The sequence below is a fragment of the Neodiprion virginianus genome, chromosome 1, assembly GCF_021901495.1.
Source record: "Neodiprion virginianus isolate iyNeoVirg1 chromosome 1, iyNeoVirg1.1, whole genome shotgun sequence".
NCBI classification, from domain to species: Eukaryota; Metazoa; Arthropoda; class Insecta; order Hymenoptera; family Diprionidae; genus Neodiprion; species Neodiprion virginianus.
In genome coordinates this window covers 24428030-24549925 of record NC_060877.1, presented here as the reverse complement: position 1 = coordinate 24549925, position 121896 = coordinate 24428030, and the positions used below count along the sequence as shown (strand labels likewise).

Here is a 121896-nt window from a genome sequence, read left to right as displayed (position 1 = left end):
AAAGTGCTGGAATCAATTAATTGTAGCACTAATCGGACGTAGTTTTGCGAGAGAAATCGATTGAGCACAGTCCCTGTACGCTGCGATCAACGCATCAAAAGTTACAGCCAAAAAACCAGAACCTGAATTTTCGACATTTCTCAGCAGGTGCTCTGTCCTCCGCAACATCTCTACTGTTGATTCCACGCTCTTTTCGCTGCGTTTTCTGAGTTTCTGAGGGTCCAATCTTCGCCTCAAAAAACGCAGAAAAAGTAACGCTAACCTCTTTCCATGTTAGGCGAAAATTATCGCGATTTCAAAAACTGCCGGAATTCACTACTACCTCTGTTCAAATAATTGCATGGTTCCGAGTCGATGTATCCATAAAAAAATTTTTTCAAATGCCAAAGTAAATGCCGAGGCGCTTCCGATTGCTTGACTTATGTGATGATAGATTTTATGTTTGTATGTAGTTAAAATTCTAGTGATTTGTATTTATGTTTCTTGTTCTTCTAATCAGCTTAAATTCGATTCTGGTTAGGACTATTATAAGTCGTGAGAATTGGCTATATGCGAGCGAATTGGTGTAGAGGTCTCATATATAGACGAGACGTGGATAGGAATTCACGAGGTAAGTCATACTGGTTTATCATTTATTTCTTGAACCAGGATACTATGATACAGTATAACTATTAATATCGGTAAATAAAACTACTGTCTTTCTTTGTGAACTTGCCTCCTGATTAACAAGGAGATTATCAGACCTCAGAATCACAGATTTCGCTCAAACTCCTAGGGTTGTTTATTTGTACCAAAATGTGAAACTTCTGACGTGTAGTTGTATCCATTGGGTTTTCGTTCGCTAGATTTACAATATATCAGGCAGTCGAAAATGCGCAATTCATACTTCACTATGGCTTCAAAATAATAATATTTCTGTTTACACTTGAATCTATGAGAACGTGTCTGCGAAACTTCAAAAGGAGAATGAAGATTAATATTTCAGGCGACAATACACAACAGGCTATTTCATTTACGAAAATACAATCAATTTTAAGCCACGTGAAGAACGGCTCAATGCATGAAACTACATATCAGAAGCCCAATATTTCGAGGGAAAGAAACACCCCCAGAAGTTTCAGCAAAATTCGTGATCCGGAGGTCTGATACTCGCCTTGTAAGGCACAAGAAATTAACAACCTTATTTTCCCTTCAGTGACCGGGGCGATATTTGCACCATTTTTATTTAAGCAACAGTCATGACATCCTGTTGATCGATATCCTCCTCTTGTCAAGTTTCAGGAAAATGACTTATACGTGGCAAGGAATATTTGAAATATTAACCGAGGGCATGATTCTCTGTCGCGAAATTCGTAGTATGGAATAAGTAAAATATTTTCACTTATGTCAGAATAGATTTATCGACAGTGCTTCGTGCATACAAGGGGAAAATGGTGTTAATTTGTTGTTTTTACATTTTTGTTCTGCTGGCTCTCGAATTCTAATGGTACTTATGTATATACGTATTGTATAATAATTACTTGGTTGCTATTTTATTATAATAATTCTGGATATTATTCACCTTTTTCTTGTGAGTAGTATACACCTGTGGCGACTGAACAAATAGGAAGTACTGCCGTGGTATTATATTCGTGTAAACCAAATTAATTAAATTCAGGTGAAAACATGTTGAACAATTTCGAGATACAATAAACTATCTTCTAAATGGTTTTGGTAATTGATTTGAATTTTGAGGCGTCGCATTGTATTATACGATTATAACTTATTTCTTGTACTTCCAGTTTTTGCGCAATTTTCATTTGAGTAGGTAAACACAATTTCTGTTATGTGGGTCTTAAGAACCATTATAAATACATAGAGACGTACGGCAGTTTTGACTATGGCATTCTTTGTTATTCTTTTTACGCTAAGACTCATTGCAATAGAACAAACATACATAGACCATTTGAGTCGTGGTGTAGCTAATCTAATTATTACATACAAAATTACAGCCCAATTAAGTTTGAATTTTTTACTATTGTGTAAAATTAATCAGACACTGATCTTAGAAATATAAAAATGTTTTTGAAAATTAATTCTGGTTCGAATTCTGTTATTGAAATATACTTTTTTTTTTATGTGAAAAGAAGTATGAAGTATTGAAGTCCCATGAACGTTGGAAATTAGAGTAGAAAATTTGTTGCCAAAGACATTTTGCTCATTACAGCGGAATTGGAAATAAACTCATATATGCTTTATCACGTGCAATGCTTCTATAAATACAGTTACATTTTTGAATAAAATTAGACCTTGTTAATTGAAATTAAATATGCATCCAATCTTACGGTTGCTACAAGTATGTGCGAAATAAAAAACTGTCGATATTCGTAGTTTCACAAACCAACGATCAGTGTCTAATTATTATTGATATAATCTGAAGAAAGTTTTGTTGAGCGCAAGACCCATTTTTTCTCAAAGCTGTGGAAAGTATCGTTTTTTCTTTAGAAGTACATTTTAACTTGAGTCACAAAATTGAATTTCGAATAAACGCAATGATTAGTTAGGCTGTAGCGGCGCCCTCATGTCCGTCTGAATTCTGTGTATGATTTTAAGCGTAGGTTTCATTTATGATTCAATGCTGCAATGAACGAGGGTCGGTATATTGTGTTTTCTTCAGATTATCCAGTGTTATACTGACAAAAAATTGATATATTATGTAATCCATAAATGAAAAATATTGGGCCTCCTTTTGAAAATATCTGAAGAGGGGATAAACTTTTTGTATTAACACTGCTGCAGTGCTGTCAGGTTATAATTGTACGAGAGATTCAAGATGAGATAGTAATAATGTCAATAATAATTAAATCACCGTAAATTTCTTTCTTCAAATTCTTTTACTTCGTTTTTTGTTCTTTTCTATACATCAATATTCTCGACTTATTCGGACTTATTAATCAAGTGCAGTATTCACAGCCCATCCTCGCACTTAAATTTTAAGTATCGCTCAACCGACCAACAAACTATATCTCTAAGGCTAACTCATTTTCGGAATAATTTCCTGTTACAGAATATCTCGAGGTATCAGCGGCATTACAGCGAATTGGCCAACTGGGTGCAGGATGTGAAATTGAATTCGAAAATATGATCTATATATTGCATACTACGTCAAGTGATTGTTCGAAAAGACACACATAATCTTGAACAATCCGCTCTATTGCCGCTCGAAACTGATACGGGAATGAATACCCGTATACAGTAAAAGAATTGATAATTCCTCTGAAAGGAATAATCCGCGCGAATTTCAAAAAACGCTACAGCTTATTGAGCGTATGTTACATTTTTTTCTATAACAGTCTTAGCATTCTAGTAAGATCTATTTATAAGAATACATCGCGCACCGCAAAGTGTCCTTCAGCTGTTTTCAACAATGATTTAAATAGTAATTTTAATAATATTAATAATAATAATATACTGATAAAAATAAAATGTGACAAGGTTTATTAACATTTTTTTCCCTTCCTCTACAACCTGTGTCTTACGCTGAAATATACATCGTTGCATCTATATTCACGAGAAATAATCATCAATAAATAAATGTATCTTCTAAAATTACGATATTTCACTGAGCGTCTTTTTTTATATCAATATCTCAAATACCACATCTGTAGTTGTGTTTATTCGGAGATCTTTCGTTCTGTACATGGTACGTATAACAAAAAGTGGTATTAATGGTTTGGAAATTATAGTGGAAAAATATTTTACAGTAAACGAGGAGATAACAATTGCTAATCGATTTTACACCTCTCTCATGACACATAATATTTTCAGGTATATTTGGCACGTGTGTGTATTACATCGGAATCGTGAATGACGAAAATAATTTGGATATGATTTATGAGTATAAGTTTCGTCAGTTATTATCTAGCAAATGTTACGAATCCTATTTTAAAACTTGTTCGAGATTCTATCTGGATGACAAAAATTACGGAATGACTCAAAGGTTTGGTTTTTTGTTTTTGTTTTTTCTCGTAGACGTATGCTAGAAATCGTTCAATGACGTTAATATGAAATGGTGGAAAAGAGAACGAGCACAAGAAAAAAAAAATACATCAAAACAGTAATCGTGATAAAAGAAAAAAAAAAAAAATAACATACAAAATACATTAATAATAAATAATGCGGAAAGCGTGAAACCTATTCCTAATACGGCAGAATAAGGATAAATATACATAAAATTATTACGTGAATCGGTAAGTAACTTGTCAGAAATCGGCGAAAGTTATACATAGTCCAGACGATGGCATTACAAAAAGATCTAAAAACTTAAAACTACATTTAATAATTGTATCTTGGTAATTTACTTTTTGCCCTCTACGAATGAGTTTCAAGATCTTAAGCTAGCTTCAACTAAATATATATACCACGTTGATAAAAAAAAAAAAATAATGAAATTGGCCGCTCTCATTTCGGAACGATTTATCTTCAATGTACAAAGACGTTTACGGTGTCAAATTATGCAGGAAAAAAAGACTGCTCTCGCTTACGCGAATTGTGTACATATATGTGCCTGCATGCGTATACATATATATACACATACGCGCATACATATATTACTAAGTATATCTGCAATTGATCTTGCAAGAGGAAAAAATTCAGTGTAAATGCACTTCACTATTATCATTTTTAACGCATCCATACCATATGTGGTGAGTCACGTAACATACACACAGACACATGGGGAGGCACACACTCGCACCGCAAGACTCTTATCCCAGCGAATGAGTCCGGGTTCAACGATTAGCCGATCCAAGGCAGCCATCAGCTGGGCTGAGGGGGAGTAAGTTTCACCAAAAGCCATGTGTAAAGTTGTAACTTTTTCTTATCCGCCAATTCGTACTGAAGATTGGTAAGACCGTCGGTTGCAAATCTCTTCTTCCCGCTCTTCAGAAACTCGTACCTTGACAAATAAAAAGAAGGTAAATAAATCGCTCATTCAGTCAATGACAGACGGTGGTGGTGAACTGGAAGATCGTAAAACGTTTTATCGTTTGCTCAGCAAACGTGTACGGCTACCGGATACCGTGATAGATTTACAGTAAGGATGAAGACAAGTAAAAAAACCGTCTCGGCTTGTCGCAGTATGTAATGTACATATGTAATTTACACCCACCTCTTTGGATTTGCCTTCTCCTTTTTGTGAGAGAGCATCTGGTATCTCGCGATATTTGCAGGATAACGCGATATGTGGAGACCGTGTGCCTTGATACGATTCGCCATGTCGTCGTCCTCGCCACCCCAGCCCCAATATACGTTACTAAACCCGTTCACCAGGCGAAATTGTTCCCTGGACATCGCTGATACACCACCAAATATGTCGGCGTACGGTAGTCTGCGAAACAACGGTAAGCAATGAACATTCGCTAATCGTCACCGAGAAAGCAAATGTTTGACACGATGGGACGATTGCATGATACACTTATCGAAGTTCTTCAAATAACGAGGAGTAAAGAAAAAATATGTTCCAATCGTATCAGATCATTCTTATGGAAGTGTGAACATTGCCTTGTGGTTTGAAGTCCGTTGAGTCATGCTTCTGGAGCATTATTGACTGACAATGAACCGATTAATCGTAGATGAGCATAATCTGCAATCTGTATCAGACGTCGCGTCTCTGAATACAAGTGAAAAGAGCTTAGATAAGGTAAGGCTTACCTGTACTTGAATTTGTCGATCGCAACGGACATGTGCCTCGGCTGTTCTGGGCAAGTGTAGAGGTTTCGGTCATCTTCGGGCAGGAGATCCACGTCGTGAAATATGAAGCAATCGAAGGATCCCTCCTTCAGGGCTTCGACGTATCCGACGTTCATCAGCATGGCTCTGTTGAACTGCACGGTACCTGTAAAAGTCGAGTTCAACGACACATGTGGTGAATCTATGTATATCTAAAGTGACCCAAAAAAATATCTTTCAGAGCTTGAGGCGTTCTCTTCCTAAGTATAGCTTCAGAGTTTAGTCTGCCGAGTGTTTCCCAGGTATATAATCGTCCGCTTGGACATGGTGAGATACGCCAGACGCGAAGTGTCTCGAACCTTGCAACAACTTTTTTTCACCAGATATCTATATCTATCTTGTCTGGGTTTAACAGTGAAACCGTCGTTGCGTCGTAGTCTGGAACTCTAGGCAAATACACGAAATCCGAATATGTAGAAACACGTCATGAAAATTTATCAAGCAGCGTATGTATTGTATAAACAGGCTCGTCGGGATCTCCGAGAATTATTACCAGAGTGTTCTCATTCGGAAACACAATCTTCGCGCACAATGTATATGCACATACATTCGTCTCTATATTTGCTGTAGAGCAATATCAGAACCCGGTTCCTACCTAGCTACTGCCGCTGGAACTTCTGTCTCATTCGCTTCTAATGTATTCCTCCTTCGCGAGACCAAGTAGCGCGTGATATTGGATTTTCAACACAGCCTCTTTCGCTCTATCGGCCTGCACCGTAGAACAGTGCTATCTACGCATACACGGACTGATCAAGGGTTCTAATATCTATTTTCCGAGTGTCGGGCGTGAAAGTTTTAAGAGTGCTCGGCCGATACCTTTAGGAACAAAGTTATTCCGGTCTCGATCCATGATTAAAACAATACTGAATCATGAACCTTCGCCTGAACCGTGAAAATACTAAAAGACACCCTGTATATTCCAGAGTATGTCAATCTTGAAGTGGACTCGAAGATTAAGTTTGCAATTTCATTCTCTAATCAGTGTAAAAAACCTGAAACACTAATTATTCTTAGAGCTATGCCATTAGTCATTTCCATGAGCTGTATTCTCGTACTAAATGAAAATCAAATTCAACCTAGCACCGGGGAATAATTGCCGCTCTCATACGAACATCGTGATTGGTAATAAAAAGTGTTTTTGAAGAATTATTCATAGTTCCATCTGGTAAACTCAATCTCGTTGCTTGTAATAGACGGTACGTATATCTTTTGCCCAGCGCAACGGTACAACACCCACGGAGACAGAATAGAGAGGACACAGTGCCGGAGTACGAGAAAATGAGAAAATGCGAAAAAGCGGAAGAAGAATAAGAGAGGGAAGCAAGTCGGAGGCATGTTATTACACGTAATCTACTCGTCTAAGGTCCTCGGAGGAATTGCAGCAGAGGTCCTGGAGGTTGTTAATCACCTGGCGTTAGATAGCACAGTCCTTTGTACGATATACTCTAATCGCTATTACTAAACCTTCTGAATCTCCCACCAATGGCACAAAGCAACTCTACGCGAGTCGATGCTTTTTGTGACTCATCTAAGTATGCGCGTATATATGTAGTTTGCGCATGCCGTTACTCGGTCGAAACATCCTCTCACGATCAGACTCGGCGGCTCCTTAACCACAAGAAATATGAATTTTATACCTGAACTAGCAGCGTCGTCGCGGGTATAAACTGGCCACCTCACAAAGAGCGTCGGGTAAGATGTGCCGGATTCCGCATTCATTGATCGTAATATACCGGAAGTGCCGCTGCCGCCTTTGTTATTATACCGAACCAAAATGTTTGATAAAAATTAAATGCGTTCTTTTGTTTAGGCTCCATTGAATTCGTTGGTGTGGAAACCCTTGCGACGGTTGGAACAAATTTTTTTTTTCTTTCGGTTCGACCTTTCGGTTATGTATATAATAACTGCTATAAGATCATCGATGCACTTGTAAACCAAATACAATATTTCGCTAGTGTTGATAATATATTGTCTTTTTTACCATCGCCATGCGGTGAAGAGGAATGCGGTGGTTACGAGCTGAAGAAATTCAAAGCCACAGGCGAGGCGGTTTGATTGTGTAAACATTTATACCAATCCAAGTCTCCGAGATGTTCTATATATGAGATCAAACGCGATGTTTACCGATTAATATGGCAAACCGGTTTTCGGAGATGGCTAAAGTCAAGGTTACTCACATACACGCACACCAGGTTACAGTACAAATCATTACATCGCGTTATTTTGTTTACACCTGTACATAACGAGGAAGTGATCGCTTTCAAATATCGAGCGTAATCTGCGATTTTGCAATTTTCGCACATGTTCAGTGATGCGCAATCCATTATCCAACAAAAAAACAATGCTTCTTCTCAAGACGATTCAAATTCGTCCTTGTCAACGGAATTCAATCAACGAGATTTCGTGATGTCAAGAAATTCAAGAGATAAAACACTCTTCGATACACTCGCAATACATAAAAGAAAGAATATGGTGAAGCTTTTATTTGTGACGGCATTGGCATGCAGGGAACGAGATTTTTCAGGAGTACAAGTCGCGCGTTATCCACTCGGTAAAAGGAATCGATTACTTCAGAAGAGAAATTCCCTTTTTAGACTACAAATATTCATCTGTCCGGTTGAATCGAGTTGAAAAAACATAGTAATTCTTTTTAAAAGTTATTATAGCAAATGGGAAAAGATGTCGAGCTGCTTCTCTAGTTCAAGATGAGCTACAGTCTCGGAGCATCATAATTGAGTTTCGACGCCGTTTGTTATAAATTAAAGCTGAGTTAAAGAGCTGCGATGGAATTTCGGTTTCCTCCGTCATTCACACACTCACTCTCTCTTCTTTCTGCTTACTTTTGCTAAACTGCTACTCCGCTGTTATTTATCGCCATGAAGCATCATTACCGTTCTCTGTCACATGTGTTTGTTCAACATTGCCATGAGCAATAAATTATCTATCTATCTATCCATCTGCCTAGCTATTTGTGTATATATCTATATTTATCAACGCGTGCATAAATCGTTTGTCACTTCGGCACAAGGTCGTAACAAGAACTCGGTAGTAGCACGATAATTGGCAACGACGCGTGCATATGTATACATATATACTATACTAGATAGTTTAATAGAGAGCGCCGAACAGTTTAGCAGTATATCAATTGCGTAACGACGGATTATCTCTTTATTAGCACATTTTCACTTTCGTCACAATTTGTCCTCTTAGATCTAATTACCAGAACACAGATCATGTAATACTTGTTCCGAAGCTAGTAACTGAAGGCCTTCGACGCTAGTTTGATGTTGTTTCAATAATTTATGCACTCGCTAATTCATTGCTTATACATGCGTGTATATCTGTTGAATGACGTTATCATGTTCACAATAACGCTTCAAGCAAAAACTCGTAACATATGACACATCAGAAACAATTTTATGACGAGCTTTATAAACGTGTTAAAAGTCTGGTCATACATTTATTTATTAGTTATTTACCAGTTAACTAACGACAGAGATCCTTTGACCAGATAGCGTATTTCATTTCATTAACTCTCAAATATTTTTTCTTTTCCATTCTTCAAGTTTTTTGCTAATACAGTTTTTACTTTCCTTCGATACTTTTAGTTCCTTTAGTAATCGATGAAATGTATTTATAACTCTGATAAGCTATTAGTCTCAGAAATATAATCACGTATGCAATTATACGCAGAAGCAAAAACAGTAACTAACGTCGGCATAATATCCTATGGATTAATATTACAAGAAGAAAAAAAAGTAAGTCCTGAGATATGTAACCGAACTTGTCCGATATATGATGTAACCACTTGTGAAGGAATTGTCAAACGGTTTTGAGTATATATTTTTTGAGGCATAGCAAAAATGAGGCGATTCCTCGATATCGAATCGATTATCTAAGCCGTGTAGGTAAAAGCCGACATTCGAATTGGAAAATTTCGTATAAGAATCGCGAATAAACTAAAAAAAAAAAAAAAACTAGCGCATGAATTTTAATTCAATCGTTACCTAAACGGAGCCTAAATAGATGTAAACGTAGAGCGTACCTACAGGTACTGCAATGCGGCATTCACCCTTCCGTTTGTCCTTCTATTCCTCGCTGCCGAGGGTGTTACATAAAACAGATCTGCAGTCGCTTCCGGTTAATGGAAGGGTATTTCCGCGGTGCAACGCGTTCGCAATCTCAAGTGCAAGCTGCGACTAAAACTAAAAATAGTACCCCGGAATTAAAGCTGCAATGCCACTATCGGTTGGTAAAAAAAGCGCGGTCGATGCGAAAAATTAAAAAATAAATGTCCGAAGATGTAATTGAAGTTGCGAGCACGAATAAATTTCGATCGAAAAAACCTTCCTCGAATATTTAAAAAAACACCGTTGATAGCAAATTTATAAACTTTAAAGGAACCGCGGTATTTTATGATCTTTTCAGTTTTTTAAATTTTAGTGAATTTATACCTTACTTTCATCGCAGATCCTAGACCACCAAGCTTTTAATCAGCTGGTTGATTAATCAAAAATTATGTTATATTACCGTGAGATAGATTATTATAACTATCAACTATCATATATTTTAGTGAAACAATTTTTGCCGTAATTGGAAATCTGTTTCAGGCAAAGGAGTGATTAATTAACGTAATTAAAATGAGCTATTATTCATCAAATTCGAACAAACGATACGAGTATGGTGTTAAAAAAAAAAAAACTTCAATAATGTTATCTCTACAAGGTTACGAATCGTACTTCATAATTTAATATCAGTGCTTAAATTTTTTTAAGTCACCAGGGGTTGTTTTTTAAACGAAATTAGCGCAATCAACTATAGTTACATCTGCTGCCGCATTTCCTCCGTTCCTTTTAGACCAACGGATAGCGGTAACACGTCCTTAAAGTTGCCAAACCTGAATGCAATTTCAATCTAATTATGTAAATGTGCGAAGCACTGCAGGCTGATTTGCAATAACGACCAGGCGGGCGTTTTATAAGCCAAGTAATCTAATGCCAAGAGGGATCGTAATTCCAATTTCGAACAACCGTCGAACTAATTGGCTTTGCGAGATATTTACTTGAGACGTCGTCCGCAATTACCCTGAGAAAGGAAAAGCTCGTACCGAAGTTGTTATGCGCGGAAAGAGAGAGGCGAATGCGAACGCCGGCAAATCCGAGACTATTTGAGTAAAAACTTGTCGTTACCCTTTGAGGAACTGGTGATAATTGAATTTGGACTGAACCTTTGAGGAACTGGTGATAATTGAATTTGGATTGAACCTTAATTATGACTCACCCTCTTGTTCCACTATAAAGATCGTGTAGTCGATCTGCTGGCGAAGCAGAACCGGGTGAAGGTTGTAGAGTAGAATTAATAGATGCTGAGCCCTGGCTCGATATGGCACCACGATTGCTACGCGATAACGAGCCTCGCAGTCCTTTGGGAAACCCCTGCCACCCATCTGGAGCCTAGCCGAGAAGAGCTTCTCGACCTCCGCAATCTCTGGAGGCTGTTTTGATATCGCCACTGGTCCAACTGAATGCATAAATTTGCAAGGGGTTAATAAAATAGGAGGAAAATTGTTCAAAGTTTATTATTTCAACAATTTCAAGGCGTAAATGTACAACACTGAGAAAGATCAACTGTTCGTTCGCGAAAATATTTTGAATATTTAGTACATATAAAAATTCATTTCGAGCGTCAGAATATTCTCCGAATCATTTTATTTTTATATCTCTAGCCAAATATGTTTGATTATTTTCGGGTGCTGGCAGACCATTTTCTCTCACATTTCCCCTCCATGATATGAAAACTTCAATAAAGGTGAGAATAAAAGTTTAATCGAAGATCGAGGATGGAACGGGGCTTGAACCCCGACAAATTCCAGGCCTAACCGTATAAATTTTCAAGATATTTCGAGGATCCTCTGCAGCTAAGAAACTGTCAAATTATCTGTATAACAATGTCACGCGAGGATTGGAACCCCTGCAGATAAATGGCTGGCATCCTGTGAGATTTTGTACATCAGTATTATCACTGGGGGTTCGTTAATGGATCAAGACTGACTCAATTTACCGGAAGTTTGTCCATGTCGCAGCCAGTGAGGGTCGAAGAAAAAATACAATGAATAAAGACATGAATTCAAAAAATTCCGCAGTATCCTTGTATATAAGAGAAGGTCACGAGGTAATATAAATATGACTCTTCTCCCTCGGGCGAGCTCATTATAAAATAACAGGTTTTACCCGCAGGAAGCTGTCTTTGCGCACCGTCACTGAAATTATGGTAGGTATGCAAGGTTACGGAATTACACTTGACACCTCGATATAATTTATCGAGATTTTGTGAATATTTTTAAGTAATTTCGATGCTTCACCTTGTGCATAAGTTAAGGAAAAAACTGTATTTTGTTCTTTTGTTTTTTAAACACGCCTGTGCAAATGCCAATTCAATATATATATATATACACATGACTTACACGACTATCCGAGGAATTAACTTCCATAATTACTTGGTCGATGCAGTTCGTTTATGTTTTACGAAAATACATGAGGAAAGAAATAAATTTACCAAAGTGAACTCTTCACGGCATATTCGAGAAATAATAAGATTGAAAAATTATTGACGGGCTGCCGAAAAGGAAACTGAAACAGGATTTTGCCAATTAAATCGTAGTTTTATATCAAAGGGTTGAGTATCATGGAGAGTGTGCGTACGGAACCTTTAGCTATCGAATGTTTAAGCAGGGCTTTCATAGCTAGGCACAATGGCGATGGAAGTGTTCTTGATGCACGTATTGGCGCTGGCAGCAAGCCGAACAAAGAAAAGCATTCACGTTTGTTCGCGGAATAATGGAAAGTAATGTTTGATGTACAGAGAAGTTGTCAGGTGAGTCTATGCATACGGTAGGAAGTAAGGTTCTGTCGCGATCCTCTTGGCCGTGGAAAAGAAGGTACTCGAGAAAAGCCTGAGAAAAGTATAAAAATTTCTTTCGTCTTTACTTTCTACCTCTCGACTTTTCACGCTAAAGCCAATATATGAAAATGTGAAGCCTGAACAACGAACGTTGTAAGAGTAAAAAGTTACGGATACTTTTCTTAGTAACAAGCCTTTCGGAAAAATCAAAATTATTTGAGTGGTATACGTTTATGTTCGAATTGTACCGGATCGTACGACTTGTGATTTCATTGGCACTCTCAATGTCAGCATTCATTAGGGTTCGAAGGCACCCTCAAAAGTTAATTCGATTTTGAAAGCAGGGCCTGGTTACCAAACCTCCGCAAAAGTTTGCGCTGATCTTGGACCGAATTCGAATTTAAATTTGATTTATTTAAACGACTGTATTTACCAAAGCCAGAGTCATACGCTTCCTCGTAAAGCTTGTGATACAGCTAATTATAAGACTCTGAATTATGCCCGCCCTTTTACGAAAATCCACTCGATCTTTATGAGTAATGTTGGTTATTCATTTAATAACGATCAGGTCAAATAAAAAAACATTTGCACTGCGAGTATTAAGCCGTAGAATATATTGCATAATTTTATTTAACAATAATGGATGTTAAGTGAAGTTACACAGAACGTGGTTATAGTCAAGTATATATACATATATCACATAACTGGGCGCGAAGAAGACACAGAGGGTACTGTGATTGGAAATGAGTGACACACCAAGTTAGTTAAAACAAGTTATTGAAACTGGGCTTTCATTTGACTACCCATCTGATATATTACCATATAATTTAATAGGCGCGAACATTCAAATATTCTCAACACGTAAATCTCAACATACTGAGCCAATACTGATTCGGTCCGAACAAGCCTTGCATGAACTTCGCCGAACACCAGAAACAAATTGACCGAACTACTGTCTAACTATTGAATTTTCTGGACCACTGTGACGTGGATGAAATAAGCAAATGCCAGCTATGCCACCTTTACTTTACTGTAATATACGCTCTATTTTTTTTTTTTTTTTGAGCTTTGCTCAGAAAAAATATTAAGCCCTTGATGTAACCCTAGCCAAGAACTTGACCGTGTGTTTATGCTTATAGCGTGAATGCACGGTTACGTGGCAGCACCATTTTTTTGCCGTTAAATCGTTACTCTTGTACAATCTGAAACCACTCTGACATCGCGAAAATCTTTGAAACAGTCTGAAATGTTTCTAGAAATTTGTTCCATGCTTGGAATTGGAATTGCACGCGTCAAGACCTTACTCAGCTTACTGATTGCGTTATGAATAATTTTTCGACGCTGTCATTTTTAAACACTTGAACAAACAGACTGAAAGAGTAAATGAAATATTGTGCTCCAGTTTTGTCAGAGTCGTCATAATTTTTTCTCGAGCATCTAGATAAGCTCTTCCGTTTTTTTGTATAAACAATAAATTTCAACAGTCTGGACAATTATACAAAATAAACAATGTCGACACATGGGGTAAATCAGTTTAATGAGGCGATTATGCATTTAGCCTCTCGAAAATACAACCTCGATGATGTTCATTAACGGTGGAGAATTTATCTTCAGAAGCGATATTTCATCGAACTTTGGCCCGGAATACCTTGTCGAGGAAGATGTGATTCTCGTAGTCTTAAACTATTGCCTGCGAGCATTAGGATATTTGAGCACCGGTGACACGGTGGCTTCCGGAAATTGGGGCTTGAAGGACCAGGTCCTCGCCCTGAAATGGGTTCAGGCTAACGTTGAGTACTTTGGCAGCGATCCTGATCAGGTGACGCTGTTTGAACAAAGTTCAAGCGCGGTTTCAATTCACCTTGTGACTATGACGAATATCACGATTGGTAAGGGCAAATTCAGTTGACACTCAGATACAAAAAGTACTTATGGCGGGGTTTTGTTTCTTTGCAACGAGTCTTCAGCCAAATTATAACGACTCAAGGCCTGTATCCTTCGTGACAAAGTCTGGCGTACATATTTTCAAGTGCAATACATCGGTAGTGGTATACAATGGTAAACACTATGATAGAATTGGACGTCGTTTGCTATCGAGGGGTGAGTTGGTTTGGCTGTTAAACACGAGAGTCGATCTGTTGCTAGCAATCATTTCAAACCTCAACTCAAAAACATATCTCCAGGAGACCGACGACTTCGGCTTTTAGCTGCGACACGAAGTGGGAACCGTTTTCGATCACGACGGACAACGACCTTCGCATCGGAAATATGGCCGATCTCGCTCTCACCGTTAAATATTCTTATTTCAAAGAACGTCTGCAGTTTTGCGATGACTTGAAAGCTAAGGTGCCGTTATAATCAGCGCGCTGAGTTTACGCGATCCCTCACTTTGTCATAAAATATCTGGAACGCACGTCTGGTACATTGCTTCATGTTGGCAAGTTTTTTGCATTTTATTGCAATCCTCAAGGGATGTGAATCATTCTAGCATAGTTCATGCTGAGGGTACATATTATAATTTTTGTTAACGAAAAACATCAAGACGAAAATAATGAATGAACTCAAACTTGTATACCTTTTTGTTTAGCCCTCAAGCAGAAGAACAAGTTCATTTATCCCCGGTTACTTCTTAACTCAATAATTTTATCACTAATCATCATCAATTATCATCGATATATAGGTACGAAGAAAGAGCCGGTTTTTAACCATTTTTAAGCCTCTGTAACTTCGCAACCTCAAGGGTAAAAAAAAAAAACAAAAATGGCACAAATAGGCACAAGCGAGTACCATCTAAAATATTTATCGCAACGTAGGATCCAGATTCACGCAGGTGAACATCTGTTGCGAGTCCAGAAGCTAGTTAGTCTAATAGAAATCATGCCGGTGTTTTGAGAAAATTCTAAATAGCGTAAGAGTAGTTGTCCAGATTTTGTTCTTATAAGTTTATTCTGTATTATTCATTTCCCTGCCGCGCTTCGTTGTTTTCAACCAAGGTACAGGAATTCACAAAGAACGATAACCTAAATTGATTTATGGTTCAGACTTTCATTTATACTAACTTTAGAACCTTCGCTTGGGGTCGGATGCCTAGTGTAATTGGTTTTTGTGCTCGCGCGCTCGCTTACTAGTTGTCAGTGTTTTACCATATGACATAGTTGTAGGGGAGACTGGGACACGATGGACTCCCCAAAAAATTCTGGTACTTGCTTCACAGTATACAGAATGAACAATGTTTTGCGCATGTGACGCAAACCGAATCTGCCCGTAAGATTTTTCCTATATAATGTGACAAATCACATTTACACACGCATGTAAGTATAACGTATTGTGATTTTATAACAATAAGTTTCGTCAAAAAATACCACAGAACAATCAGTTAAGTGCTGACAGATTTGAAACACGACGTACAGCAATTTTATCTCTAATTGAACGACGTTATTGTCATAAATTCCTACGTATACAATGCCAACCACTCGCCAATTGCAATTTGTTGATCCTGGTCGTTCGATTTTTTTTCAGATTCAAAATGTAATCTGAAGCATGCAGATTGCTTTGATAGTAAAAACACGACTATTTCAATAATCAAACCTGTAAACTTGAAAATTAATCCGGAAGATCAAAAGTCACCAGGTCAAGGACCTGGACAGCCAGAACTACGGAGCGCTTATCCTGAAAGTCGAGTTTCACCAGGTAGCGGACCTGGAGTGCAGAAACTACGGAGCGCTTGTTCTGGAAGTCGAGTTTCACCAGGTAGCGGACCTGGAGCGCACGATTCAGGAAGTAGAGAACCCGGTACTCGAAATCTGCGCAGCGCGATTCTCATACGTCCGTTCTACTGCGCGGTTGTTTCCAGACTGAGGAATTCGGCTGATTTTCGTCGTCGTCGATTACTATAGATCGATGACGTCAAGAGAGAAAAAATTTTGGGTGACGTCACTTTCTGAACATCCGACCATCCAAAATTTGTTTTCGAACTTTAATACTATGTATGATGTATGATGTATGATGTACGATGTATAATGATTATATTATTAATTCAAAGTGATTCGTTCCACCTTTTCTGCATATTCTATAACGTATAATAGCAGTGCAGCTTTCAGACTTACACACTGTACATGGGGGGTGAAAAATATAACCACCAAGTCCTTTTATCAGGGTCTCATTTACGTATTCAAATTAATCTTTACATTGCCCTACGAAATACTCGCGGTACGTTATTATTTATAATATTATGCGCTGCTCGGTAACTGATTTTAACTATAGTTAAACTTCGAAATTTAGACATTTTGTATCCGGCAGATAAACGATGAATTTGATTATCAGGTACAAGCACCGATTTCCAAGATTGTAATGATGTAATATAACCGATCACTTCATCTTCTCACGATCTCTCAAACATGAATAGTTTATTATACATCTCGATATTTATTATAGTCATAGGTATTTTCCTACGTATCCAGTATTTTGTAAAGTGCTCGATCAACTCGCGAGCAACGTATACAGATGTTTCTCGACCGCATTTGGCACAATGTCTTTCCCTCTCCTGATCCAAGCTTCCCAAATATCTAGAAAGAGACTTCACCTGGAAAAGCTTGCAATTTCGACTTACCCAGGTTCGGAGGGAAGAGTGGACAGCGAGGCATTGTGGCCGGGTCAGTGGCGTTCGCATTTCCGACGACCAAAGTTTCCGAATGGTTCCGGTCACCACGGACGGTCGTCTCCTCGGTCTTGGGCGGATTTTCGGCCCGTTGTTGCACCAGGATTGCCGGAGCTGTTGTCCCACCCGCGGAGGCATTTCCAGAGCCGGCGGAAAGACTGGCTGCGGTAACTGGACCGTATATGATTAATCCCCGGGGATGATTTTTGTACGTGTGCCCGGCGTACCTGAAACAGGAACGGAGAAAAAAGATTTATAGACAGAAAATCATCGTCACCTGTTTCGAAGCAGAGGCGAGGTCATATACGAGGATAGATTTTTAACTAAGGTTTTTAGCGGTTGGTTTAGGCAGGCGAAAAACGTTGACAATTTTCTGTATTTACTCGGCAGAGTGGAGTAAAAGACGGAGGTGTACGAAACGGAAAGAGAGAGAGAGAGAGAGAAAGAAAGATAAAGTCTAATATTCGGGCATTCTGGCTGAGATAAGCAACAACCGATAATAGATTGAGTGATACTTTCTTTCGCACTTCTCGGGTAAGGATCTTTTGATCCAGGCATACTCACTCCTGTAAGCAATAAAAACATAGTATACATATAAAGCCAAGGTGTGAATGTAATCAATCATTTACAGGTTTTCAAGGATCTGTGCGCCGGTTAAAATTCTGCAGCCGTGAAGTTATAAACCATTGAGAAGCTGCCTGGTTTCGACACGTGAATAACGAGGCGAAAGACGAGAAATTTTATAAAACGGTTCGACACGACTCGTATATTACAACTGTAGCTATTGAGCAGTCCATCCTGCGGGATTTTTATAAACGAAGTCAATTTACCCAACGGAAATGAAGCGAATTGAGGTCGTTAGAACGTGTTTAAGAATGATATAAACATTATAGTGCGGACGAAAGGCTCTTGTGATCGAAATATTATGAAAAATACGATGAAAACATGACTAAAATAATATCTACTCAACTCTGAACAATTGTAGAGAAACCGTGAATTTCAACTGCAGTAGAAGATTCTGCAAACTTCAACTAGACGAACTCTTTATAGGGCTCAATTTATTCGCGAGTTCTCTGCAAATCAACAAAATCAAATTTATGATTACCGTTCGAAAAGTTAGAATCAATAATGCAATTTCTTCGAAGTTTTTCAATTTTCTTTGTAGATTACTGTGATGTTTATCCAACTAGACTTAACTCTATCAACTTCGATCGTACCGTTTAAACCACCGATTCGTTATACGTTTGTCTCGACAGCCTTTTGAACGGATTGTTATACATTTGATATACGGTTGGACGTGAAACTCTGTAGGAAATTGAGACGTATAAAGATATTGTCGGTATAGTAACAACTGTGGGGTTAAATTATGCAATTTGTACAACGTAGCAACTTTGGCATGAAAATTTCATTATCTGCAGAAAGAAATTGCTGCGTAATGTGTACAAAAGTTTTCGCAGCAGTGCCTGTTCGAGCGAAAAGAACTGTTTTGTAAATTTCTGGAACAGCGGAAACCGATTAGTGTCTTGTGTGCGATATTTATCCCGGAAAGTCTGCAGGACGAGAGAATGTTCGTTCGCTCGACCCTCCGTTTGTCCAAAAATGGGATACGGTGATCAAAGTTTCCCTACATACAGGTATATTCAGCAACAAATCCAAAGTCGAATTTCAGTCCGAAGTGGCAACTGAGCCCCGGTTACAATTGCCCGAGGCCAGCAAACATACAGCATTGAAGTGCCGAAAAGCTTTCGCCCTTTGCCCAATAAATCCATGGCCGAGTAACAATTAACACGGATTATCACTGGTGGAAGAGGGTTCGGAAAGTAATGACTACACTGAGAAAAATTTCATTTGTCACAGTAACTAGAAATATTCGGTAAAACAGGTATCGTTAAAAAAAACTGTTTGAATATTGTTGGAATTACGAAAAACGAGGTACGCGTAACCATTTTGCGCTATTGTCGATCCTTTTTTGGTTATTGCATCGCAAAATCAGATTCTGAGGTTTACATTACTTTTTTAGTTGAATAAGGCTTTAACGTCAATTTATTGTTGCACGAGCATTGAATCTTCGCAACAGTTACAATAAAATATAGCAACAGTGATGATAATGAGAAAGAATAGTAACGGATACTAGACTTTCCGGTAACAGGTAGAAAACTAATTTTCACTTTGTACCTACAACTAAATTTTTCAATTGCGGGAAAAAATGAAAATAGTTAAGTACTGAGCGGTAACCGGAACTAAAAATTTCTCTCAGTGTAAGAACAAGGATATAATACTTCAATCGTAATTCGGAAGAGGTGCAAACAATAAATTTTCCTCATTGAACAGAGTGCAGTATTTGTTCAATGACCTCCATGTAGATTGTTCCATCGATTTTCCAGTAAAACAACTTACAGACAGTTTTTACTGTTCTAGTCTCGTTCGCGTTGCTTCTTCGTATTGCAATCCTCCTGCGTGGCTTCGAAGGTTAATTTGAGTTACGTAGTGCGGAATTGGCGATTCGCGTGAAAAGACAACAGAAGCTGGACGGGTGGTCGTATAGTAGCAATAGTTACCAACTTCCAGCTACAGCTGTAACTCAGGGTTAGGCTTGGAAAGAGGGAACGGTTGAGGTCCCTAGCGGTGTTCACTCGCCGCCAATAAAGACGCTTTATTGCTATTGTTACTGGGATACCCCTGCAGGGTTTTAACTTTCGTTGTTTATTGTATACGGTATATATTCCGAAGTTGGTTCAAATCGTTACAAGTCCCCTTGTACATTCTGCACACCCCTGGAATTTTACGTGCCGACTAAGAAAAGAGAGATTACCGAAAATGCTGAGAAAATTTCATCAAATTTACGCACCATAATCGCATAATGTATTCTTCACGATTATCTGCGGAGCGAAAATTAATCATGGTGTATATTGTACGATGTTTTAACAGAGGCCTCAGAGCACCTTTATTTTTCTCAGTCGACGACAGCGATGGGCTGAATATACCGCACAGCTCAGACAAATGTGCTTTATTTCAGAAGCTTCTAGTCCTTCAGGGTTCACTTCAATTTCATATCTTGCAATACAACGTTGCCACCTAGATTCTTCGTCTTCGTGTAGTTCCGATGCTCATGCATGTTCGTCAGAGCTAAGAACGTTTAGTGCAGGTAATTGTAAACATGAAGGACCTGATGCAATTTCTGCGCAAATCATTTAACGAAATCGTCGATGACGGTAAGCACTGCACAGGACTTGAGAAACATTTGAATGCAGAGGACGTTGGTAGCCGAGAAGGCATTTATCACACGAAAATACCGCTCATTTGAAATTCTCTCGAGAGATAACGGCAATTTAGGGATAATCGGAATAGGAAGTAGGCAGCGGGTGCTTAACGAGCTAACGAAAATGCGCGGGGAGTTTGGGGTCTGAAGACGAGACTGCTCCTCCGCTACCCGCTGTTAGATCTACCTGATTTTCAACTACGTTGGGGGCTTACACAGGAGGCAGATAGCTGTGAGGAAAGTCGCAGGTGGTTAGCAGGGAAAAAGGTAAAGCTCAACTCTAAGCTCGAACGCGCAATTATCGGGTGTTTGCGCCACACGTGGGAGTTTTCCTTCAGGTAGCTACTGACACTCTCGATGGGAGTAGTGGATAACTCGGTGGTGAAGTAGATACGTTCATATCGCATACCGCAACCGTATTTGTGTTTTTTGTCAAGTTACCTAGGAATATGTATATTGCATATTGTACACACACATCACAGAAGAAATCCAAGAGAGCGTCGAGCCAGTCTCCAAGGGAATTGATCCTCCGATATTTCGTCACTTGCAAGTCGATTGTGCCGAAGACAATTTCCCAACACACGCGCAAGCTACGCTTATACATGCAACTCTTCTTCACCTTGCGAAAACAAGAAGACGGAAAATTTTTTCTAAATTTTTACAATTGTATTCCCTTACTCTTATCACGATGTGAGCAACATTTTGTAGCCCATGAAAGATCAGTGAGAATTTTGACCCAGTTGTCACATTACACAGCTGTGTAATGAATTTTTATCGTTTCTTTTCTGTTTACTCTCTAACTCTGTCGTGTCGAGTGTTAATAATGATTAAATACCCATGTCACGGCTGACCGGCATAAGTCTTCCCTTCCCGAAATTTTTTCGGTAGGATGACGCGTGGTTTGCTTTTTTATGGTCAACTTAGGTTTTCGTGGATATTAGAGTTTATGAAAACGTATCATCTTCTACTATTTTTCGTTTGGTTTTAGATTGTGCACGGTAAAATTTTTTATCTGATATTCTTAACTATATCATTGGCATAACGGAAGATTGCAAACGTGGGTAAATCTATTGCAAATTTGCCCTCTCTTCTTTCGCACCATCTGTTCTACTCTCATTCGCAGGAACAAAGAATTTTATAATCAAGTTTTGAAGAATTCTCAGTTTGCTTAATTCACTCCAGACATGATTCGTCGATGCAATTGTACGCCATATTATCATCACCAGTTCTATATATTTCATACCTATCCGTAAAAGATTCGCCCTCACAAAAGTTTTGAATAAATTAGAGGTGCCACCACAGTTTCCAACCAATTTTATTATTGTCAAACAAAATCTTCAAATTTCAGTTGCATATGAGTTTTTCTTCTCATTCTTGTTTTGAACGAACAGAATTTTCAAGATGTACGAACTAGTTTGGTTCATTTCATAAACGATGTATCATACTCAGAAATTTTTTTTCCGAGATTTTTTTTCACTCAAATGATTTTGAAAGACATATTTTCCGTCAATCAAGTTGTTCGGGAACAATTAGTACATCTAGATATAACGAATTCGTAATTTTGCAGTATCGCGATTAAAATCGAAACACCTGAGCCGTATTGAAATCCAGATTTTATTTTCCTCCGAACGATTTCGAAAAATTTGTTCGGTTAGTATAAAATCGATTTCTCAATGACACCTTTTTCATAGCGATAATGTAAACCTGACCAAAATCAGTTACACGATAGCTGATATATTAATCGTAGAACGGGTGATGTTCTGACAAAATATAAAAGCTATAGTGAAATGCACTTAACCCGCAGAATACAGTTGCCGGCCGGAAATCTTCCGGGGATTTAGAACTTCCGGAAGCCCGGTCAGCAACACATCAGAGTCACAGCTAGGGAGGAGGAGCAGCACGGGCTGACCATAAGTGCTATCGGGATAATCCCGGTGGTCCATTTCGTGAAGTGGGTCCATGGGGCAGTCGGAAATGACGAACATTCACTTGAATAAGGACAAATAACGGTGAATCGAATACGAGCATAGTTTCGCGGTGCGCTTTCTGTCCGCTTATCCTTGTCATTTAGGGCGGGAGGGGTACAAAGACGACCGAAAGACTTCATCATAATTTACTTCAATGAACATTTTATGTAAAGACATAGCACACAAAAGTGTAAATTACTACTATAGTCGATCCAATTCTGAGTGGTAGAAGTGAACTATCTCGTTGTTCACTTTTACTATCGCTCAGAGATCGTTGAAACGATGATAAGATGAATTTTTGGCTCGATCAAGGCGGCGACGACTTCGTTCAAACTGCGGCGTTTGAGATAGGATTTCTTTTCACGTTCAAAAGTTCATGACCAAATGTGCATGGCGGTAGGAAATGGAAGCGGGAACCAAGATCCGGAGGAAACGGGACCGAGAGCAAAGTTTGACACTCTCATCTCATCTCCAAGTTTATGAAACTTAGAACCCCCGGGGTTCCCATTTTCAACCGTACATTCTGGTCAAGTAGTTTTCGTTCACGAAGCGGTGGATTCGACGGATACGAAAGCCGCGTATATTCGGGTTGCGGGATTCTGCGGTTCAAGTAGCTTCGATGTGCCAACGCTTTTTAGAATCTCAAGCACAAATACATACTGCTTTCTCTTTGTTCGCACCAAGGTTTGTCGTCAAAGCGACGTCTTGAAGCTTTGCGAAAGTCCACGAAGCGTCGTCGTTAATGGCATCGAGTAGCAGTGAATGGAATAGAAGAATCCAGTAAGTGAATACTTTGTTGATGTATATTTATTACCTTGAAATTTCACGTTCCGAACGATCTCCGACAGGTTCTCGGTGCGATTGGTGAGTATTTTATATCATCGGTAAAGATGGCAAACATGCTCTCACATAAATATGCAAACAGCTCGACAGATTATTCGTTTGCAATATGTGGACAAATGGTAGGTTATGCAGAATATATATGTATCCGCATGTAGATATATGTACAGTGAAGTGGGTGGGCTTTGAAGCTGAATACCCTTGCGGTGGGTGGTATAATTTTTCACGCAGAAGCTTTGTGGAGGTGGATTGAATTTCATCCGTCGAGCGTACATATTCATTAAATAAATTCCCCGCTGCTAACATGACATCGTAATGGCCGCGCCGGCATCCAAAAGGGATGAATGAAAGCTCATGGAAAAAAAGATCGATTCATTTTCATATGAATTGCTAAATTTATGTAATATCCTTTACGGGGATTGAAGGAGTGTTTTCTTTTTTAACCAAAAAAGGAAACTGAAAATTAAATAAAAACGTTTGGCATTCTCAAGTTGGATAAAAAGCAAAGTTCAAACACAAATACGGAGTCACGAGTAGACTCGGATTCAATTTCGTTTCAAAGTTTAACTGATTCAAGGTTTTACGGCGGTCGGATATTTGTAAAAAAGCGAGTGTAACTTTTATCCGAAACGCGGTTTTGTTCTCACGCAAAAGCATGATGAAACTTTTATCGCGGTCCATACTTGGATATACATGTTGCACATATATTAAACCTTGTAAGATTTTTACGGAAGCGTTGGTTTGGCCGGCGGTTTTGCACATTCAAGATATATTTACTCGACGTGAAGTTAGGTTGGGTTCGGTCGAGTTGTGTTGTATCCAGTAGCCTTAAAAAATGTTCCTACGATCAAACTATATTCTTACTTTTAGCCAGCATATAAATATGCGTTTAACTCGGGATCGTATAGAAAATGAGTACCCATCGTCTTCTCGACTTTTCTAAAATAAAGCATTGAGCCCCCTCCCCCCGTTGGGCCGGAGGAGGAAAAGAAGTAAAACTTTTAAGATCTCAAGTAGTTTTCCAGGGAAAGCTTCCTGCTCGCCGCAGGGGTTCTTTGTACTTCTTGGCTAACAACTTTCCGCGCCTAATTCTCTTCTGCATATCCTAAGGTTTAGAAAATTTTAGCCCGTTAACCTCAGAGTGGCGCACATACTTTTCGAACACCTGAATTACAGCTGCATTTATTCGGATTAGGTTAGGTTAGATCTCATCATTCCACAACTTGGGCTTTATAGGTATAGTTGGAGAAAGATTACCTTTAAGCTCTGACAAATAATGTGTGTGAAGGATAAATATTACAGTTCATTTCAATTCCTGCTGTATAAAGTAGCCATGTTATATGGATGAAAAAAACGAAATTTCTACTTTTATACCGAAAAATATAGTTTCGTATACGAAATGAGAACAAATTTTGTTGCTGTAATTAAAAAATCTAGTATATGTTACTATTGTTTTAGTTTAAGATCACTCTTACTACATTTTCTTGTAACCGTTACGTTAATTTGATGTCGATGCAACTATAAATTCATGTTAAAGCCTTATTTAGCTCAAAAAATCTAGCCAGCTAAACAGACAGATTTAACGTTGCGATAGCAAAAAAATGTGCATCAAATCGTCAAATAATTCCAACAATATTTGAACGGTTTATACAACGATATCCATTTTACTAGAATTTTCTACCAACTATAACAAATGAAATTTCCCTCGATGTGTAAAATCTGAATCGTATAAAACTAACTCGATTGTGTTGGGATCACGTCCCCAACGAGAACGTCATTCGCGGTTATATAAATGCTTAACGGCACCTCGGCACGTACGCACAACACCGTGCACAACTGCATACACTAACCGCAAAATGGACGTTGAAAACAGTGCGAAATTGAGATAATCATTCAGGGTGCGAAACTCAGTGCGCGGTCTAGGCAGTAATTCCAATGCGGAACATGCCACTCGGTTTGCAAAGACAAATGGGAATGATTGTTGCATCTATTGGCGTAGGCTCGCAGTTGGTACAGTGTTCGCAAACGACGCTATACAAGAGCCATTGTGATTGGAGAAATAGATTGATAAATATAGATAGAGAGCTAGATAGTTGGATGGTTCGATAAATAAACAGTTGGATGGTTGGATTGTTCGATGGTTGGATGGATGGATGGACAGATAGTTGGATAATTGGATAGTCGGATGGGTGGATAGATAGATCGTTGGATAGTTGAACAGTTAGACAGTTAGATAGATAGATAATTGGATAATTAGATAGTTAGGTGGATAGATAGACAGATATATATATAGAAAAAGAGTGGCAGATAGATTTATAGATAGATAGTTGGATAGTTGAATGGATAGATGGATGGATATAGATAGAGAGATAGATAATATTCATTACGAGTACCTTGTGTAGAATAATGAGAGAAGAAAGGGAGAGAAAGACAGAGGCAGAGACAGGCGCCTCCGTAGATCAATTCGAAGCTACAACGTCGGGTGTCACGAAAGGGGTTGGAGAAGAACAAGCGATTCGCCGCCAGGGTTAGACGTACCAAGAGGTGGCGCCATATCCGGCAAACCCGCGAATTTCACAGCCCGGGGTTGTTTGACGCGGTCTGCAAGTTTGAAGCCGTCTACACAGGATATATTGGGGCACATGTACGCACGGTGTGTACGACATGTCACTCCGAACACGGTGCGTGTATACAACCGACTCCCACCTTTATACTAACAATGAAATCGCAATTGCAACTACCTATAGGTATACTGCAGAATGGGATATATGTACGTATCTTGTGTAATCATAGGGTGTATAGTTTCCTATTCCCGAATGAGATTTTGACGCCCTAGCGACACGATGGTGCGCACAATATATAACGTCGTCAGTTATAGTTTTATTTAGTTTCTAATTGGCGCACAACTGCGAGAAGAAGACAGCTGTTCACGCGTTGAATGTTTGTATATGGTATGATAACAAGAAAAAGAAGTTTCACTTATGTTACAAAAATTTCATTTTCGTAGTCGGTAAGATTTTAGAAAAATATGTTAGAGCGCGATTACGATAACTTTTAATACTCTACGTCTTCCGATGATCGAAATATTATTTACCATATTACTTCACATAACAATTTCTTGTTTCAATCCCTTTTAACGTGTTACCATAACTTAATTTATTGTTACACCGTCGCCAAGAGCTACATGTAAGTGTAGTACGAGTGACCGTATAATCGAAATAAAAAATAAAAATTCAGCTGAAAGACGTACGACATTTTCTGTCGATACTTACAAAAATCATTTTCATTTTTTCCTCACGTACATTATTTTCTATAATAATTAAAAATAGTCAGGCACTGTGTAAACGGTGAAAAATAATTGTATAATTGAACAAAGCAACCGAGTAAACAAACCATATACAATAATGAAACCTGTAATAATTATACCTATTTCATATTTTATTCGTTATGGTTGCATTTTTCCCTGTAAATAACGTGAAAAAGATATCCGAAGTTAATTTACTCGTTAACTTCTCGTCCGAATGCTAGCGGCAACTAAAAATTTTTTCAGATGAAGGCAGTTTGTCATGTGTATAATTATAACTGCTGATAAATGTCCTCCGGCATCAGAAACCATGAATACCGCGAAAGATGGTGTGAAAAACGTTAGACGTACGTTTAGAGTTCACGATGGGTCATGCAATGTACATATATGTATACATATACACTAGAGTGTTTCAAAAAAACCGACTTTTTTTTTTTTCGAAGAACATTGAAAAGTCTTCTGAGTGTCCCTCAAAAATGACCTCGATAAAATATGAGCTCTTAATATTGATATTTAGAGGTGGCGATTCTCAATTTTCTATTTCCCATTTAAATAACATGGGAAAAATTTTTTTAAAAATTTAGAATTTTATTGCTCGAAAACGAATCAGTGTGAAGATATAAACAAAACATATCCTTGTAGGAAATTTGACACTCTACAAAAAAGATCTGAATAAAGATTTGCAAAAGGTAAGTCGTTTCGGAGTTATCAGGCCTCAAACATCGAACCGTTTGAAATAATGATGTTATTAATTTATAAATGCTACAAAACTGACTCATATCACTTAAATACACAATATTATTGATTTTAAAATTAAAACTATAGACTTCCAATGAAATGTTAATTAGCAAATTTCATTAATCAACGATATGAGTCAGTTTTGTAGCATTTATAAATTAATAACATCATTATTTCAAACGGTTCGATGTTTGAGGCCTGATAACTCCGAAACGACTTACCTTACGCAAATCTTTATTCAGATCTTTTTTGTAGAGCGTACTATTTCCTACAAGAATATGTTTTGTTTATATCTTCACACTGATTCGTTTTCGAGCAATAAAATTCTAAATTTAAAAAAAAATTTTTCCCATGTTATTTAAACGGGAAATAGAAAATTGAGAATCGCCACCTCTAAATATCAATATTAAGAGCTCATATTTTACCTAGGTCATTTTTGCGGGACACTCGGAAGATTTTTCAATATTCTCCAAAAAAAAAAAAAAATAGTCGGTTTTTTTGATACACTCTAATATACACATATAAAGTTATATACCCATGTATATTTTAACCAACCAATAAAATTCCACCGTTTCTCACAAACTGGCGCGTATCTTACGATAAAGCAAAACTGTATGAAATAAAAGAACAGCTGCGCGTAACGGGTGTTTTTCGTTCGTTTCCAAGCACGCTTGTTGTTGCGTATTTCGTACAAGGAATAGCCAACTTACCGGTTTAGTAGTCGGTGTTGCGAAGACTGGTAAATGACGTGTGAAAAATTGAAGAACATCAGTTTAAATAACTAAAGAGAACGTTTAATTTTTACCGACATCAAACGATATTCGGATTATTTAAAAAAACCAAAGATACTGTTATATTTGCTTAGTCAATTCATTCCAATTTTTATCAGCTTATACGTGCACGCGCAGAACTTTCACACTGTAAATAGTTATCGTTAGCTTTTCTTTACTTCGCATTTGAAGAGCGTTTGTAGTATAAATCTTATGAAGAGGATATAGGTTTCGTTAGAATTCTGAGTCTCCGTTAACTACTGTATGTAGAAAGTTACGCTCAAGGCTTGTCTTTCGGAGGGCAATAGAATCCTAATCAAGATTCAATGACAGAATTCTGGTAAAACCACTTACTTGTTTTTAACGTGTATCTTCTTTTGGGTCATTGTCGATTTACGTACGTACAGTTTTGACCCGATGTATGTAACGCGGTAAAGAAACAAACTATGGTAGTTATCAAAACACCGTATGAAACAATGGTGTTTTATAGCCAGGCGATCATGAGGGTAGCGTGACTAAATTACGCGTATTATCATACTCGTTTCAAACATTGCTGCAGCGTGAAGTATACTATACATAATTCAAAACTTGGCTTTGATAGTGTTTATAAATAGAAGATAGTATAATTGCTAGCATAGCACAAAGGTCGTGAAATGCGGAAGATAATCTGTGTCAGTTGGCAAATTGATGATCAACCGGATATGACAGGTGGTAGATAACGTTACGTTTCAACTAAAAACACATTCTTAAGTAAACGGATCTGTTATTCCAACGCTAAATAGTACTTAAGGAATAATTTAATTGGGGGCAAGATAAATGAGACTGTAGAAAAATAAAAATAAAAACTCTTGAATAACACTGTATCGATACACGGTGGAAAAACTGTGAGAGAACTTCGTATGCGCCACCGGTACAGAAGCGGTGTGATGAGTATAAAAAAAAAAAAAAATTTGATAACATTTACAGTAAGTTAAAAATACAGTCAGACGGTTCGGGAAACGTGATAAGAGTTTTATAGCTCGTTATAATACCTACATGAATACGAATGTGACGGAATATGTACCGAATGCGACAATGATTCGGCTTTACTACGATCAATGAATTCCTACGATACTGCAGACAGTGTTGCGTTGAATTAATTTTTTCTTTACCGAAGCATTCCAGCGACGGAACGAAAGGAATAATTTTTTCATTACACGCCGGTCAAATCTCCCAGAAATGACTTCGAGTGTTGAACTTTATGCAATTTTATATAATCTACTCAGGTACTTGAGACTCACTCGACAATATCTCGAGTGGCTGTGAATCTCGGTGCAAACCGTTTAAACGACGAGCTCTGACAGATTGATCTAATCGCTGTAATTTCGTTCGATATCAATCTTCGTATCACACTGTCCTTGTCGCACATCGAAACAGAGGATCTGCCGTGTGCGTGACGTAATATAATAACGACGACCAATATCGTTATTCACCGTCATCGAGTACCTACCTGATTATAAGTATGGAGGTGTATATGTATAGTTTTGATTGGATTATTATCAATCTCTACTCACCGCAACCTGTCAATTTCGATCCCTTTAAACTCATCGTCGCTCCGTGGCGTCACTCAACCCATCCAAATATTCGGTTACAGGGTAACGACAAAACCTTGTTATCTTCAACACAGGCCGAAAATCACGTGGTAAATTCACTGAAATTTATGTCCCATCAAAATATCCTGGGGCTTTATCGATTAGGATTAGATGTTACGATAATTTTAACAACAATGACGATGAAAGAAAAAGAACTCCGTGAAATATCCTATCAGAATATTTACAAGCGACGAGATATTTATATTTTCAACACAGAGAATTCGGATGGTTTTATTTTCAAGCAGGTATGATTTACTTTCACTGAATTAATCTTAATCTTATTACTGTAATTCAAGTTTCTATTCGAATAAATCACATTTCCCCGTCGTAAGCAAGTTTAATTCTGATTTTCTTCCCGGGATAAAAATTCAGCTTGAACCTCGGTCCTGAAGGTGCGGAATTATTATTATAGATGGTAAAAGGAAGAGAGAAAATTTATCGCGAGAAAATTTATATTTGCCACGAACGAGTTCGCGTGGTTTTCAACCATTTATTTAAAAATAAAACGCCGGCAGTCACGATTGTCAGAAGTCTTCGACAATGCGAGGGTACTTTTCGGCGTTCTTTAAACTTCTTCCGCATCGGCGCCGCACGTCTATTATATTACACGCGTATTATAAATTTGGTGAAAAATTTGAAATACCGTTTGTCACGTGAAGCCTCCTGAAAGTTGCAAATTACTGTGTAAACGTTGCGAGTTCTTGAGGTAGCTTCATGAAATATTAATCGAACCATCGCAATATTTTCACGAACGAATTGACTAGAAGGATTTAACGCGGCGTATAAAGACGTTTCCATTAATTAAACACCGCATGCAAATGCCCACGACGCTGTTAACGCGCAAGAGGACAAACTGGTCAGTTTTTACATACACATTCACACACACATGCATGCACAAGAATACTTAAATAGAAGCTAGACAGCAAGAAAAAAAAAAGGAATAAAAAATCGATACATCTGACTCGTGAAAAAGGAATATATTACCGACAGAGTCAAGTCGAGTGGATGACAATTTTTATAATTACCGTGATAAGAGGATTAGATTTTTGAAAAATTATTTTCCTTCTCGATTATTCCGCACAGCACGGGGTCATTGGCTTCAAATTTTAATAAACGTCTCGAGGAGGAAACGACTTTAATCGAAAGATATTACGAGTCTCTTAGTCTGCCGGGGATCGTGTATACATATATTATACACCTTGAAGTTGAGTATTTTATATGAAAACTGGAGAGTGGCCTTTCAGGGGTGGGAATTTTTTAATGAAAAATTGATATTCAACGATTTTGGACTCGCGTCATGGAAAAGTTGAGATTCCGGGAACACCTTACGCCAGTAAGAGAATAAAGACGTTGACAAATTAGTCGCCTCTCATCGAGATTCCAAGGCGACTATTTTCGTACAGGACAAATCCCGGAGCGTTTCACCCGGTGAGAGGTACGGCTTTAATCGTTTCTTCGGATACGTTTCAGGTTTTAACGATTATTATCGTCGAGCCTTTAGAAATAGATTGACAGCGATAAAAGAGAATAATTATATGGTCTAATTTGATATTCCATTGTCCGATTATCCGTTCCTCTTTCATTATTCCTGAATAAATAAAAAAGTTAATATATCTTTGTCGAGTCGGAAAGCAGGAGCGACGACGAAGGGATACCAAAGCCAATATTGGAGGTTGGCGAATAAGAGCTCGGGGATGAAATAATACCGCCGTGCAGCGGTAGCGTAATAAAAACGACCGTTAATTATTCTCGAGGATAGCTGGTGCTAATTTCGATATGAGAAAATGCACGTCTCAACTTATTGGCTTTGCCGATCGGTCACGTGATTCGGATGATCGAAGTAGCCCGTGAGTGTATTTTTTAAACTTTTTACGCTCGCCACTATTTTAAACTCAGACCTGGATATAACCTCAGCCTGCATATATCGTAGATTTACCTAGATTCTAACAGCATGTGAATATACTAGACTGGTCCAAAAAAATAGACAGTTTTTTTTTCAAAGTCATATGTTTAACACTTTTAGAAAGAGGAAATAAGACGCCCGTTGCAATTTCAGCCCTTAATATTGATATTTAGTGATTCCTGAACACAATTTTCATTTTTCATTTGATTAACGTTGGAAAATAATTTTAGTTATTTCGGAATTTCGTATCTCAGTAACGAGGCAATGTACGTAAATGTCCGATTCAAATTTTCGTTGGGAATCGACTGCTCTACAAAAAAGGTCTCTTATGATTTTTTGATAACTCAACTCTTTTAAAATCTATTCAAGTTAAAGTTGAAATTAAGTAAAAATTCAACGTTTTCTAGATTAACAGCGAAAATACTGAACTCACCGCAAAATATGGTGGTCCTTTTTTTGTAGAGCATTTCAACCACTACGAAATCATGTCATTCAATTAAATTTCGACCTAAGCAAATTTATTTTGTAATTATTACAAATAACACTATTTATTATATGTAATTTCACTTTGAAAGTCTTTTTTTTTTTAGCAAAATACAGATTTTTTTAACTTGAAAATTGATCGAATAACATGATTTCATAGCCGTTGAAATACTTTACAAAAAAACTTGCAAGATTTGCGATAAGTTCAGTATTTTCGCTGTTAATTTCGAAAAACGTGAATTTTCAATTGATTTCAACTTTAACCTCGAGTAAGTTTTGAAAGAGTTTAGTTATTAAAAAATTTTGAGAGACTTTTTTCGTAGAGCGGTCGATTCCCAACAAAAATACGTATCGGAAATTTATGTATATTGCTTCGTTACTGAGCTACGAAATTCCGAAATAACTGAAATTATTTTCGAATGTTAATCAAATGGAAAATGGAAATTGCGTTTAGGTACCACTAAATATTAATATTAAGGGCTCAAATTGAAACGGGCATTTCATTTCAACTTCCTACAACTATTAAGCATGTGACTTTGAAAAAAAAAAGTGAATTTTTTTCGACTAGGTAGTGAATACGTGATAACAATGACGCCAATCAATGTAAGGTTCTTGAGTTTCTCTTCGCGAACTCACCGACTTTCGAAGTTCTTACGGCAATCGAACGACAATGCAAGTTTAATCACCTAAATGGGCTCGTAAACAGCCAATTTTAGTCAATGTCGGTATAGTTTCTCGGTAGCCGTTTCTCGTTGGTCAATTCGTAAAGTCCAAGCTCTGTAATTTCATGAATAATTTCTTTGCTTTATCTAGATATTTTTACCTCACCGTTAGTCGTACCGAATGACAAATTACAGATTTTTAACAGTACGTGAATCTACAAGCGGAAAGCGGATCACGGGTATTTGAAAATGAAATATTTTCTGCTGCTTTGGGAAATTGAATTATAGTGCCGGAAAGTCGTAAGAAAAAATTATTCAAAATCCAGTTACAGGAAAAAAGTTGACCGATCAAAGTTTGAAGAGTATTTTCTACCTGTTAATTAGTTATTTTAGTTTACGTATAATCATGTGGCAACTATGTTACAAGTATATTAGATAAATGAGTGAAGAAGATACAATTATCAGTAATTGCTTTTTAACTTCTGATGCCTGGAATTCAGTTGCGTAACGCGGTATTCTAAACATGTTAATAAACTAAAAATCCTATGCTTTGCTATTTTTCAATAGAAGAATCCACGATTCTTCTTCTTTTGTAATCGTCGACTTTGAACTCGATACTCTGTGACAACTAATTCCGCAGACCTTTTATACATGAGTAAATTTTTTCGTAGCTCACGCAGAACCTTGATACTGCTATCACTTCGTAACCGATAATGTGCAACTCGTTGTGTTCATTTAGTTTTAAAATGTAACAAAGGCGAGAGCTAGAGGTTAAAAATTCAAGACCTCGATGAATCGTCAGCAGTTCTGGTGCAGCTTTGTTTTAATCAAAACAAACTCCCGTTTTCATATCCTTTGCAGATTTTGTATGGTTCCGCCAAAAGTGTAGTTTTCCAAAAGGTTACGTCTACAGGCATAAGTCTATGGTAATGTTTTTTTTTTTTTTTTGCTATTTCATCTATGAAAATATGATCGCTTCACCGCAATTTAGTGTTGTATATATTGAGATTATTGAGTGTTCAATTATTTTCCTTCGATACGAAGCGTGCTGTAATTTCTAACTATGAAACATTTTTTGCTTACGCATTTACTAATTTTCTTGAATAATATTTCGCGTTCGTTTGGTTCTTAAAGCAGCTGAGGATATATTGAAAATAATAGGGGTCAGATTGTCCTGATTTTTCTTCAAATTAAACTACCGAAGAGGACAGTTTATGAGTTCGGCAATTCCGGAAATTTGATCTTGGAAAGGTTTTGACCTTGTCAAATGTTCATGGTGCTCTTAAACGTCTCTTCATCGAGTGACATTTCAATAAATGCATAAAATGTACGAAATAATTATACTTATAGAAGTACTCATACCTAGTGCCGTTTATGGTGAATATGGTCTCGATAGAATGCCGGTCCAGAACACCGCTGAGAAGATACTGTAGAGTAATAAGAGCCAGGACAATGCATGCTAGAATTTTGTAGAGATGGGCTCGGTGCCACGGTCCTACGGCTGAGGCCACAGTCATTGCATACGGGCGACAACATACCTCCTCTCAGGTGTCGCGGGGTTGGCCGTCCCTTCGGTCAGCTTTATTACCGTTTATTAAACCGGGGACGAGGGAATCTCGACCAACAATCAGTTTCTCCCCGCATCCACAATCCCCCTCGCGGTATTTCTCCCCTATTGAAGATAACAGTTTCGCTGTTTTCCTGGAACATCCAAAACAAGACAATGCTCTATGATTACATATTCGAACTGATGAAGGTGTAAAATAGGAGATTGAACAAGGTGACAGGATTTTTTTTTTAATTATAAAACGAGAGATGATTACAATAATTACAATTCCTAGACGCATGATATGGCGCAATACGCAGAAATTCACCATTTAGATTTTTTTTTTTTTTGATAAATCGAGGTTCTTTATTATTTGGATATTGTACGGTAATTTTTGGAAGATGTGCATAATTGATGATGTTGTTTCGTATCAACGATGACGGGAGTCTACTGGAGTATAATCGCCGATGAACAATTTTTCTACAAGAAAAGCTTTTGTTTAGACTTCAGAATCGTCGGCATTTTATTATTCTTTATTCATGTAATAAGTAACGAGCCAAGTAGTTCGCTCAAGAGTGAAAAATACAAAGGAAAAACAACGGGCAAGAAAGTAACGGGCGTGATGATAAAACGAACGATACCAGTTTGAGCTTTTGTTAAAGTTGATAATTTATTGTTATTTCTCTTGCTTATATCATGTATTATAGAGGCGATAAATTCTCTGTTGTGTGCCTCGTGCCTCCGTACAAGTATATGCAATATACACACACAGCGCAAGAGAGATATAACTTTTAATTGCAGAAGTTTATATTTGATACTTTTCTCTTCTCCTTTTTATTGCACATTGAATTTCATCCCCTCGGACTTCATCGTTGTTTCATTTCGCACCTTTCACTTCCACGGTCGTGAGCTCTGAAGTCCATAACGCACGACACTCACAATTATTATAGTCAATTTGAAGAAGCGCTAATGGTTTATGCAAATCCTCCGGGACACTCTGCAAGCTCGTCTCTCGAGTCCCACGAGAGTGAAACTTTTTTTGAATTTATTTAACCGTGAATGCGTTCATCTCTTTCGCATGCATGCTATCCTTGCGATGAGAAACTTCCTATATATATTCTCTGAGCTGTATGATCTTGTGATATCTGAATAGATTTATCGCTTGCATAGATTGTAATGAAAAAAAATACACACATTCCATATCGATTTTCTCAACATGAGCAATTTTCAGTCTCATCAATCGAATCGTGCCTAAAAGCTGACTCGTTGTTATTCGTGCAATGAATCTCAACATTGAAGAAGCAGCTTAAACAGTGATAAAACTAACAATGAAGTATTTACAGTTATTGGATATGAAATTAGAATTGCTCATAAGTAGCATAATGCTAACAAGCATAATGGTGGGTAATTAAATAGATAGCAGTTGGAAGCCATTAAATATTCCGTTTGATGAAGAGCGATTAATCGAGTACATCGGCGTTTAAAAAATTCGGTTTCATTACTTGCTGATCAACGACATGCCGAATTCAATTCCACTACCGACGATGCGGTGATTATAGAGAAATTAGAAAATTACAACGGATCTTTTTGTATTTTTTGGACAATTGAACGAGCGAATAGCGCTCTACGTGATATTTCACGATCGCACGAAGCTGAATATTACCGGACTTGAGTAGTTACGTTGTCGGTAACCTGCCGCCCACTTACATGCCATTAGTCGTCATTTGCGCCAGTATTATTTGGCATGACATTTGTACAAACGGAGCTGGCTCGCATTGCTCTCACGTTTTCAGTTTAAATTTAAAGAGAAAAACAGAGTTAATCGAACCGTATAAAATACGTACCTATTAAGGGTGAAATCAATTATAGCTGTGAATAACCGACGAGAAGGATGTCGGAACGAATTTATGAATGCACTACCTTTTTCAGTTGAAAATTGAATGAATCTGCTTTCGTTTATTCAAAAATAAATCATCGTTTCGAAATCGAACCACTTTAAAAAAATTAAGGTGCTTTTTCGACTTCTGCTTGTGTCAGCCATCGATAATACTTTAACTGTCATCTCCCTCGGTAAAATATACGTTAAAAATACGTTTTAGCCAGTAATTTATTCCAGCTGCTATCGGCATCGCTGCAATATTCATTACATAAGGCACATTACTCTACGCACATATAATCGTGATATAGCTTCCCGACAAGTTGTTAATTGTAGACATTCAGAGTCGGTATATATAATAATACATGGGTCATTATTGATTTTCCCATAAAGCTGACCTCGGATGAATTATGAACGTATCGATGGTCCTTAGTAAAATTCACTCAATCTTAGAGAGGCTGATTTTAAAATATTTAACTTCGGCGTGACTATTATAATCCAAGTAACTCTACGGGACCTGATGATAAAACGATTATCTTTTATGCTGATACACAGGAGTCAACTGTTTTATCATCAGGGTTCGTAGATTTATTCGGATTATAATCGTTCCACCAGAGTTAGGTCTTTTATAATCAGCCTCTTTAAGATAAGTGAATTTTGTTAGAAGCCAACGGTACAATATGCGAATGTTTTGATCAGCGTCAATGATGCAGTAATTGTAATTCCAGGATCTTCCGACTAGAACGACGGTTTTTACTTACTTAAGAACTTCGATTCAAGTGGAACGATATACGGACATCAGCTGAAACAGGGCTTGAAATTGTGAGAGAGAAATTTTAACTACTATAAGACTTTCTGTGAAACTCGTGATTTTTTACAACTTGTATGTTGTTCGATTTTCAAAAAATTGTACAAATATTGTTGTTACTTTGACGATACCGCATTGTTCGTGACAAATGCCCACCCCGGGTGTTTCACCTTATTGTTAGTCACAGTTGACTTTTTTTTTTCATTGGGCGATGCTATAAACAGATAGATAAAACAATATTTTCTGCACTACTTCACTCGGAATACTTTGTCGAAACTTGTTGCACTACCATTTCAATAGCGCCAGCTATACTCCGAGGGTCTAGTTATGAGCGTCGGTATTGATTCGACGGTAAAATAACTGACCTTTCGTAATATCGTAACAATACCGTTCGTATCTGCAAAGGTTTCGACCAACGTACTCGACTCGTATCAATATTTCTATAACCGACGTCATCGAGTTGGTACGTGATGAGTTTCGCACCACCCTCAACGTTGGAGAACCAGATCCAAACATCGTTCTCTCCTCTTTTCGATTTACATACAAACGTACCAGGCGAGTGGGCTTCAGGACCTTCGGTTGCCAGAGTTACTATTGATTCTAGATTCGGTACAAAAACTCGTCGATTTTCGACGGTTATTTATCCAATACGACTGGATGTTGTACGAATTGGCGGAGGTATTTGCTTAGAAATTTCGTCGTTGGTGTTTTTTCGCCGGTTGTTGTTACCTACACACAAAATCTAGGCAGACGCGGAGTTCACGTGCTCTTTCGAAACGTGAACTTCCTCCCTTCATCCGTACGAGCAGCCACTTCTTTGCCTCGTCCATTATGGATCGCAAAGCCGAACGATCCCTTCGCCATCCATTCCGCATCACCGAACCAGCCAATCGGCTCCCCAAAGACGACCATGAAAGCACCCTCAATAAGACTCACAACGCTTTCCTCCCAACCTGTGTACGGAATATTGCGGGATATTGAATGCTCGGATTTAGATATTTCGCGGTTCATTGCGCCCCGAGCCACTCCGCAAGCTTATGCATAAAACGTGGAAGAAAATCTTCGACCCGAGAGGAGGCATTGAGGAACCTCTTTGGATGTACGTGACATGCGGAAATGAGGTTCTCAGATTTAAACCACATGTTTACTAGATAACCGGCTGGAACATCGACAGTGTGTATTCAACATTTTTTACTACCTGAAAAGTGTTTTTCTTAGGTGAAGTGATGGTATTCGATATTCACCATCTTTCTTGCGACCTTCCAATACATTTTATGACAGACCTATACAAGGAAGTCTTGTCAATCAACTAAGTCATTAGATGCAAAAATATACTATTCGAAATCTCAATTGCGTCTGTAAAACATTTGGAAAATTGTAAATGCAATTGCTTGGTTCTCGGATTTTTTTTTGTCGGAAATGTTGAATAAAAATAGGGGTGCACTGCTGAACACGTGATTATAGACCAAGCGTCGTGAAATTGGGTTCATCTGGTTCCCTGCAAAAATTGTTCCTCTTTTGAGTGTGACTATAAACCGCAACAGTCACTTTAGGTAACTCTATGTCACGATTTTACTTAAGAAGATTAGTAAACTGCTTTATTAAACTTGCGACACCAGAAGGTTGTCTAGGTAGACACGTTTATAGAATTGTGAAAAATAGTATGGCGTAGTACCGTAAAAGTCGAAGAAACGCAGTGAAAATATCGATTCAATACCAGGCGCATTTAATAATTAGACAAGAATAGCTTCAATTTTACATTAGCAATAATGGGTATTTTATAAGAAGTAGTTGCGCTTCCTTCGTCAAAGCAAAGTCATATAATTCAATCGATATGTATATACATACAGGGCATTCCATGACATCTCGATCAAGATTCTACGTCGATGTCTCGGATTGGTTCTTTGTTTATTTATTTATTTTTTTTATAAAAGTACATGACGAAAAATGTAATCGCAATTTTTTTTCAGATTTTCTCGAACCATCGTATCTGAAGTATGATTCAAAAACTTGAACCCCCCCCCACTTTCTAAATCTCTTAATCAAGATGTCATGGAACGCTCCATACGTATATTTACCACACGAGCTCGAAAGATGGAGATTTTCCGTTTCTTCCTCAGAGTCCAGGTGTCTCAGAGACACTTCGGCACCCTAAGAATCCCTCTCAACGCCAACGCAGCGACCCCAACCAAAACGAATTTCCGATTAGCCATCACGAGGTCGCAGATGCGGAGATGCGAAGTCAGCTAGAGAAATGTGCCGAGCGTTTCTAAGCCCCTCTTGGGTACGGGAGTCTCATTTTTCAAGGCGAAGGTCGAACGGCGCCAAAGGTCAGTGGTGGAAGTCACGTCGTGGTCGATTGCTTCACCATGCGCAAGGCTTTGACGTTGCCAAAAGCAACGAAAAGCTGAGCTTTATCTTCACTGGGATTTTTCTCTGCTCGTGATATATCGTTGCGGAAAATAACTAAACATTCGCACACTGGTAATAGTACAAGGATCAATCTAATACCGTATAAAACAATGTACAACAGTTACGTAGTAAGAATTGTGTTAGAGAATTGGAATAATCGTCGTACATCGACGATGGCAAATCTATCTGTCACCGTATCCACATAATGGTAATTTTTAGTAGGTACCGCACTTGTACCGGAAATATCCTCGTGCAGTTGCAGATTTTGTCCGCGGCCGTTATAGTACGAACGTTAAAAGGACGCCGTCAGCATTTCCAACAACGTACCTACCGACATGTCTGCATATCCTTCCTCGGACGAGCCCATTATTCGCGATTAGTGCAGGGCCATTTCTTCGTTCCGTTAATGCTACTGCATGTGGGTGTATACGTGTGTTACACGATGTTCATGGCCGTGGGTTATCGGACAAAACCGCGATTGGAGATTAGGCAGAGCTTGCAGGAAACGGGATATTCCATACTTGTAGATTGTGTGCGCAAAACGCGGCACAACGTGTCGTTGTTCAAATTAAATTTATCAACGGCGGTACGTAGAGAAGGCTGAGATGATTTCGTTAACGGTATAACTGAGGTAATCAACGATGGAAGAAGCCCATTTTCGCTTTGTGAGAGAAAATTGAGTTACACCGCACAACGCGGAGTTACAAGCGTCACTCGTTTTTTTTTTACAATTTTCTCGTTTGTCGTGTTCGAAACATCGGCAGAGATTGGTAAAAATAAAAGAACCTTGTATTATTTGCAATACTTCAGCTAGATTTTTATTCTCGTAACTATTCGAGCTGTTCAGAGACGGAATGTTAATTTTTTTTTTACTCCCGTGATATTGTGAAATTTCAGAAAACTTCATTGCCCTGTGTCACAGGTATTTTTTTTCTTTCTTTCTGTGGACTATGAACCAGTATGCAGCCTCGCGAAGGCTCGACTTCTTCGTTGACCCAAATCGGCGAACCGATTGTTCGTGTTTAATCAGAACATCGCTGCTGGTCTCTCGTTGAAAACTCGGCGAAAATACGGAAAGTAACAACTGCTTCGTGACAAGCACAATCGTTATGCATGTTAGGAAAATTCGTTAGCTTCAATGAATTCTACGGTTATGTGGCGCCGAGCAATCGTTCGCTTGGAAATCGTGTGATATACATTATCATATGATTATTAATAACGTTCAACGTTACCCCTAATTTTCGATGATCTCCAAACGTTTCTAAGCGATTCTCAATGGTTTCTGAATTATACAACAGAATCTCAAAAAATCAATGAAAACCATTTAACAAACTGAAAATCACCGGAATCGCGTGAGAGGATAGAAGAAACTGAATTGAATGTTAACAAGTTAAGACGTAAAGATATTTTCACGATTTACCAACGCTATCATGCAACTTCAATCAAGTGGCAATGATTTCCATCGATTTCAATCGTAACTCGATCGATTACTCGTGATTTCAAAGAATATTTCAGGCACTTAGGTTCCTTTCATTCCCAATTTCATTTCAAACTGTTGCGGTTACGACTTCCTTGACAGAATGGCACCGAATGGTCAATCCGCACCAATTGGAAAGCATGGCGAAAATGATTGCGAGGCGTCCTTGCATTGTCGACACAATTCCTGATGCTCTGTGGTATTCCGTGTATCCGGATGACCGGCTTGCCTCCTGCTTGTTATTTCATCCTTGATGCAACGGGCGACGAAGACCATTACAATCGACGCCAATCTCGAGCCAGGAAGCCAGGCATTTGCTGGTGCAATTCCATCGAAGTTGGAAACGGCGAAGCGACGTGTCGCATTGCAGCAAATATCGCGGTCTCGACGTGTTCCTTCAATTCACCTGCAAATCCCACATAGAATATCCCCGGCTCTCGGCGCACATCACGTATAATCACATATTATATTTCATGGGTTTGCGGATCTGCTGCTGATAATCCTGCATTCGTAAGCTCACGTGAAATGTAATACGAACGATATTTGCATAGACTATAATAGCGCGGGTGGTTTTTTACCGACTTTACCGGCAAACACGACGATTTCGTCCTGGACGTTTTCTCTCTCGCTTGTCGGAGGACTTGTCAATAATTTCCAAAAAATTCAGGTAACCAGTTGTAGCTGCCTGTTTGATGTTCCGATAGTTTGCATTACGAAATTTTCGATCAGTTAATTGGTAGAAATTGTTAAAGAATGAAAAATTTCCGAGACATCGATAAGTGAGAAAATCACGGTCGAAAACTCTGACAATCAAGTCGTGAATAGTAGGTGAACTTTTCTTTGTTACAAGTTGCGAGCTTGAGGCTAAGTAATCGAGTGATTCACATTATTTTATTATCAAAAGTCAGAATAAGCGATAATCTGGATTTTCGATCAAGCTTGATTGATTGAAACTTCTAATACTCACGCCCTTTGGAAAAGTCCAACCAAGGTCAGTACCTACAAACCTTAGCGTAAAGCTCATTGTCAGCAGAAGTAGGTTCGATAGATGACGTATTCTTACTTTTGTTCTCTGGACAATTTGGTAAATTGATATTATTAATGAAAATTTGCACGCAATGTTTCGGACTCCAAGAGCGATAGCTGGTTTATTCATAGCGAAGCTCGACGCGTTGAACAAGCATTATTACTATCTTGGTTTCATCAAGCGATAGTCATATTAGTCCCTCACCGCGTTTAGGAATTGTTTTGACGTTACTACAGAGTTTAACAATTTGTTAGTTAAATTTATACAACGAGTATCGCATGGCTTCAGTGTAAAAAGTTCGCAGATATGCAATTATAAAAAAGTTCAACGATTGTATTGCTTGAAATGAAAATTTCTGAACGTATAACGTTATCTTCCATACTTTCAGCAAGCATAATCACAATTTGAATCGGTCGCTCAGAAATCTATCCGAAAACTTGCGAATATTCATGAAAATACAAGATTAATCGTAACCGATTGCAAAATCGCATCTACGTACACAGCTGCTGTCCCATGGGGTCTGATTGTATAACGGACAATAGACACACCCTGGTTTTGTCGTTATGTTGGGTAATCGGGTGTATATATAGCTACGTATACATATGTCATCGCAATCGATAGCTAGATGGCCTTTAATCACGAAGATTAAAACGCACGTCAACACCGTTCTGACGTTGTTTGAATATTACGTTTCGAAAAAAAAAAGAAGGGGGATAGAAAATCTTGGGCGTGGAGTGTGAGGCATTGAATTTTCGTAAAAACGAGGTCTGCGTTTTCGGGAATAGTGATATAAATCAGCGCGTCGGAGTTGGGAGTGACGAAAAGAAAATAAAATAAAAAAAAAAAAAAAAAAACAATACTGATAAAAGATTCATGCATGAAATAATTAGCGTTGAGTGGCTGAAACTAAAATTGGGATTAAGACGAGCGACACAGAAAAACTAGAGTGTTATTTATCGCTTACATTATTTAAGCATAAATCGTTCAGGCGATTTTCTAGTCGTAAATAACTAAACTCGAATGACCGCGGAGTGCCAAATTACGCCATGTATTGATTTTCGATTATGATAAATAATCTAGACGGAAAAGCGTGGCTACGGACGATACAGTTGCACACAATGCCTCAAAGTTCAAACGTATAACGTATATAACACGGCTTTCACATTTGTTCCCTGCAAACTTGACGAACAAACACAAAGCAAGCTGACCGAGTGAGTTCGTATTTTCAGAAATTGAACTCGTTAATGCCTTTAACGAAACCGAAACGAGGCTCTGCAAGGTAATGGTATCGTATATGCCGTGAGTACACGTGTAATGTACCTACCATGTAATTTTCATCGTGACGAATTTGTGAGTTTATTCGAGAGGGTGGGCATTGGAACCATTTGGGAAAAGTACCTGGGTACGAGTCATATTTTATAATACATCTATAAATTATTCGGAAATGTTGACAGACTGGTGAAAAGCTCACCGGTTACACCTTGTAGATGTTCATGTGTTTGTTCACTCCGTCGTGTTGCATGTTTCGACGAATTTTATAACTTGTTTGATCACAATTACGGTAGTTATAACAAAGAATGGATAATTTGATGGATATTAAATTCGTAATAAAATGCTAATAGGGAAATATCGATACGTGGTAAAATGCAAAAAAGGCTTAACAGCTTCGCTCTATACACAATTTGAACAAAAACATTTCAACACATTTTTATATTTAAGGCAGAAATAAAGAAATGAAAAGGATTCTACGAAATCGTAACAGTAAATTTGTAAAATTCATGCCGTTTCTTTATTTCTGCGTAAAATCAAAATGTCTTCAAGTGTTTTTGTTCAGAGTTATGAATAGAATGGGGCGGTTTACCCCTTCTTTTGCCTTTCATATACGTGAACTTTGATATTGGAGATATATATATATAGACACACGTCATCGTCGAAATCGACCGTGGCACTACCTTAATTGCAATATATATTCATTTGAGAAACAAAAACAATTTATTAACTCATTTCAGAACAATGTTTAAACACAGAAACAGGTAATAAATTACACAAAAAAATAAAAACAATTCCTAAGTCAAATAATTTCATTAAACGAATTCCCAAACCCATTTCAGTTAAATTTGATTGAATGTAATGGATTGATTAGCATCAGCGCACTTGTGGTTTCGTTTAATTAGAATGATAAACAGAATTATTGCCATGGTGGCTATTCAAATAGCTTGAATTTGTTGAATACAATGAATTTTCATCCAGTCAATTCAATAGTATATAACTGACTAACGATAAACTGATACTTACTGGTAAAAAAAAAAAACAAAAAAAGACATTAAATACATGGTAACATAATTCGAATTGATCAAATAATCATCTAATAGCCATTTATACAGTTATAACCGAAAACACTGTTTTACTAAATCGAGTTACAAAATTATTAATTCAAACACCAAAGTTGGGACGAATTAAACCTAACATTGTTAAACCAAGTAACTAAATGACTGCATATTATGTCAGTATATAAAACCGAAGCAGCTACTATTCGATTTGCATTTAAGACCATGGCGTAATATCGTTTAATTGTAAGAGCAAGATTTCCAATTTCCATTCACCATGCAAAGCGTATGAATATTTCATACTAATCGTATCTAAAAACTCAAAGTCAACAAACTTATAGACGTTTTGAATTATTCACGTTGGCATTTATTTGTAAGATGTATTACACAGGCACGACTCACGTGCAGACAACACGATGAGGTATCGAACCTTCGAATCGGAGACCGCTATAAAATGTACATTGATTGTAACATAAAATCGGAGTGTATAAAGCTAGCAAAAAGCTCGTTTCCTCGTGAGTTTAGCCCAGGCTATTTGATAATACATGTAGAGTACGGTGCGGGATACGAAGTCGACCATTTCGGCCACTCGAATTGTTAACTGGATTACCGCATGAGCAAGCCATGATTAAATGAAAACGGGAGAGAAGGTTGAGTGGGTCGGGGCTATTCAACGTCGGAACAAACACACTTTCGTGATATCGGGGAGAGAGGATCCAATTTCGAAAAGCAGACAATCGCTTTCGCCAGACACACGCGGGTCAATTCGCATCACTGAAGAACCCGAGATCTCGTATTTACGTATCTGGGTCGTCCTGACAATGAATGATAAGCCTGCAGAGAGAAAATCACCGCGGACACGTACCTGCAAATCGCACAGTTGGTTTATATTTCACGAAGACGCGATGGGGAAACCGATCGGCTGATCGATTATTATTCACAATCAAAGCTGACCGAAGTAGGCGACAATTGTTTCAACGATTGTTGGTAGAAAGAAAAAGAAGAAAAAAAAAAATAAAAAAAATGCAAATCGTACACTTCGCTACGACTTGATTCATCAGCGCGGATGATATTATATATTTAGAAGTTGAAATAGATTAACGTTGTACGAAGATATTCGAGAATTCAGTAAGCGGGGAAGGAAGTTTTTTCTTTTCCGTATCTTTTTTTTTTTTTTGCTTCTTAATTTTTATGTTGGGACAGAGATTGTATAACGTCGTTGTGCAAAAATACCGCGAAATATACAAGACAGAGGTTGAATAAATACCTGTATGTATTATCCAGCCGCGTCGGAGTATAAACACAATTATTATAATTTCATTTGATACCAGCGATACGGGGGAAAGATCAACCTGCTGGAAGGCGCGGTGAAACAGAAGAAGAAAATTGGAAGCGCGCCAAGGTAGAAAAATACTTAAATCAATGGCTATGTAGGGTACTCATCGTCATGGAGACCGTCGTCAGAATTTCGCACGATTTTCGGAATTCTCCATCCGTACAAGAAGTTCGCGATATTTGTAGGGTAGAAAAAGGTAATAAGAAAGAATAAAAGCCGGTCGTCGATAAGTTTCGAACGATAAATTAGTTTGCGATGATCTAGTTGAAGAAGAAAAAGAAGAAGTTGTGGAGGCTTATCGAAGGTGGACGCCAAGGAAAAACGTCGGTGCCAAAAACGATTAGGCAAAGTTGGATAATACTTGACGAGGGTGTTTCAACCTGGTGAAAATTTTTGCCTCAATTCTGAGTATATAGAAATTCACCACCACCAACATCTCTCTACAATTTACCGAACAGTTAAAACATTTCGAAAGGTTCCAAAAGCTGCGAACAGTAGGGTACGAAGTTCAATTAAGGTTCTTGGTGCGGACGCGGAGACAGTGACGGGGCCAATTTATTGGGGCTATTTCGTGGGTCTCGACCCCCTCCTCCCCCCCCGCCTCCCAAGCCCTTCGAAACTACCGAACCCTAAATGAAACATGCGACCAGCTGACCTGTAGTTCAGATAGCAATAAAATATAAAGGTATAAATAACGCGTTGCGAAAGTATTGTTTAAGGACGGTAGTAAAAGTAAAAACGACAAAGAACGAATCGTACGCGCGCGATGTCATAAAAAAATATATCAGTACAGCGGCAAGAAAGATCCGGATTTATGTGATGTTTTGAATTGAGAAAAATTTGATTCGCAAGAAAATGCAAGTTGTCGATATAGGACGTTTTAATTTTTACGGTTATTGAAACATTAAATCTGTGTGTTTAGTTGACATTTTTTTTCCCCCACTAAACAAGGTCTTCGCGTCGATTTCTTTTTGCATCAAGATCAAATCATCGCATACCGGTTACAAGAAAACAGAGCATCGGTGACTGTGATCTGGAAGGATGGTATGAACTTTCTGATTAAATACGGACGCAAACCTCGAATCGTTTTCGTTTTTCACACAGCACAATATTTTTCGATCTCGGTGAAAAGCGATGACACTTGACGACTGCCACGGTAAGCATCGAACTGAAAGAAATTTCTCTCGGTGTGCGGTGCGAATCGCTTACCGTCGATGAAGCCGAATGAGATATATAACCGTGGTTTGTCCGTCCGTTTCGATCAGCGGAAGTCGAGGAAACGCCTCTCTCACTTCCCTCCACCAACAGCGGTCGTCGCTATCTGATTTCCAGTCATTCAGTCACCATTTTGTGCCGTTGAATCCGTATCAGAGATCGTTGAGCTGCACGAATAGCGAGGAGGGTGCACGGTTTCATTTTCCGGGTTTTCTTCGCCCTCTTTATTCCACAGTAGAATCGAACGAAAATGTAGTGTCACCAAGGATCGAGTCCTGCGGGGTGTGGGTATGAAGAATAACGGACGAATCGATTTTCCGTCACGACGAAGAGGAAGACGGAAGGAAAACGGTGCGGGCTTTTATCGGACTTTTTACCTGACTGCAAGAGCCGACAAGCCGCGACACACGTGCGTTGATGATTGATAAGCGGGAATCAGAAACCGCCATGTGTCCGATACAGAGTTTATCGCCAATGACACTGCCAGGAATGGGACGTGAACTATTACAGGGAACCAACTTCAAACTGTCCGGATAGAACGGGAACCGGACGGAGCTGAAGGATGTCACGGATAACGAACCGGATGCTGAACGTTATCACTTCTCCGAAATATAGGCTACGACGATTCGTTGCGTTAGCATGAATGTGAATGGAATTTTGAAAGGCGAGCTGATGCTCGAAGCGAAAGAGATCGGCTAGGTAATGTGAAACAATGATTTCAATTATAGGGGCAATTAGGTTGACGGACTATAGAATTAGAAATGATTGTATAAAATTTGTTGAACACGCGTCATTGGTCTAAGTAATATTGTTGGCCATTTTTTTAACGGCCTATTTCCTTCTTTTCGAAATTTTGATTTCGACGGTGTAACCGATTTATTATTCTCAACGTAGGCGCGAAAATCTGCCCAACGTCTAAACACCGAAAATCTCTTTTTTCATCAAATTTGTTTGAAACAACAAGCTCGTTGATTTTAATATAGGACATAAATTATTGAATGGCCAGAGGCGTTTCATAATTATGCTACCGTTTGAGGGGGGGCAACATTTTAAATATATGTATATAACAGAGAGTGACGATGAATTTGAAAATGAAACGCGAAGTTAAGGTTAGTAATGTTATTGGAACAAATAACGGTGCACTTTTATAGAAAATCTCATTATTTCGCAATTTTAGGATTGTTTGTAAAATAGTAAAGCGTAATTAGGGAAAACATGGTCGTATTTTCATATAATGAAACGTTCACAATGTTCCGTTCCCTGTTTGTAAAATTAAACGGTTAGTCGACAACACACCGTAAATTTGTAATACGATTTTCATTAGCTTACCGGTAGTCTGGAATTGAGTCCGATTCAAAAACCAGACTTGCAATCGTTTTTCTGAGTGAGTAAAAAAAAACAACAAGTCATTAAGAAGTAATCATCATTTTGTAAATGGAAAATTACCAATTAGATGCATATCGATGATTTTTCATCTTTTTTAGAAACTAAAATAACTCTCAACGTAGGTGCAAGCGCATCAATTTTGAGGGAAGTTTTAAATTGTCAATAATTTTCACCGTTTCTAGGGTGGAGCGAATTCTGAGAGTCGGTCAAAAAATTTCAGATCTTCGTAATGCGATTTGCCAATGAGTGCAGAGAGTCGAAAACATGATAAATTTCAATAACATGTAATTTTAAAGTGAAAGCGTTTTCAACTCGTCATAATTTCATATTTACACACGTTCCTGTATCAAGAAAAATTTTTCGCTTAAAATTTCTCGAATTGCAAACATTGCAAACATGGCAAAAAACTAAAAACTGGACGAAATAAAAGGAGATCGAGCGCGTATATAATACGAATTATAAGTTTGTAAAGAGTATATTAAACCTGAATAGCCGTTAGCTGTATAAACAACCAGTCCGCTTAATTACAATTACGTTATGAATATGAATTCTAATATTTAGACAACACGTTTATAAAAAATCTAGCATACAAGTAATCTTAAGAATTATAAGACGGTAGGTCAAAAAGGAAGATATTTCAAGACGTGAGTTGAATATAGATTGAATGGCCACATTTTTCGATAAAATGTCCCAAAATGGGTGCTAACACTCAATTTTAAATTCGCACATAACTGCAGACTGCGGTCCTAAAATTTAAAATTCACTCATCTATTTACCTGTCCGAATCGCAAGTTTCTCGCAATTCATAATCACTATTATTTATTCTGATTCTCTATGAATATTAGAATACATCAGAAGATGAAAAATTTATCGTCACATAGATGATAACTAGTTGCAGGAGAAGAGATTTCATGTATATTTTTAGGTAAAGGATAAATTGATTCCGATACTTGGAATCTCCCGTAAATTCCACGGATAAAGGAAAAGAAGAAAAATGAGGACAGATTAAAACCGAGCCGACGACGATTAATATATCTTGTTTAACTTGAGAAACTCGTAACGCGTGTCCCTGAAGCGTCGTTTTAAATTACGTCGTTATTTAACGCCAAACTATAATATATTACGAAAAAGTCAATTGCCTGACGAGAATAATGGTACCTGGTACCCTTGGAGCAAATAATTGCCAACGAACCGTAGTGCAAATGCAGATTGAGAAATCATGTCAAACTGTTTTTATGCCCCATTTCCATTAACCCGAGTGATTCTATTGAACCTGATTTGATTATCCGTAAAAATCGATAGATCATTGAATCCCTCGTATATCAAACAGGGCTGAGATCTGCTGTTCAGTTAAACAAACGAAACCCAAAGAAGAGAATCAGTCGCGAACTCATTTTATTCCTCGGATAATCTGTCATTATTTCAGGAATTATTAATTTTATCCAAAAGGTATATAAAATTGAAAAATATTTAATGCGGGACCGGATTACACCGGACAAGAATTTAAACAATGTATCGATCCGAATCGCGGTCTTGTATATTATTGTAAACGCCTCTTTTTTGCAAACTCATCATTTTCCATACGCGTCACGTCCAACGCCTACAGCACCATAAAATTCTGACAGGCAGGTATATATATATAGCTATGCCTATTGGACAAACGGTTACGGATGTTATTTTCACCAAAGCAGCTCAACGCTCGTGAAAAATAAAGGGCGGAAAACGAGAGAGCAGATTTGAGACATAAATATCAAGCCAATTTATCAACTTTACGGTACCTCGTCTAAAAGTCCCGCAGCGATACACTGTACCTACTGTAATGAAAGTATCTAAAGATGAAAAAATATCTACGAAGTTGAAATTGTCTTGTGCAAAGAACGCCAAGCTTACGACCAGTTGACTGGAAACTGGTATATAAATATATAACCAATAATTAACGTAAATTTGTGCAAAAATAGGTAAATCCTCAAAGTATAAAATACAAAATATACAAGGTCAACTTTACACCTATTTCTCGATTACAAATACATCGCCAGGCTGATACTTCCACATTAAATATCCTCTCCGCGACGTGTCAACTTGTTTCTGTTGCTATCGTACTTATGTTAATGGGACAGATTAATTTTTTACGCAACAGTAGCGACATTAAAATTTATCGTAAGATTTTTAATGGATATAATATGGGTAATACGTAATATATAATACGATTATTTGTCAAGTGTAATTAATTTCTACAAATCTCAAGCAGCATTCAATCCGGTTTACGATTTGCCATATTCCCGGAATTACCAAGGACACGCAGGCATTTCAGTTTCCATCACTACGTAATAAAATATACAGTCAAAAGTAAAAGTTGAATATTTATGATTAAATGCCTATAAAAACAAAAGCTTGTTTCTTTTTCCCCCGAGCTTGACGTACGAATTTTTGTTAGCTCAATTTTGCGCAACGGATATAATTTGCATGCGGAAAGTATTTTATTGCCGTTGACAAACTCGGCGGGAATGTGAAGCGTTATAAATGACATATATGGCAGGTAAAACAGAGAGCGAAAATACCCTGAATAATCAGTCCATTGTGTAGCAGAGATTTGCTAGCGAAAGTAAATACCTATTCGTTGCAATTCAAAATTCTCAGGCAACGTCAAAGACTCTGAATTAGAATAATTTTACTCAATTGTCTACCGATTTAATCTTTACCCGGATACGGTTAAACGATTTGAAATCACACGCGTTCGTCTTAAACCCAACGATAATGTGCTTAAAAAGACACACGCGTTAATTTTTATTTTATCAGACAATTTCGAAGGGTCGTATTATTAATTCGTACGATAAGCGTCGGCCGAGATTTGAATAGGAGTAATTTTCAGCCCAAAGTGGCTAATCGCAAGTTGTTCGTGTGAGAGTGAGTCACGCTCGTTGCGTCGCTGCGACGTTATCGACTCCATTAATTGAATGAGATGTATAATAACGTCGGCCTTGTTTACACGTGACGTTATGCTACCGAATTTCGTTCCTCAACGGCAGGCCACAAAATTAAAACCCATGCGAAAACAGTAAAGTGACTACAAGCAGGACACAAATTGTTTATCGTCTCACACCGACGATTTATAGTTCGCTTAGCTATATTTCAACGTTTCGGAAATTGATAGACTAAAAATTTTACAATAATAGTTCGCGTCGCGTAATAACGAGAAGTTGTACGTATCCTCTTGGAATTTTGCGACCCAGTTGTTTTTGTCTGCAGCATATATGTGCTCGAATATTGGCGAGTGAAATATGACGAGAGATTGTGCAAAATATATTCGAACGTATCCTTAGTTCTAAAATATGTATATGCATAAGTTGGCACGTTTTTTTTTTTTTTTTTTTGCATTTAACAACAATCGTTACCGTGCTTAAAAAGAAACTTTCCACCCATTTTCTACTATACCGTCGTTCAACGTCACTCGGATTCTCTGATATACAGAGATTCGTGAATGAGTCCTTTGAGGTTTTGAAGATTAAAGTATCCGCGTGAATGGCACGGAATGAATGAGAATAAGTAAAGAAAGAAAAAGGAAGAGGATTTTGGTAGTTCAATCTGCACTTTTGTCTCAATCCCCAGACCTGATCCTCGCTTTCATCCCTCCGGAGCTTTCACCATTTCGAGACATTTTAACGGGAACTTAACGGAAGAGCTTCGAGAAATTACTACGCAGCTACTTTCAAAGGAAGACTAATTAACTCGGGACACAAAAAAGAGGCACAATTAGTAAAATCTTGTAGGAAACTGAATGATAATCACTCGCACGGACAAGTTTTTTTAATGGCTGAAGCTCCTTAACGTAGAAACGAAGGATTGCCTTTCGCTAATTTAGTACATAATGTACTAATAAATAATGTAAAATACCTGCACGGTATAGGCGGGAAACGTGAAAACGAGTCTTGAAAAATACAGTTTCATTTGCATCAAAACTTTCCAGACCACAGATTTGCTCGGGTAACAAAAGTCTGCTTAACGTGAATTACAGTTACCATTACCATGCCATACACATTGACGGCAAACAAGAAGGCCGGCACACGCTTTTAGATTCTAATATATTATATTTTGTACAGAGTTTACAGTGCTTAAGTCAGGTAATTTTAGGGAAAACAGGGAAAAGCTTTGTGAAAATAAGGGGTTATTAGGACTCCAATATTTTTTCACAGTACCGACGAGACAGAGCAAAATTATATACACACTAGGATGTTCGTTATTTCGGTCGTTTTGAAATTTTTTCATTTACACCCCAAAAATATGTCTTTATTGCAGAAAAAACATCCTCTGTAAGCGTAATAATTTCCGGAAAATATTAAACACGTGTCGGAGGTCGAACGAAATTCTGAGTATAACGTACATTGAAATTTTAGAGGTTTTTTGATTATTGAAAATTTTTTTTTTACAGAGTATTAACTAAAATGAGCTGAAAGAAACAATTTTTAGAAAAAAAGTAATTGACTGGTAAAAATAAGTAGTTTTTAGGGGGAAATTGAGTGCTTTTTAGGATACATTTGCGGGGAAAGGCTCAGTTTTAGAGTGCTTATAATAGGGAAAGAAAAAAAATAGGATACTTTAAGGAAAATAGAGGAGTCACTGTCTAGACGAAGGAAATACGTAAATAGTGACAAAGACGATTACACAATTGATTTTGAAAATAAAGGAAGCGAAGAAAATACGTTTTTCGAATCAAGCATTGACGCGGGAACAATTATTGATCTGCAATGCTCAACGACTCACTTTGTTGCCCGCGACTCAACGCCGTTAATAGATTAGATACTGCAATTAAATTAAATTTAATTGCCGTTACGTCTGCTCAGCTTCGCAGTCCCTGGAGGGTTACGCCTCCTCTGAGTAATCGAGAGGAAAACCCGTTTGAGTTTAGATTCGTCCCTATTAATGCATGCGCCGAAGCCAACGTCACTTGCACGCTCATAATTGCTATCGACGAATCGCGGAATTGCAATTGATGAACAACAGTTCCACAGGTTCACACATTCGATTCACCCCGCACTAAAAGCGCACGATAAGCCGAAGGTACTTATGGATGCCAAACGATACGCCACGTGTACATCACCCGGAAGTTTCCTCAGAACGAAAAAAATGCTCGTCTTCTTTGAGACAATTTTAAAAATCCACTGGTCGACGGTCTAATTACAGCCAGATATAATTAAGAGGTGAAAGTTCAAACCATCGGAACTTCGTTATCTAGAAAAACACGCAACGCGTCCGCAAGATAGGAGAGCCAACGTTCCGTCGTCTGGTCTAGGACCGGTATCGGACTGCGGTCAGTTCGAACAGCGAAACGATGACGACGTGACCTCACATCGCAACCTATTAATAGGCGCCGGGCCAAACGCGATCTCTTCATAGTCTGGAAAATAGTCGAGAGCCAGCCAGCTAATCGTGTAAAAAACGTCGGAGCGTAAAATAGTCGTGAAGAACTGATGCGGAATATTCTACCGACCCATGCACGACATTGGCGAAAAATAAAGCGCTTTTGCAATGAAACGGAGAGTTGTACTTTGAGGAAATTTCAGGGATGAGTTAATTTGTGCAAATTTTCAGAATACAATAATGCTGAGGCTATAACAATTGTTTCAACTTCGCGTGTTATTACCAAATTTGAATAATTTAATCACTCAATTTCGCTCGGCTCAAACGGCACGAAGCGTACGATTCAAGTTTAGCGTTAAGTTGGTTCTGAACTTGTTATATTCTTGGATATTGAAATACCGCCTTGCGGACGGAATAACTCAATTTTCATGAAATTATTTCCCTCGACGGTTAAAATTCTGACGTCTCAAATGCTGTATAAATATCAATTCACACCGTGTTGACTTCAATGGTTTCAGGGTACAGGAACGAATTTCCTTTCAGATTCGTGTCGTTGACGGATGGAGTACGTTTTCCATGTCAAAAGAAAAGTATTTCAATATTGGCAATACCTTTGTCGAAATTCTCCTGAATTACGAAAAAACACGTTCGCGTCTAGTGAAGAGCTGTCAAATAACCTGATCAATTCTTTGAACGTGTGGTACAAGTTCCTAAAAAAATTCGGATAGTCATCCCATACCAATGTATCACTGTATCCGCTGACCATGCGCAACAATCTGCAAAGTGCGAGATAAATTATTCACAAGAGCATTCGAGTGGCAGGTTGTGTTCAACTTAATTTCTGATCCGTTTGGCAAAGTGTCTGATTTCGGAGATTATGAAAAAAAAAAAAAAAAAAAACAGCGGGTTTTGAGCAGTTTATAATAATATGGATTGGATACTAAAAATTTTCACGTATCGTTCGTGCGACTGCTAATTTTCTCCGTGAAGTTGAAGTTAGTAAGGTTAGCGTAACGAATCATTTGGGAGAAGATCAAAAGTCATTATTGCTCAATTTTAGAATGACTTTCAAAGAGTCAGCTTTTCAAAATAAGAGTATGTTTCGTTTATCACAATTTTCGGAAATTGCTAAAGGCGCGAAGTAACGATTTTTCCTAAACATGCATCGTTAAAGTGACGCTACTAAATTAATCATCATTTTTATCTTTCTTCTGTATGATTGTTAACTTTTCAGAGACCATCGTTGCACTGAAACGGTTTCGAACTCGAATCATCTGAGTTACTGGCGTTTCTCTTCGCATGCGCCAATATACCTGTAACAATACTAATTGATCTAGGAATATCAATTAATCTAGTTGGTATTCTCCTTTGCAAGGCAGGGAACTCGGTGTGGAAGATATGCTGTAATTATGTGCATAATGGTTTACATCGTTCAATTGTATAAATGAAAACGGGATACCGGGTGTTCGATGAAATTATGCTCTCTTCAGGCATCTGGGAGAATAATAAAGGGCGGTCTGTCACTATTACATAAAGGCAGGAAGTGCCGGGAACTATATACGAGTGTAATCTACGAGCTGATTTCGCTGCCTCTCGCTTGCTCGTTGGTTCGTCAAAGCGAACGTTAAAGTTTGAAAGAAAAATCCGTCGTCTCTTTGTATGGTGCTAAATTGGAATAGTTGGAGACCTAAGTCTCGGTAAAAATCACGGTTTCTACTTTTGCAATTTGCAAAACGTCGATTTTATTATAACTCTCAATTTCTACGTCTAAGAATAACGCGAAATGTGAAACTTGAATCGCTGGCCCCTCCTGACTAATAGCGGCAGTCAGTTATCTCCTCGACCACATGTAGGTGACTGCGTATTTTCACAATCAGTAATTGAAACCGCTTCGTACGCGTGTTCTTAATGTTTTAGCTACAAATTGCCATTCGCAAAGACTAACTACATCCTTCTTAGAAAATTGATCGTGCCGCCGAGTCTTCGTTCCAGCAAATAAGACGCATGTGCCTAGATACGTACCCTGGAACCAAGGAGGTATAAATTTTACGGAAAAGCCCCAACGTATAGGTACATACGTTACGGAATGAAACGGGGCGTCTAATATGCATAAATGTATGAAACGGGCAACGGTACACCCTGTAATTCATGCTCGATTGTACGTCGTCAGCATTCTCGAGTCTGCACTGCGACGAAGCTGATTGTGAGGGCAGAGATCGCCCCTGGCTTTAACGAAATCATATATCCTGCGGGTGGATTCGACTGGGTGTGTATAACAACGTCTGCGGTCACGGGAAATCCAAACCTCCGACTAGCTTCGGAGTGCTGACCGCGTGTTTGAAGACTCCTGAGTACACGCAAAATTTTAACCAATCCAGATTCACCCATTGGACGGACATGCGTGTGAGGACCGGATGAGTGATCAATACGAGATCAAGCTTCGCATTAGTTACACCGCGATTTCAAGGTGCCGAAACGCGTTTTCCAAATCGTTCATGGAGTGAAATTTTGCACACGCCCCGGGTATCACCTTATCGATTGGTGTTGAGTGGCGAAAAGCTTCCGAGTTTTAAAGCTGGGGTAAAAATCGCGAGGATTTAAGCGGTAGCTCAACGCAACGGAGACTATTTCCGTTTTTATTTTCATGCAACGGCTCGACTGGGGAATAAACAATGGTAAATGCACCGGTAGCACCTTGTGCAAGGAGAACACGGGTCACGGTTGAAATTTCACGAGCGCTAATAAACTAGGTTTATTCTTTCCTCGAGAGGGGTAAAGTGACGGGTTTACTGCAGAAGGCAAGAGTGCCAACGCTGCCGTCAGCCGCCTCGAAAATTGCTGGTCATTTGAACATACGTAGAAACAGGTGCTGCAGCGAATGATGAATCGAATACTATATTCTATTGCACAGTGACCCACTGAGGGGGTAAAACAGGAAGGTGACGTGATTTGATCTTAATTCTGTATTCGGCACATGCGGAAACTAAAATTGTAGACTTCGATAAGCATCATTATTCGTGGTTTATATTTTTTCACCGATCTGAAATCGATAAAGATATTGGCTTGAAAGAGTTGAAGAATATCGCAGCTAAATACTTACTGAGTACCTACACTATATGCTATATTTCTTGGGTTTCATTTGGTCCTCTGTAGCAGCACGTTTTTGCTATGGAACAGATTATACTGGGACAAACTCTTGAAACTTGAAAATCAACTGCGCATGCGCCAAATACTCAATCTCATTGGTCGGCAAGATTTTTGTCTGCGACGCAGAGGGCCAACTTACACAAAATGTGTACCTTTGAATTTTCAAAGAGCATACGAGCGTTGAATTCCGACCGTTGTTTGAAGAATCAACTATCCGACTCAATAACAAATGCTTTCCAAACCTTTCCGAGCCGCTACGTCAATTATGTGAGATTCTAACCTCGAAAATTCGTATCAAATAGACCGCCGCCAGAAACAGTTTGACAACTGAAAACTCGGGATGGCCAGCCTGCGCGAACAGCCGATAAAACTCGCGCATGCGCGGTTGATTTTCAAGTTTCAAGAGATTGTCCCGGTATAGCGAAAACAAACAGCAGTAATAGGAATGGATTGTAACCTAGCATTATAGAAATTTGCTCCCCAACTCACGATACGTTCAACCAAGGCGCAGACAAACGTTTTACCGTATCTTCAAATTTATCGTCACGATGACGGTCAAGGATTTCGCTACTGTACAAGAACGGCCAATCCTGTACACATATAACACCTCATTGGTAGTGATAATTGAGATTCAGTGAGCTTGCCGTTTTTCGGATTCCCCCCCACGTATTTTTCTCGCGTAATCCCAACTCCTTTCTCGTTACCCCGTTGTAATCACTTAGGCGATTTTATCTCGGGTAGTCGGAGAACTAGCGGCCTTGAAATAGGCTATTTCATGGCTCGTTTCCCGCTTTTGTGGTCCATTCGACGAGCGGAGAAGCCTCGTCTCCTCATCGGTTGGATGCTGCTTCAATCCAATCTGATGCTCGCTAGATGTACAGGGTGCAGGGTTGAGAAACAGCCGCGTCGTCAACGGGTGCAATCTCTGTTTCACGTGTAGGGTACCGGCGCAAGTAGTGTATATATGCCGGTTCTAACTCAAAGATGGCGGCGCTCCCCCCTAGTTCCCCCCTAGCTCCCCCCTAGCTCCCCCCTAGCCCCCCCCCCCCCCCCGGTCATTTTCGGCGGCCATTTCCATAGGATCACACACACACACACACACACACACACACACACACACACACACACACACACACACACACACACACACACACACACACACACACACACACACACACACACACACAAAATAATTCCTGTCGAGACTTGTTTGGCGCCGGAAAGCCGCACATAAATCAGATAGGGTAAAAACTTGCCAGATCTATTGAAAAAATTCCAGGAAATTGCTCTTTGAGATAGTGCCGACAATGCACTTAAACCAATCTGGGATAGTGAGCGTCCCCATAAAAATTCCTCGCACAATATGCGTGTCGAGACTTGTCCAATGGAAAAATTGTAGTGGGGGTGGGTGGTATATAAAGCGTACGTCTATCGTGATCGTCACTCTGTTCTCATCGTATTCTCATTGTGAACTGTTCTCGCTCGTGAAATAACCTCGAAACGCGATGGATCTAGCAAAAGTTAACCACGTCAGCCGCCTGGAGAATCTGCCAACCAAGAAGATGTCGGAACTCGAAATTGGGGGAGTGTATGACGTCATCGGGTTACGACTGGTCAAAACAAAATTCGGGGTACGTGTTCTGGCGACAATCGATGGAGAATACAACGTCTTCTTACCGCCGAGAATCGCAAGAGTTCTACAAGAAGATTCCAGTCAGCTGACTGAAATGTGTAGCATGGCCGGAGAAAATCGTCTGCAAATGAAATACCTTGGTGGAGAATTCAACAAGTTCGAATTTTCATGCAGTTATGCGCCTTAAATGAACTATGCGACCCCCCTCTACTTCCACAAAATTCATCCACGAGGGGGTAAAAGCGGGTGTGCTGGAGATGGAATAGTCAGTCTTCCACATACAATCCGTCAGTATATAATCGAGCGCAACATTCCCACTCCTCAACATGGCGATGATCCTAGACGTGCAATGTTTTATCGGTCATAACATGAAGTTTGTACCCAAGGAAGTCGCAGTCGTGAATGTAAACGGGTCGGGTCTGGATTACATCATTTTCAAGTCGCCCTATGATTTGGCAAGCCTACCACTTGAATGTAGAGCTACCAATGTATGGTTGACGCGCAATCACCACGGAATATCATGGAATGCGGGCAACAAATCTCACGAGGATGTGACGAAGATTGTGAGAAAAATGGTCGAAAATGCGTGTTACGTATACGTCAAAGGGGCGGAGAAGAAAGCATGGCTGACGGAGATCGTCGATGGTACAACGAGGGTTATTAATATGGAAGATTTGCATATCATACCCCCTGCACTAGAAAAATTGAGGTATATGGAAGCGGCATCGTGGCACGACGCGAACCATGGATACTCTCCAGCGAATAACCTCCAGCAAGCAGCAGCACCAGGCTCAATTTGGTATGATGACAACTCTGAATACATCCCGGCATACAACTGCGCCTTTGAAAATGTGCAGCGACTAAGAAGTTGGTATTCGAAGGAGTGTACCAGCTCCCTCGAGAAATCCTTCCGCCTGTACAAAGAATTGGACGGTTTAAGGGGAATGATGTCCGAGGATATAGCTTTTTTACCAAAAGAATTTATCTGCACGTTCGCATCAAACTCTATCAATGATGCGTGGGATAAACTACCGGAGAATATGAAAATGGACCACGCCGTCGCAAGGTTCCGCAGATGTAGCATACATTACACACCAGGACCCGATGGCGATATCGTGGATGGACCGAATCCTCTAATTAAAGACTGTTTAGCTTGCAATCGCGTGTATAGATAATATGGACAATATTTACCAAAATAACAATAGAATTTATTACGATATATACAATTATATTAGCGTTTATATGTAGAATATTCGATAGAATTAATGTCAATTATATCATAGCTTATACATAGAATTAAAAAAATTTACTATTCGATAAAATTATAATCTAGAAACAGGATACATTACAAATATATATCTTTATAACTTTTACCCATTCTCCTCATACAAAATGTAAATGTTATGAATTTTTACTTGTGAAAAATATATAATCAATAATTATGAATTTTGCGTGGTTTATTCCTCAAAATCATCCATAAAATCATTATCGCTATCCTGCTCGTTAACATTATCATCATCATCGCTATTTTCATCATCTATAATTATTACAATAGTTTCATTCGCCCATTTTTCTACAATTATTTGCATACATATATCACCGTAATTTATATAATATTGGCTGTTTGGTCTCACTCGAGCAGCTCGCGCATCCTCAACGAGTTCCCGAAGCTCCTCCAACGAGAACTCGCGTGTTGCTTCGGAAAAGCCTATAATTATCTCTTCCTCAGCCTCCTCATCCTCGCCCCAATCAATGCTCGACCACTCGTCGTTATCATCACTCGAATGAGATGACATTCTTCCCAAAATTGATTCGCGATGAAAAATCTGTAAAAAGAGCAAGCCGAAATAGAAAAGTTGATGCTGCTGCACTCATCATTTATATGCATGATAAATCTCCAATTCAAAAAAAGTTTCCACCTATTCAAAATGAGTGATACGGAGAAGGTGTGGAAGATACTAGAATTTTATTTTAATGTGGTGCTACTCACCAATCCTCGTCCGAAAAATATCCATCATCGTCAGCCCTATCTATGTCTCCCAGGATTTCGCGGATTTCATCAATCTGATCCAGAAGTAAAGCGAATTGAAAGTGTGCGTCATTATCATCACCGCCATTCCAAACATCCTCCACCTCTGCTTCCTCCTCCCCCTCCTCCTCCCCCTCCTCCTCCCCCTCCTCCTCCTCCTCCTCCTCCTCCTCCTCATCCTCCACATCACTCGATGATGATGATGATTCGAGATGATGCTCGGGGTCGATAATTAGCCTATCAGCATCACTATCTGTCAATTCATCATCATCATCCTCCTCATAATAACCCGCCCCTCTGCATACCCGCTTATATGTGGGCGATCGTGGTGGTGAATGAGGTGGGGAGTCTGATGGCCCCCTTTTCTGTCCGTTCATATTTTTTCGATATGATTCTAAAATTTTTCCAGAATTTTTATGGATACGATGATAGGGAATACAGAAAAGTTAAAACAAAATCGAAAAAAACTTTTTGTTAACATACTAATCAAATGCGATAATCATTACGGAATTCAAATCAACATTCACAGTATCGTAAGAGGATTGGCGTAGCACCATATACATATATATGTGTATTCTATAAAGTACTCACAAAAATATAAACTCGTTGAAGTCTTGAGATTTTTCCAATGAACACCGATTTTTTTCTTTGTCACAGCTCACTATATCAAAAACGTCTGTTTTGACACGAAGGATTTTTCAAAATTACTAGAGAAGTTTTCAAACCACTGTTCGAATAAATACTAAAGGACTCGCACCCGCCCCCCACCGAGCAAAACCCAGCCGGCCAATCATTCGTAGAGCACGCATCACGTGACATAGGGACGAAAGAGTGACGCGGGGGAGGCGATATAAGCTAGGAGAAAATTTTCTCAAGAGCTCGCCAGCTTTCCATTGCATACCCCACGCTAATATGGTTGGGGATGTGCAGGCTCGAACTTGCTCGCTATCAAGAGTCGTAAAACCCCAAAACTGCATGTGCACATACCATCCGGTGAAGATCGGGCAAGATAAGATTTTTCTGACACCAAACACTGTTCGCCACTCGCTTTTCGTTGACCGATTTTTCCCACCACATGGCTCACGCTGCTTAACGACTCATAAAACCCAAAAATTTAGGGATGGTGGGAGGGGGACTGAGGACCCCGTCGCCTCTGACGCCATTTTTTACATGAATTTCATCTTCTCTGCAGAGTCGGGAGGGTGATGAAAAGCGGGCAAGATAAGATTTTTCTAACACCAAACACTGTTCGCCACTCGCTTTTCGTTGACCGATTTTTCGACGAAAGAGTAACGCGGGGGAGGCGGTATAAGCTAGGAGAAAATTTTCTCAAGAGCTCGCCAGCTTTCCATTGCATACCCCACGCTAATATGGTTGGGGATGTGCAGGCTCGGACTTGCTCGCTATCAAGAGTCGTAAAACCCCAAAACTGCATGTGCACATACCATCCGGTGAAGAGCGGGCAAGATAAGATTTTTCTGACACCAAACACTGTTCGCCACTCGCTTTTCGTTGACCGATTTTTCCCACCACATGGCTCACGCTGCTTAACGACTCATAAAACCCAAAAATTTAGGGATGGCGGGAGGGGGACTGCGGACCCCGTCGCCTCTGACCTCATTTTTTACATGAATTTCATCTTCTCTGCAGAGCCGGGAGAGCAATAAAACTCAAAAATTTAGGGATGGCCGGTCGGATAAAGGGTGGGCCCAGTCGGCTCTGACGTCATTTTTCCCTCCGAGATGCGCAGAACGCAGTGCGCACCACATCTCTGACGTCATTTTACTCTCCGATATGCGCAGAACGCAGTGCGCACCGCATCTCTGACGTCATTTTACTCTCCGATATGCGCAGAACGCAGTGCGCACCGCATCTCTGACGCCATTTTACTCTCCGATATGCGCAGAACGCAGTGCGCACCGCATCTCTGACGTCATTTTACCCTCTGATATGCGCAGAACGCAGTGCGCACAGTTCCCAAATTCTTGCGATCTATCGGTCTATATACATATAAGCTCAAACATCCGATGCAGACTCGTCAGTCTTACACGATACGTGCAAGTCAAAAAAGTTATACAAAGTTCAGCTTATATCAACGTCAAAGTCATGGCAGTCGAAGCGTATATGGGACTTGCGGAGCAGATGGAGAGGACGTACAATTTGCTGAGAGAGCAACCACCCGGAGAAGAGAATGACGCCATCATCAATCATTGGACTGATATTGGAATTGCGAATATCCAAGTTCTGCGCGATATTTCCATACAACGAGGAACAACCGTTGGTGCGAAAATACGGATCCAACATACGATCGCACTCCTGCAATCTTGGGTGACGAAGATCAAGCAGTTGCAGCAGCGCACAGTGGTGACGGGTGGAAATATCGGTACTCCTGCGGGTGTACAATGGGACGACGTGGATAGCGCTTTTGCCAGCCGAATCAGAACGGGGGTTGTCACAAATCTCCGTCATAAAAATTTGGACGCCTTTCTGGACGATGTGCAGCGCGTCGTCACCGAGAAGTTGGAGCTGATACTGCGCGAGGAGGGAAATGTGAAGGTTAACATCATATTATCGTGCAAATTCGAAAATGCCAAGCACGAAGAGATCTCCACTGAAGTTAAGAGTTTCAACACCTCCAACGTGGCGATTCTCCTCCCATCAAGCGATATAAATGGTTGGTTTATACGTGCACGGGATGATCTGCAGTCAAAGGTGGAAGATTTCGAGCAACGCGATTCCGGCTGGAGTATGATTGAGATCCTTAACCTCACTGTAAATATCAATCGCTATCAACCTCTCGCCGCGGGGGCTTCAACATTCGTCGACCTGCCCCAAGACATTCAACGGAAGAGAGCGGTGGTGAACGTGAGAAACGAGGATGAAAGATGTCTTCTCTGGTCCGTCATAGCAGCCCTCCACCCGGTCAAGATCAACGCCGATAGGACTAGTCGTTATCATCGATATATTTCCGAGTTGGACTGTACAGGTATCAAATTCCCTGCTACTCTACATGATGTGAAAAAGCTTGAGAGATTAAATAATTTGCGCATCAATGTATATGGAATAGAATCTCAAACTTTTTCGCATCATGCAAAATCAAATAAAAGCGTCATCGTGCCAATTTATTTGAGTAAAAATTTGCATAGCGTAAACACTGACACGATCCATCTTCTAATGGTTGAGAGTAATCCGGAAGACGATATGACTGGTGAGTTTGCACCGAGATTCCACTTTGCTTGGATTAAAGATCTTTCCCGATTGGTGAGCAAACAATTGTCCGTTCATGAACACAAAATGTTTTTATGTGACAATTGTTTGTGCCACTTTAGCGTGAAACATGCCTACGACAATCATCGACAAGATTGTATTACGCTAAATAAAGTACGCATGGAGTTTCCCAAGTGTAAAGATTTAGTATTTTCCAATTTTCAAAACAAAGGCACCGTTCCATTTGTCGTATACGCCGATCTCGAATGTATATTAATCCCTGAACCTGTGGATGAATTTGAAACTCGTAAGACTTGTGAAATTCAAAAGCATATCCCGCACAGTGTAGCGTACTATGTACATTGCGCGTACGATGAGACTTTATCGGAGTTTCACGGTAAACGCGGTGTCGATTGCATAGATTGGTTTATGAAACAGCTTAAAGATTTATCAATTCAAGTAGAGTCACGCATCAAAAACATAATTCCGATGGAGTCTCTTACCCAAGTGCAACGCGATCATCACATGCGCGCAAAGAATTGTTATATTTGTGAAAAACCGTTTACCCCTGAGGAGAAAAAGTGTTACGATCACTGTCACTTCACGGGTAAATATCGTGGTCCTGCTCATAATCGGTGTAATTTGAATTTCAGAGAGTCGCACACAATTCCAATAGTTTTCCACAATTTGTCCGGTTACGATTCTCATTTTTTAATAAAATCTCTCGCGTCAACTTTTCCCGGTAAAATTACACTGCTACCCATAAATAAGGAAAAATATATATCCTTCACGAAACGCGTCGATGGAACAATGATGCACTTGAGATTCATCGATTCGTTTCGATTTATGGCTAGCAGTATCGATAAACTTTCCAAATATTTGACCGATACCGATAAACGCATAACACGTAAATTTTATAATAACCCGACTCAGTTCAGTTTGATGACCCGCAAAGGCGTTTTTCCCTATGAATACGTCGATTGTTGGGGGAAACTCGATGAACCGCGATTACCTGCAAAGAAGCATTTCTACTCGCACCTCTGCGATGCAAATATTTCAGACACCGATTACGAGCACGCGAAAACTGTTTGGAGGGAATTCCATTTAGAGTCATTGGGTGGCTATTCAGATTTATATTTAAAGACCGATGTTCTTTTGCTTGCCGATATTTTCGAAAATTTCCGCGCTAGTTGCTTCAAAACATACGATTTAGATCCGTTGCATTACTACACTGCACCGGGGCTTGCTTTTGACGCGATGCTCAAGCATACTAATGTAAATTTGCAACTTTTAGACAACCCTGAAATGGTATTATTTATTGAAAGAGCCATTCGAGGCGGCGTAGCGCAATGTTCTAATCGACACGCTCGGGCCAATAATAGATTCATGGGAATAGATTTTGATCCAAACAAAGCGGAATCGTATCTCATGTATTTTGACGTGAATAACCTGTACGGCGCAGCTATGAGCGTGCATTTACCAATCGGTTCGTTCGAGTGGGAATATCAGCACATCGATATAACGAACCATCCGGACGATTCACCGATCGGCTACTTTCTGGAGGTAGATTTGGACTACCCTGTAGAACTCCACGAGGATCACAAAGACCTACCTCTTTGTCCCGAACATTTTACTCCTCCAGGTAGTAAAAATGCCAAACTCGCGACCACCCTTCACCCCAAAACAAAGTATATATTGCACTATAGAAATTTGAAGCAGTGTTTGAGTTTAGGATTGAAATTAACGAAAGTGCATAGAATTTTGAAGTTTGCGCAATCTCCATGGCTCGAGCCTTACATCACGCTCAATACAGACATGCGTAAGCAATCTAGGAATGAATTTGAGAAAAACTTTTACAAACTCATGAATAACGCTGTGTTCGGCAAGACTATGGAGAATGTGCGAAATCATAAAGATGTTAAATTGGTTACAAAATGGGAGGGAAAAGGTGGTGCGAGAACGCTTATTGCCCGAGCAAACTTTCACAGCTGCACCGTATTTGACAGTGATATGGTTATCATTGAAATGAATCGTGTCAAAGTTCACTTCACCAAACCTATTTACGTCGGTGCATCAATTCTAGATCTGTCAAAAATCTTTCTCTACGATTTCCACTATAATTATATTAAAACCAACTTTTCGAATAAACAGGCTAAATTGATGTATACCGACACAGACAGCCTTATTTATCAATTCAATGTGCCTAATATCTACGATATCATCAAACGTGATGTAGATACAATGTTTGACACCTCTGACTATCCGCCCGACAATGTGTATGGTATTCCCCTTAAAAACAAAAAACAACTAGGGCTAATGAAGGATGAAAATAATGGTAAAATTATGACAGAGTTTGTGGGACTGCGAGCAAAGCTGTACACATTTACTACGATGGGTGAGGATGGGGAAAAATATGACAGTGGCGTAAAAGTGAGTAAGCGTGCCAAGGGTGTAAGAAATTCATCGATAAATAGCATCACGTTTGATGATTATAAGCGCTGTCTGACGGCTTACCGAGAGTTGACTCTTCCACAGTGTTTGATACGCAGCAAAAAACACGAAGTAAGCACGATCGTACAAAAAAAATTGGCTCTGAGTTGGCAGGATGACAAGCGGCAATTGATACCTGGACAGACCGACACCGTACCTTGGGGGTTTGTCCCAGCCTCCCAATAGCTATAGGATAAACTGTAGACATAGAACATATTTATTCGTTTACCACGAGAAAAGTTTTCAGAAAATGAAAAAAATTTTTCAGGAAACGAAAAAAACTTTTCAGAAAATCAAAAAAACTTTTCAGAAAACGAAAAAAAGTTTTCAGAAAATGAAAAAAAGTTTTCAGAAAACTTTTTTCCCATTTGATTAACACGTAAAAAAAGTTTTCAGAAAATGAAAAAAAGTTTTCAGAAAATGAAAAAAAGTTTTCAGGAAACGAAAAAAACTTTTCAGTAAATGAAAAAAACTTTTCAGAAAACGAAAAAAAGTTTTCAGAAAATGAAAAAAAGTTTTCCAAAAAATAAAATGTGTAATAATCGTATGGCAAAAATTGCTTATTATCATTATTATTATCACTATTATTTTTATTATTATTATTATTATTATTTTCGTAGTACAGAGTATGGCACATGTACGCACAAGGGAGATAAAATGTGGAAATATTTGTATATTCAAAATCTTTTATTGTAATTCGGAAAATACATACAAATTATGTTACATGTCTGTTTTATTTATCCAACTATTGTGCGAACTATCAAAACCCAACCACTTCACATAGAACAGATTCCCCCGCTTGCGTAATACTTTCTCCACAAGGTAGCCGTCGGGATATTTCACTTTGGCGAGCTCTTCCTCGTAGAAGCCCCCCTCGATGGGATGATCTTGATAATCGGTAAGTTTGTAGGTGGGTGGATTGGTATTTTTCACCTCACTCACGGTGAATATTTCAGTCGTCCAATTGGGTGTATAGCCTTTTTCAAATACATTCTTGTACTTGCTGATTCGAACTCGATCGCCTACACTGAATTTCCGCGCTCGATCGCTTCGTTTGATTTGCCGAGGCTTGTACACGCTACGATACAGCTGTTTTTCATTCTCCGTGCTGACATCCACCGGTTTCATCCGAATCGTGCGATGTTTGGTGTTGTTGTAGGACTTCATTAAATCATCCAAAATATTAATCCACTCGTACGATCCTTGGAGAGTAAACCGCTTCCACATTTTATTCTTCAATGTTCGATTGAAACGTTCGCATATCGACGCCTTTAAGTTGCTAAATGTCGAATACATGTTGATATTGTGATGCTTCACGAGGGCTTTGAATTCGCTGTTGTAAAACTCTTTGCCACGATCAACGTGCAGATGTGTAGGTATACGACTCTGGATCAGTACAGATTTCATAGCAGCGGCAACATCTTTCCCACTCTTGGACTTTATCGGCACCGCCCACGCGTACTTGGAAAATATATCGATGATTGTTAGTAGGTATTTGTATCCCTTGTTGCACGAGCTGTATGCGGTCATATCGACGAGATCAGCTTGCCAGGTCTCATCCAGTCCGCGTACATCTACGAATCGGCGCGGATAGTTGCGTCGAGCCTGTCTGTGAAGTTCGGCAGCTATTGCAGTCTTCATTGTTCCCAACTCTTCACCTATCAATTTTTCGAATTGCTGTCCAACCACTCTGGTTCCTCAATCGATACTAATTCCCTGCTGGTCTGTCCCAACGTTGGTGTTGCCTGCTCCCCAATATGTTTGATGCGATTCAACGTATTTTCAATGATTTTGTTATTTATGCGTAGCTGTTTCAACTCCTCGTTGTGATTATGTGCGAAACTCTCAAAATTTGATTGAAAAGTATCCACAATATCCACAGCCATAGACTGTAAAGCGGTATTGAGAACTTTTAAGGAAACGGCGTCGGTGGAGTGCTGCGGATCAGCTATGTTACACAATCGTTTACCGTCCAAATCATACTGATTGTCGCTGGTGATTTTGAATCCAACACCCGGAGGCCCTCGAATAAATTTTTTGCCCCCACCACGCTCCGAGTGTCGCCCGAATATGTCTATGCTCATCACTGGACGGTCGCTGAACAAATGATGATTTTGTGTTTACACGCCGCTAATAAACGATTCCAGCCTCACGCAACTCCTCAATAATGGAGACTATTTCGTTGGAATGGCTGGTATTGCCTGCAGCCTGTGACGCCACAAGCAGCCGGAGACGATCTACAATTTCATTTGGATCATCCCAGTAGACGTAATCGACATCTTGCCCCTCCTTTCGCGCAATCTTATAGTCGGGTAAGCCTTTACCTGATTTTTTCGGCGAGCCAACGTGTTGTGCGATGAAATTTCTATACTTTGCACTTTTTAAATCATCTCGAAGACTTCCATCGGCTTGGTAACGTTTTCGATGCGCATTTGTCATCGTTACAATTTTTATATAATTATTCTTGTCCGCGTCATTTACAAGCGATGCATCGGGTGATTTTTTAAACAGTAATTCGAGTAATCCAGGTGTTCTCTCATAACTTTTATTCCCCACATTGACCAGATTATCAGTGAAATTGATCGGTGTATCGCCAATCATCATACCGCTTGTCAACTTTCGAACGCCGTATGTAGTATCCAAATCCCTCTTTTTACTTGAGCTGAACATTTTCAAATATTGTGCTGTGGAATCCGTTGTTTTCTTCACCGGTGTACTTGTAGTAGAAATTTCACCAAACTTCAGTGTTTTATCATTTGCATCCATGAAATTCCCCACATCCATATCCTCATCCTCCTTATCATCATCATCATCCCCGGCACTCTCGTCATCTTTTTCCTCTTCTTTTTTCATTGTCACATCCGGTAGTTCCGTTTTAATTTCACGTTTAATATGCTGCTGCTGCAGCTTTGAAGTATCCACCAATTTTTGCAACGGTGTTACTAAAGGCTTGAATACCTCCCCCATAACCTGTTCGGTCGTGTCCTTGTCCAACTTGAGCATCTTATGCTTCAGCCGTATGACATCGGATGCTTTTGATATTTCACTCAATGTATCGCTATGCTTACGAATCTTGGCACTCTCCATGTTGCAGGCTCGATTGTTGCAACGAAACTGTGCAAGTTTATGTTAGTTTATGCTTATAAAGCAGTCAAACCCCTTCCTATATCGCCCCCCATTGATTTCGCTATCCTTGTCAATTACGGTAAAACTGTAATTGCCATCATTCCAGCATGCCGAGCACAAGTCTTTAAATTGCTGATACGTCATGTCCGTGTTCACATGATCGTTGTAGATATGTTTCAGATTCATATCATCCTGCCGAAATAGCACCAATAAGTTTGCATTGTCACGCACTAGATGTTTTGGAATGCGCGCGTACGTTTGACTTAGATAAAAGCTATCGATATCGCAATGCCTGCCCATGCTGAAGTATGCTCTGATATTATCCTGCTTTTCACAAGCCACATCGTCGAAAATCATAACAGAGTTGGGGCGAGCATCTTCCGGTTTTACAACCTCATCGTTCTCGTGAAACGGGAAATAACCCACTCCCTGCACAGGTTCTAGTAACTTTTGCAAAAATTGATACTTTGGTTGGATGAGAGATTTCGAATAGACATAGACATTTTCGAATCGCAATCCATTGCTGTGGGTGATGAGTGCGAGAAGAGCGTTAGTTTTACCGCAATTGGATGGTCCGCAAAAAATTGCTCTCACGGTATTTGGCAGCAATTTTCCATGTCGTTTTTCTATCTTCCTCTTACCACGTCGAACCATTTTATCGAAATTTGCGATAGGTAGTTTAACGGGCTGATCTTGAAATCTCATGATGCTTCGTTAGCATGACAACGAAAACTGAGATGACGGTATATAAATTCCGCCTTTTATAGAAGTCACGTTAGTTGTCGCCCGACTATGAGGATGTGCACACGGAAAAAACGTGGTGGTGGTTTGTTAAATAAAATCATCAATCATCTCCCAGTTGAATTGCATGTGCCAGGGTATCAGTACTGCGGACCTGGAACGAAATTGACCAAGAGGTTGGCTCGTGGAGATTTGGGGATCAATCCGCTGGATGCCGCGTGTAAAGACCACGACATTGCATACGCAAAGAATCGCGATACCGCAGCGAGAAATCTTGCCGACAAAGCGCTCGCTGAGAGGGCGTGGAATCGCGTCTTGGCCAAGGACGCTAGTGTGGGTGAAAAGGCGGTAGCCTGGGGAGTCACCAACACCATGAAAGCTAAATCTAAACTCGGAATGGGCTTAGCTGCAAAGCGGCCGAAACTTGGAGTGGCTGCGAAGAAGAAATCTGGAACTGACGGGAAGAGTAAACAGCGGAAGAGAACTGTGAATCTTAAATCCATCATCACAGCGGCAAAGGTCGCCATGCGACCGGGTTATAAAGCCGTCGAGTCGGCGTTGGCGGGTGCTCGTGCGGCCGCGCGTGGGACTGGGAAGAATATTCGTATGCCTCGCGTTATACCTGTGCCTGATAAAATTGGCGGCATCCTACCGTTTCTCATTCCAATTCTGGCCGGTCTAAGCGCTACTGGGGCTCTTGCGGGTGGTGCTGCGGGTATAGCTAAAGCTGTCAACGAAGCTAGTGCCAACAAACATCAGTTGAAAGAGGCCAAACGGCACAATGCAACAATGGAGGCGATTGCTTTGGGTAAGGGATTATACCTGCGACCCTACCGCAGCGGAATGGGCCTGTACTTACGTCCGGCAAAAAACTAGTAAAGCTGCCACACCGAGCTCTCACCAACATTGATTTACGCAACTATGCTAAAAATATGAAAATTTCGCATTTTCGAGGTGTTTTCATGCGGAATGATCTGCCGAAATCAGGACCAAAAATGCGAGAATCCGCAATTATTAATCTTGATGATAAAAACGGACCGGGGACACATTGGGTTGCGTACAAGAAAAATGGTGACCATGTTGTATATTTCGATAGTTTCGGTGATTTGAAACCACCTAAGGACTTGATGAGGTATCTCGGTGTTGGCAGCGTTGAATACAATCATAAGAGGTATCAAGAATATGATACTGTGATTTGCGGCCACTTGTGTCTCAAATTTCTCAGCGAACAACTATAAAAAGACAGGTGTTACATGAGCAAGCATTAGTCATGCCGGAATCGTTGACGTTAACACTGTCAGGTACATCCTCCGTGCTGGAGGCTCAATATTTCCCCCCAATCGAGTTATCACCAGAGAAGAACTATGTTCTCGGACTCGTCGAGTTCCTGACATTCAATTCAATACCCAATATTCATGAGAGGTGTAATAAATTTTACCTGAAACGAGCGGACAACAGCAGAGAGAGCATCGTGATACCCACGGGATGCTATGAAATTGAGGATATTGAAAATTTTCTACATAAGGAGCTACCCTCCGATATCACCCTCAGTCTGACAGCTAACAACAACGAGCTGAACAGTGAAGTCACATGCAATCATGTGGTAGACTTTAAGCCCAAAGATTCGATCGGCCGATTATTGGGATTTAAGGCGGTAGAGCTATCGCGAAACGTTACTCATAAATCTGAATTACCCGTAGCCATACTGAAGGTTAATACTTTACGCGTTGAGTGTAACATAACCACAGGGGCGTACATAAACGGGCGTCGAGCTCACACGATTCACGAATTTTTCCCAACCGTTCCATCCGGATATAAGATTGTCGAAGTGCCTACCAACGTCATTTACCTGCCAATCGCCGTACAGTCGATACATCATTTACAGCTGAGAATAGTCGATCAAGACGACGAGCTGATTAATTTTCGCGGCGAAACGATTACTGTACGTTTACACGTGAAATCACTCAAATAATGGGAATCGTGTTTGAGACGAGAAAGTTGGGCAAAAGTTATAAAACTCAAACGGCATGGCCAAAAATCGTCAGTCGCCCGACACCTCTGACAACGTTTACACCGCCTACGAGACTGACACCTCTGAACGCTCGGTTTCTCCAGAGCCTAGGTCTTCGATTACGTGGAAATTTTGGAAAATAAAAATTCGTGTTCGCTGCATCCTGTGCGTGTTACCATGGAAGAAATAATAAGAATACAGAAACCTGTGGTATTCGATGAATCGATCGCGCACTCTGAGATTCATGCTCATCAACCGTTTGCATCATCCACCTTCCAGAACAACGATGAAATCCATATTGTTGTTCAACATCAAGACTTGTGTCTACTGCCCAGTAAAAGCTCTCTACACATTCACGGAAAAATCACAAAGGATGATGGTGTGGCTGCGGTGACGGTTACGAAATTGATCAATATGGCCGTTTGTCATTTGTTTGAGGAAATTCGCTACGAGTTGAACGGTGTAGAGATTGATCGGAATAAAAATGTCGGCATCACCAGCACCATGAAGGGTTACGTATCCTTGACTCCAGGCCAGCAATATAGTCTGGAGAATACCGGGTGGTTGAGTGGGGATAAGGAACTAACCGATGCCGCTGGAAATTTCGATGTTGTCTTGCCGTTAAATTATGTGCTAGGCTTCGCCGAAGATTATCGTCGAGTCATCGTCAACGCTAAACACGAGTTAATTCTCACACGTTCCAACACTGATTTGAATGCCGTGATTCAGAGCTCGGCGACGGAAAACTTTAAAATCACCCTGAATAAAATCGAGTGGTTGTTGCCCTACATCAAACTGGCAGATAAACCGAAAATCCAGCTACTCAACTACATCGCCAAGGATCCGGCCATATCCATGAGTTTTCGTTCTTGGGAAACGTACGTGTATCCGATGCTCCCATCAACAACGCGGCATATATGGTCAGTCAAGACATCGACGCAGCTTGAGAAGCCGAGATATGTCGTTCTAGGATTTCAAACTGCAAGGAGAAACGAGCCGCTGAAAAATGCTGGCGTATTTGATCATTGTCGGATCAGAGATGTAAAACTCTTCCTCAACTCACAGTGCTATCCCTACGGAAATATGAATATTGATATATACAATAATCAATACGCCATTCTCTATGATATGTATGTTCGGTTTCAAATGAGCTACTATAACAAAGAAGCTGAGCCTTTGCTATCGAGGCGTGAATTTATAAACCAAGCTCCCCTTATCGTCATCGATTGCTCCAAGCAGAACGAAACATTGAAAACTGGACCTGTGGACATTCGATTGGAATTTGACTCTAGCACCACGTTCCCACCACACACTTCTGCCTACTGCATGATCTTGCATGATCGCATTGTTGAATATAATCCGATCAGTGGTACTGTTAAAAAATTGGTTTAAGTCAATTCTGGAATAACAATATGTTTAATTAATATGGATATTGAAAATAATATGTATAATTTTACTCATTAAAATTTAGAATAAGATAATTGAGAATACAATAAGAAAACTAAATGTAATTAATGTTAAATAAAAAATTGTTAAAAGCATTCAAAACGCCATTTTAAACCTTCCTTCAGGGTCATTTCCTGGAATTTTTTCAATAGATCTAGCGGGTTCTTACCTTATCTGATTTATGTGCGGCTTTCCGGCGCCAAACAAGTCTCGACAGGAATTATTTAGTGTGTGTGTGTGTGTGTGTGTGTGTGTGTGTGCGCGTGTGTGTGTGTGCGCGTGTGTGTGTGTCAAATCCTATGGAAATAGTCGCCGAAAATGACCGGGGGGGGGGGGGGGGGGGGGGGTGCGCCGCGAGTCGCGAGGGGGGGGGGGGGGGTGAGAGCGGGTGCGCCGTGAGTCGGGGGGGGGGGGGGGGGCTAGGGGGGAGATAGGGGGGAGCTAGGGGGGAACTAGGGGGGAGCGCCGCCATCTTTGAGTTAGAACCGGCATATATACACTACTGGCGCATCCACTTATAATCAATTTAAATTTTCCCCGTTAAAACGGGGAGAAAAGGGGTTGAGGGTAATTTGACTAAACGATGGTATCCCGCGTTGGCTTCCTTTTGTTTTAATCATACGTTATACGTTTGAATTGCATTTGCTTTCTCTCTCTTTATCGCACGATTGACTATTTCGAAAATATACAGGGTTAGAAGGAGGTGAGATTTGATACGAGGTTGAAGCTAGTAACGTTACTGTAACGAGGGATGTTTAGGAAGCATCGTTACTTCGCGCCTTTAGGATTGTCTGAAAAGTAAATCGTAACAAACAAAAAACATACTCGTAACTTGAAACGCCAACTTCTTGAAAGTTATCTTAAACATGCGCGATAATGAAGTTTTCTCTAATGTTTCGTTAGGTTAACGTTACTGACTTAAGCCTTGTGAATTGACGTCTGTATGGAATTACCGAAGATTGAGCCTCCCACATGTATCGTACATTTGTTTATTTCTCGCTCAGGGTAATTTTGCATGGCGGGTTAGCTTTTGTGAATATGCATGAACGGGGAATTAATTAGTGACAGGATATTCGCGGAGAAACAGCGCGTGGTTAAATCTGCAGGGACAAATTTTGTGCGTGCAAAACTTTGAAGCTCGTTTTCTGGAAAGTTAAATAACGTTCCAACGTACGATTTGCAGACTCATATGCGAACCATGGCTTTTTCGAAGGGTTGGAAACAACGGGGTATTCAAAAAAGGATTACATCCTTTTGGGAAAACAGACGGTAAATGTTAGGAAATTCTCTGATGGGTTTCACGAAGATTAAAAAAAAAATTTCACGTTAACAAAACATTCAAAACAATATTCGTTTTTCACAGCAAGATTCAAAGATTATTTTTGCAACATAACATTCAAGTTGATATAATAAAGTGAGATATTATGGATTCTTTGGTATTTAAATCACTCTTTGGACCATCATGCAGGCTGCCAAGTATATAAATATATACATACTTGACTGCTACTTCTATTCTTTCAACCATAAAGCGTCAAAATTATAAAGAACATTCCTAAGACCAGTGCATTTATTGGTCAGCTATTTTTGTTGCAAATTTGCAAAAAAAAAAAAAAAAAAAAAAAAACAAAACAAATAACACAAACAAACAAGGTGAGTCCTAAGATAATGAACAACTATAACCAATATCATCAATTTACAAGGTTAAATACGATTTCACGTACATTTAACATAAAAGACTGATCAAGGCTGCAAACTCCGGACGTTGGATGACTAATTAAGCGTAAAGGCGTAGATAATATGAAGACTTTATCCGGTCCATGTAGGAATAAATCGAATCCATTAGCGGACCATGATAACGGGACAAAAACTGGGACAACGGGCGTAGTTTTACACTCGGTTGGTTGAGCAGTGAAGCCTGCTGAGGTTAGGACTAGTTCGACCGAGTCGCGTTTTGTTGTCGGATTGTTGGATCGTTCGTGTCTCACTCGAAGCTTGGGAGACTATCACTACTTGTAATTCTCCGAAGAGAGACGGGCCGAGGAATAGAAAGAGGAGGATGGGGAAAGAGAGAGCGGAGAGAATGTGAATGCGAACAAGAAACCAGGCGCAGCCTAATCGCCGCTATATTTTCAGTACCAATTTTACTCTAGGAAAGCCAACCACTCCCGAACTTTGGCTACCTTCCAAGGATTGATGATCTGTTTACTTACTTTTATTTTATCTTACCGGTCAACTTAAAGGTGACCTTGCATCAGGCGTGTGGCAAAATGTTTGACTGATGTACTTATTTATGCATCGTGCTGTGCTGACGGTGCCAAGCTTCTTGTCTATCGAAACGTACAGTCCAGCTTCAATGGATATGGCAAGAATTATTTAACTTTTAACAATGCAATCGGATGTGTACCTCATTCCGCCATATTGGATAAGGCATTTTTAATTTTAAGCTTTTAAACATTTTTTTAAAAACAAATCAGAGTGAAGGTAAACATGTGTGTGCTGTTCTTTTGCTCGCGTAACTTCACACGCCTGAAAGGGTTGAAAGCCTGAATCCCGAGTAACTTTTAGTTGGAGCGTTAAGTAAAACGGGTATCCTGAACGTTACTAAGGACTGTCTGCACAGCGGATTTACAGGGGCCAGGACTACCTTTGTCAGGATATGTGATTTTTCGGATAATCTTTATTTATAGACGGAGTTAAACGAAACGGTATTAACTTGGTTGATTCAGGAACTAGACTTTGAGATTTTTTAAGATCTGAAACAGTGCACCGGACCCAACGCTTCAAATTCGGATATCGGGACTACGATTATAGCATATTTCGAGTACTCGAGTACCCGGGGTATCCTAACTATCCGAACTATCCAAGCTATTCGAATAGTTGGAGCACTTGATTTGTTTGGATACCCAAACTATCCAAACAATACGAATAGTTCAGTTTCCCGCGCGGGGTTCGTGTTAAGATAATTGTACTACAAGTATTACAGCTACGTTTTAGTTATAACTACTATTACACGTGTAATCTTGAAAATATTTTCGAATTCACTACAGATTTTCTGCGCAGAAGTGGAGCAAGAGGAATTGCCGTACATTCCGTGTGGAGTCGACGGTTAAATCACAACCTCATAAAACTTTGTTGCCAAAACACATAACTGTTTTTCAAATTTCTTAAACCATACTAATTATCCGGATTTGAAGTTTCATTAATTACTGATCCGAGTAATTCGTGTAATCTTGGGCTGTGGCCAAAAATGGTACAAAGGTGCTTTGATCCAAAGACTAATTTTAGAACAATAAAGTGTACCAGGTATCAAAAACTTCTGTCCTAAACTTGTTCAACGTTTGATTTTGCTCATGAATAGTGCGATTAAAGAGATTGAAAGTCAAATTCATAGATGAAGCATTTTTTAAAGATTACCATAAATTGGGCATTTATCCTATCCAGCTGTCGCGTACACGTTAACGAGTTTTACTTCCTGAACCTGAGCGTCGTTTGGCAATAAATTTCGGTAGCAAACTTGCGTCGAAATTTCAGTAAAAGTTATACAAGCGAAGGAAGAGAAGGAAGAGTTGATGGCGGTAATTATTAGAAGGAGGGAGAGTCCCTGACCCCATGAACATCAATTTTTTAGTATAAACTAAGCCGAGGGAATGGCCGAAGGCGAGCAGCGTTATACCAGCGAGAAGTAGCTTACGTATATAGGTGTTGGTACCAGAAAACTACAATTTCCATAACCCGTTCCTTCGGTTGTGTAATTCGCTTCGAAGTGACAAGCCGATGTCACGCAAGCCGTATTGCGATGATGAAACGCGTGTGGCGCGATCGGCGTTATGGCGATTAGTCGACTCGATAAGAACCCCAGACTATTATCCTAATAATCGTTGCAAGGAAAATCATTTTCATCGCATGGACGTCTGTCCAAAGTACGGTGCGGTGGTCGACAGTGATTATATCCCTGCTCGTATAAGTACTAATAAAGAAAAAAAAAAATTATTGATAATACACGTCAACGTCGAACGGTTCAAAGTTCATTCACAGAGGTGTTGAACATCTGGTTTTCCTATATTATTACTATGTACGTATCCCGCAATATCGCAGCGATACCCAGCTATTAAGGATACCGTTTACTTATCTGATCGTGCATTTGAAACTTGTTTAAAAATCGATCGGAAAATTACGCGTAAGATTCTGTTAAATGCCTATTCAGCATCGCTGATTCCAATTAATCGACAGTACGTCAATTAGGTGCTGTTGTTTCAAGTTTTTCTTCGTGGAACTTTGATCTTTGAAACGCAATTGCTCGTTCGAGTAAAATTAGTCAAATGAAACCGACGGAACGGGGAATAGTATAACTGTATAGACGGTCTGTCGGGAAGTTAAAGAATCGGAAAACTCCCCTAGCTTTATATACCGAAGCTAATTCCTTCCGTCTCCGAGACGCTGCTGCAGAGATAGCGTACGGTGTTATCGTGTCTAAGTAACCTATTCAAGGTGTTCGTCTTAAATTACACTTGCAATACGTTAGATAAGAAAGTTCCTTCGGCCTTAAATATTTATCCGTGCTAATTGTATTCCCGGGGTAGGAATACTCCGACGAACGTACAATGTACAGTGTCAGTTTGATTTTATTGGCCTATTATTCATGCAGCTCAAGAAATACGTAAGCATACAAAAAAAGTATTTCTAACGATCAAGAATTACGATAAGAATCGAAACAATATCACGATACTATTTCGACATAGTAATTAACGCTGCGGGTACAATATCAAGGTTGATAATAAAATACCCATAAACGAGTTTAAAAATTTCAAAATGTCCAAAGTTTCGAAAATCACTAAACAACAAGTCCATGATGAACATATTTGCGAAAGACTAAATCGTTAATCCTCGACGATTAGTTTTCACCGCATCTAACATGCAGTACAACCTCTCAATAGTTCCCAGAGTATTTACATTCGTTATTTTTTCTACTCGAGTCGTATCAGCGGAGCGGAAATGGTTACTAAATTTTTTGGTTCAACGCTAATAAAGAAACAGTAGGCATAAATAAACGCCAACACGCATAGCCCACCAGAAGAAGGAAAAACCGTACTGGAATAATAAACGAGACGTCGAACGCCAACGACAAATCGATATACGGACACCTATACCTGCGCCTTTAACGCGTACGGCTCATATGAAACTGATTAGTAGTATCCACCACACGGGGCGGTTGGAATAATAATTAGTTTCCTGTTAATAACCAGTTTCAACGGACTCGAATATATGTACATGGTTTTACGAGATCCTGATCCGCGTTTCAGAAGCTTAGACAATTGCAGGTCTTCTTACATGGGAAGCCAACTTTTCGATGCTGATGTAACGAATATTATACATCGATCATATTATTTATTGAACAATGGAGATCAACAGATCTATTGAACGGGAGAAAATCTTAATTTGGTTTATCCTCAACAAAATAAACAGCAGGTCGATGAAAATGGGCGTATAATGGTAGGACCCAAAAGCTTGATAAGAGATATTATCGCCTTTTAGTCGATAATCGGTATTTGTTACCCGTGATTAACGTCGTTATTCAAATTTTTTGTTGAATATTTCATTGGTCTATTGACCATTCCCAAATTGAAATTCTTCGAGTAATTTGTAGGTAAATCCGCAATTATCATATTAAAACAGTTAATCGGCTCGATTGAGCAGATGAAAAACTTTGAGCTGTGTAATATCTTTAAGATAGCTTGTGAGTCTCAACTCCTGCTTCACTGTTCAATCGAGAAACAAAAATAATAAACACCGCTAGTAAATGTGTGCAACAAACTTGAAATTTTCGTACGCAGAATATGCAGTGATTAAAACGAAGGTTAAAAAAAAAAAACGATCTAGAAATTATAAAAAATTTAACTCACCTCAATCTGCGAAGTTGAATTAGATTTTGGTAACTGAGAAGTTGAGCACCTGTAACGTAAAATATAAGTCTCGGTTAGTTGATTGCTGCGTGGGCTCTGATTGAATGTCACATTGAAAACGAGGACAAATACGTCAATTGACGATGTTGGTTAGCCCGAATAATTGAGAAATAGCTAGTTTTTTTTATTTTTCATGTCACGCGTCGTTATTCGCGTTGAAGTAACGTACGAATTCGATAAATTACATACATGCTCGTGTAATTCGTTCGACACGGAGCATATTTTTTCTTTCTATTCTTTACCGAGGACAAAATCGGTGAAGAATATCTCGCAGCGTTGTTCTAAAACAAATTCAGATTTCCAAGCAGCGGAGCTAGATACAGAACTGAAATAAATTCCAGATAGCATCGTAGAAGAATACAAAAGCACACTATGCCTAGATACTGTCAAATACCTGAATAACTTGCTGATCACGACTGAAATCTTTTTCAGACCTGCCACATTGTTTCACACTTCTACACGCGATGCCGCGTTAAAAAAGACTGAAATGGAAGTTAGCAGTAACGAGTTCTTCGACTGCACATTGGTACAGTGTCGAATGAGGAAAAATACTGACAACGAGGAAAAAAAATATGATATTGGACCCACGATATGTCTTCGGGTCAATGAATACCGATATCCGATGATACCGATTACGCAACTTCGATCATCAAGCAGCTCTAAAAGGCGTGACAGAAATTTCGTTTTCCTTGTATGAAATGATCACTGCCATTTAGCAATTTTACTACGAAAGAAAAACGGATCGACGATGAGTTTCAATTCATATTGGATTTAATCAGAGCAAATTCTTTGGGAACCGTTGCGTGCCATTCGATAGTAATTAATCTATCTGTCCTTCAAGGTCAACGACTTCAATTAGGAAAATTGAGTGATATTAGTTTATTTTATTGTTCTTGATTACATGCCATTTTAACATAACATCGATGAATACAACATCGGTGTTTGACAATTTTAATAATAGTGCGATTGAATCTTGGGATTTGATTTTCTGAAGTTATCTTTTTTTGGTTACATCACGCAGCAACAAACTGATTTAATTCGATATTGTACAAACGTCTTTCAGCAAACTCGATTGTACAGATGTTTACTCAACACAGTTTCAAGCGGAACGATGAATACCAAATCCACGTTATCAACTTTATTCCAATTTAAGATGAAAATCGGCAACTCCAGCATCGATTTCTGCCGTATCAAATGGCTCGAAATCGAGTCAACTACAAGTTTCAAGTTAAAAACTATCAGTGTCGCGTTTTCATTATGTGACAGTTTTTTTTCTTTCCTCACTTTCACGACTGTCACGTGACATAGTTGAGAAACAATCGATACGCTTGTGTTGCAACATCTAAACCAATAAATCACAATTTGTAAAACGTGAAATACAACAACAAATTTTCGACCAACTTGGTGCAATTTTTCCGCAGCAAACTGTTGTAAGAATAAAGAGATATAAATATGTGTCGGGTATATATATGTATATAATATGTATGGGCCGTAATTAAACCACAGTGAACAATGCCGATGATCATCATTCTCGAGTCGTGACTCTCGCGCATAACGTTCACCTGGCAAGGTCAACAGCGCGACTTCTTCATTCGAACGAAATCACGTTAATTGGTTAAACTTTTCCGCGTCGATAGCAAACGGCTTTTGTTCTTATGTTCCCTCGGACGATGTAGCCTAACAATTGCATATATAAAACTCCCAGAGTACCGCACCGAACAATGATGTTACGTAAATTTCACGCAGATGCGTATTAGTTGAATGAATTATCCATGTAAGAGGATTTCTGAAAAGTCAAAAGTGGCCGTGAGGTTTTCAGGAAATCTGATCGAAGACTGAAAGAGTCAAGATAACGGAGGAATAAGTGATTACCTATTACGGACAAGATTACCGGTTCATAGACACCGGGTTCCAATCATGGTCTTTGGTGTCAAAGACTAATAACACGAACCCAACATCATCGAAAATTTGACTATTCGATGAAACTTGATCGAATGAAATTTCCGATACACGTAAAAAAAAAAAAAAAAAAAACAAAAACCGCAATGCAACGTTCATACGAGTATATTCACTTGAATCGGTGATTTGAAAATTGGTCCACTTGTCTGTACCGTTGATCGAAACAAAATATTTCTCTCCGAAGAGCGTTTGATATCGCGAAACGTTGCGTAAGCGCTTGATCGTGTTCCACATGTGAGCGTTGGTGACGATTGTCGAGATCGTTACACAAGCGTGTAGGACATTAGTGACATGACAAGCGGTAGTACATTGGCTTCCGCCGCATGCCTCGCGTCATGCGGACTTCAAAGTTCAAGGCTCCGCAACCATCGCCTCGACTCGATCAAGCCGAGTGTCGATGGAGTTTGGAGATTACAGGTTAAGGTTCCCGGTTACTTAGGTAATTGAGGTCGATCGACCACCGCGCTTTTCTCTTCGCTTGTTACAGAATTGGCACAAGTTTCGGGACAGTTTTCAACCGAGATCCTCAATCAACGTCAAGTGTACCAGACACCATATCACCTATGATACTTGGACCAAGTTTTGGTTAGTTTGACTTGTTTCCTGATTGTCTTGCGACAAGATGAGCTTCGTAAGCTCAGCGGAGCAACTTTTGCAGGCATCCAGGGTTGATTGATAATCGAATCAGCTTTCCGGGATCCGGCGCGCAGTTTCAGAGCAAATTTTTATCCGTATGCTGCAGGAGGGCATTGATCGTCAGGCAGAGATTGTCGTTGACTGTACTGTACCAATTATTCCTGACCAGACAAAGTGCCGTAATTCAAGCTAACCGGCGCGCTTTAATTACGGCGTATTAAACTCTATCAGTTTTCTCACTCGTCGGTTGGAACGACACACGTACAAGGCACGTAACTGCACATCGTAAACGCTGGTGTCTGGACTTGTTGACGGGCAAATCCCTGTCGGCGTGATACTTTTTTTCAAAACAGATCGGTGCAAGTTTACGGCTAAATGGATAATAAGTCGCGTTTCTAGTCAATCTTACGAATTGTCTGGTCCACATCGATGCCGAGCACTCTGACCTCAAGCATTTCAAAATCCATGTAAGCCTGACTGACTGACTAAGGGTACCTGAGTTGGAAAATTGAAGTTTCTGCAAAAACTCTTCATCATGGGGTTCACAAATGTTTTGGAAAAAAATTCCACATTTACAATTTATTCCCTCACATTTTTCAAGTTCTAGCAGTCATTAAAACCTATATCGTTCAGCTTATAAACTTTGTATTCGCTTCGTCTTGAATTCGAATTAATGAAAAATATAATGTACGAAATAGTGAGTTTCAGCCAATTTGTTTTCTCGACGAAGAAAAGTTGAATCTTCACACGAGAAAATCATTTCTAATTCACATGATAAAAAACTCATGTTTTTAATTTTTTCCATTACCAAATTAAAAATCCTCTGAAAGTTCCAGATTTTCCAGGCGTGTGGCAACCCTAATTACTTTTGCTTCTAGGTGATTCGTTTTACAAACAGCGAGGCACACGATGCTAGTAATAAGCGTATAGTCCGCTTTTTATAATTGAACAAAACACAACGATAATATAACCGGGATCGTAACTAGAAATTTGAATCTCGTGCTGCTGACGGTTAATCGATTGGAAGTGGTTCCTTGAAATAAATTCAGAGGAGATTAACCGGTGATTAAAGCGGTTGAGCAGCAACGACGATGGATGAAGACAGACATATATAGACAACCGACGAAGTGGCCACAAGGGGCTAAGTCAATTTTCTGAGCACACCTTTTCAATTTCCGTTTAAAACGACGTAATTTTTCAACCGTTTTGTTATTCAGCCTGATTCTTCAAATTACGCTACGAATTTCCCAGCCCATTTGTAACAAATCACCGGTTGTTCGCCTCGTCGAGGCCTCTGCAAGTATAATATCCGTACAATTAGGATACGAAATTCCGGAATATTCATCCGTAGTCTCCATCTTCAGCTACCGCATAAACTCAACGACGGGATCAACTTGGGCAAGTATTTCTAGTATGGAAGCTACTAATAAGGCAGCAAATTTCCCAGGAAGCTTCTGCCAACTGCCATGGAAACTTTACCTACGAACTTATTCTCTACCGTTTACGTATATCCGTGTTGTGTGACTCGTTGTGCGGATAGGTGCGCGCTTATGTGTGAAACCATATCTCTCTCTCTCTCTCTCTCGAAAACGTGTAGCCAGACAGTGTGTATGGCATAGATAACTAAACAGCGAAGCAACGGCTGAAGGGGCTCAGGATATACTTGCAGTAAAATCTCGTTACGAAGCTTTTCAGGGGAATTGCATTATAACCAAATTTATTTATGTAACACTGGTATAGTTACGCGTCTTTTTTAGCCTGCGTTCCGCACGTGAAGTAGTCGTTTCTGCGACAGTGCAAGAAAAAAAGAAACGTCGGAGTAAAAAAAAAAAAAGTACTTTTTTTTGTATTCCGTTATGAAAAAAATTTTTTATACGACAATTTTTTTAATAAACTACATATCGCGAGCACGGTCAAGACAGACTTTTTTCCCACGCGTATTTGAAATATTTGTCTTCGTATCGCGAACTTACACTCCGAGTAAAAAGGCTTAATTTTGATGCACGATCTATACTATAATTTAAATACTAGTCGAATGTAGGATATGTGCTGGTTGTGAGCGCGGCAAATTTGTTAATTTTGAAAAAGTTTAACGAAACTTGCGACTTGTATTTCTACGTCGAAATTAATGAAGAAAGGTCAACGATAAAACTTGTTGCGCAGTATTGCAGTGCTTTTTTATTCGTTCTGTGTATTTTTTCTTTTTTTTTTTTTTATTAATCACAGTTTGCACGAATAAAGGATGAGTCAGGAGCCCCATCGCTGCGTCACGATGCATTTCAAAATCGAATCAGATTATACCCGACCTCAACCTGACAATGAGTACTATTCACCAAATTTAACATCAATTTCTTTGATAATTTGGGCGGTAATTTTTGGTAGCGTTTTTTCAAGAATTTGATTCAATTTCCAAATCGTAAATTCGTGCCTGCCTCTACAATATAGAGTAATAAATATTGACAATCTGTTTATAATCACGAATAATTGGTTATAAACGAAATGGAATTAACGAGTGAGTAGATATTCTAAAAAAAATTAATTACGCTGTTATATTTCTTTACGAATTTATGTTGGATAAGTATGAATTGAATTTTATGACGAAACTGCGATGTGAACGAAAGGTTATTACCCGTGTAATGGACTGTAACGAACGTTCACTGAATCCGTGCTAACGAGTTGTACCTGAAAACTGACTGCTAAGGTGTTTCGCATGATCCAAGAAGACTCAGACTCTGAATCATTTGAGGACGCTTTTATGGACAGGTTGTGCAAAAATTATGTTTCAATGCATATATATTATACGTACGCAGTATATTGCCTCTGAATTAAAATGGCTTGTTCCTTAGTTGAACCAGACACGAAATGACGCTATTTTTAAGAGTTTTTCCTTGATTGAAAAGGAGACGTAGAGAAATTTCACTGTTACAAAACACGTTTGAAATTAATTTACGGAATGAAGGTGGATTCATGAATTTTTTCAAATTAAATTCATGATACACGTACCTATTCATTTGATACTCCGGTATAAAATACTTAAATTTTTCCCTTAAACGCGCAATCGGAATAACTTTACGAGACGAAGTGAAAATTTTTGTGCGAGTTCGGAAACTTATTTTTTAGACTAAAAAACGTAATTGCCATACACCGCGGAAAGACTTGTTATTTCAGACGTGTGTATAAATAATTAATACAAGTATATCGACACTCGGTTTGTTTTCTTTTACTATTTTCAAATTTTTATTAATTTTTTTTTTTTTTCATGTTTTATACAGCATCGCAAGTTACACCACGTCTCAAAAACTTTTCAAGTGACGGGCCTCGACAAAAAGTTAAGTGTGATGCCTACAGCTTCGTATACATAAATGAGTGAAAGTCCCCCTTGGAAAGTTTTCGACATTAGTTACAGGAAAAAATTACGCCGGTGTACGTGTCAAGGTTGAAATACGAATCGAATACGAAAATAGAGACGATAAAAAACGACAATAAGCGAAGGATGAGGTAATTGGGCAGAGAACTGACGTTTCTTTCCGTGAAAAAAATTATTTAATCGAGCTGCAGGTGCTCGCGACGTAGGTAATTACGTGTTTATAATTCAGGTGTAATTATGGTGAATATATAGTACATTCAGCGTAATATGTATGGCACAACAACGGTAAATACCTGACAAAAATATTTATAATACATTTTCAACTTTGAATTAATTTGTACATTATTTTCCGTTGGGAATTCCATGTTTCATGGAATTTGCACAAACACGTATCTTTCTTTTTTTTACCACTCTGGCCCCAGGCCAAGGATTCTTTTGTTTTGTAAAAAGCTTTGGTGTTTTTCCATTATACGTCAATATAAAAAGGTGAAGAGAATTCTGAAACGGATTTCTGAATAAAGGCGAATTGTTTTTTTGTTTTTTTGAATACTCAAATACCATCTTGGAAAATATTACGTGCAAAGATTGCATGGGCTCCATTATCTGTTTACCGACTTAAATCTGGATTAGCAAATATAAATGGAGGGTTCGATTTTCGCCCGTGTCCTGAAAATTTGCGAAATAAAAATACCAGACTATCGGTAACCTCGGGCGGTTTAAATATTATATAGATAAGTTATATAAACCGAATTCCGCACGTCGATGGAATAAGGACGGTATTGTTGAGTCGTACGCTTACTCAAGAGGCTCGTATAACTTCTTTGGAATTCTTCGCGGGTATAAAGGGAGTTGGCAAAGTTATCCGAATCAAATTTCGTTTTAAAAAGAAAACCGGTGTATTCGGCATCTCGTCTTGGCCCACTTTAAGACGAAACGAAACTGATCGAAGATGAAAGCATTATCGGTAAAAAGTTCAGGTTACCGAAAGGACGAAAAGTTTTAAAAAAAAGTCACCAAATTTCACCCTTTAGAAGTCTCGAAGTTTAAGAAGCTTATAAAATTTCGTGTAACCAATTTTTAGTGGAAAGAAAAAAATTACGAATAAACAGGAATAAAATAATGAGAAAAAAGTCAAATTAAATGGAACGTCGGCAGCATAATTCAGCGATTCATTCCTCTAATTAATTAAACAAATATACCGATGCTAAAAGATTGGTACAATTATAAATAATTTACGACAGCGAATGATAATGCATTTATTGATATACAGTATCGGAACATCGCAGAAGAATGAAGACCCATCAAGTACGGCGTGCATTTCAAATGATTAAAAGGACGACGTATGAGAATCGAGTCTGATCAACGTTCAATTACCAGTCTTTGACTATATACAGTTGTTCGTAAAAGTGACCAGCGTATATAGTTTTCGCATCGACTATCCCCCAGAAAACTAAGACTCGATATCCACTGCCGATATTACTGACTTTGTGTATCAAACCGCAATTTCAAAGTCTTATAAGCTCTGCAGAAATTCAATCCCTCGATTAAACGTTCCTATGCACGTAATCTCTTGAAACTTGAAAATCAACTGCGCATGCGCCAAATACTCAATCTCATTGGTCGGCAAAATTTTTGTCTGCGACGCAGAGGGCCAACTTACACAAAATGTGTACCGTTGAATTTTCAAAGAGCATACGAGCGTTGAATTCCGACCGTTGTTTGAAGAATCAACTAACCGACCCAATAACAAATGCTTTCCAAACCTTTCCGAGCCGCTACCTCAATTATCTGAGATTCTAACCTCGAAAATTCGTATCAACTACATCGCCGCCAGAAACAGTTTGACAACTGAAAACTCGGGATGGCCAGCCTGCGCGAACCGCCGATAAAACTCGCGCATGCGCGGTTGATTTTCAAGTTTCAAGAGATTTTCCCGGTATATATTTATATACATGTTGCGGTCAAACGTTTGTACAGGATGTTGATAAGCCTCCGGCGACTATGAAGAAAGTATCCGTTTCTTGTATCTGGATTTTATTTCTTGATCTAAATTACTGTCGACGAAAATTGGGGCAATTGGTAGGCAATCGAGTAAGATTTGTAAGACGACAGCGTTTGTATTCCCTTCTAACCGCAAATCGTTTAGATATAACTCTTCACTTTATAGTAATTTACGCGCAATTGATCGTAAAAAAAATCCTTCAACGTAAGATTGAACCGGTAATAAATTTATCAACATCCTTTGCAAAGGTGCATTTTTCGATAATTATTTCAAGTAGTTGTAAAAAAATCAAGGATATACTCGTTGACTAAAGCCGACAAATGAACAATTTGCAGTTAATCATCTCCATTATCATGAAGTGTGTACAACAAATATGTATAATTATCATGTTTAGCATCGCTGGTTATTTCGATTATGTAAACTACTGCAGTTCAATATTCATTGCAACGCTGCGGTTTATGAATAATTATTCACGTCACTTGTCGAAGAATAACAACTATTTTCTCGGTGATAAATTGAAGTAATTGAAAAAATAACAAGGCCTTTTTTTGTTTAATATACATATACGTATATAATATATATAAATATACGCAATAAAAGACCTTGTTATTTTTATATCGTCATATACATTTTATTATATATATATAAGGGTGCAGCGAAACTAAACTGTTGAATCCAACACTAAATAAGGTATTTAAGACCATTTTACTCTGGAATTCGAGCGATTTAATGTAACATTTTCGCTTCAGTTTACGAGGCAATCAAAATTACATTTCATTGTATAATGAGCAGATAATTATGATCTGGATTCTTTCCGTGTAGCTTCGTTCATTACATAAATTTAAAATCTACTAGTTCGTAGTTATTATTGTATGCAGAGAAGGGAGGTACTTTTAATTTAAAAGAGCTTTTTTTTTAGAGGAGGACGTGTACGTGAAACGTTAAGCGAAATGAATTTCGTGCTTAAATTGGTTTTCCCCGCTCTTAAAGAATCAAAATTATAAAATTGCTTTGAACCCGCCTCGAGAAAAGTGAGAATTTAGTAACATGGATCAAGTTAAGGTTATCCGCGTCTATTTCCAGTTTGCGGAATTTTCATCCTTGAAAACATAGCGCATCTTCAATACTAAAAATTACAATAACAATATCTTCGAGATTAGCACTAATGAATCAGCAGATAATCCGCTTATGCACGGACGACGTCAGTCAGTTATACTTTTTACATTTCGCGTACCGTGACTGACGGATTCTTGAATGCACCGTGTGATAAAATTAGAAAATCGGGCTCACATATTCAAAAAAATTCCGTAGAACTATATACACGTGAAATTAATTTCAATCGAGAAGAATTAACCAAATCCAAGTTTCTTAAATCGAAAAACCAGTCCAACTTACTTGCCTTGTTCGAAAAACGAACAGAGGAATTTCTTCATTTATCGCGGCCCTATTAAAACTGAAGGTATTTACTGGATTCCTATGGACAGGGTCTAACAGACTTTATCTCTCGAATAGCTCGAGGCAATCGCAGTGAAAGCGCGACTGCTGCTGCAGGTTATATAGAGACTGCGTATAGCTTTCAATTCTCATTGAAGACCTTGCCTTACGATTTGATACGAATATTTTTATAAGAAATTCTATAAGAAATATTCGTTCATTTTCTTTCATTTGCGAACAGATCTAATATGTCTGGATAGTTATCGCTTTGTATTAGTTCATATCTAGTATGATAATAAATTTCAACTTAAATTTTATACAGTAGAACAAGTTCTAACAGAAAAATCGACTTGCAACAGCTTGTATTGTTCCAAGATAAGTAAACACATCATAAAAAATACATCATATTTACTTCAATCTAAAACCTCGCTCATATCTCCAAGTAGAATAAAATACCAAGATCATTTTATCCGATAATTTATGAAATCAAGAAATTTTATTATTACACACTTCCTCGCGAAAAAATTTCTTCACCTTCGACATGCGCATGTGCCAAATTATTTTTATTTCCTCTGTAAAAAATAATTGACCTAAACGTCCTGTGAGTCAAGAAGGAAAAAAAGCAAGAACTTCCTTTTTCCTGTAATACATAAAACAATTTTTCAACAAGTACAATAAAATTCACAAATACCTTGACCTTCCGGCTAATTTCTTTTCAATCCGAAACAAAACGCGACTTCGATTCTCTGCGAATTACGCAACAATGCATCATTCCATTTCCTCACGCGAGCCTTAATAGTTCTTACAAAATCGGCCTCGTACTTTGTTTCGGACCAAAAACAAGTTAGTCGAAAGATTGAGGTATTCCCGCATTTTACTGTACACACCCGCAAGTTACGCTCCGGCAACTTAATTGTTCTTGACAAGTGCAGATAACGTGCCTAAAATGTCGCGTCGCGTACAACGAGAGATAAACCACGGAGCTTAATGCCCTGCAGCATCATCAAGTGAAAGAGAACGAAATGATGTCGCCAAGGGTCGTGGCGCATCGCGGGGTGAAGTAGGGGATGGATTGCTGCAGCCACTCGACAAGGGAGGACCTAATCCCAGATCCTGGACTCGTTGCACCGTGTGGCTCTTCGATAGACAGACGCGAGACGTGTTCGCCAAAGAGAGAGCCGAAGCGAGACAGAAAGAAAGAGAGAGAGAGAGAGAGAGAGAGAGAGAGAGAGCGCGCGAGAGAGAGAGAGAGGGGGGCCCTAGTCAGCAGCACCGACGAATCAATACCAGGTTGCACATACATACAAGCCCCCCGTGGGCTAATGGTGCATCATAAATATTTATTAGCTCAAAGATGTCAAGTACATATGTGTGTCTGTGTATATATATAAATATATATGTATGCCGTTCATGACCTACGTCCATATCATAGATACGATGCAGCAGATAAGATTCTCTGCAGAGACGTTTTGCAACTGGCGAAAAATTAAATCGTTCGCGACATGCAATCGGTTAGATTTTTGCACTCGTTGTCAGATGGTGAATTGGGTTATCGGATGAAGAGAAATTTTTTGGACGTATTAGGCGGAGAAGGGAACAATAATTAGGTCAGATTTTTGGTTTTAATTGATTAAACAAACGTTGAGGATAATACAGCAGGTTTAAAATTGCAACGATATGACGTCGCCCATGCTGATAAGGTGTATACCTGTATTAGGGTGATCGTTATTTAAGGTCAAAATTAATTTTACCCTTGCCACCCCCCAAATCGGTTCGAAATACGTAAAAAGTAACGCTGTAATTTTTTAAGATTTTTAAAAGAACGCTTAACCCTTGACCACAGGGGTTGAAGTTTTCCATTTAAAAGACACGGGGTTTTCCTGCGTTTCGAGTCACTATTTTACTGTGGGCCTTAAATTGAGACATTTTTTTTTTTTAATTATTATTATTATGGTAATGTTATACAACATTTTCAGGGTAAGGGTTTCCGAAATTTTTGCCATGTAGCAACATGCTTGTAAACTAATTTCTGAAAATTTCAGGATTTTACAAACATATTAACGCCCACAGTAAAATAGTGACTCCAAACGCAGGAAAACCCCATGTGTTTTGAATGGAAAACTTAAAACCCTGTGGTCAAGGGTTAAGAGTTCTTTAAGAATCTTAAAATATTACAGCGTTACTTTTTACGTATTTCGAACCGATTTGGGAGGCGGAAGGGGTAAAATTAATGTTGACCCCAAATAACCACCAACCTAATCTGTATATTACGAAATCATCTTATTTGAAGAAAAAGGACGAATAAAACCTATTTATTTTCTGTTTCTCGACGTTAGACACGTTCAAAGGAACTAATTAATGAGGGGATAGGATTTTTGGTATTTTGTTAAGTGTAAAATCAAATTTGTTTCACGTAAATTTTTATCAAAAAGTATTTAAATAATAAAAAAACCTCCCCTCCATTCTGGCATTGACATCTCGGTGAAGGGTTATCTGAAGATAAAGAACAAAAATTTATAAACGTCTACACAAATTTAGCTATCGTTATATGTGACCGTTTTTTTTTTTTCATTATTATAACACGGCGACGGATTAAATTTTTTTTTTTTTTGTTCAAGCCGTCGCCATTTTGTGAATAATTGTGAAAAAAAAACGATCACGTACAACGATAGCTGAATTTGTATATATATATTCATAAAATTTTGTTTTTTATCTTCAGACAACCTTTCACTGAGATATTAATGCCACGATAGAGGGAAAATTTTTTTATTATTCGTTAAGTCAAGGTCCGTACCTTCGTTAATTTTAAACATATATTAATAAAAAATTATACAAAACTAGTGCAATATACACTTAATAAAATACCAATAATTCGAACCATTTGTTGATTAGGTGTCCGTGTGAAAAAATTCTTAAAATTCGATTATTTTTTCACTCGTCGCAGTGGTCTTTCTCATTAAAGTCTATATTGGCTACATGTGATTGGGCGAGGTCAGTATCTCGAAATCAGACGGCAGGTGTCTTCGTCATAGATAGCGAAACGGTTTTACAGATTTGATTCCTTTTTTTTTTTTGCCATTATCCAAACCGAATGCAACTTTTATCTAAAGATTGGAAAACGACGATTGTTACAAAGAATTCTCATAGAATTCGCAAAACCTGAACATCAGAACTATTTAAAACGCCTGTTAACCATTAGAAATTTTTTATTTATTCAGCTACGTCTTTCACGTTGTACAAAAAAACTCGACAAAGATTAATAAAACTCAAATTTATATTACCTCAAGGGTTTCAGAGACGAAAGTCCGCTTTTGGAAATTTTCAGTTCTGACCGCGTTGAAATCCGGAGATAACAATACTACTTATCCATAATCAAGTTCCAGCAACAAAGTCGATATAATTACATTGATAATTCTTTCACTTGGCTTTTTTCAGAATTTTTCTTGAAATAAAATCAATGTAAAGTCTTTCCAATATCCTCGTTAAATTTCGAAAAAATTAAATCAACTTTCCAAGGAAGAATTCCTGCACAAGTACACAACGCGTCGTATTCTCGACATGTATTTCTTTTTCTTTCTCGTCGCATTCAATTCATAGGTCGGTCGGGTCACGAAAATTAAGTCAAGTGCGTTACGGACTCCCGCATCGAAAATGTTAGCTGTTTGCATACCGCACTGATATAAAAAAAAGGCAAGTGATAAGAGAGAAATGAGATAACCTTGGAATCCAGTTTCATGAAAACAACATTCACAGCAGACCGTTAATTACTCGGGAAATATGACAGCGTAACAATATGCAACGGCACTTCTGACAAAAACATTTGAATTTCGAACGGCGTCTCGCCTTTCACAAGTTAGACATTATCGTCGGTCAACAGGCACTGTATAACATGCATAGTGTGTGTGTGTGTGTCTAATTTATACGCTGTAGTGCTCGGTAATCCTACTCGGTAGCTTTCACAGTCCCAACTCAACAACTTTCTTCAGAATGATATTGAGATATCGCTTATGTACCCTTATCAACGTGGCGTAACACGAGTTATTTGTGAGCTTTGGTGGCACAAAGTATGACCTTTTGTACAGTCGATAGGAATAATACGAACGTTGATGCAAGATTGCTGCTGCAGCCAAGAATCTTGCTCTGAATTGAGAGGAAGGATTTAAATAAAAAAAAAACACTCATTTTTTCAGTATAACGTGGATTTAAAGAAAAGTAAAAATAATTGATACAGATTATGGTTGCTTTAAACAGAGAAGCTGGTCGGTTTTTATGGATGATACCGTGTCAGTTTAGAATTGATTAGAATCACTGGATTCATTTTTTAACAGGAACGGAGATTACCATCGCAATTAAAAAGTGTTGTCCAGGAACGATCGGTTTTATTACACCTACCTATTCATGCAAATGAATTTCGAAGCCCGTTCATGTAATATGTACAGGTATAACGATGTGAAAAATTCCGACAAAATCTGACTATCATTTAATTTTGTTTTCTTTTAGTTTTGTATTTCACAAGCTTGAATCGTTAGTTAACCTTCGGAATAACCCGTGACAAAGTTTAATTGAGAATCATAAATACCGTGCGGTCAAGTAATTTTCCTCATCTCTGTCACTGTCGTTTCACTTTTAATAAAAAAAAGTTGTGCCCGCTTCTACCGCTTTCGTTCGTGAAATAAAACTGACCCGAATCGAGGAAAGCGACTGAATTCTTGTCGGTAACGTTTTTCAAACTATAAAACTCCAAAGTGTCCCAAGTGCATGATAAAATAAACTTGAAGCCGAAAAATGGCTCGAGTTATTAAGAAAAAAAAAAAAAAAAAAACGTTGAACAAAAAAGTGTGTAGTATGCATTCGCTCCGAGATTTGTCCACATGACGTAACTACAATAATCCGCGATAGTAAATCTGAGGCAAGATATCAAAGCCGTGACACTGACCTTTCGAAAGAAGCGTCCGGATTAGTTTACGAAGCCAGAAGACGACTCGTTGAGTCTGTAAATCTTGGACCTTCGACTACCAACCGGAGTCTTTTTCCCCAATGTTTTTGTAACCCATCACGTTCGCAAACCTTAGACAAAATTCAACTAGCACAGACCGACAACTAGGTAATAGAAAGGATTCGCGCACGTGACGATTGGAGAACACGGACGTCCAACCATCGATACGGACCCAGAAGAACGCGAACCACGTCGCGCAGAGGCCAGCGACAGACTGACGAGACTCGAGCCTCTGGCATTCGACGTAATTCGCGTCTAGCAATGGCACGAGAATCTCCTTCCCCGGCGGTGCTTTCACTCCCGGTTTAGCATTGGTCAGCCGATTATTCGTTGTATGCATAGCTCGAAGTAGTAATGAATTATCACCGTTTTTCAACCATCAACAGCGGACTCATCTTACTCTGTCTTGACTAGCTTTACGTGTATTTTCCCCTCCTCCGTCCCTCCCCCACCTCTTCATCCTCTCTCTTTCTTCCCCTCTCTTCTGATGCTGCCTACTTCATTCGTTTCAACCTGTTTACACGGTGTCCCTGTAACCGTTTGTATTGACCATAGGATACTTGTGTCATATCACCTCGTAGTTTCGTCATCGATTTTTTCCTCGTGTCTCTAAGGACCTTGCACGAAGACGTCATTGGTCTCAATTTCGAAAAGTCACGCAGCGTACGTTTTGGGTTGCAAATTATTTTTCATCCACTATTCGTTGAGGGCATCTGATTTCGAATCAGAATACATGATTAGGTGTATTGTACCTGCTGACAATTTCGTTCTCTTATTGTACGTGTCTCCGTATATTCGTATGAAATTTCAGAAGATAACAACTTCAGTTCCCGCGGTGACTTTGATTCTGTAGTTTTTAATTCAATGTCTGAAAATACGGCGTCAGTCGACAGACACGCGTATGTAACGTGACGTAAATGCGATACGAGGTAAAGAATAAAATGAAAAAAAAGAGCACTTGGAACAGAAAGGTGATTCAAAAGTTCCCTTCCTCGAGCCGAATACGTGACCCTCTTCACTCCAAGGTCCTGTACAAACATGTAATACCATCATCTTCGGGCTACTTGGATGGATCCAAATGGTTACACCACTACAGGCAGATCACCTCAGTTCTGAAGAATTCAAGCCAAATTTCAACAAGTATCGTACACGATACGATGACAAAAAATTTGTCACAGTGAAAGAACCAATATGTTACACATTGCATCTTGAGATCATGAGAAATTGTTTTTTTCAGCATTGTGGATTACTGTAAATTCAAGAGAAAAGTACGTCGAAGTACCGTCTCCGAAATTCACTTGAAGTCACGTTGAGTCGCGGTTCGAGGCTCTTTCCAACGGGTATTTGAAATTCATGAAATCGTATTCGGAATCTACAGACGGCACTTTTGAACGGAGTTGTTTTGAGTGTCCAGCAAGTTTTCCCCTCGATATCTTCTAACGCTGATTCAGATCGCCGATTGCCTCCTTTTTGACAAGTTCCGATTTCCATGGTAAGTCGAAAGTCTGCTTAACCCGCGGAGTGACCTGCATACCTAGATCGAAAGTGAAATATTTATCCGTGCTACGAGGCTTGCTGATAATTCGCGTCCGTTGCGTAACCGATTCGGAAGGTCCTGAACGTCACTTCGCCTCGTTCAAACGGTGTCGTAGAAATTTCTAAAGGGGTTTTCAGCACCGCGCGGAATTCGCTTTTGTTGCGAGTGACGGGTCAGCCTTATAACACGAATGCAAAATGAGCCCTCACCCAGCGGCTCCGTATAAACCCAACGGATTCTCGCAGCTTCGAGTCGCAGCAGCGCTTTTCACCCCGCATCCGAAGGGACGCGTACCAATGAAAGGGCTGGAACAGCGGATAAACCCCGAACAGTTATCGCGGGCAAGACCGTCAAGTCCAGACTTCCGTTGAATCGAGCAATCTGGTCGAAATTTACGACGACCTTTTTATCGTCGTTTTTTTCTCACGCTCGTCCGTTTTCATTCCTCCACCTGAAAATACGCGGTTGCGGGATATGATGCTTCGAAATCGGCGAGTTATAATAAATGTTTAACGACCGCACGTTGCACTCGGTCGCAGGGTTATACGATTTCCGGTATGAGGCACGTGAAATTTCCACCCTGCGCCACCACCACCACCACCACCATGCACCAACAGCATCGTCAAATTCAATTCCATAAAATACACGCTTGTCGAACAATTTCGCAGGTACATTGAAATCGAAAAACGAACGTATCACCCCCGAGGGAATAACAGCTGCCGACGAGCAATTGAAAGGTATAATTTTCTCAACAATACAAGAACGGTTCGCCGTTGTCGCGTGTTATTCGCACACGTCCGTGTACAATCGTAACAAGAACAACAACAACAATAATAATATAAATACGTATACGCTTCTTCACACAGAGACCGTATGATGGGATTGGTGCAGCTGCAGATTCGCTGCGCTGAGTCGTATTATTCGCTGAATTGCGAAAGGGTTGGAACGGATCTCCGGTTATACCTGCGTATAGCTGTGTGTCATACGGCACATCCAGCCGTGTATGTGCATGTAATCGACGATGCCGTAACACTTGGGTATGAGCCAAAATTGAAAATCGTCAGAAGTCGGGACAACACCCGGGAATTCCGCCGGAGCGAACGGCTCGCTGAGACCTTTCGGGTCTCTTCACGTTACACTTCAGGTGCAGAAACGATTTGGCTAACAAGTTCTGGGAATAGTCAGCAGTATACCCGAAGTTGTTCCGAAGCCTGCAGTAATATCGGAATCGGACCGACCGATGTTGCGGTAATGCGAATTATGTACTCAATGGTGTTGAACTTTGCTGGTTTTTAGCAAGTCGAGAGGATTGAAAAATCACAATCATCAAAGAAATCACCTCTTCATTTACATTTCAGGATACTAGGGTGTACGCGAAATGCAAAATGTATCAAGAGTAGTTGGTACACTGGTAGTTGACAAAACGGAGTGGATTTGAATTTGAAGAAACGCGCAAGAATTTTTTGCCGACTCTGGATTCTTGTTCGGATTTCACACTGTGAAAATGGTTGATAATAAAATTGATAAAAATTGTGGAACACTGTTGAACAACTTTACGGTGAACTTGAAAATTCAACACCAAATGGTATTAAATTTAGATCCAATGGTGTTGGGTTGACATCTGATATTGTCGGCTTGACACCAAATTATAGTCCATAGAAGTCGAAAGAAAATTTTTCTAACAGTGCACAATGTTTTCTGCTGCACTTATCTCGTCTAGCAGCACTTTGCCATTCTCGTTTATTAACACCGCCAGTCACGTTGCACGAGTATATAATATATACCTATGAATAATAACTGATTGTCGTAAGTGATACTGACATGACCTGATGGAGAGATGATCGTTATGATTAGCTCACGTGCAACACTCCGCAAGCCTAAAAAAATTAGACGTAATATTTAATTGCGTTTCAAAAACCGGATCTCTTTCTTTGTGGTATAAATTTTCCCGGTTTTTTTTTTTTTTTTAACGGTGAATATGAGGTGCGTTCACAACATTTGCGTAACGCTGATCCCCGCGATGTGTTAAGCACGTCTCATGCACACGTAAGTCTCACTCCTAAATCTCGAGGAGCATAAGAGAGTCTCGAGTGAGACGTAACATTATACCGCGTTTCTCAAAGAAGAAACCCGAACGGCGTTTCGCTTTGGATTATGCATCACAGCGAGGTGTTAGGTCTTAAAAGATATGCCAACGACGCCGGTGATTCTGGCATAGTACAAAATGGGATCCAGCAAAGTGCCAGATTCGATCTGTTATTTTGATACCACAAAAGATCCCGTCCATCCACAAGCGGAGCTAAGATCGCTGATCCTTGGTATTCACCTGCTTTGCATTTGGTCTGACAAAGGTGGTTCGAGTTAGCCACGATGTGTCCGGGAAGGCAGTACAAAGCGCAATTTCATAGAGCGCGACAAAGACGAATTCACGGACTATCCATTTAATATTTGTTTGTTCGGTTGACGCAAGCTTAAATTCCTGTTAACGACCTGATCGCAGGAATGATACCATCGTAACGCAAGTTCAGGGTGAACCAGACACTCACAGGATTCAGCGCCTTTTTCGCCGCTCTCACCGTGTTTCGAGTGGCAAATGTCACTTTTGTGCTTTTGATGGGAGCTAGTCGACAAGATCTGGCGAATGCCGTGGGTAGCAGCAATTAAGTCGGCCTCGTTTCGGACGTCATCGATGTGAAGATAAGCCTGTGGATTTTGCTTGGTTGTTGAAACACACGTTGTGGCGATTCGGTGTCAGACCCGACATTCATGGGGCAGAATTAAAGTCGGCGATGTGTTGATTCCACGAACGTACGAACTTGGCATTCTTGATCCGAAGCTATGGAAAAGGAACTGTTCATAACGAGCAACGGATGTAGTAAAATTGAGGGATAATCGGCGACGTGACGAGATTCTGTTCGAATGTACGGAGAACCGCGTTAAGGTTGGATACCGAACGAATACTGCTAAAGTAGTCTCTTGTGTGCAGATAAGCAGCAGCGTCGTCTGCAGCGATGCGGTGGTGAACTCTGGAATCGATTGTGATGAGCAAAAAGGCGAAAATAATAGAAAGGTGGAAGCTAGCCGTGTCCCGTCTGGCTCACTCGAATATCCACTCAAGTGTCATGCACATCGGCTGATATCGCGTGATTTTCTACGTCTGCCATTGAATGGGATTCGCAATAAAGGTAAATTGAAAACCAGAAGTACAGACGGAACAGTTCTCCAGACGAAACGATTTCTTCCGCATCAGAGACCAGAGTAAAATAGTCGCACTTTTCCCTGTTTGGGGTCAAGTTGCATCAAGATCTCAGTTTTTTTTTTTTTTTTGTTTTTATAGTCTGCTGTCGCTTATCCACTGCAAGTTGGCATAATTACTTGCTGTGAAGAATTTTACAATATATTCCAGAAGACGATAAACGGTTCTTTGGAAAACTACGATGTTGAAGTTAGTAACGATATCGTAACGAGACATTGGGGAACAAATCAGTATTTTCTTACCTAAGTTAAATTTAACAATGATTTTTAAGTAACTAAGATCTCTGAGTATAAGTGTTTTGTTTCATTACGGTTTCCTGAATTTCAGACAATTCCGATATCACGAAATAACGGTTTTCCTCAGCATGAATCGTTACGATAACGTTACCAAGTGATGGAAAACTTCACTCATTACAATTCTTTTACTTCTTTTTTTTTTTGTTTTTCTTGTAAACGCCATTAGCGAGTTTTGCAATAAAAAATGCTAGTTTTCCTCTACAGTTTGTTAAGCTGCAGCGTATGTTCTACCTGGCTAGATGTTAAGAAAAGTACCTAGCAGACTGAAGTAGCTAAAAGAGCAGCTGCAGCCACATGATGGATACTCAACAGCGTAATGAAGAAAACTCGCGTGATAACATTTCCGGCTAGAAACACCCAGGATCACGTTCAACTTCCGAAGTTTGCCAACTCGTAAATCTCGTCTAAACAACGCCGAGATCACCAAAATAACTCGAAGTAACATTCCGGTCTGAAACTCTAATTAGTTCCTTGGGTATTTGAGCGAATATCGATATTCCGATAATTGACGTGAAATAAATCTGCTGTAATTAGGTATACACGTAACGAATTTTTCTGCGATTTGGGTCAAGGTTCGAATCATTTTTATTTAGAAGTCAGCATGGACGCTAGATTTTTTTTGCACGGTATATCTTCATTAAAAATAGCGCGGTATCGAAAATCTTCACGTGTCCAAGAATAATAATTTCTATTGCAAAGGATGTTTCAACATCTGGCCAACGTTCTTCGTGATCAGACTGTTCAAAGGGAAGCGCACTGCTGATAATTTTAACCAATGACGCAATAATTGAGGTAAGACCATGGACGTGACCTCTTATCGGAAAACCGGAAACGGCGAAATCAAATGTGACACGCATCTGACTGTCACGTGATCGGTAACGTCAATACAACCCATAATTGTTTATTACAAATTGTGACTACCGCGGTAATATAACGAATGTGAAATTGAAATATTGATTATTTTCAAATCTAATTGCAAGAGATACTTGTTACTTGTTTCAATTACAATAATTCTGTATTAGGGACAAGATTTCGAACCGCGAAATAATTTAAATTTATTAAAAGAATTATTCACAAATGCAGCAGTACAAGCAATACTCTCAAATACTACCAGCAATCATATGTGATATATAAAGCATAGCTAAATCTACGAGAAACGTTCTTGTAATCTCAAACTTTTTAACCATTTGAGGATTATACCATCGCAGTTTCTCGTTCTGTTATTGTACGAAAAAAGAGAACAGAAAATAAAACATTTCACCGTCACGAGTCTGCGTGGTTTCGTTTTTCGAGGCGCCACTGGTTATAATTCGTTGGTAATTAGAAATCCTTGCTTAAAGTACCTACGGAGAACTTGTAAATCTGAAACGCAAGAATGATTACGCCGGCTGCTTAGTTAAAATGCGTGAGTAACGGTTCAGCCTTGGGTTTTCTTTTTCTTTCGTTTCGTTTCTTATTATTTTTTCCCTCTCCTTCTCCAGAAATATTCGCAACCATTTAATAAAAAATTTTCTGGATCTGAAGACGAGGAAGAAAAAGTTTTACAAGAAAATTAATTCAGCGGATAAGTAAATGTTATGCATTATATATCAGCTCTGTATTATAATCGTACCATTTGCAGCGGCTTTCCTCCGTTTAATGTTACAAATTCAAATGCAAAATCAGCAATTACCATTTATTTATTTGTTCATTCTCTTCGGGTGCTTCTGGAACTTCTTGAAGATTTTTCAACCGTCTCACGCCTAAAGTATAAAGGCAATAAGTATCTACGAAAATTCTTTACAATCGATCAATCATATATTCGTATATAACAGATCGAATACGCGACCCAAAAAATTGTTTTACGATCATCTTCACGCTGTTTACGAATTCGAAAGATTACGCAGCGTTATCGGTTTCGTATATCCACGCTTAATCCACGCATTTCAATTCAAGTTCCGTACTCGAAGTCTGCCGTTCGTATCCCAGTAACTACCATCGAGAATAATATTATCTTGATAGACGGACGTATTGCGTCTGCAATGTCGCGCCATTGGCTCGATTGTGTCATTCGCGTGGTATCGGAAGAAGAATAGAACATAGATGAATGGCTATCAAAGGATCCGATTAATTATAATTTTTGTCATTGAAAAAAGGCGGATCGGCGACGTTTCTGAAAAAGATTTGAAGCGGTAAAAGGGACTTTTCATAAGGGGGAAATTCTGGGCCGAATGAAGGTGTCGTAACACGGGCGTCGATCGGTGAAACGCGAGAAACATGTAAATTATGCATCCCCCGGATTTGAGGGTTTGCGATACGCGACACCCTCGCGGCAAACCCGAAAATCTCGACGGTCAAACACGAGGAAATTATATTTCCACGGTTAAATTCGCGCGGAAATATAACAGAGGGAGTTTGAGGGAAAGAAGCCTATATACGAATGGATTTTTCGCCGAGACGATCCCGGTTCGTCTCTGTCGGCTGGTGAAAAATTGATCGAAAGTTTATTCAAAAGTTCCTGCAACCGAAATGCCAGGTTTTGACGGCTTGGGGACGGCGAATCGATCCGAACCGAACCGAACTGAATCGTATTACAATCACGCTCCTTTTTCATGCGCAAGACTTTCCTTCCTTGGCAAAGCTCAACGCGAGCAAGTGAATTGTAGGTGCTTAAAGTTCCTACGGCTGCAAGCTCCGCGCATAAAGCCCGGACCATGGGTGCGAACTTTTGTCCCTTCCACTCGACAACTTTCTTATTTCAATTCTTCGTGATATTTCAGTCACGCCGGAATTGAATCGACGCTTTCAAATAAACGCGAAATCATTGCAACGTCTCAGCACGATGGTGAAACTTTTCTGAGATTACCGTGTCAGAAAAGTTCTTGACGAAAATTCACTATTTTTTTTTTTTTGTACAACAGCCTATCTGCCGCAAAATCGACCAACAGATATCGAGACGCTCAAATCATCGACTGAAAAGTTTGCGTACCGCAGGACAAGACAATTGCGACAGCAAAATGTGACATTAGTAATAATTGGACGTCATTTGTCGTCACTTTTAGAAAATTCCGTATTCATTAATTTGATTTTTAATGGATTCAACTTGTACTAAGATCCAACTTTGAGCAAGTTTCCGACCAGTCGAGTTTTCGATACTTCGTACAGCTGGTATATTGTTTAAAAATCAGTGTTCACGTAGACGAAAGAATCTTTTTCTCGTTCGTGGCCACGACCACAGACTACTCGTAATGAATATGGCCACAATTAATGGCCACAGCTGGTACGTACCGATATTCAATCCGTTGGCATAACATTGAAAAAAAAACCACCGCCGCGCAATCCTCTCAATAAGACACGTGTGAGAAAACACCGATGAAAAAATCGCATCAACTGGGATCGCGACGCGGGAAATCAATCATCCGAAGCCTGGTGCCTTTTACGCACCTCCGTTCCAAACGAAAATATTTGTCTGATTTTGGCTGAGCTGCACGTGCTGCAATGGCGCAATTTTTCTCATCCAATAAACCGGAGAACCGGATGAATTTTTCCGATCCCTCGGCACCGGGAGACATCGGCCACCTGGGACTCCCCGAAATGACGTAGATGCAAACGCATCGACCTTCTCGGCGTAGCCGCTCGTGTTTCGGCACAACTTCCCAACCTCGGGAGTCCCACGGGGGTTTTATTGGTCCCCGTGACCCAGCTTTTCGCAGGGTTACGCGGAGACCTCGAATGACCATTGACCATTGACCGGATGATCCGGCCATGGAGAACGGGGACGGTCGCGTATGAGCACCCGGTGTGTCGTTGGTGATGAAACTTTCCGATGCATGACCGGCAGCAGCTAGTGTTCAGTCGGATCGATGTAGGTACGGATTGAAAAAATATTCAGGGTTATAACGACGCGTGGAAAGACGTTTGGGTAACGATCCGTGGAAAGCTGAAGGGGGATCGGTCGTTGCTGAAGAAGTGAGAAGTTGGGAAATTTCGCAGTGGGCTTCGTTACGTGACACGAGAAAGAGTTGATGAAAAGTATAATGAATGGTATCGCGAACCCTTTTACATAATACATCCAGTTGAACGGTGAATCGTGTTTGCGGAATGACATTCTCTCTTCCGTTCCGACGATGTTAAGGACTGGAGTATTGAAGCATGGCAAGAGGGAAGTTGACCAAGCTAGGGAGTATCAGCAGCGGATTCATGAAGCCGCAATTAATTTTGAGGATAAATGAGGCTCGGTCATTTCCGCATCCGGTACGAAGGCTAATGACTAACTTCAAATTTTCCTGGTATAAACAAAGAGGGCGTTTCCTCCGTGTGTTTATACACACATGCTGTACGTTCGTACGCATTATTTCTTCACACACGTGCACGTGCCTTCGGCCTATCCTGCGGCAGTCGAGCAGCGCATATTACCCGCTCCTTTATCCTCGAACGAAAACCGGACGCCAGGTTCCGCAAATTCCTAACAGCGACGTGAACACAGGCGCAGGGGATTGTAGTTGAGGTAAATGGGACAAGCGTAGGTGCAGGTCCCGGCACCGTAGCGAAGTATAAGCACTTCCTTAATTGAAATTCGAGGTAACAGTCTTGAGACAAAGTTCCTAACTCCGATGGTTATAAAGGACCAGCGTCTCGAGATGTCCCGAGGGACCGAAGGATGCACGTTCAAGGTGGCAATTACCAACTTCTGGAGTACGTAATTGCACAATCTTATTAAAGACTGACATACCACCGTAACTCGTACCACTTTGTTGCACTGCAGCGGATGTTTACCCGTTGCAGATGGAAGTGGCAGAGGGTGAATCTGCGGTCAACCTGCTCCGTAAGTTCGTGATAAAATATCCGTCAACTTGATGGCTGTCCGTACGGTAAACTGCCTGCCGATCAATAACAAACCGGAAAAAATGTTACGTCAAGGGTATATCGACGAAACCCACGCAACGTTGGGGAGAAGAACTGGAATAGTAATTTGTTACACGAGGAGAAAAAGGAGACAAAGTGATATAGACATAATCCTATGAAATAAGGGTAGATAAATAATTCAGCAGAGTTTGAGAGTGCAGGTAAAACTTTCATCATGGGGTAAAAGCATTCGATTTTCCTCCCGCTACGGAAACTCGGCCAACGAGATACTCGATAACGAGGTATTAAACGACCCTAACTGCGACAATCAGTATAACAATCAGGATTCGCCGTGGGATGAAAGTCCGGAAACTGGAGACTCGCGGATTTCACCCTCGTAAGGTTTGGTCGGCGTAATAACTGTCTATGCCGCCTAGCTCGGTGTCGCAGAGATGTGCGGTGATACCATGATTCTGGATCGAACACCTCGTTAAACCCAATTACATAGGCAGGTGTCGCCTGGCGATGACAATGATCCTAAACAGCGGTGTACCGAAGGCCTAAGGGACTCACTCACCGTCTCTCTATGGGGACTTCACGAACGCGTGCTGTGAAATCGGGTAATTTGCGACTGCACCGTAAACTGGGTAGGTACCTCAATTGCGGCGAAGATCGATTCGGTAGTGGCTTTCAACGCTTCAACCCCACACGATATTTGGTCCTCACCTTTCTGCATCTTCAATCCTTTTCAATCCTGAGCCTGCGCAGTCCGCCATGATCATTCTCTGTGTTGTGTATATGGGTGAAGAATGCTGCGAGATGCACCGTAAAGAATTAGACTCTCCATCATGATTTTAATCTGCTTTAAGGACGATGGATGGATGCATGATGTTACACCATTCTCGTAATGTCTTGTATGGAATGGGTGACTTTTGATTGTACAAGGGGTTCGTGGATTTTGCAATCTCATCAAACGCAAAACTGGAGAGTCTAGCTCGTTAGATCTAACGTTCAAGTCTAAATGGACTGGAGTTCACGGTGAAGAATGCGCAATCTACTCTTCGCCAACCTAATTCTTTCCGTACCATTAACACGCGATGACAAGTCGACAAGTTTCTTTCCGCGTCAGGTTCTTACATTAAATTTTGCACTTTCACCGAAATCTAAGTCTTACGCCAATCATCCGTGCCGGCGTTAATAACCCTGCTTTTGGTGAGCGGGCTAACAATAAGTTTTATACGATTCTTGGAATCCGAAAGGCGCCACATTCTCTGTTACCTATTTGCGAAAGTAGCTCGCGTGATAGATAATCATCAGTTATCGCAATTGCACGAATGTCGCGGTCACGGTATGAAAATTATCGAGTTTCATCGAAAGACAAGGTCACAATTTTGCAGCCGTTAAAATACGGAATGAAAACCTGCAATGAAGTACTCTTCGATAGTGTATTCAATGCGTGAGTGCAGTAAGTGCATGGTATACGATTAGATGTTTCTAAACAGTGCCATGACATACGAAAATTACCACGGAAGAGTACATTTTCCATATTTTCTCGAAATTCCTACACAGCAGAAAACATATCTTCAGAGGCTGTAAGCAGTGTACGATTTCTTAAAATTGGTAAAATTTGTTATCACAGCTTGTAAAGCTATTTCTTTGGCACGTCTCCGTTGAATGAAAGTAGTTCAACCTCGATAAAAATTGTTTCTTAAATAATCAGCAACGCGGAGCAATCTTTCACGTCAAGTAAAGTTTTTTTTTTTTCGAAAAGCAAACAAGAGCGAATCATTTTAACGAATCAAAGAATCACGGTCCAAGAAACATGTTTCTAAGTAGAGCCTATATTTGCTCGACCTTTCACGCCCGATGAAACATGAAGATTTTTTCCCGCAGAGTTTTTTCTGGTTTTCCAAGCGAGTGACTTACGCCCTGAAACTTTAACACTTGACCGGAGCTGAAGCACTATTGGCTTTGCATAAAGCCGGCAGACTGCGTTTGCCGGGATCGATAAAAGGACCGGTTTCTGCCCGCGACGAAGTATCAAGAAGATATCATCCATCCTCGACGACTGCTACACCAGCTAACCAAATATCTGCAACGCATGCGGGCGTAGGTGAGGTCAGTTCGCCGATATTCCTTCTCCCGGGTGCTAAAAATATGATTCATCAAAACTAGACCATCTGCTGCAGCCGGCTGCCAGATCCAGGTGCGTTTTAAAATTACTCACGATTAAAAACAAAAGGATGATTTATACCACCAGAGACCGAGCAGATTGAGCTGATGTTGAGAAATGTCGGTACAAAATTTTCACCCAACACCCATTGGCACTCACATATTTATCAATGACGTCATAACAGGGAAAATATTTTCGAAATGCGTGCCATCGTTTCGCGGCTACCGTGCTAATTGAAGCGAGCACGAATTTAACAACGAAATGTCATTTAACGAGGATTACATTTTCGCATTTCGGGTATCAAGGCATTCGTGGTACTGCAATTAAAGGATTGCGAACCCGGGATATAAATTGCAACACAAATCAGATTTTTTTTTTAAATTAGCAAAATGAGATGAAACTCTACGCTAAATAATTTAAGATCAAACTTACAAGTCGTAGAATACGAAGCTTTTTTATCTACTGCAGTTTTTGTACAAACTTTTACAAAATTTCCAGGAATTTCGCACGTTGATGAAAAAAAGAATCTTGATCAAAGAAAATAATTTCGTTACTTCGCTCAGACAATGAATATTTTCATAAAATTATGAAACGGTTCAATTTGTCTTATGAAATACTTTTCCACTTAACTTCATCAGAGATTGAATGGTATATTTTATAAAATGAATAAAAATTTGCTCAGTTTAAAAACATATTTGCTGTTTGATAGAAGTAATAAGAATGCGATTGCTATATACGAGTAAGAGTGAAGTTCTATTTTCCTTTTCTTCTTTATCACAATCAGGTGTGTGTGGACGATTTCCGATTTTCAGAAAGCCGTATCTCGGCATGAAACAGCGGTAAAAATATTTACACAAACCTCAGAGGCACGTGTATGCATAGTATTTCAGTAAGACAAATTGTCTTATCGTAGAATGCGCTGCGAACTTGCCCCTCGATAAGAATCCCTGACGACGAAAGGAAGGCATTCAGACATTAACTCAAAGGCGGCGGCTGTCAGACAAACTTCCTTTTCATCATCAACAGGCATTGCAACTGGCAATTAATGGACGAATTATACCAGCGCAAAATGTCGTTCACAGGATACGCTAAATCAAGTTAGGGATTCAATCGAAGCCCCGCAGATAACGCTAATTTGTGATCAACCACATTGCCGCTGTCGATGGGAAAACATGGTGCGAGCGAAATTGCCATTCCCACAGACTCGGCATCGTGACGGAATGACATTCTTTTGGAAAATTAAAGTGGATAAAAAAAAATGATCATCTATTTGTCGCGAAGAACTAACTGCGTGAAATATTTTTTCAGTGAAAGAGGAAAGTTGTATGTCAGTCGCGTATAAACCAATAGCTTCACAGCGGTCGAATAAATAATTTTCATTGGTGTACAGTAAGAATAGTCACGAAATTGGGGAAGATTACTTACCGCAGTGAAAAAACGAGAGACGTTTCTTTGACGTTTCAAAGGAAAAATGTTTGCTTTATACCTAAATCGCGTATAAAAACCCAGTCCAAAATTGTTATACGGGAATTGACAACAAAAGTGGATACATAATACATCAGAGTTTGATGGAAATATGGCGACGACCGGCAATGTTTGCACGTTCACGTCATGTTCCGTATAACAAAATTTCCCACAGCTGTGAAAACTCGATTGCGCGGCCAACGTCTGTCCGCTTTGACTTGACTGAGAATAAAACATGTCCGGGATGAATAAAAAATTGCACGTTGCACCCCCGCGGCTGGGGAGCAATGATTAGCGATGCGAGAGATAAACGTTACGACCCGAGAGACGCTGCACGGCCTAATTCATATTCAAGGGCTGACATGTGCAGCGTACGCCGCAGCTTATAACTCAGAAATTTTCATCCAACCCGAGAGCAATGTTTTATGACTTACTTGTCCACCCGACGCGACGTCAGAAAATTTGTGGCGCTTGTATCGCTGGAATTAAATATAATACCAGGTACCCACGTGGCTGTCTTGACTGCGGCTGACTTGTGAATAATGAATGACGAATGAACGAACGAATGATCGAATTATTAAACAGATTACTTAGCGGTGAATTAAACGTTTCTGGGATTTGGCAAAGCTCGCAGTTCTTTGATTAGTCATTTTCTACACTGCGCGATATAATTCAATGAATAACAAAAAGATTGCGTCGTAAGGTTTGAAAAATTTCGATCGATTGTCTACAATCTTCTTTTAAGTTTCATACGAACTTTAGTTTCAAACTTCGTTTACGATTTTTCGTTAAAGTTTCAAACTTCCTAAAAACTTTTATAATCTCTTGCACAGGAAGTTCGAGATGTTAGTGTTACGTGAATTTCACTTATTTTGGAAGACTTTTAACCCAGAATTTACGAACCTCAAAAAATTTCAAACTCTACGCGCGAAAGTTTGGTTTTTTCAATTCATTCCTGTTGAAATATAGCTTATACGAATTATACTCTGACCCGATTTGGAAAGCGTAATTCAAACAGAGAGATGTTAAATTGAAGACAATTTTACGTGGTTTTGTTTTTTTTTTTTTTTCATGCGGCATTTACGACAAAGCCGCGAAAATGAAATTAATCATGTCCGTCAACGCGCGGGGTCGAATTTGATTCCAGACACAGTAACTATCGCAGTTTGGTTCGCAACGAATACGTTAAACTTACGTATTCGAGAAACAGCTGCGGGGGCAATTAAGCCAATATAACAGAAACACTATGCGGCGGCAGTGTGAAGTTTCAACAAATTTCACGTCAACCTTGTTGTAGCTAAAAGCTGCACCACCGGACGTTTTGACTCTAGTGTCTAACGCATCCGCTTACACGTGCATACATCACGAGTTTACACATGGGTACATACGGATCACAAGTTCAGCGGTTCACGTAGTTGGATAACAGAGATACGATGACTAGATTTCGCTGTTTGTACTGGCGGGAAAATGATCAAAACTCAGAAATAAAGAATGAGAGAGAGAGAGAGAGAGAGAGAGGCAAAAGGGATCGCGGGTCACGCTATGGTTCTACAACGGAGGGCAAAAATGATATGATGGCACTAAAAAAAAAAAAAAAAAAAAAAACACTCGTCGGAAATTTTTCCAAATGTCGTTTCACCGCCTCACGCGATCCACGACCGAAGACTGATCCTCGAAACATTTCCTCATGGATTGTAATTTGTCAGCGGTTTCTGAGAAGGGTTCAAGACAAAGAGGCCTTCGATCGCTGATAAATCCCATGAGCACGTAGTTGCGCGGGGGATCAAATGGAGTAGCTGATACGCTTAAGCGTGACGAGCATTAATAGCCATGAGTCAAAAGCCTTCAGGCGTTCTACGCACAGGTGAATACGCTTGGATAAGTACATATATGCACGTCACAGCCGCGAGAAATTTGCAAAAACCCATGTATAAGACTTCCATGTATAAATGTGTAAAAACAAGAATAATCGCCAATTTCGTAATACTCGGCGTCGCTATGAATCAAAATATCCAACGTCGCCTGACTCCAACATTTCGATTTATTCTGCATGGTTCGAGAAACAGGAATTCGTGAAAACCGCACATTTTTTATCGTACCACAGACCGGTCTTCAATATATTCTTGCCAATTCATCAATTGCCTGGGTTTATTAGGAACACCGTCTCGTATCAGAAATATATAAAAAAAAAAAAAAACTATCCAAAAATATTTTTCAACATATTAATTATAGATCGTATTTAATATTATATCATCAACGTATGAGAATTTTTGTTTCAAGCGGACAGTCACCCCGCAGTTTAGTTCTTTATTTCGCTTGAAACACCTGCACAGCATCCTTCGATTAGGTAATATCTTGCTCTGCACGGAAGTGAAAAAATAAATTCACGAAAAAGAAACGAATATGAAAGAAACCGGCGTCTGGCCAGCGGCTCTCATACCAAAGTCTACTTGAGTGACCGAGCGAGTTTCTCCTTTCAAATATTGAATGATGAGAAAAGTCTATTTTTTGAGCTGTGGTATACACAGTTACAGAAAAATTTTCTATAACTTACAAAATGTTCCATTTTACATACGGTGGCCGATTGAAGATGAGACTTAAATTTTATTCTCCTGCTTTTTAACAGAATCTTCAACATCAATTCACGATTTTATTCCCGACAGATTTTCTCAAAAATGTTCCCCGTACTGTACGAACAGCCACAAAACGCACTCAATTTCTCGTTACATCGCATTCGCAACTTGCATTATAATATTAACCGAACTGCGATTCTTGCGCTCTTTGTGGAACAATCACTGGCAACAAATCAGTATGCGGTTAAAACGCACGTAGATTAGTCGAACATAATCAACCACCTGGAACTTCTGCCTTTGCTCAAACTGACCAGACGCGGTTGCAGACCAGACAACTCGGTCGCTGCGGTGGTAAAAATGAATCACTTTGAAGTTTAAAAAAAGATCTCAGTCGCAGCATGTATCATTACAAAGTAGCAGACATTCATCAAGTCTGATAGCACATTTTTTTAAACAAGGTAACCGAGTTCGAAAAATCAGTGAAATTGAACACCATCGAATATCTGCATATTATGATATGCATATTATGGTATGTACCACTAATTTTGATCGTAACAGTGCAGTTGTTTCACAGCCAGGCTACATTATGTTTAGTTTCGCAGTATTGCAGCTTTAACATCGTCTGGTACAGGCAGAAAAAAACATTCGTGCGGTGATATGGTTTCCTGTCGAGAATACAATCTGTGTAACCGTATCGCAAAGTGAACGATGACTGGAGATGAATTTCTCGGTCGCTTTGCATTTATACAGTGTTAAAATATAAATGGAAAGTTTCTTCTGCAAAATGTCCTCTTTGTACGATCTGTACGTAGACAATGGTATATTCAGATTGCACTAAAAGTTATTTAGTTTTTCGCGTGAAAAGTCTCTCGGGATTTGCAAGAGGAGGAAAATACCAAACAGGGACAGTACCGGAAACTGCAGCAAAATGGGCGAACAGACCGGCGGATCTGTCAGTCTGAGCGAAGAGATATTTCGAAACTTTAAATAAACGAGAATAGTGACGAATTGCTTTCCGCCGTCGTTGAAGCAGTAGCAGCTTCGGGTCAACCTCTGCTTTTGAAAATACCTAACTCTGTAATATCGCGTTGGATATTGAGCGAGGAATTCTTTTTCCTGCAGCGCATGCAAAAGACAGGAAAGAAGGAGTAATGAGGATTTTTGATAAAGTTCCAGGCAATTATACGGCAACTGTCTCTGAACGCGAATGACACCAAGATTATTGTACAGCATTTTATTCGACGGTTGATATTTCATTTGACTGTGTCGTGGTAAAATATATTTAAACGTCCCTCCCGATTGACGCATTACAGCTGCTAATAATTTCGTCATCACAGTGTGGAAGAACACTGCCAGAAAAATTGTCAAAATTCAACTGGATTGTGACAAGCTTTCGGTGCGATGAAATTTAACTGAAAATAATTGCACGGCACAGAATGTTCTGACTTTTTATAGTCCCAATTTAATATTTAAACGCTGTTTATTTGCGGTGTGTTATACTGATAAAAACAAAATCGATAGATTCAGAGGACTAATATATGTACAATATCAATTTACTTACTTTCGTGAAATTTTTCATTTTCAATTAAGTATCGTTTCACTTAATCTTTTCTTATAAACGCAGGCACAAAGTGACGAATTCTTTCGAGTAAGAAGATTCTCTTCAGTATACAAAAACTAATCAATTGCAGAATGCCTATAAAATATTTTACCGGAATAAAATCATAAATTAAGTCGACAAGAAAGAATCTTATTTGAAGCAATCAACATTTATTGAAGCCAAATTAGTATTTGACGAATACCTACGCATATTAAAATCTAAAATCGATTCAATATTTCAGAAATAGCTAGAAATGAATTTATTTCATTAGATAAACTGAAATTTGCTCGATCCAACTAAATGGTTCTCAATTCCGACGTTAAAAGTAAACATTTCTATCATGAAAATAAAATTGCACTTATAATTAAAGAGACGAAAATTGAAAACATTTTCTTCTCAATGCATTTATTTTTGGATAGAAATTTTTTTTTTTTTTTTTTAATTAAAAAATTATACCACAATTTCTGGTATTTTTCACGTTAGGGGGCTCCGAGTTTTGACTCGCCCCGACGTCACGCGTTCCTCTCCAAGCTATAATTGTTCAGTAGCGTGTACGAATTACGTTACAACGAAACGAGAGAAACCGAGAATCCGAGATATAGTTTATGGCGACATTTTGGCCGTTATACAGACTTTCTGCATGACATTGAGGTGAAAATAATGACGGAAAGTTGTGAGCGGTAATTAGCTGAGCCGTGTTATTACGCTACAGATAATGGCGAGAATGAGATGATCCTGTCAAGTAAACGGTTGAGGCAACGTAATCCCGGCGTAATTACCTGTTCAAGGCGTTTGAAGCAATTCCATTTTTGCGTCAGGCGTCGCGAAGTACTGCGGTGGATTTACTCGTACACTTATTGTTCGGACGTCGTTTAGTCAAACAAATTCATAGTAAAGTGAGTAATACAAATAAAAAAGGACCAGAGACCGCGTTATTCTGATACACGAGACCCGTTGCGTTCTTCAAGAATCTAACGAACCATAGCCGACTATTTACACGCAACACACGTAGGAGTGAATCCCGCAAACTAAAGCTGCATTTTTCAGGCTTTCAGGATTTCGTCGAAGGTAAAATTGCGTCTAAGCTATTCTTGCCATCGTTTCATTTCGCCCGATGAAGCGATCGAGGCCTCTGAAGTGCTGGTAATGATCCTAGAGCCGAAATAAAATTCCAAACGTGTCAACGGCGGCCATGTTGATTTTGTAATACAGCGCTTCAATTGTTCGTATAAAATACTTTACAAATATTTTTTATTCAGATAGCTGCTGCCGATCATCTCCCCGTTGGGTAAGGTTATGAATTGAAAATTCGAGTCTCAAAGGGATACTTCTCAGTTCTTTGTTCGTTTGATGATCGATTGACCTTTGTGAATAATATTTCGATATAAATGTCTGCACGATGTGTTAGTTTACGCTTCGCTTTCTCATCTTCAAATGTTTAAGACTCTTATCTTTAAGGCTTCACTTCACCGGCGAATCAGGTTAATTCCCGATTTGTAAAAATCATACGAGTCTTTGTCGTTAATTTTCTATTTACACCCCAGCTGCTGAGAAATCAAAAATCTTCTCATATTTTCAAATACAATAACGCGTATTCATTTGATCCATTCGAGATTGAGGGAGATTTATATATATTATATATAAAAAGAAAAAAAAAAAAAACGACACTCGGTAATCCTGTTTGACACAGCTTTGAAAACAGATGTAAAGTACAACTCGCATTCTGCGGCATGTCTGCAGTTACTCGACAAAAGCTTTGATGCGGCACAGAATGAGACTTACGTAAGCCCCCGACACACATCTGTGTGTAAAAAAAAAAAAATCCTTCCATCGCATCCTTGCGCATCGTTGCGGGTCTTGAAATGAGAGAAAACTGAATTGACAATACGTATTACGGGTATAATAATGTTTTATTCGTATTACCGTGTGTGTATTATTCAATTTGTACAAATTGTTGTTTGCAGTGTGCTAATCGTCATTCATATTCGATGCGATATAAATTATATATCGCACTGTGTCAAGTTCGTCATTTCAAATCCAGAGTAAAAAAAAGTAAATTCTAATAATGAAAAATCTAGGTACCGTTTGAGTGTCGATAGAAATGTAAAAAGATCGGAAAATAGAACGGTCACAGTGCCGAATTTTCAAACGCGTGAAAGTAAATTTGTAGAAAATCGACGTACAAGATAACCAAAATGTGGGTACGTAAGAGAGTAAAGAAAGTGGTAATACGGAATCGCAGAAACAGTGATCAGTAAGAAACATGGCAGAATTTTGACAACTCTGATTTGACTTTTCACAGCTATTTAACTATTTTACATTTTGCCTTGTCTATGCTTAGACATTACGCATTTAAAATACCTATCTCATGAAAATCCGATATCGCGACCCTAGTATTTTCACCCCCATTCCAAACGTCATCGCTACTGGCACACGTGTGTAATTCTCCTGGCGAATCAGCAGCGATAACGACTCTCTGCGTATCAGAATTGCCGAAAGAACGGAACGAAGACGTTCGTTTGTTTATTTCCGCGTTTATAGAAAGCGCGACACTCGGTAATCGTGACGAACAAACGAAGAGCGGCAAACTTCAGCTCGTTCCAATTTTCTACTCACCTCGCGGTGAGCCAGGATCCTGCCTCCGTTCGTCCTTCGCCTGTTTTTCCTCGCCCTCTCCTTATCACCGCTGCGCCACAGAGCTCATTGTCAGCAGCACCGTTCGGGACGAGTCCGTTCTATTTTCGAAGCATCGCCGCGTCGCGTCGTTCACTCACCCACGTGACTGTAAATGACGCAAATTAAAACCCGGCACTCTCACTCGCCGGAGATAACCGCACTCGGCGTCATTTCGTGTTGCGAACAGTGAAAGCAACCGCTGTCAACGCACACGGCATCCGAGACGCGTCGCCGCCGCGATGCTAACGGCGAATTTCGGCACTCTCGGATATCCTCGGATATATCGGTGGCCGTGCCGCGGCGCTCAATGAAGTCGGTTCGTCCCTCGGCCCCGACGATCGCCGAGACTCAGCGCCATCTCGGAGCCATCTTGACAACTCGGATTCCACCCCGAGGCTTCTCAAGGTCTTATTGGCATTGCAGCTGCCCTTCGTATCTCGCCGAGTTTTCGGAATAGCCGGAAGGATTTTTAGAATCAAGAATAGGAATTGCCGCCGAATGAAACCGCAAAGACGAGATCGGCAAAAAACCTTCCGGTATTTTTACTTTTTTCCTGGTTTCAGAGAGTGAAAATCTACAAGCAGTATAAAAAAACTTTCGCAGTTTTTTGACTGCAAATCTGTGTTACCGGTGTTCTTTCGTTTCAAAGAAATTGTTTGTTTAATTTTATAAGTAATATTTTTTAGTTCATTGTGATGAAATGGTGGTATTTTTATTATCGTTATGCTTTTTTTACGCAAACAATTCTGTATTTTGCAAGAATACTGTACGCGATTGAGGGAAATGAAAGTAATTTTTGTATCCAGCACACACGAAAACGTAATATTTACCGAAACCATCTCACGAAGCTGAAGAAAAATATTTTTTTCCCGACCAGTGTAATTTAAGTTTCACAAGCTTAGAAGTTTTTCCATCAACGGTTCCGACCAACAATATTACCAAGTACAAAAACTATCCTAATTGGTTATTCCCGGAGCGGAGAACCAACGCTTTTTGTACTTCGAGGTGTGAGTCTTGAACTTGTGTCACGTGCAGAGAAGAAAGCACGTGCAAAATAAAGAAAAAACAACTCTCAGGAATAACGTACGTGTGTCTTGTACATCGTGTAATGTAATATCGTGGCACAGTAACTCACCGGGTACTCTAGCTGGGCAAAAGTGAAAAATTTCTTAGCATAATTTCATTTTCCCTGAAATGGTAACCTCATCGGGTTTACCTGCACGGTGTTCGGTATAATTTTTACGACAACTTATACATCGCAGTATAGCGAAATATTTCACTGGCCTTATATTCGGCTCAATATTTCCGAGTTGTACATCGTGTTCGAATAAATTATGCGAGTTTAATTTTTTCCGACTTTCCAGTTGCGTGTGTGTATAAATTTGACTTGTTACTTTTGACTGATATCATCAAACTGGGTTGGATTTGGGAGTAACTGATATTTCAATGCCGAAAAATTATCCTCGAATTGATCAATAAAAAAAGGGAATCGAAAAAATTACTTCAGAATTTTTTTCTCACGTGAAATTGGTCAGAAATTATATCAGCCGGTAGTTCAGCAGTTTTTGAAACTTCCCATGAATGTCCCAGCATGTAATGATTCTAGTACAAGTTTATATGCGTTACGTGTACTGGAAACTTGAAATCTTGGAAGTTAGTATTCTTACCTGTAAGTTAATTGGAACGTTTTTGCTGTGCGAAGCTTCGCTCTAAAAACGAAGCAATCGTAAGTAACTATGATGGAGACTACGTGCCATTTACCTGCCTTAACAACACGTGACACATATCTTTTGAAATTCAGCCAGCTGTTATTCCGGAACAAAGGCGTTCCCAGATTCCCAGTTCGAAACTTAGGGGCGTCCATTAGTAAAATCATCCTGACTATGAAGTCAGGACTGGGTTAAATTGAACAAAGTTTCAATTGCACTTAAGCTAGTCGCTTGGCAAAACGATTCTAGCTGGATAAGGGCGCGAATATTCCTTCCCTACAGTTTCACTCCTCGGAGAATAGAAGGGGTGAAATAAAAACTAGGAAAGTATAAAATAAGGGTGAAAAAAACGCCAGTTTATCTGCTCGCTGTTTGTTCTTTGAAATCGCAAAAAGGTGATCCTGATTTTTTTGTGATTACCTTTTTGCCTCTCTCTCTCTCTATCTCTCTCTCTCTCACTTGTGATAAAAAGTCAAGAAACAGTGGCGTTTGTATCAGTAAATACAGTTTCCAAAATCTCGTTAAGCGACACGATCTGCGTCTAATTGTATACCTAAAAATTTATGCAACAATACATCAGCGAAACGAAAATGCAGAATTTGGAAAATTAAACGGCGTAACAGAACCATCGTGTCGCCAAGAAGTCGAGGATAACTTTGACTTTGGAAGTGACGTGTGATATCCCGTGAGTAATTAACGACCCGACGGATCAGCTGCGCGTGATTAATTTCACGGCCACATGACGTACGGCGATGTAAGTTAATTCGATGCGTGAAACAGCTTAATATATTATCATTCCATCCCCACGATGTAGGAAATTCTCTAAGGCTGTAATAAAACGTCAAATTAATCGGAATCCACGGGTACAAAGGCGCTCGAAAATATTTCTTCGACTCAACGTAACGCCCCGTAACACGAATAACACGGTTCTACATTCTCTATCCGGGACTCAATGCTTGTCGCGAATGAAGAATTTCTTGATTCATAGTACGCCTGAATCATTTTGAGGAATTTCAGGTCGGACTGACTGACATTAATCTACCCGGCTCGCTCCCTCAGACTTACATTCTAATTCCATCTTCTCTTCAAGTGGGTTTTCAATCAAGTCCCCGTTGGGACCGTTCGATGAAAACCTTCATCGAAGCTCGCGGCGACGGTGATGCGTTACAGCGATCCGTACAATAAGACCCGAGGCAACTCTAACGGCCGCAAAACAATCCTCGTAAAATAACGAGACCTGGCTAATGAACCGCGGAGTTGAACTTTGGACTAATTAACGATAAATTCATCGCCTCGGATCCCCAGCCGAGAGTGCGAGACCGTTTGCAGGAACCGACTGGCGGCCGGAGGGCTCACAATTTCCCAACTGTCAAGCCACACGCCTCGGATAAGTCTGTTAAAGCTGAACTCGTTTGTATGTATTAAAACGTCTGCCGGACGAAATAATCTTGGAGAAATCTTCATTTGGGATGAGAAGCCAAGTGACTTGGGTTTGCGTGTGATTATGTAACCGGTCAGTGTAATGTTATTAAACCGGTCGGTTTCGTTGTCGCAATTTAAAAGCTTTTGCTAAAAGTATCCGTTGCGATAAAGGTTTTACTCCTCCCTCTCTCTTTCTCTGTCTCATTTTCTTGGGATTCGTTTTTCAATTTTTTTTTTAAATATTACACGATCTTGAATCGCGATGCAGAAAAAGATTGAACTTCGAGAGCAGTTCTTCTTTTACATATTCGCGATGTAAATAGACGTCTGTTGTCTGAGCAACAACGAAAATTTCAAATGCTTTCACGGAATAAGTTTTATAAGTCAGAATAATAAAGAGACGGGGGTGAGAAAAAACCCCGAGGCTACGTAAAGCCGTATCAATGCGTCAATAAATCATCCCTTATGTATGTACCTACACCTATTTTTACCTCAAATATCGGTCTGTACATAGCCCATGTACCACACTTTATATCAAAGCGAATAAAATCTTTTATGCATGCCCTGCTATCTACCTCATTCGCCAACGTTGCACGTTAAGAATTTCGAAATAAAAAAGATGATTGTTCCGGAAAAAAAAAATGACAATAAATTTGAAAAAAATTTAAAAACGAAGTAAAGAAACAGCTGCTCCGTCTGCTCATCGGAATGCTTGAACGTCTTCAAATTTGGGCTATAATCGCAAAGCGCAGAAGATATAATTAATAATGAAATGTAGACGAAGGTGTGAAATCGAGATTTATTTCCCCAGCACTACACGGTTCTCGGTTTCAATCCTAACGAGATATAAAAAAGAAGAGACGATGATAAATAAATTCCTAAAGCCATTGAATCACAACGATCGTTACACTTACACCCCCATCAAATTCAACGCTAATGACCTTTCCTCTCAATACTTTAGCTTCGATTTAAGCACCGTTCGAAACTAAATTACGAACAGGCTTCCGGTACGGCAAAATGAGAATTCTTTTCTCGCAAATGGATTTCCCTTTTATTATATTATACGAAAAACGCCCCGGCGTCCAACCTTTCAGACACGGAACTCCGGCAAGTAGTAATGGCACAGTTTGTTCGGACGCGGCCTGCCGATCTTCAGCCGCATGTGATCAGCTCCTTTCATCATTTTTCTCCACCGTTCTGAAACGTTTTTTCCCCTCACTTTCCCTCGGCCTTTCATCAGAGCCTGTCACGCAATCGGAGCACAAAAGTATCCAGTCCGTACAATCTACGGAAAGACCGTAAATTTTCTCCGCAGTTTTGATTAAAAAAATTTACGTACTCACTCGAGGTAAAGAAGGAAGAGATCGTTTATTTTCGCTGCCGCGAAAAGTGATAAAACGATAAAATTTAATTCCAGCAAAAATATTTTCGAATCTAGTCGCAGTTTTTTCCTGTCCAAAACAATTCTCACGAGAACGTGAGCTTGAGATGTCAGAGATACGAAATCACAACCTACAGTGTGTACAAAAATGTAGCCATGAATAACCACTCGACAGTTTTCCACTTCGCACCTCCTGTGTTAAGTCACTGCAGTTTTTACGTTTATATACTCAGGGAATCCGCCCTTCGTTTTAGCTCCAGGACTGCGCATAAGCTGGCAGGCAACGCATAAGCTTTGCATAACGCTGAAGCATGAAAACCCCTGAGAATTTTTATCAAAGATGAAAGGTTGCGTGTGGATATTTCACGGTTTATCGATTGTGGCGCCTTCTGAGCTAATTTGAAAGCTTTGCCGTGCAAACGAGTACAGATCACGAAGCTCAAATATTTTCATAAATTACAGGAAAGTTCGATGGTCGAAGATTCACGCCGTAAGTGCCGGCAGATTTTCTTTATCGGCTTCGAGTTCACGTACCGGAAATATGAGCCCCGGAAAAAATGCGTAAAACTGTCTAATTGGACGACGAAAAAAAAAGAAAACAATAAAAAAAAAAGTAAATTTGCACATCAATTTTTACGAAAACGCTCAGAATATTATCATACGTTTTCAGAGAACTTGTCTGGGAATCGTAGAGTAACAGCTATTTTCTGCAGTTTATGCTTATTTTTACACAAAAGATGTTTTCTTTTTTTCTTCGAAAATATTCATCGATCAAGATGTAAAATTTTTGGTGGAATTGGACTGGTTTGAAAGATTCTCAAAAATTTTCCACACGACCAACACAGCGTTTGATAAATCAGTGATTTACGTACACGCAAATTTTCACTTTTCTCAAATTCTTTGTGTAACAACGTTTTGATTGTTACGAAAGCTCGGTAGGATTTTTTTTGTCAACTTTTAAGAGGGTTCGTTGGAAAAACGGAGCATTTCAGTGTCTCAGTCCCGACTTATTTCTCGAGCATCGGGCAGTTATCATACCCAAATATATTTGAAGCATGAAAATTCACCTCGTGTGAATATCGGTAGCTACTGTGTTTTTTTCAAGGCACTAGTAAAATACGCGCAAATAGAATAGCACGCAAGGAACTCGCTAATTGACGGATGACGATTTCACTACACGCCAGCCGAAAGGCACGAGGCATAATTTCATACTTCGATTAGAAGGCGAGAATCCAACCAGCACGAAATCGATTCGCCGTTTACCCCAGTGCCTGACTGGTGAAAGTTGAAAGTTCAAACCTCGCAGAGGTGATAAATAGGCAATTCCACGTCAAATTGGACATGAATTAACCTCGTATTTCAAGAAAACGATAAAAACTTTATGTGCACAGAGTACAGGTGAAAAAAGAGGCCACATATTTTCTTATCCATTCGAATTATTTTTACTTCGGCCATCACAGGATATACTAAATTTTGCTGAAAAGTGAGCTTGTCGTCTAGCTAAAAAATGATATCTTCTTTTCCATTTGTCGTAGAATGTTGAACAATTTTTTAAAAGAAGAATTTTCAAACGGAGGGATGCGAATTTCGTAAATATGATAGAAATCACCGCTCTGTGATGATTGGAATACTAATTGTTAAATAAATCAACCGATCTGACGACTTTTCAATGAATATTCAGTCAGTAAAAAAAAATTTTTTTCAATCTTTATGGCTGTACGAACATACATGTCTTCTCTGTTTCACGCAAAACTTCTGTACGTTCGATTTGAAAAAACTGAGGTGAGAAAATATTAAAATCCCTGCGATTTGGCGCGGAATTGCTCAAGCATGAGGCACTCGTGTTAAGCCGTTCACAGTTCACTCTCATTACCAAAGGACCACACCCCGACATGTGATTCACCCGCCTGCCTGTAACCTGCAGAGCCTAAGGCACCAATTAATTAGAGAACCGCCGAATCATTGTCCTAAACAACGAATTTATATTCCATTGCGTGCTGCGAGGCTTACGTCATATTATTCCCACCCGAAATTGAATCCCAATAAATATACATCGCCAGTGCCACTCGAAATTTCTCGAAACTTCGTCGATCGGGGCGAATATACTTGTTGGTTTAGCCTAATTACGGCGATTATTTGTTATAAAAAATTGCCGCACCATGAGTGAAATAAATATAAGCGTTCCAAACAGACGTCTCTTCATTATCGTGAAGTTTCTGTCTCAATGTGAGATGACAGTTAGTCAAAAAATGAGCTGTACATATTATTTTTCCACTAAATGACAACGAGATCACGAATCAGCTGAAACAAAAATTTTCTAACAAGTTTGCATACTATGGAAACCTGTTGATTATCCTACATGAGATTTTTTTGAACTAGTAATTAAGTGATCAAAGCTGGTTCGGCTCTTTGGGAGTGGGAAATTTGACTCTCTGAGAGCTAATTAATTGGTCAGTAATCAGATCCACTGGGAGATAGACAAGCATCGATACCGAAACCCAATGCGGAAGTCAGTTGCCGCGATTCATCCTCTTTCGGACGTACACATTAGAGTAAAAGCCGAAGCTGCGAGTGGGTGTAATGTAAACGAGAAACAGGCGGGAAATCTGAGGCAACAAATAAAACGGCTCGGGGTAGCCTTTCAAGTGAATTTGAATATCCCAAAGCCAGGAAATCCAGCGCGGTTTTTTCCGCCCTCGAGCAATGTCGATAAATTTCGGTGTAAAAATCTTGTTTTTACTTGCTTGCCTGGCAGAAATTAAAGGAGAAATAACGACGCCTAAATCCGTAAAGCAGAGTTCCGATTTTTCGGGTAAAGGATCCAGGTAATTTCGTCCTGGCTCTTTTTTTTTCCGGGCTTCCGCCACAGCTTCGGATTATACACGCCTCATCCTGGCGATGCCCATTCCTCTTATTTTTTCACTGTGAAACAAGAATTGACGATGCCGGTTTCATGCTGATACTTTGTTCACTACACGGAGAGAAAGGGTTGTTTGAGTCAAGTGATTCAACTTAATGCTATAGCCTAATTCGGCGAAGACAATACTTATTAGATTTAAGAAAATACTTTGACGGACAAAATACTTGTGACGACTTAATGCAGAATCGAATCAAGTGTTTGAATGATTATGGTGACTATCAATTTATTCAATG

General features: G+C 39.4%; 1 protein-coding gene across 3 annotated transcripts; it reads right to left on the bottom strand.

Annotated features, from left to right (window-relative positions):
* Nucleotides 1-618: 618 nt before the first annotated feature.
* LOC124310174 (beta-1,4-N-acetylgalactosaminyltransferase bre-4-like) lies at nt 619-114485 on the bottom strand. Of its 3 annotated transcripts, none has more exons than XM_046773952.1 (8): nt 114172-114485; nt 79379-79427; nt 34246-34584; nt 17279-17553; nt 11050-11289; nt 5692-5875; nt 5150-5368; nt 619-4936 (listed from the first exon to the last, which is right to left on the bottom strand). In XM_046773952.1, the coding sequence occupies exons 3-8, from the start codon at nt 34398-34400 to the stop codon at nt 4798-4800; spliced, it is 1212 nt and encodes a 403-aa protein (XP_046629908.1). In that variant the 5' UTR covers nt 34401-34584; nt 79379-79427; nt 114172-114485; the 3' UTR covers nt 619-4797. The 3 variants fall into 3 exon arrangements, with proteins under 3 accessions (XP_046629908.1, XP_046629901.1, XP_046629918.1); XM_046773945.1 differs by lacking the exon at nt 114172-114485 and adding an exon at nt 93773-94065; XM_046773962.1 differs by lacking the exons at nt 79379-79427; nt 114172-114485 and adding an exon at nt 53052-53265.
* Between the last annotated feature and the right edge of the window lie 7411 nt (nt 114486-121896).

Coding starts and splice junctions, on each gene's coding strand:
- LOC124310174 (XM_046773952.1), bottom strand. CDS start 34,400: ATGACTGTGGCCTCAGCCGTAGGACCGTGGCACCGAGCCCATCTCTAC. Junction 17,554..34,245: donor TTCACCATAAACGGCACTAG/GTATGAGTACTT, acceptor TTCCTGTTTCAG/GTACGCCGGGCACACGTACA. Junction 5,369..5,691: donor ATCGACAAATTCAAGTACAG/GTAAGCCTTACC, acceptor GTTGTTTCGCAG/ACTACCGTACGCCGACATAT.